The 144179-nt window shown below is 42.3% G+C and overlaps 4 protein-coding genes across 5 annotated transcripts in view; 1 reads left to right on the top strand and 3 right to left on the bottom strand.

The window, feature by feature from the left end:
* The window catches only part of necab2 (N-terminal EF-hand calcium binding protein 2), a 191936-nt gene extending 172302 nt beyond the window's left edge, over positions 1-19634 (top strand). For both annotated transcript variants that reach the window (XM_079502103.1, XM_079502102.1), the window contains 4 exons: positions 5168-5280; positions 10713-10790; positions 16397-16488; positions 18097-19634. In XM_079502103.1, the coding sequence (XP_079358229.1) occupies positions 5168-5280; positions 10713-10790; positions 16397-16488; positions 18097-18125 (312 nt within the window). In that variant the 3' untranslated portion in view covers positions 18126-19634. The remainder of the gene's footprint in view (positions 1-5167; positions 5281-10712; positions 10791-16396; positions 16489-18096) is intronic.
* A 31740-nt stretch (positions 19635-51374) lies between these two features.
* On the bottom strand, positions 51375-74078 carry slc38a8a (solute carrier family 38 member 8a). The gene is made up of 10 exons (XM_079502101.1): positions 73652-74078; positions 66710-66908; positions 65007-65163; positions 63000-63104; positions 61696-61753; positions 57856-57970; positions 57323-57470; positions 54393-54595; positions 54232-54283; positions 51375-53333 (listed from the first exon to the last, which is right to left on the bottom strand). The coding sequence occupies exons 1-10, from the start codon at positions 73850-73852 to the stop codon at positions 53231-53233; spliced, it is 1341 nt and encodes a 446-aa protein (XP_079358227.1). The 5' UTR covers positions 73853-74078; the 3' UTR covers positions 51375-53230.
* Positions 74079-82555: 8477 nt separating this feature from the next.
* mbtps1 (membrane-bound transcription factor peptidase, site 1) lies at positions 82556-122649 on the bottom strand. The gene is made up of 23 exons (XM_079502084.1): positions 122461-122649; positions 116667-117228; positions 110681-110944; positions 107109-107315; positions 105951-106061; positions 105732-105841; positions 104286-104402; positions 102725-102792; positions 102309-102411; positions 100740-100891; positions 98734-98895; positions 97666-97810; positions 96952-97140; positions 96492-96667; positions 92629-92744; positions 91123-91279; positions 88128-88252; positions 87415-87492; positions 86927-87067; positions 85305-85436; positions 84990-85116; positions 84725-84855; positions 82556-83631 (listed from the first exon to the last, which is right to left on the bottom strand). The coding sequence occupies exons 2-23, from the start codon at positions 116929-116931 to the stop codon at positions 83426-83428; spliced, it is 3282 nt and encodes a 1093-aa protein (XP_079358210.1). The 5' UTR covers positions 116932-117228; positions 122461-122649; the 3' UTR covers positions 82556-83425.
* Positions 122650-132385: 9736 nt separating this feature from the next.
* Positions 132386-140946, bottom strand: pskh1 (protein serine kinase H1). Its single transcript, XM_079502104.1, has 4 exons — positions 140616-140946; positions 138672-139503; positions 137354-138271; positions 132386-134355 (listed from the first exon to the last, which is right to left on the bottom strand). The coding sequence occupies exons 2-4, from the start codon at positions 138738-138740 to the stop codon at positions 134038-134040; spliced, it is 1305 nt and encodes a 434-aa protein (XP_079358230.1). The 5' UTR covers positions 138741-139503; positions 140616-140946; the 3' UTR covers positions 132386-134037.
* Between the last annotated feature and the right edge of the window lie 3233 nt (positions 140947-144179).

Here is a 144179-nt window from a genome sequence, read left to right as displayed (position 1 = left end):
AAAAATTGCATAAGCTATATAGAGACATATATTTTATAATAGGAGATCTACAAGCTCATAGCGCGTCACCGAGTGGCGCGCTATGAGCTTGTAGATCTCCTATTTTCCAATAGCCAAAGTATAACAGAATGCTTAAAACACCAAAAGGGGTTCCCGCCCAAAATGGGTTTTGCAATTGGCACCAGGTGAAAAAGTGGGTTACAAAAATCGTGGGATAACAAATTAAGAAAAAACAAACAATTTTCAATTTTCGTACTCAGACAGACCCCGCCAGGGACGGACACAGCCAGCCAGCTAGCCAGCCAGCCAGCCAGCCAGGGACGGACACACATAGCTACTTAATGGAGTTGTTGCACCACTCAAAAAACCCTGCATTTTCTTTTTACTGGGGAGAGCAGGAACATTTTAATGAGAACAGCAACCATCAAGGCTCGATGGGTTGTTGTTAATACTTGTTATGTACATGGTTAACCTGCCAAAGCATACTCGTGAACATGATTCAGATTCAGACCAGTTTATTGATCCCAAAAAGGGCAGTTTCACATTGCTATACGAGCTCAACTGATGTGTCAGGCCTTGTAGTCATTCACAGGGGAAGGACTCTCTCACACACATACAGTGCATACACACACACACCCACACAAACCTATGCAATCTACTGCTGCATCTGTGCAGCGCTACCATGCTCCCTATGTGGTGCCGTGTCTCACCCAGATTCTTGCTGCTCCATTCCAACCCATGGCTACACGTAGCCCGAACCTTCTGACCGCCCACTTCCTCCTCTTCCTCACCACTTGCTGCCCAAAACATCGTCTTCATGAATCAGGACCTTGCAAGTGAAAGCCAAGTTGCTTCCTCTGCTCTCTTCAGAATAGTTGGCACACCTCAGAGGACTTCTACGCCAAGTGCCCTACTGTAGGTAGTCCATACCGTTCTCTCTTAAAGGGAAACGTCCCCCTTTTTGCAAAATAATATATGTTAATGACGTTTAGAAGATGTAGAACACTTTCCTGGGGGTCTTTATGTGTGTAATATGTGGTTTTAGATATTTTAGATTTCAGCAGCGCAGTGAGCCCTGTGTCTCTGATGTTATGGACACTGGGCTTACTTACTTCCTGGACTACATGTTGTCTCAGTAACACAGCCCTCCCCCTATCCACAAGGAGGAGCAGTGCACCAACGCATTATGGGAATTGTAGTCCAGGAAGGAAGTGACACTGGGCTCACTGCTAAAATCTAAAATATCTAAAAACACATATTACACACAAAGACCCCCAGGAAAGTGTTCTAAACGACATTAACACGTATTGTTTTGCAAAAAGGGTGAAGTGTCCCTTTAATAATGGCATGTCTCATTTTGCCCGAACATTAGAAGCCATGTTCTACCCCACAACACATTCGGCATGAACAATACAGTACAATAAATAACTAGAAAATGTGCAATTCTGGTTCATTTATTTGGTGGTTTAATGGCCTGTGAAGGGCAGGACTAGCCTAAATGGTATTGTAAAAATATGCCCTAAGATAAGCAGAACCCAGCAGAGAGACTTGTTAACAACAGCAGCATTCTCATACAGATAAGTGGAATTTAATTGCATTTGTACTCTAGCAGGGAGAGAGATGAATGCAGAACTACTTCTCTTTCTTGGTAAGGAGAGACAGCTAAGGAGCTGAGAGAGAGAGAGAGAGAGAGAGAGAGAGAGAGAGAGAGAGAGAGAGAGAGAGAGAGAGAGAGAGAGAGAGAGAGAGAGAGAGAGAGAGAGAGAGAGAGAGAGAGAGAGAGAGAGAGAGAGAGAGAGAGAGAGAGAGAGAGAGAGAGAGAGAGAGAGAGAGAGAGAGAGAGAGAGAGAGAGAGAGGGAGAGGGAGGGAGGGAGAGGGAGAGGGAGAGGGAGAGGGAGAGGGAGAAGGAGAGAGAGAGAAAGAAGAGAGAGGGAGAGAGAGAGAGAGAGAAAGAAGAGAGAGAGAGAGAAAGAAGAGAGAGAGAGAGAAAGAAGAGAGAGAGAGAGAGAGAGAAAGAAGAGAGAGAGAGAGAGAGAGTGTTAGGAGAAAGAGGGGGAGAGGAGGGGTTTAGGAAGTGGGCAAGAGCGAAGGAGACATAGTGAGAAGGGACAGGAAAGGGAACGAGATGAGAGGAATTAGTGTGTGTGGGGGGGGGTGAAGATGGAGTTGAGAGTAGAAGAAATGGGAGACCTGATGAGAAGAGAGAGAGACTGATTTTGACTTTATTGTATACTACAGAGATACTGGTAATACATACAGTTGGGTGCCACCGATATTGTCCCTTATCATTTGACCCATTTAGGCCTGACCTCAAAATTTAAAAAAATCCTTCTAAATCCTCCAGTTTTCTGAAATAAATATTTTCACGATTTAAAAAAAATAGCAGACCTACAAGCTCGTAGCGCGCCACTCGGTGGCGCGCTATGAGCTTGTAGATCTGCTATTTTTCAATAGCTAAATTATAACATAATGTTTAAAACACCAAAAGGGGTTCCCGCCCAAAATGGGTTAACTGTCCTTTTGCGCAGATCACGCAAACCTCAGCAAAAAGAAAAGGACAATATCGATGGCCTCCAACTGTACATACCAACACACAATATTGCCAGTGAGGCAATTCATTCAGTGCTTCAACGGCAGAGGGGAACAAACGTGTGCTAAAGAGAGCTCTCCTCCATTTATCTCCGTACAGGTGGCAGTAATGTAGTGTGTAATGATTGAGGGTGTGTGATCCATGTCATTGGCTATTATATATTGTGTGTGTACTAGACATATGTGATGGCACTCATTCCTGTGAGAGTCAGAGTGCATGAAGGTTCCTCTGCAGGTGTGTGTGTGTGTGTGTGTGTGTGTGTGTGTGTGTGTGTGTGTGTGTGTGTGTGTGTGTGTGTGTGTGTGTGTGTGTGTGTGTGTGTGTGTGTGTGTGTGTGTGTGTGTGTGTGTGTGTGTGTGTGTGTGTGCACGCACGGTGTGTGCGTGCGCACGCTGTGTGTTGTGTGTCAAATTAGATACGCACGCCAGGTTTGAGACTGTTTGGTTGGATTGCTTTCCGACTTACACTCAGGACAGACACGACTGGAATTTTCCTCCCCGGTATCACTTAAATGCTATTCAAAGAGCTTTGTTGGCATGATAAAACATACGTTTACATTGCCAAAGCTAAAAATACAATAAAGACAAATGTACATTACAGTATGTGCAATTGAAAGTCAGCATATCCAATTTATCGTGCAGGAATAACACACAATGATTAGTAGTCTTTGGTGGTCGTGTTCCATTTGATATACTACTCCTATCACAGCAGCTCACGAATATTGCTGCTGTGTTTGCACATTGGCACACTTCGCCCAGCAGATATGGGAGGTTTTTTTTGTCATTAGTCATGTATTCAAACTCTCCTTGGGTGATCGTAATCTGTGGGAAGTATGTGTTTCTGATGTCACGCACGCACGCAAGCACGCACGCACGCACGCACGCACGCACGCACGCACGCACGCACGCACGCACGCACGCACGCACGCACGCACGCACGCATGCACGCACGCACGCACGCACACACACACACATACGCGCGCACACACACACACACACACACACACACACACACACACACACACACACACACACACACACACACACACACTTCTATTGCATTTCTGAGGTTATTATGAGCTTCATACTGTGCAGGAGACGAGGAGGTGGGAGGGCAGCGAGAGTGCAGTGTGATTGGCCCTTAGGGAAATCACTCACAGACGCAGCAGGAGGATATAACCAAGCACTTCACATTAAGCAACAGATATTGAGTTTTAACTCATATCAATAGGCATCATATCGTGTCAATATTGCAGACTTTGGGCTACAGGCTTCAACGGTTATTGCAGCATTGAATCCATATGATTCATTGAATCCATATGATATATATATATAAACGAAAATACATTGCCTGGATGCAACTGGGACGTATCCTCAGTGATGTATCCCAAGGTCATCAGGGTTTCGGGTCTCTCGAACATCATACCCCTCACTCGGGTGACCCAGCCGGGGTGATCAAGTCCCGACTTACGTCCCAGTAGCTACCCTCGATCAGAACCACTCCGGAACTACTATGCCGGGACTGAGAGGTACAATTCTGGTATGTGGAGGGACTAGGCTCTGTGGGTATATATATATATATCATCATATGGATTCTTATGGCATCAGCATGATAATAACATAATAATGGAAAACCTCATAAACATGACGTCAGAAGTTACTCTAGAAACGTAATATATTGAAGCAATAAAACATAACATAATAAACCAACAATAATAATATTCTGGTTGCCCTATGGTCAACCACACTAATGAAACTATATTTCAAAACCTAGCAACTAAAAGCATTGACGGTTCTATAGAAACTGCCTCCAGCTCCTTCAATTTGGATTTAAAAGCGTTTAACAGGATCATCGGATCTAATTTCTAGGTACGTTGCAGATCATTCCATGCATGCCGAAGGGGCTGAAAATGCAAAAGAGCTTTCTCCAAGTTCCTTATACTTTATGCTTGTGCGACAGAAAGCGGAAGGAAGTCCTGAGAACTCTGAACGCAAAGAGTAACATCTGACAGATGTTACTCTTTCGTCGTACAGATGTAACATTATAAAAGTAGCCTAAAGGGCATACCAAGAATACACAATTTTGTTTTGATTGATTGATTGATTGAAGAATTTATTAACAGTTTGCAGAATTACAGTACATTTCAAGCACAAACTCAATACAAAGGCTGTTAACTGTGAGTGGACGACCCAATTAAGCATTACACTTGTTTCCAATAGGGTCCACCATGTTCAAATCATCAAAACATTTAGAGACGTACAAATAGACACTTCTATAGACAGAACAGGAATTCATCATAAATTTAAGTGAAAGTGGTTAAATGTGTCTTTAAAAGTTTGATAAATAACAAGCTTGTGCCTAACTTTTACTAATAAGTTGTAATAACTACATTATATCCATTAGAACACAGGTTATTTATTTACATTTCCTGACAAGTAACAACATTTTGGACATACAAGATGTCTGGCTGACAGTGACAATAAACATATGACAACTAATATCTCTGTCTTCTCTACCCCCCCCCCCCTCTCTCTCTCTCTCTCTCTCTCTCTCTCTCGCTCTCTCTCTCTCCCCAGTCCCTGTTGTTGGTGCGTCAGGAGGTGGTGGTTTCCCAGAAGAAGCTCGGTGATTTCTGCGAGGCTCTTAAGAACTACTTGAAGAACGTCTCTGCTCAAAGGGACTGCTTCCAGTAAGTGGAACTATTTCTGCCGGGCATTAAAATGGCACTCGGTCTGTGTCTCATAGGTCTGTGGGCAGTTCATAAACCCGTCTTCCAGTGACATCATCTTTAGGCAGATTCTTTTTTAACAATTTCTATTTTTATTTATTTTCTATTTCACTTTTTTATCGCAAGAACGATGGCTTCCATTATCACATTGCAACGTTTCATGAATAGAAAGCCTGTAGTTTCTATTAGCTTGGATTTCCCATCGATCATGTCACTGGAAGACGGGTTTCTGAACTGCCCACAGACCTGCTATGAGTGTTACGACCCGGCCTAGTGGAACCTAAGTCGCAACAACAATATGTACTCCATCCTACCAAGTTCCCAAACAACTCATGAACTCCAGTTTAAAAGTCTAAAATACAGTGATTTATTAACAAAGTCTTAAAACATGGCTAAATTACCTCAGCGTGGGAACCTGTACATAAAAAGACTATGCTTACCTGCCCCAGACATTAATGCATAGATCTTACCCATCACTTAAACTCAGGAAACCCAATCAAAAGGATCAGAAAACAAACATAAAGGCCATCCACCCCTACCATACCAAGGATGTAAAATAACCTGTAAAATGTTAAAACTGGCAACTTTGAATAAACACTAACTATCTAAAAACACTGGCAAACACAGGATTGGTTTGGTTTGAGGCTGACATTCACAAGGACGAAGACATCTGAATGCTGGTTCCAGCCAGCTTTATAGTTGAGCTTCTCCCAGGAGCCAATCACCTGCGAGAATCCACCTACTAGTCAGCCAGCACATCCATACACCACTCAGGGTGTAAGCATTCTGCCGCGTGGGTGGAGCTTCATTTCCATCCACCAGCTGTCTAAAAACCAGGAAGAGAGGAAAAGATCTGTAAGACTCGAACAAAGCCAACTCGGATCGTGACGAATCATGACAAACACAATATTTTGGGCCAAACAAATAATTACAAAGAAGAAAAACAACAAAAAAGCGTTGTAACCTGCCCTATTTTTTTTCTTTCTAATTATTTGTTCGGCCCAAAAAAATGTGTTTGTTGTCATGATTTCTCACGATCCGAGTTGGCTTTGTTCGAGGCTTACAGATCTTTAAATAAATACTTTTAGAAATGTCTATGGGGGGAAATTAATGGGGAATTATGTCCTGGGCCCGTCGTCGTCATGAAAGGGGGCAGGTCAGTCACCCCTCCCTCATTAACACATTTAATGATGCTACAATTTGTAGCATAGTGGAAAGGACTGGCAGGTGTGGCTTCCTGCCCAGTCCTGGCACAGTTTGCAATGTTTTGGGACACCTCTTCTTCGAGGGCGGTCCTTACATAGACACACAGTCGCACAGCGGCCCACTGGAAACAGCTGCCACTCAAGTTAAAAGATCACACCCGTGTGAAGTGAGGGGTGCTAATATATTAAAGTCCAACTCATGTTGATTAGGTGATGTAATGCTGATGTAAAACAAACTCATTATATTCTCTTTAATGTTAATGTGTTAGGGACAAGATGACGTACATTTTCCCTTCATTGTCAATGGCGTTTTTATAACAAACATTGAACTAAAAACAAACATTAAACCTTCTTTATTGTCAATGGCGTTTTTAAAACAAACATTAAACTAAAAACAGACATTAAACCTGTATATAGGAGGGGAGAAATACCACCAAAAGGTCCAGTAGGCTTGTCAGCAGAGGGGGTTAGCTGTGTGGTAAATAATGGATCAAGCTGTCTGTGTCTACTGTAGTGCTGTGGGTTGTTGTCCTCTCACTCGGGGCCCAATCTTGCTGGAACATCAGGAAATTGAATTTGGGGATAAGGTCAACATTCAGGATGTCTTTTTTTGCAGGAAGTTGTGCCTAGAGGGAAAATAAAGTTTTCTTCAAAATAACCGCCATGAGATTGAAAATTGCCTAGCCTTAATAATCTAATGATGCATCTTTTAAAAAGATATTGCTGGAAGGTTAATATTAACGGGACCATACAAAGCATCATATTTGAAAACGAGGTTAATCTAAGTAAGGAACAACTCTGTGTACTTGAATTTCTGTAGCCTTACCCCTTATTTACTTAAAATAGTTCAAAAAGCCGATCTACAAGCTCACAGTCGATGTAGATCGTCTATTCTCACTATTTTAAAATATTTTCAAAATAGTGAAGCGCGCGCGTGCACGCACACACACACACACACACACACACACACACACACACACACACACACACACACATATACATACACACACACACACACACACAATCTCCAGTTCTTCATCTAAACTAGACTAGAGCTTTGTAGTTAAGTGTCCCTCAACTGCCCCCTTCAGGTTCATAGAGGAACTGCATAGATGGATGGATTAAGTAATAATCCATCCTTTTATTAAACAAAATGGAGACAAAGACAATAGAGATGGATAACTGAGGGTAGAGAGGCTGTGAAACATTGTGCAAGCCATGTAATTGAATCCTATCTTCTGATCACATTCAATTATTTCACATTGTTGTCCACAAACCATTCTATATCATGTGGTGCGATGGATCAGATTTGTTTGCGCGCGCATCTGAATTAGCTAGTAAATAACATCCCGTCAAGTCAATGTGTGTCAGAGGGACACTTGATTGATTGATTGATTGATTGATTGAAATATTTATTAACAGTTTGCAGAATTACAGTACATTTCAAGCACAAACTCAATACAAAGACTGTTAACTGTGAGTGGACGACCCAATTAAGCATTACACTTGTTTACAAGAGGGTCCACCTTGTTCAATTCATCAAAACATTTAGAGACGTACAAATAGACACTTCTATATAGTCAAAGAACAGAACAGGAATTCATCATAAGGGAGGTAAAAAGGGAAAAGAAACATATACAGTGAGGGGGAAAAGGGGTGGGCGGTAGGGGGGGGGGGGGATTCAGATTTTACTATTTTACTTCACCCCTTTTGCAACCAGAGCTTATTTTAATGATGTTTAGGACACAAGAAACACTTTCCTGTGGGTTTTATGTGTGTAATATGTTTTTTTTTGTAAGATATTTTAGTCATGAAGCCATGTCCATGACCAAAAAAGAAAGAAAATGTGGTCTCACTTCCTTTATGTACTACAAAGTCACACCTCCATGCAGCCTCCGTCTTCTCCACAAGGAGGGGAAGTGCACTAAAGCATTATGGGCATTGTAGGAATTCAGAAATCCAGTCAAACCCTAGACTTCATTATGTTTCTGTCCATTCAAATTTTCAGCATTTACAGTTTTTTTTTTAGTTTTAGTTTTTATAATGTTTTATTGGGTTTTTTTCCCCATTTTTTTTAAATACAAGACATACAAGGAACATGGTACACAAAAACAAAACAAAAAAACAACAACAACATCCATGACAAAACAAAACCGACAATAAAACACCCGCTAGCCCTGAGGGGAGAATACGTATAGAAAAATGTACGATAATAAACAATACAAGAATAATTGGGAAAGAAACTTGTAGGCAAGAGATGACCATATAAAAGAAGCCAAGGAAGAGAGGGAGATTAATCAATTGCAGTTAAAGAATTAATATATAAAAGAAAAGGGTCCCAGGTTCTAGAGAAGTTATTCAATTAATTATTTCTAGGTGAATAAAGGATGACAGCTCTTTTAGCCAGGATGTCGTGGCAGGTGGGTTAGGAGTTTTCCACTTCCAGTGAAGCAAAATGCGGCGCCTCGCTATGAGGGAGGCGAAGGCAACTGAATCTGCCTGACACCTACTGAATCTGCCCACCACAGGAGACACACCGAAAATAGCAACTAGGGGACACGGAGGTACAGGAAAACCAAAGACTATCAAAGAGAGAGTATCAAAGTGTTTCCAAAAATGTTTTGGGCAGGAGTAGAAAGTATGTGTATGGTCTGCAGACTGCAGGTGAGTGAAGACACCTGGTACAGGAGTCATTAGTGTTTGGAAACATTCTGCTCAACCTGGCTTTAGTGTAGTCACAGTGTGTCCTATGGACCACTTTGAATTGGATAAGACACATACGGGCACATAAACAAGACGAGTTTATTCTAGATAGTGCTTCCTTCCACAAATCCTCGGATAGCTCCGTCCCAAGTTCCTAGCTCTCCCATGTATACCTCACACCAGAGAGTGTGGTTAATTTAGAAGAGATAAGAGCATTGTAGATGGAGGAGATGTTATTCAGGGAGTCTGAGGGTGACATTATAGATTCCAATATAGTTTTTTCAGCATTTCAGCATTTACTGTTGTCTACTAAAAATAGGCTACTAACATTGAGTGACTGCAGTTTCTTTATAGCGGTGAAATGTCCCTTTAACCATTTCCCACATATTATTCTGTGATCTGGAGTGTCCTGCCAGGCTAATGTCCTGCATGCCAAACAGACGCGTCACTTAAATTAATCACATTACATTATAATGTTATAAAAGCAGCTTTCTGTTTTCCTATTTGGGTGTTATTGAAGGTGCCTCGTCGGTGCCTCGACTGATGTTTAGGCTTAATTTATACTTTGCCATCATCTTATGACATAATTTAAGTATATTTCAGCAGTGGTGCTAAGTAACTAAGTACATTTACTTAAGTACTGTACTTAAATACAGTTTTGAGGTATTTGTACTTGAGTATTTCCAATATCCAATACTTTTACTTCTACATCTCAGATCCAAATATTGTACTTTTACTCCACTACATTTTTTTGAAAACTTTACTACTTTACTTCTTTACTTTGTAGATTTGGATTATTATTAATACAATTTGAAAACTCGATATGAGACATTCTGCATAAAAAGTACTTTCGACTTTTGGTACGTTAAGCACATTTTGGTATACCAATACTTACTATACTGTATTTTTACTCAAGTAAATTTTAAGTTCCAGACTTTTACTTGTAATAAATGTATTTCTATATTGCATTATTGATACTTTTACTCAAGTACAAAATGTGCTGCAGCCACAGCGAAAATAGAAAACAAGTCATGTGTTATTTTCCCACATTCTCTATCGTCTGTTCTGTGTCTTGTTTTTATTACCGCGATATGTCTTTAATTAATGTGTACTTTAGTGACTTACAGTACATGTCCCTCCCTCTCTACCCTCCATCTCACCTCCTTTCTGCTTCTCTCGTATCTTCCCATGCAACCAACTGTCCCCTCCTCCTCTCCTCTCCACTCTTCATGCTCTTCTACCCACCACCATCCTATTTGCGACTCTCCCTTTGTACCGCCCTGCCTTTCCCATCCATCCTAACACTCTCTCTCTCTCCCTCTACCCCCCCCCCTCCTCCTCTCCTCTCCACTCTTCATGCTCTTCTACCCACCACCATCCTATTTGCGACTCTCCCTTTGTACCGCCCTGCCTTTCCCATCCGTCCTAACACTCTCTCTCTCCCTCTACCCCCCCCCCCCCCCTCTCTTTCTCTCTCCACTCCAGTGTGACTGCAGTGCGTCTGCCAGACGGCCTGTCCTTCGTGGTCTACGAGTTCTGGGATGGAGAGGAGGAATGGAAGAGGTGAGCTTAACCGTCAAATCAGCCATTATTGGCTGGTTTGTTTTGAGGGGCGCTATAGCGCCTCCTATGCATGGCTTTCCGATATTACGTCATGTCATGTGGCATGTGCCATGTCTATGGACTTTTAATGTTTGTTTATGAGATGAGATGATGAGATGAGATGTACTTTATTAATCCCCGAGGGGAAATTGAAGCGTTACAACAGCACAATGTGACACATAGAAAGCTAAAACTACTGGACAGACAGAAACACAAAAACAGACACAAATGGACATAAACCACACAAGACCAGCACCACTAAGGACCATATGCCATGGGGGGGGGGGGGAAATTCTTATGCATTGTATGCATTGTATAGTCTGATAGTTTAGAGCCTGATTAAAAATAACCGGTCGCCGGCCAAGTCTATGGACCTTAATGTTTGTTTAGGGCAGTAATTGACAACGCAAAGACGTCATCTGGCTGATATAAATACTGCCCTCGTTGCGACACTCACTTCACACCAGTGTGATTATTATTATTTATTTATTTGAGGGGACCTAGCCCTTCCAACGCCGGGCTTTGTGTGTGACGTCATGTGGCAGCCAAGTCTTGACGTATTGTACCCATTTCTTACAAGTGTGATTTTTGAGGGGGCGCCATGTGGCAGCCAAGTCTATGCACTTTTGACGTTTGCTTTAAGCAGGCCACCCGTTTTCAGCATTTTCATTTCATTTTCAAGAGTTCAAGTTGAAATAATTTGCCTTTGACATCTGGTCATAACAAAAATGGGCGGAAGAAATGTCCACAAATGTACGAAGGCTGTCGAGGAAATGCAGCTGTTTTCTGTTCCTCTCAAAGCTGTGTTTTAATTATTGTCTCCTAGTGCCAATCCTGTTTTGTGTTGCCTTAGGCAAGATTAGTTTAGTAGGGTCAGCTGTCTATCTGTGTTGACATTTGACCTGTGGTTCAGAAATGGACTGAGAGAAGTGTCTCAGTGTTGACACTGTGACAAGACTGTGACAAGACCCACCTACTCTCCCTGAGGGAGTGGATGAAAGTATTTAAGCTAAAGTCTGACTGGTTTGTGTTGAGTCAGTATCTGTGTTCCATTGTAACGCTTGATGCTGGCTCCAGTATCCGGATACTTATACGATTCTAAACTTCAGAAAGTCTGAATTGTGTCTGTCTCATTATGTTATTTAATTGTGTTACGAGTGCTCTCCTGCAGATTTCATTAACGAGGCCAAGAGCTGAAATATGTTTCTTTCTCACTCCTGCTTCACATTAGCCATTTAAGCCTTATTCAAAACATTTCAATAATGTATAATCTTTCTGAAGATGGTGTGTGGGCTCTACCTAGTTTAATATTAGTGTCCTTGGCCTAGCACCCACAGCCCACACACCCTCTGTCATTTTTGTATTTTATTTGGAGTAAATCTTTGAATATTTTGTGAAAGTGAAAGGCCTTTATTTAATGTGGTCATTAAGCCACCCATTAATGTAGGAGTAGGAGCCATGAACTGGAAAATGTGCAGCATCTTGAAATGCAATTAGGAGTCTTCAACCATTCACTCTGCCACAGAATTGCTGAAGCACTCGAGTTAGTTGAGGTCGTCATGATTTAGTGATGGTGTGCAGGTGGTGGGGATGGAGTCTAGAGACTGCTGACGTAGCTGTCTGTAGATGGAAGATTCTGCTTTTCAATTGAAGCTGTATCTCCTCAGATACAGGGGTCATCGATGTGTCCTTACACGGACAGGTGTGTGCGTCGTCATGCCAGTTTTTTATTTTATTTTCTACACACCATTATAATGTTCTTATTTTGAAGACCCACTTACTGAATGTCAAGTCTCCAGGTTTTCTTCTCAATTATGTATAACACTTCCGTATTTTCTACACTTACCGTATTTACTACACAACACTATAATTATAATAATAGTATTAATAATAATAACCAGTAAGACGCCTGAGGGCGAGAAGTGACCTCGCCCTTTACGTGCACGCATCCAACTAGGTGACAGCAGACTGCTGGGCGAGCACCGTACTGGCCATATATGGAGCGTGTCTTGAGTGTACAGGGTGCGTGAATTCCGTTTGTGTCCGAGCATAGGCATGGCTGAGGCATGGTAACGCCCCGCCTGCCTGTGATTGGTCTACTGACACTGTCTGTCTTGACTGTCCTCCGAGACGCGAGGTTACTCCGTGGTGAGATTGAGAAATAAATAATAGGCTACAAGAGAATGACTAACTTGTAAGTTTTATTTTTGTAGAAGAGGCAAACTTATTGTTTATGCAGTTTGCTTTGATAGTGTTGATTGTCGTGTATTAATCTAATTATAGTAAACTAATACTATTACACTAAAAAGGATAAAGATGAAGGGAAAATAGACCATTTTATAGTACAATAATGTTTCAAGTTTACACATACAAACAAATTACACAACACAAACACTTTATTTTAGAACACACCCAAATCAAATCATCAATCAATTATTCCATCAAAGCAAACGGAATGAACAATATTAGTTTGCCTCTTCTACAAAAATAAAACTTACAAGTTAGCGTTCTCTTGTATTATCATCCCACCACGGAGTAACCTCGCATCAGACTATTCAGGCATCATGATCCAGCATATCCACGTCGGAGGACAGTGTCGGTAGGCCAATCACAGGCAGGCGGGGTGTTACCATGCCTATGCTCGGACACAAACGGAATTCACTCGTACAGGGTTTGATGTGGTCAGATCAACATATGGAATGTCAGAACAGGTCAACTCCATATATGGCTGCCTAGGTGACAGCAGACTGCCGGGCGAGCGCTGGCGCTTTGGCATGGGGGTCAGATCAATTTATGGAATGAATTCTGTACTGGATACGGAGCGTGTCTTGAGTGTACAGGGTTTGATGTGGTCAGATCAACCTACTGTATGGAATGTCAGAACAGGTCAGCTCCATATATGGAGATCTAAGGGGTGGCAGCAGGGGCAGTGTCTTGAGTGTACAGGGTTTGATGAGGGCCGAGGTAGGGCCGGGCCTGTTGAGAACTCTAGTTTTCGCCGGCTGCCGGGCATGGCTGCACTAATAACTTTGGGGCAGGCCCGTCTAGAGTTTAAATGGACAGGTATCAGTCAAAAGGGAGACATCGAAGAGGAAGGATGGATGGGGAAGGAATAAGGATCAGCATATGGAATGTTAGAACAGGTCTGCTCCATATATGGAGATCTAAGGGTTTGAGGTCAGATATACAGTTGCTGGCCAATATTGATGACATCAGGGATCTATATGGACATTCCCATATATGGGCTTAATATTGATGACATCAGGGATCTCCATCCCTGAGGATGTCACGTGAGGGTGACCAACCAACCAAGCAAACAATTAACCAACTGACTGACTGACGGGAAATGCACGATTTCATAGTAAATGCGACATGCGCTCGCAATAAAACTTTATTTGTATAGCACCTTTCATGACATAATCCAGCTCAAACTGCTTTTCAGAGCAATGGAGGAAAAATAAATAAAAAACAAGGCATAAAACAACATTAAAATAGCATTAATGCCATACAATGAGGACATGAATAACAACAAATATTTTAAAGGGTCAACTAAAAGCTAGAGTTACATATTAACATACCGTATTAGTATTATAGAGTCAAACTAGTGCTAGTGGTTCTCAAATGTTTTATTTGCAAGGACCCCCTTAACTCCGAGAGTGCACAAATGGAACCAAATGGACCCATTTAGGCTATTTAGTGTTTCTGGTAATATTATTGTTAAAAAGGCCAGAACAGTTTAGTCCACACTCACCCCTCCCCCTCCCAGAGTGGTGGCTTTCACAAGCAGGTGAAGTTTAATTAGGTCACTATGACACCAGCAGGTGTATTTCATTCAGTTAATCAAGCCACACAGTATGCAAGTACCAGTTAATTATTCACTGCAGAGTTGTTGTGAGAGGTTGTGCGTCCATTGACAAAACCACATGCCTACACAACCTGTACAAATTAAACCGTGATCTAAACGTCACATCAGTGGTGGGTGTGGAGTCATTGAGTGAGCCTACACGTCATTCATTTTCTACAATTATTGTCCGTCATTCATTGTGTATGGCCAATGTCCATGGCAAAAATGGATATTTGACAAAAAATGTCCACCACAAGCCAGCATGGTGATGACTAAGTATGTAACGATACACTCAACTCACGATACGATACGTATCACGATATGAGGTTCACGATACGATTTTTCAACACAATTATTTTCCAGACAAAAATCTTTTTTTTTAGGATTTATCTTCCCCCCCAAGCTTTTTTCACAATTTGTATTTAACTACATTGCAAATGGCATGGCATCTTAGGATAGATGTAGACCTATTTGACAGTGCAGAAACATAATTGCCTTCCTTGATGTATTAACCAGCATCAACGACCATCACCTGGGTACAGACACATACAGCTCCCCTCTGCAGGCCTCTACTACTGAAAGTGACTGCATGGAGTCTGTCTCATTTCTCTCCAAAAGCACGATGGAATATGATTACAGCTCACATTTCATATCTCACACTGGCCCCCCTAAAAAGCCCCCCTTTTTTTTCTTCTGAAAATCGGGTGTGTATAATAATAATAATCTTGATTGTCCCGAAGGATATTCGTCTTCAGTCTGTTTCAAACACCCGCATCAAAAACAACACAGAGGACATAACACTACAAAAACATGAGCTCCCCACAGTATACAGAACCATCCTATTAGTTTAATGTCGCGATGGCTGAGGGAACAAAACTCCCATTTAAAACTGACCTTTTTCCATGGCAAGATTATGTATCTTTGTCCAGATGGCATGAGGTTAAAGAAGCGATACAGGGGATGATCAGTGTCATTTGATATTGAAAGTGCTAGCCGTGTGATGGCCTTATTGTTCATTTCACAGAAACTGTGGGTGTAGGAAGTATGTATGTGTGTGTGCGGGTGAGTGTATGTGTGCGGGTGAGTGTATGTGTGCGGGTGAGTGTATGTGTGCGGGTGAGTGTATGTGTGCGGGTGAGTGTATGTGTGCGGTGAGTGTATGTGTGCGGGTGAGTGTATGTGTGCGGGTGAGTGTATGTGTGCGGTGAGTGTATGTGTGCGGGTGAGTGTATGTGTGCGGGTGAGTATGTGTGCGGGTGAGTGTATGTGTGCGGTGAGTGTATGTGTGCGGGTGAGTGTATGTGTGCGGGTGAGTGTATGTGTGCGGTGAGTGTATGTGTGCAGGTGAGTGTATGTGTGCGGGTGAGTGTATGTGTGCGGGTGAGTGTATGTGTGCGGTGAGTGTATGTGTGCAGGTGAGTGTATGTGTGCGGGTGAGTGTATGTGTGCGGGTGAGTGTATGTGTGCGGTGAGTGTATGTGTGCGGGTGAGTGTATGTGTGCGGGTGAGTGTATGTGTGCGGGTGAGTGTATGTGTGCGGGTGAGTGTATGTGTGCGGGTGAGTGTATGTGTGCGGGTGAGTGTATGTGTGCGGTGAGTGTATGTGTGCGGGTGAGTGTATGTGTGCGGGTGAGTGTATGTGTGCGGGTGAGTGTATGTGTGCGGGTGAGTGTATGTGTGCGGGTGATTTCTTAACCCTTTTTTAATGTCTTTTTTAATACAGGCACCTCCAGTCTGCCCCCTCCAAAGCCTTTCAGCATGTGAAGGTGGACACACTGTGCCAGCCGGAGGCCGTTTCTACTGTAGCAGTGCCAGGTCAGTGCTGCAATGCAACAGATCCAGATCTCTCAGTCCAGATCCCAGGAGGGAATGGACTGAGAGAAATACAATCCAATGTTCAGTGCAGATCAAACGGAACGGAAGGAACATTTGTTTTCTAGAGCTCCATGGACATACTTTATTTTATTGGCAAAAGGCTACAACGTTTCGATCGTTCATCAGGCAAATTCCGATGAAGACTTCTGGAGCTCTATAAACAAGTGTGCGGATGTTCCTTCCTTTTCCTTTTTTTTGCCTATGATTGCCTATGATGCCTTGACATCCTAACCTGACTCCGCCAGATGGGGCAGCAGAGAGTACAGGGGAACCCAGTGTACTCTCTGCTGCCCCATCTGGCGGAGTCAAGTTATTGACATCCAGCACCTGGCCTAAGTTAGCGGTTACGGATTTTATCAGATGATTTAATCTCCACCATCAGCCCTTATCAAGCCAGTATGGGCTTTTCCTACATATTGACGTTGGCACGTTGTCCGACTACTAACCCTATTACTAACCGTAACCCTAAATCTAGCCCTAACTCTAACCTTAACCTTAACTTCAGTCTAAGGGCCGATTCATACTCCTATTTTACCGCTGTTTCGGCGCTGTAGTGCCGAAATGATTTCGGCTCGTCAGAAATCTTCAGTAGCACCGAAGAGGACGGTCCCCGCCCCCCCGAACCTCAAATGACGTCACATTGTAGGCTCTACAGAGCCGAACCGACTTTTATTCGGCTCTAAAATAGGAGTATGAATCGACCCTTAACCGTCCACATTAAGTAAACATAAAGTGAAGTTGTTGTATAGCTGCAGTTTCACAATGTTTTCGCTTCGGTGGCAGTAATTTCACTTCCGTGTTTCCTAGTCACCTACTTCGCGGAGGCAGTATGTAGGACATGTCCATATTACACCATTGCATGGTCTCGATAAGGACATATTGGTGATTATCGGTTCATAACATTCGAAGCGTGTGCCTAAATACAGATAATAAAAGATGTGCACACTATCCTCTTTGTGAACTGTGCAGATCATAACACTCATTTGGTATTAACGGCTCAGAATGGCTGATAACACGGTGCCCTCAGATAACCCTGGGAGGCTATTTAGGTGTCATATTTATTACTTTTAAGCTCCAAGCAGATGTGAAAAATGAAATAACTAGAACTCCCTTGTACTCTAGTTTATTGTAAATGGCAGTAATCAAAATAATCAATGCTGGCATACGTCCATAGCCTCAAGGCAAAGCAAATAGAGTCAATATAGCTTGCTGTGATGCTTGGCAGACAGCCACTGATAGCTGTACTGTACGACGTGTGTCTTGTTCTGTTTTCTGACTTCTAATGTCTTTCTTTGTCTTCCCTCCCCGATCTTTGTTCTCTTCTCTTTACCCTCACTCTCTGTTCTCACTTCCTTATCTCCATATCCTAAACATGATCACGTATCCCATCTCATTTTCTTCCTTGTGTTTGCTTTCATTCATGCCCTACCTCTGCGTTTCCTCACACCTTTTCCCTTGACACGTCTTGCTTCATTTCACCTCAATGTCCCGTTCGTGTCTTCAATCTGTCCCTCTCTCCATCCATCCGTCCGTCCTCTCCTCATGCAGCTGCTTGGTGCAGCCTGAACAGGGACTGATGACGGAGAGGGTCCGACCGTGCGCCGCGATTCCTGGAAAGTCCTCCTTAAACCGTTTATCTCCCCCTCTCCGCCCTTATCTCCCCCCTTGCTATCACTACCACCCTCACCCACCAACCGCCCACCCCCCCACCCCCCGGCATCACTCCTCCCCTCACCCTTTCACTTTTGTAAGTACATGTTTACACAGTGCAAATGAATGGTGTCAACTGCAGTGAATATTGAACAGTACATTTAAAAAAAACTTCTTCGCGTTTGCATCTCACCGTGGTAGCTATAGCTAGCCTGATACGTTAGGCTGGTTTCATGTACTGAATGGAATTAAGCTCTGGGTTACGTTAAGGCAGATTTGTTTCATGTAGCAAGGAACATGGGGTTAGCGTTCTCATGTAGCAGTTAGCTTTTTGGGGTGATTTTATTTGGGTATTGTCATTGAATTGAGTTTTCTTTCCCTATCCTTTTGTGATGAGTTCACCATAGGTAGCAGATAGAGAAAGTAATGTTTGTTAATGTAGCTGTCATTTCATGGTAGATATGGACACTCGATGTGTTGTATCCGGCCGAACGCATACGGGTGTCTTGAGAATCGACACGCGTATTAAAAAACGTGTTTGCTATTCAATTCACACTTTGCCACTTTCCAGCATATCCAACATGTGTTTGGCTTGACACAACGCACACAGCCATCACAGTTTTGTTCCCATGTGGTGCTCAGCTGAGACGTAGCAGTTTAAAGTTCTAAGTGAATCACTGGGGTAGACTCATTCGTCTAGCTTTCTTGTCATGTTACTGGTGTAGGCATAAAGGTGAGAAGTTGTCGGCATCAGGGTCATTTTAGAAGTGAAATGAATGGTTACACATCGTGAGCATGTTTTGTCTTAAACAACAATAATTGAGCTGCTACCTTTCGGCTGGAGAATAGGTGAATACTTAGGGAGGTACTAGGAACTAGGGATAGCATCTCAGTATTCTCCATCATGCAGCTAAAGTTTGTGTTCTTTTTTGCCTTCCTTTTTTATGTATAAAATGTCTGAATTGGCGATTGGTAGCCTACAGTATATTAGCTGTATAAGTCTAGTAGAGATTTTACATATAAAAGACATTGTTCTATTATTATTATATTCGTATTATTGACGTCTTTAGTGCTACGGTGCAAATTTTCCTACTCACTATAGCTACACACATCTTTGTTCAAAGTGATGAAAACTCCTCATTATTATAAGAAATGTTAGACAGCTTCCCATCTGAATGACATTAATGTTAAAGCCTTAAACGTCACCACATGGTTGAGGAGGTTGTACAGGGTTTTTAAAGGATGACTTGTTGTTTGTTGTGATGTTAAAGTGAGACCTACTGACATATGACTGTGCAGCACTAGCCTTGTGTTGTTGCCACTATGGTACCAAAACAGTCCCATAAACCACACATCACCAATGTTTTTATAAGAGGTTTGAAGCATCTCTGCGTCATTAACCACCCTCCAAGGTTTAATATTTGTGATATACAGTATCTGGTGGGCATGTAACGATTCACTCAACTCACGATAAGATTCGTATCACGATATGAGGTTCACGATATGATTTTTCATGATATTAAAAAATATGTATATTTTAAAGAAAAAAATTATATAATTTATCTTCCCCCCTGAGATTCTTTATTTAACTACATTGCAAAAAAGTAGCATTACTTTTGACAGTGCAGAAACATAATTGCCTTCCTTGAGTATCAACGACCATCATCACCTGGGCACAGTCACAGACACGCACAGCTCCCCTCTACAGTGCTCTACTACTGAAAGTGACTATCATTTCTCTCCAAAAGCACTTGAATATGATGGAATATGACTAAAGCTCACATTTCACGTCACACACTAGCCCCCCCACATTTGTTTTGAAAATCGATGTTTTTATTTCAATGAATCGATTCATATCGTCGGGATTAATATCGATATATATCGATATACGATATATCGTTACATGCCTAGTATCTGGTGTACCTAATTCAAGAATAAGATTCACACAATGTGTTAAACTCGGCTCTAGCAGGTTATTAATGAACAGTGAACAATATTTTGCAATAACAACAGTGTTGTACACCACCCGTGAAGTTCACTAGAAATATAATTAAATACATATATAAATATAAATTATTTTTAACACAAATCTTACGAGGTCCAAATCTGGGCATGAGCCAAGTCAAACTCTGTTCTGACAGGATCTTTCCAGTTTTGTGCCTCGATCCTGCTATGGAAAACCCCATAATCATACCCTGTGTCTATCCTAGGAACAATAAAGAAGGAACACTCACGGTCTCCTGCGGGAGGTTTGCACATGCACAGTGTAAACAAGAACTGTGATGATGGGAGTGTTACAGCAGAGGTGCTATTGCTAGTACAGTATGTGTTTGGTCCAAGATGGAAATGGCAGTCTGACGGACGACACATAGAGGGCTCTGGCCCCATATTTAAAATGAGATTATATATGTGAATATTATAACATGAAATGAATGGACATAAAAGTGAAATAAAATGTGTGTTCCCATGCTTAACCCCTTTAGGCCTGAGGCCGATTCTAAAAACGCCTCTAAATCCTGACCTAAGTTTTCTGAAAAACTTAAAATATTTATATAGCAGCATCAAAATGTTTACATTTTTGAATACTGTACATGTACATACTGTAGTGTACAGAACCCCAAAATGGGTTCCCGGCCAGAATGGTAATATTATGTTCCATAACTGTATTAGACTCTTTGTTGATGGGGGCTGATTTGGGAAATGCGATGTTATTTCTCCTATATCAGTGTGCACTGTGCTAACGTTCACATTCACAATCAGATCATTCACAATACCTGTGAGAAAATAAATACTTTTCTATACAAAGACAAGTTTGATTGACTTGGGGGAAAGCAAACCATGTGTATGTACTGTAGCACCTCTGCTGGAACACTCCATCATCGCAGTTCCTGTTTACACTGCGCATGTGCAAACCTCCCGCAGGGGACTGTGACACGCCCCCCCGTGAGTGTTCCTTCTTTATTGTTCCTAGTGTCTATCCAGGAAATTAAGCCCACCTCTGTTTCAACTACAGCACACAGATTTCAACCCTCGCCCCCCAAACACCGACCCCCCCCCCACGAGCCCATGAACGTAAACACAATCAGGACTCTCACTCCGAAAGCACAATGTAAAAAAAGATATAATGATTATTGTGACTTAAAGATATATATTGCTTATTGAGTATGACGAGAGTATTTAGAAATGGTTGAACTATATAATATACTGTTTAAACATATTTTTTCTTGTTGAAGATATGATTGTTTATGATTCACTCCACGCTTTATAGTTCTAATATAACTTGCCATCTGCCATCCATATAACACTGATCAATGTATCTCCAATTGTACCTGTGAGTGACAACTAGCTTTGTCACCTTCCAGTTTACTGTATGTAATGGACCCTGTGATAGTTCATTGCTGTTCTGGGAACAACTATTAATGGAGATCCAGCTAAACTGATACTACTATTCTGCTCCCTTGAGCTTCTGGGATGCATTGAGCTGGGCGTGATAATGTGGAATGTGGAAGTGTATAATGTTATGATATAGAGAGAGACCTGATTTATATATAAATGAATAAATGTTGCTATGCCTACGGAACAAGCATGGACTAACTTTTATGCTGTATCTCTTGAGCAATGTTTATTAACAAGCACCGGGATGTGTTATCCACTCATGTATTAATTAGTAATAGACTGTTTAGACTCCCGTGTCAGCCCCAAACTGTGTCCGGTCTCGTTTGCTTCCCAGGGTCCAGGCAGGGGCCATCCCATTACGACGACACAAAAAGCCATAATGCATGGGTTGAAGTTTACATGTTAATGACATATAGCCATAGTTTTAAAATTGTACTGTGCCCAGCTGAATGCAACCCATGAGATCTGAAGGAAGGCATCTCACTGTTTGTCGTGCCCAGCTTTGTATGGGTTCTGGATATGACCTATAACTCTATGGATATGACGTGGACAGGTCAAAGATGCCAATACTGTTATTTTACATCGTTGATACATTCCTTAACGCTCCTGAGACTGTGCAACCTGTTTTTTTCTATCCTCCTACTCCTCAGTGCAACCTGTGCTTCGTCATACAATGAAAGAGTTATGTCATTGAAACGTAGAATACGGTCAGAGTCCACGTTTGAATGTTCAACATCCTGACGTGTCTGGCAATAATGTCCAATAAAGGAATTGTAAGTGTATAAAACAAGCCTTCCCATTGGGTAAGGTTTATTATAAGGAAGGGGCAGCTGCTGCCTTGGTAGAATGTCATGTGGGGGAAATTGTCCCTTATGGGTCAATATTTACACTTTCATTTAAAATAACACTCCAGGGGGCACGGTGGCGCAGTCAGTACCGCTGTCGCCTCACAGCTAGAAGGTCCCGGGTTCGTTCCTGCCGGGGACGCTGTGGGCGTGTTCTCTGGTCCGCGTCATCAGCACTCATACCCTAGGTGGGGCTGGCGAAAGGGCCTTCCTGTGTAGAGTTTGCATGTTCTCCCCGTGACCCCTAGGGTAGGTACCCTCACAAAATACTCTGTACTGCCTCCCCCTGGTCAGCCTCCTGACCCTGGACAGGAACTGGTTGGAATAACGTGTCCCCCCCCCCCCCCCCCTGTGAGGTGATAAGAAGCGGCCTGCTCACTCCTCATGCATTGAAGGAAGCATGAGCTCAGTTCAGGGCTCTCCCCAGGTTGGCAGAGGGAGAGTAGCGCCCAGGATTACAGTTTAGGGAATTGGCACCGGGTGAAAAAATGGGTTACAAAATCATGGGATAAAATAAACAAATAGAAACAACGATAAAATAACACTCCAGAGCTTGCTGTGTGTCTACAGAACTTGTGTTGACAGGTTTAAGAGTTTTTTTGGAATTTGCCAAAGTGACGACTGACATAACTCTCTCCTTCTATGGCTGTTCTTTTTCTATCCTCCACCCGAGTGCATGTCAACTGAATGTCCAGTAACTTCTTTGCCGTAGTATTAGGCCATGCTACTCTTCAATGGGTTTTGTGCATTTCTTACCTTATTTTCCTGTTTCTTTTCTAGTATTCCAATAAAAAGGAGACAAAATAAACTAAATCCTATTATATTAAAAAAAAGAAGACGATATGAAGAAGACTATATATATATGAGACTAGAAAATGGCATACAAGAATGAACATTCACTTTTATGGCAATGTTTAATGAAATATTCTAATTCCTATGTATGTTTCAATAATACATCTTTCTCTCCTTAAGTTTAGAGACTTATTGCAGAGATGCAAGTAAACATATTTGGTCTATAAACTACTTTGTTGAAATTCTAGATGATGTAGAGTGATGCAATTCAATAAAACTACAAAACTGGAGTCCATGACTGGTTGTTGTGAAGTATTATGCATTGAGGTACACAGTATATAAAGTATACAGACAAAAAAAATACATAGGCTACGTATATTTATTTCTTTAATAATGTGTGTGTGCGTGTGCATGTGCGCGCAGCAGAGACAGGAGCAGCAGAATTACATTTTTTCAAAATAAGAGCACAGAAATGATAAATAACACCCTGCATCAATTTGTTGCAGAGATTGTGCACTCTAGAGATCGAACTGTCATCTGAAAGTTAATTGAAAACCAAAAAAGGTTTTTGAAAGTTCCATCAGGTCCAACCTCTCACTGGCAATACAGTTACTGTGATAAGCATACACATAATTTATAGATTGCCAAATATGTGTTATTGTGTAGCCTATTTGTCTGCCTTCCATCCAATCTCATTGATTGCCTAGTCAGCAACTTTTCACACCCATGAAAAGTAACTTCTTGAATATATTGAAGTTATACAACTTTTAATGCAACATACTTTTGACTTTTTCAATGATCCAATCCACCAAATAGTCAATATCAACAGCAGAATACGATGTTTGGGGTGGAGAAGGTGTGTGTGTGTGTGTGTGTGTGTGTGTGTGTGTGTGTGTGTGTGTGTGTGTGTGTGTGTGTGTGTGTGTGTGTGTGTGTGTGTGTGTGTGTGTGTGTGTGTGTGTGTGTGTGTGTGTGTGTGTGTGTGTGTGTGTGTGTGTGTGTGTGTGTGTGTGTGCGTGTGTGTGTGTGTCATTCAAAGGTTTGTCATTCAAAACTTTCCTGTCTCCATGATGCTTGGGTTTGGTAAATCAAAATAATACAAATGGAGGGATTTGAATGTATTTGACCAGCAGACGTTAACGAGCCGAGCCCTTGTGCTGGCAGGCCTTTGTTAGGAAAACAAAAAATGCTATGGACCGTCACAAGACAACATGGAGATTTAATTTGAGTAGTGATGCAAAACTCACTTTGTTTTCAAAATTTGGTCATTTGCCACCAGATGGACGTATGTGTGTGGACACTGGACTGTCAAGGCAATCGAGGGCATGGCACAACCTTCCGTTCAGTAGGCCTACATCAGGGGTGCCCACACTTTTTTGACTTGAGAGCTACTTTAAAAATGACCAGCTCAACAAGATCTATCCACTCAAATACCATTGCTGAAAATAGTCTAAATATGTCATGGAATAGGTAGTGTTTTTTGTATTTAATTTGTAATGCTACTAGTACTGACGTTTGTGCACAGCAACAGTCTTGAAACTATAAGATTGCATTGTGGGTTTGAGCTGAAAGGCCCTTTTTTATGTCAATCAATCAAGTAATTTTAATTCAAGTGGCAGTTGCAAAAAATATATATATTTATATTTAAATTAAAAAAAAATTTAGGGGCATGTCATGTGATCTACCTGCCTTTGTGATCTACTGGTAGATCGTAATCTACCTTTTGGGCACCCCTGGCCTACATAATCCAAACACCCACCTCTTCCTACACACTTCATCAGACACTCATTTAGACACTTCAGCTGCATGATTAACCATTTAGAAGAGAACAGAAGCCGGATATGAGCTTCATAAGGTGTTGGTTGCATGGACCGTACTATTTTTGTTTTGTAGGGCAGTTGGCAATAAGAAAAAAATCACTTATTCAATTTGAAAATGTACGCATATGCAGTAGCAGACACTCTTATCCACAGTGAATTATGAAGCATAACATCAGAGTAAACGGTAGAACAATAGAGAAACAACAGTGAGTCACATAAGAAAGCAAAGAAAACAATGTGATACACTAGGCCTAGGACACCAGGTAAACATCAAACCTAAATTAACAGTAGACTGTCACTCTAACAAACAATAGGCCTATCTCACAGCCCGCTTTTCACGCCCACTTCCGGTAAATAGTGGTGACTTTAACATTAGCATTTACACGTTTTTTTCTCTGGAGAATCTAAGTACATTTTCTAATGTAAAAATGTGACAGACCAATATTATTATGAAGCAAACAAGATGGTAAATCAGCTCGAACAGATAGAACAAACCTTACCTTGAGAAAACAAAAGTTGTAGACTTCTTAAATTACCTCTGTTAACATGTAGCGTCTATGGAGTGACGTCACGCTATCACCACTAACCCCGAAAGGGGGCGTATTAAGGGGGGCGGGGAAATTCTGTGAGATAGGCTTATTATGGGAAGAAATAACCAACCTACAGTATATCTGCATAGTACTGTAGTAGTATTCTTTATATAAATTACCACAAATTCCAGCTATGCCTGCAGTAGTGTGTCTGTTCTATGGGGTTTTTTTGATGCAGAGGAAGTTCCTTCTCTCCATGCAGTCCCTGATCTGCCACTGGGCGCTGTCGTCTTTGGGTAGGGTTCCACAGTGCCGCCCCCAGGCCGGACAAGGTGGCAGGTTCTGGTACGGCTGTGGTTCCCCGTCCACCCAGAGCCACTGGCCCGCCAGGAAACGCAGAGCTGTCCACACCTGGGGACGACATGGAAAGCAAAGGATGTCAAACATCTGTGTCATAATTAGGACTAGACATTTAGTCAACCTTACTGTTATTTTCCGAGCTGCTTATAGAGCACCGGAATTTGACGTGAATATTGGTAGAGGGCGCTAAGTCCATGGGTTCATGTACTTTTTGAGTGGTGCAACCACTCCCTTACGGAGCTATGTATGTGGGTGGCTGGGTGGGTGGCTGGGTCTGAGCACGAAAACACCATGGTTGTTTTTCACCACCTGTGCGCAACCTAACACACACACATGCACATATTAACTGTATATATGATGATTTCAGGTGTGCTAGTACAGTACAGTGACAGTACAGTACAGTACAGTAGAGGGTAAGTAGACGGACCCCCACACGGCAACTCTGTCATTTCTCAACCGTTTCGGACGTTGGGCGGCTCGCCGGAACCGGCCCGGCCCCATGGGCGCATTCCATTCATTTCACTAGGTCTTTAAACATTGTTTTAGATTCTGAATGAAGCAAACTTTATTGCCAATATTACTGTTTGTGTTAGTGTTAGTTACCGTTAGGGTTAGGATTAGTGTTAATATTATGGTTATGTTAGGGGTTACAGAAATTCACATTAACGTGGGGTGCGGTCACAATCCAACATAAGACATTTAAGATTTATAACAAAGTACACACTGTCGCAATTCACTGTTAGGCTACTTTGGAGCCTACAGGTGCCGCCGTGCCGGGCCAATTTCAAAGTACATTGGCGGTTTCAACAAATTATCATCAACATAATAAAAGTCAGCAAGAAAACAAAAATCCAGTTTCCTGCATTCATTTCAACAACATGTTCTACCTACAATGTCATCCCTCGACCCCAAATACTCAAACCTCATTGGTCGCTGCCTCCTGGATCTTGTCCCTGGCGTAGCGGTGGTCGTCCTCAGACTGCAGGCTCACCAGGTCATACTGGTGGTCACGGTAATGATTATGTTGGCTGGAGCCGACGCTGCCGATGGCCCTGCAGTGCTCCATAGCCTCCTCCCATGTCTTGTTCTCCTTCACCAGGATCACGTTGTCAGCGAAACAGACGAATGGACGTTTATTAGAGCAATGAGAACTGTGCCACCGCTTAGTCTTAATGAGAATATAGCCACAGTCGTCATGGTTCGGCTGGCCCGGACCCCAATTCCTATAGTCGGAGTCCTCTCCAGACCACTGCCAGATGTCTTCAGATATGTCACTTCCAGGTGTGTTGGGGGGTATATGCAGTCCAATCCAACCATGAGATTGGAACTTGCGGTGGTTGCTCTGTGTGACAGTGGCTAAGGACATGGACTTGTCCTTACAGCTCTGCTGGGCATCGAGCCAGGGCACATAAGAATAATCATAATATAAGCTGTTCTTATTAGAGCACCAGAACCTCGGGGTCTCAGAACATTTTTGATTGCTCCACGTCTTACTGGGGGTGTTAAAACGGGTACAATTCTTCATTTCAGGCTCTCCAATTGCCCAGTTTGTGTCACTTGAAGCGTCTCCTCCTCTGTAAAATAAAGAAATCACACCCGTGTGAAGTGAGGGGCGCACCTCAAAAAATAATCAGTGACCACGTTTACATGACTGCCATGACTATCTTACATCTTCGGGAGTGTCCGTTTACTTATTGAATGGTGTTATAATGCTACTTCACTACGAATACTTGGATTGGGGTTCTAGAAATATGCCTTTTTTAATGCAAATGTAATTAATAATTGGCTTTAACCACAGTACATATTTTTATACTTAAAGTTTCCTATAATAGGGGCATCAGGCTGAAAGTGATTAAAAACAAGACTAACCTTTCTCCGGTCCACCTCCAGACAGAAGGGTCCCCGGGGTCTCTGTACAGGCCGATCCACGCCTTCACGCCTCCGTTCTTCTGAAACTCATGTAGCAGGTCGTCTCTATGATCACTAGCAGCAGCCAAGTCAGTGAACTTCTCCTTGCAGTACTGTTGAGCATCATACCAGCTTTTCAACTCATCCACATAGTGAAATGTTTTCATCGGGGCACGAGCCTCAATGATGATGATGAGGAGGAGGAGGAGGAAGAGGCTCCCCTTCACCATTTTAACAAGTTGTTTCTTCAGTTCAAGTAGAGAAGAGTGCACGGCAGAGTTCACTTGTTGTTGGACTCACACTCTGTTGCTGTGAGTCCTCGGTGTGACCTGGTTGTCTATATGCAGGACTCACAGAGCAGGATAAAGATGTGGTTCTTATGACAGCTACTAACCTGGACACACCCATGTACATGCACCTGGACACACCCACGTACATGCACCTGGACACACCCACGTACGTGTACCTTGATACCATCCAGATGAGAAGTCGATACTAATACACAACTAACTTCTTGAATATAATATAGTTGTAAAGGTTTTACAGGTTTTAAACTTTTCAATCTTTTTTTTTTTTTTTTTTTACAATCATCCAATCCACCAAACAAGAGTCAAGTTCTTTGAGTCATAAATATCATCTGACATAAATAGAAATAAGGGTACTTTGGAACTTGGCCGAATCCGCAATTTTTTCGGGTGTAAACAACACAGCTTTCACAATTGTATTACTGAACGTACACATCGTTACATTATACAGTTTGTTTTTTCCGCAGGTGCAGGTAATTGCAACCACCAGTGATCTTGTGAAAAATGACAACAGGACTGCCAAATATTCAAAATAGGGATAGTAATTATCGATTAATGCATTAATAGTAATTGATACGTTTTGATAAGCTTATCGATTGATTAACCGATAAGTGCCGTTTAATTAATAGTTTTTTTCTGGAGAATCTTAATTTCCCTCAATGTCTACACATTGCTGATATACAGAAAGAATACAAAAGGCATATTATATTCCTTAATCAAATATTTATTTGACCATTGACGATACAGGGCCATGCAATGGCATCTTTGTATGAATAATAGATCTTTGTATGAGAAATAGAATCAAATGAAAAGTCTGTCACATCACATGCAAAAACAGAGACGTTTCGATTCATTTGATTACTTATTAACTGTAGAACGATGGCAACAGCAGAATAAGCTGTTTGGGGTGGAGGACGTGTGTGTGTGTGTGTGTGTGTGTGTGTGTGTGTGTGTGTGTGTGTGTGTGTGTGTGTGTGTGTGTGTGTGCGTGCGTGCGTGCGTGCGTGCGTGCGTGCGTGCGTGCGTGCGTGCGTGCGTGCGTGCGTGCGTGCGTGCGTGCGTGCGTGCGTGCGTGCGCGCGCGCTGACTGCACTCATACTTCATTCGACCCCTGCACGTGTTCCACTTGGGGCCACCCCATGAAGTCTGGACACCACTAGCAGACAGTTGGACAGAAACCTGCTTGTGTCGGGGTTACGGGGGCCTTTCAGGTCACGTAATTTTCCTTAAGCACCCAAACAAGTCATTCAAAGGTTTGTCATTCAAAACTTTCCTGTCTCCATGCTTGAGTTTGGAAAAACAAAATAATTCAAATGGAGGCATTTGAATTTGTTGGCCAACAGACGTTCTAATCCATGAAGACAACATGGAGACTTAATTTGGGTAGTGATGCAAAACTCACTTTGTTTATACAATTCGGTCATTGAACACTGGACTGCTCATGCAAAGCACCTGACGAGGCTTAGACGGCGAAACACGTCGTGCAATAAAAAATGAAGCAAAGATAACCTTGTCCTGAGCGTCTTTGAAGTGTGCAGTCCCTTCCTTTCACTGGGGAAGTTCTCTTTGGCCTGCATTTTACACCTTGCCTACCAGCACCTCCCCCACCTGGATGTGCAAATGTTGTGGATGTTTGATTGAAAATTGTATTTCACAGTAGAATAGGCACATGTAAGTGTAAGTAAAATCAGTAGGGCAAATGCAATGCGTCCAATAAAGTGCAAAAGTCACAACAGTTCAGGTATTTCCATCAGCATCATTCATTACGAAGCATATTCGACACGTCAACGCCCTTTAAGAGTTGGGTAAAAGACCCCCAAACCCCATCATACATTTTACCTTTCCTCTTCAGAATATTAGTTATCGTTTCCATAGCACAACTGCTCATTTCCCTGAGTCAATGGCTCACCCACCCTGATTTGTTTATTCCTTGGTTCGATTTGCTCTTAACAAAGTGTGTGTGTGTGTGTGTGTGTGTGTGTGTGTGTGTGTGTGTGTGTGTGTGTGTGTGTGTGTGTGTGTGTGTGTGTGTGTGTGTGTGTGTGTGTGTGTGTGTGTGTGTGTGTGTGTGTGTGTGTGTGTGTGTGTGTGTGTGTGTGTGTGTGTGTGTATATATGTATGTATATGATTTGGAGACGCTGATCCTCATCCCAGCTGCCGTACACTCTGCTGTGAACCGGTCCAGTGAGAGCTGAAGGTCTTGGACCGATGGTGCCATCAGGACCACATCATCTGCAAAAAGCAAAAGAGGAGGTCGTGGGGCGTTGGAAGGAACACTTTGAGGAACAGACCCACCCTCCCTGACAGGAGCTGTAACAAAAAATTTCATGATTTTCATGCTTTTTTTTTTAATCCTTCAAAATCATGAAAAACGACATACTATAGTATGTCTTCCGAAACCATGAACTATAGTAGGCCTATGTCGTTTTTTTTTCATGATTTCATCATTTTTTTAAATGCTCCAAAATCATGAAAAACTATATCTTCCGAAACCATGTATGTCGTATTTTTCATGATTTTAAACATACATACTATATATTACTAACGATTATCTTTGTAGATCAAATTAGGTTGATTGTACTAGGATAATTTTTTTCAGCAATTCTCTGTTGACTTGTCACAATTTTTTTTTTTACAATCAAAAGGAACACAATGTCAGATTCAGGACTAGAACCTGTGGCCTCCTGATTCACAGGCAGGCTCTTTGCCAATGAGCCACTGGGCTTGCTGTGTACAAAAAATCACATAAAGACAAAAGAGCCAGAGGCTTGTTTCCTTTGTGGTTCATAAACATTCAAACGTATAAACAACAGCACAACAAACGATAGACAAATCTCCTGTTCTTTTTTTTATCAATGTTGTTACTCAAAGGTAAAGGAAGACTGTGTTATGGCATGTAGCAAGTGGCTGGGTGTGTTATGACGCTGCCTACATGATCTGGAGGTTGTGGGTTCAAACCCCACTCAATTCTTTACTTTCAAGACCGATTTCCAACAACTTCAAAACAAAACAAAAAAGCAGTGTGAATGGTAGGTACCAATGGCACAGTACCCTGTGGTGTCATATGGGACACCACAGGGTACCTTTCAAACCACGTGTCAGGTAGGCTACTGAAAAATAACCCATCGATGTGTGAGCATTGTCACGGGGAGGGCAGTGTCCTGAGTCCTCCATGTGGTTTCCAGACAATGAAGTGGGGGGGGGGGGGGGGTTATAGTAAAAACATAGATGGCTAGCTGAAGACAAGTGCCTATGACTCAGGGGAGATATTAGAGTTTTGAGGTCGTCAGGCTGAGGCTGTGAGGCACTGCTAGAATAGCCTTCAGTTAATAAAGCTGAATAACTCTAGCATTAGACTTTAGGGAGACTGGGATTTGAACATCTGTCTGATCATCAGCCCCTACTACACCATCACTCAGTAACAACTGTCTCTTCGTACTGTAGCGACCTTTTGTATGTTAGCCTTCAGTCAGTAAAGTTGAAATAATCAAGTCTTGAACACAGAATCACATTCATCAAATGCTTTGAGAGCTGTTCAAGAGTTGTTTTGTATGTTAGTGTAACACACGGGAATCGAACCCAGGTCCCCCGCACGGAAGGCCAACATCTTAAGCACTGAGCCAAAGCAGTTGCCTATTACTGAGGGGAGATATGAGACTTTTGAGGTCATCAGGCTGATGCTGTGAGCCACTGCCACAGCCACAGCCTTCAGTTAATACAGCTCTACATGTTCAAATCCCTGTTCTCCTATAGTTAAATGCTGGAGTGTTTCAACTTTACTAACTGAAGGCTAACACAAACAATTACCAGGAGACTTTGGCTGAGAGTGTCTGACCGATGGTGCAGTGGACTAACGATTAGACTTTCAGTACAGACATTCCATGTTTAAGTCCCATTCCTCCTACAGCTCAATGCTGCAGTAATTTAAACTTTTCAAGGCTCGAATGAAAAATTAAAAACTCAAAAGCACCAGGAGACATCTGCTGAATGCCCAAAGGTTGCCTCTGCGACAGTTGGCAGGTTCAAGTCCCATGTCATCAAGGTGCACGGAGGACCATCGGGAGACGGTGCTCTCTCCCCCTGTTTCCTGAGAAGTAACTGTTGGGGCTTATGTCTGAAAGAACCCTGTCCACCTATCATTTTACAGATGTTAGAATTAGGTCAAATGTTAAAAAAAAAAAATAGCAATGCATTTTGGCCCATCATCTGACAGAATAGTCTGTGTATTTGCATACTGGGCCCGATTATAATCGTCGACAATGACATACATTTTTCTTGATTTTCGACGATTAAAAAAATACTATAGTGTGTAGTTTTTTCCAACCTTTTCAAAAAAAAAAATAGTTCATGGTTCTTGCGACATGGTTCATGGTTTTGGCCCATCATCTGACAGAATAGTCTGTGTATTTGCATACTGGGCCCTGATTGGTGCCCCAAAACTTGGTGGGAAAGTCCCTCTTTTATGTCTGGCTTCCAGGCCAGTTGGAAAAGGGCAGACTGAGAGGTGGTAAGAGTATGTTAAATTGGACATTTTCATGGTAAAACTTTAGCTGGACAGGGTTCTTTCAGACATAAGCCCCAACCGTTACTTCTCAGGAAACAGGGGGAGAGAGCACTGTCTCCCAATGGTCCTCCATGCACCTTGATGAAATGGGACTTGAACCTGCCAAATGTCAGTAGCAGAGGCAACCTATCAAGCACACCACACCATTGAGCCAAGGCACCTTTGGGCATTCAGCAGATGTCTCCTGGTGCTTTTGAGTTTTTATTTTTTCATTCGAGCCTTGAAAAGTTCAAATTACTGCACCATTGAGCTGTAGGGTGAATGGGACTTGAACATGGAATGTCTGTACTGAAAGACTGATCATTAGACCACTGCGCCATCAGTAACACACTCTCAACCAAACTCTTCTGGTAATTTTGAAGATATATTTTGTTTGTTACCCTTCAGTTAAGAAAAGTTAAAATAACACAGAATCATATTAATCAGATGTTTCTTAGCGCTGTTCTTTTGCATGTTAGTGTAACAGCCGGGAATCAAACCCTGGTCTCCCACGTGGAAAGCCAACATCCTAACCACTAAGACAAGTCAAAGGAAATTTGCTATTACTCAGGGATAGGGTTAAGAACAGCATGCACAGTGGATCACTGGGTACAGAGCCTGCCTGGGAATCAGGAGGCTGCAGGTTCAAGTCCTGGCTCTGACATAGTGTCCCAAAATCATGAAAATATGACAAAATAAATTATTAATTAATAAATTATGCAGTATGGACTATAGTATGTCGTTTTTTTCATGATTTTCATCTTTTTTTCAAATCCTCCAAAATCATGAAAAAATACATGGTATAGTATGCCGTCCGAAACCATGAACTATAGTATGTCGTTTTTTCATGATTTTCATCTTTTTTAAATAAAATAACAGGAGATTTGTCTATTGTTTCTTTTGCTGTTGTTTATCTCTAGACGCTCGAATGTTTATGAACCACAATGGAAACAAGTCTCTGGCTCTTCTGTCATTATCTATTCAGCCTTTTAAGAACAGCATGCACAGTGGCTCACTGGGTACAGAGCCTGCCTGGTAATCAGGAGGCTGCAGGTTCAACTCTTGGCTCTGACATAGTGTCCCAAAATCATGAAAATATGACATAATATATTATGCTGTCCCAAACCATGGACTATAGTATGTCGTTTTTTCATGATTTTCATCTTCTTTTCAAATCCTCCAAAATCATGAAAAACGACATGCTATAGTATGCCGTCCGAAGCCATGAACTACTGTATAGTATGTCGTTTTTTCATGATTTTCATCTTTTTTTCAAATAGTCCAAAATCACGAAAAACGACATGCTATAGTATGCCGTTTGAAAAAAGATATAACTTTGGCATGCTACTAGTCCTACATACTTACACCTAAAATCCCCATTCAAACCTATTTAGGTTCATCTTACGGTGGACATGTTTGCCTGAAAAGGAATCTTTGAAATGTTTCATAGTTTTAGAAATATAGTGCTTTAAATGTGAGAAATGTATAATGGCAGATAGTGGCACGTCAAAATCACTTTCACCTAGAAACTCCATTCACACGTTTTATAATTCAGCTTACTGTGGAGACACATGCTGGAACTTTTTACTTTGAAATGTTTTGTAGTTTGTGAGATATTTAACTTTAACGCCCAATGCCTTCTCAATGGCAATAGCACAAACTTTGGCATGCTACTAGTCCTACATACTTACACCTAGAAACCCCATTCAAGCCGACTTAGGTTCATCTTACGGTGGACATGTTTGCCTGAAAAGGAATCTTTGAAATGTTTCATAGTTTTAGAAATATAGTGCTTTCAAATTTGAGAATTTTACAATGGGGCTCAATAGCAGATATTGGCACGTCAAAAAAGCACTTTCACCTAGAAACTCCATTCACACTTTTTATAATTCAGCTTACTGTGGAGACACATGCTGGAACTTTTTACTTTGAAATGTTTTGTAGTTTCTGAGTTATTTAACTGTAACGCCCAATGCATTCTCAATGGCAATAGCACAAACTTTGGCATGCTACTAGTCCTACATACTTACACCTAGAAACCCCATTCAAGCCTACTTAGGTTCATCTTACGGTGGACATGTTTGCCTGAAAAGGAATCTTTGAAATGTTTCATAGTTTTAGAAATATAGTGCTTTTAAATTTGAGAAATTCAGAATGGGGGTCAATGGCAGATATTGGCACGTCAAAAAAGCACTTTCACCTAGAAACTCCATTCACACTTTTTATAATTCAGCTTACTGTGGAGACACATGCTGGAACTTTTTACTTTGAAATGTTTTGTAGTTTCTGAGTTATTTAACTTTAACGCCCAATGCATTCTCATTGGCAATAGCACAAACTTTGGCATGCCACTAGTCCTACATACTTACACCTAGAAACCCCATTCAAGCCTACTTAGGTTCATCTTACGGTGGACATGTTTGCCTGAAAAGGAATCTTTGAAATGTTTCATAGTTTTAGAAATATAGTGCTTTTAAATTTGAGAAATTCAGAATGGGGGTCAATGGCAGATTTTGGCAAGTAAAGATTTGAGTGGGGTTTGAACCCACTATCTCCAGATCAGCCCGTCGTGTATTGTTTAGCTAAACGGCCCTAAACGAGGTCCCATTCATTCTCTACGGTAGTGAATTTTCACTACGGGCGCAGTACCGCTTCCGGCCGCAACGTGGGTGCGGACGGTGGCCGCGGCGCTGTCCTAAACTTCGGTACCGATGTAATATATGTCTGGCCACAGAGTGGGTGTGGATGGGCTGGCTGTGGCGCTGTCCTAATCTCACTGCCGATGTAATATACGTCTGGCCACAGAGTGGGTGTGGATGGGCTGGCTGTGGCGCTGTTACTTTATCACAGCGAACAATCACATCAAGGTCTGTGAAATATTTTGTAATGAATAGCTGACTCTCTCGCGATTTTGGCGTTTACGTTTTATATATTTTTGGACGAGATTAATGCCTGGATACATATATGTCTCTCTGCCTGTTTAATGTTTACGTCATATACATGAAGTCCCGAGCAGCAGCAGAAACTGACAGGTCGGTACAATGCATTGTCTCGACCACAGAAACGCCGATAAAGACGTGTAACATAATGTGTATACATTGACAGATTTTTTATTTTGCACGTCTTTGACAAAGGAAGGGATGCTAATCGAATTAGCGTGTTAGCATCGTCGTAAACAGACGTTGTATGGCTCAATGGGCACGAACAGATCACTCTCTGACTTGTCAAAGGAAACGTTTTAATGCTTATATGTCTTGGGGCATAGTGGATTCGTTTTTAGATCGATCAGGGATCTGTTAATTGAGTACTGTGCTGAGCTGTTACTGTACATGGAGCTGAACTCATGCAACCAGCAGACAAAATAATAACTCACTGTATCAGTGTTTACTCCTTAGACCCTACACAAGACCCGATGTTATATTTCATGATTTAACATTTATTTGACTGAGTTTTATGGTCTGATTTGTTGAAAATAGCTGATCAACAAGCTCGTAGATCGCCTAGTTTCAAATAGGCTTTATAGTGGCTTTAGCTGATGTTGATGCTATTTACAAAATCTGGGGGTCCCCGGACCCCTGGCTGTGCTATTGGAGGCTATATTGTTATTATAGGTCAGTCAGTAAACACTGAAGTTGGTGCTTTCATTTAAGTACATTGATTCACAATACCAGAATGCACTTTTAATTATAATACATGAAGCAGACAGCCCTGTGATTACATTGTTAGCATTACACTGCAACCACACTGTGGTTAATATGTTTTATTCACAATGCAAAGTTATTGTACTCCTATCATGGTGTCATCAATAATTCACATGCAAGTAAAGGCATGGTGTTGCAAAGCAAAAAAAGCACTGGTAGAGTACTATCCGAGCTTCTGCTGGATATAGGGTTCGAAGCCCTACAGCGCTGTGACCTGCTGACTGCCTCGCCTTAGTCCTCTTTGTATGTTTACATTAAATATGAAATGCACTATTTCACTAGAGTGTAAAGACGCTGTGTTCAGATGACCACACTTGAAACCCAAATATATTGTCTACCATACAACAGTAATACAACATCATTTGTGTGATATAGCAATACAATTTTAATTGTCATATCAATATGTATAACACCCAGACAGCTAATGCAGTGTTTTCCAAACTGTGGGTCTCTCACTCAACAGTAAACAAGCCAACATACAGTTTAAGTGTACACTTGAGTTTTGGTGTTTAGTAAGAGTCATGACTGTACTTTTCAAGGTGTATAGCTTGCTGCAAGTCGTCTTCCCCCGTAAGCAAAGATTGGAGTTTAAAACGTTCGCTCTGAAAGAATATATATTCTAATATTTGCGCCACATTTTCAAGATTTTCCAAACATAGCAGATCTACAAGCTCGTAGTGCAGCACTGCGCTATGAGCTTGTAGATCTGCTATTTTTCAATAGCTAAAGTATAACATAATCCTTAAAACACCAGTCCCTGTGCCCCTTTGCCACACAGGCTCAGGAACTGCTTCACACAACACCAGCTGACACCTCCAAGGCTTCCTGGGTGATGGCGAGATGGAGGGATCAGTGCAAGGCAGCAGAACATCCAGGCTTCACCACTACATCAAGGATCCCACAGATGTTCCTGGCCAGCCAGCACCTGCCCTGCATGGAGTGGACAACCCTCAATCGTCTGAGGACAGGTGTGACGTTTCAGTACAGCAATGCAGAAGTGGGGTCTGACAGATGTGTAGCCTGTATAGTACACACACTGCCCACGCTTGATGAGTTGAATACATAGAACCAGAATGGAAACAAGGCCTGTGTTATCCTTTTAGCATTATCTGTATCTCTGTACTTCTTTGCAAGCTGTTATTAAAGTATTCAATCAATAAATCAAACAAACCATTAGAAGAATCCATTCTGTATCTCTACTCAGCCGACACGTTTTGTGATTTGATGCATGAGTTATAGGGACAATGCAGAACTTTCTAATCAAACTAACCGGTCATTTAAAAAACAATATGCTTTCCCTGCCTGTTTTAGGTGTTTTAGTTAACGAGTGAGTGAGCGGCAGACCGTGGCGACGCAGTGCAGGCGTTGGGCGCTGCCTTCATGGACGCACAGGTCAAAGTCTCCTTCTGGAGGCGAGGAGGAGGGCTGCCACATCACCTCACAGTCCAACTGTCTGTACGCCTCTACTGTGCCTGAGGAACACACACACGCATGCACACACGCACGCACACACATACAAGTGTTGATAAAAACAAATGACTAAAACTTTTTTCATAGAGAGAGAATGCACTCTGAAAGGAATGGAATGGAAGCACCTTAAGGAATACAAATCATTGTGTGTACACTGTTTATACCCCTACACTGCTTACAGCAAATTACATCTGTATAAATAAATTCTGTTACATAAACAGAGCAATACCTTCTTCATTTGTTTTATTTTTAGGATGGGATTTCAACTGCTGCTAGCCGATACATTTGCACTATATATTGTATCCCACAGTTTTTTGATATTTTATCTATTTTCTAATACTATTTATCTTTATCTTTGTATGTATATAAGAGTTGTGTAATTTCACAGAGTTCAACAGAAATGTTTTGTTGCTAATAAAAAATAATAATAAAACTTTATTTGTATAGCACCTTTCATGACATGAAATGCAGCTCAAAGTGCTTTACACAAAAAAGAAAGAAAGGCAGGGCATAAACAATACAGTGAGGACATGAATAACATTTTTTTAAAAAAGACAAATAAATCAATTAAAAGCAAGGGTGTAGAAGTGGGTCTTGAGCTGAGCTTTAAACATGTCTACAGAGGCTGCCTTCCATTTACTGTGCTATGATTTATAACAGCCACTAGATGGCAATGATGATGAGTACTACTGCTATCTACCAATGGTTTTTTCATGTCAAGGACCCCCAAATTGACACTAATTAGCCCGCAGACCCCCATTTGAAAACATATGCCAGGGACCCCCCCATAAGAGATATTCTTTCCTTTTTCCCCCGGCTATAGCAGTGATTCTCAACCCGTTTAATTTCAAGGACCCCCCCCAGTTTGACATGCATTAGTCTACGGACCCCCATTTCTGGTATTTCTATCTCTGGGTCCCCCAATTTATGTTTTTAAATCAATGTTAATTTAACTATGAGAGTGTACAAATGGAACCATTTGGTTCCATTTGTACACTCTGAGTTACAGAACCATAACGGTCCATTTGGTTACTAACTATCATTTAGCTGCATGGGGACCCCCTGGAACTCCCTCAAGGACCCCTGAGGGTCCCCGGACCCAACTTGGTCATCTAGATGGAAAGAATTATCCAAATTCATCAATTCAATCATAACTACTGACAATGTAAATTTACAGCAGTATAGAAAATCAAGGGCAGAGAAATAAGTCACAGACACAGTGGTACAATTACAACTCAACATATTTTATTATTATTTTACATCCAGGTATGCAATTACCAGGCAGTTAACTGGTCAATAACTAACTTTAACTATGGATCTATCTTCCATGAGGGGGAATCGAACTCCAGTCTCCAAATCCCTACAAAGAAAAGTGAAAAATTCTGATTGGGTGAAAAAGATGGCAAAACTGCCTGGCAACAAAGGCAAGCCTTCGTTTCATTGGCTGTCCGGCTGTGCCGACTTAGCCTGGTTAATAAACCAGACCGAATCAGCCGTTGGCAAAAAAAAGTTGCCTGCCAGCGGATTTCGGTCTGGCGAGGCTCAGTAGCACGCCTCTTTCCTACAATCGAGAACAGGTCGGACCAATCGGGACACGGTATGCAATATGGGCGGGCTTTGGTACAGTGACGTTCAATGCTTGAGACTTTTGACTGACAGTAGCTCTGACCAATTGCGTCAAAGAGAAAATGTTTGAACCCGCCCCCCGGGAAATGAAATCCAAGTGGAGCCAGCCCAGACTGATATACCGCGACAGTGTTGTGTGATATTAGTCTGGCTTATTAGCCAGGCTAGTGCCGACTATACACGACCGGCCGGCGCGTGCAGCCAGTGTGCTAAGTCACTGATCTACTTGCTACCTGCCACAATGCAGTCTGCTGTTCCCTTTGAGTACAACATTGATACACAAATAAAATACAAAAAATAAAATAACAGGAGATTTGTCTATTGTTTCTTTTGCTGTTGTTTATCTCTAGACGCTCGAATGTTTATGAACCACAATGGAAACAAGTCTCTGGCTCTTCTGTCATTATCTATTTGGCCTTTTAAGAACAGCATGCACTGTGGCTCACTGGGTACAGAGCAGGCCTGGTAGTCAGGAGGCTGCAGGTTCAAGTCCAGGCTCTGACATCGTGTCCCGAAAATATGACATAATATATTATGCCGTCCCAAACCATGGACTATAGTATGTAGTTTTTTCATGATTTTCATCTTTTTTTCAAATCCTCCAAAATCATGAAAAACGACATGCTATAGTATGCCGTCCGAAGCCATGAACTATAGTATGTCGTTTTTTCATGATTTTCATCTTTTTTTCAAATAGTCCAAAATCAAGAAAAACGACATGCTATAGTATGCCGTCCGAAAAAAATTATAACTTTGGCATGCTACTAGTCCTACATACTTACACCTAGAATCCCCATTTAAACCTATTTAGGTTCATCTTACGGTGGACATGTTTGCCTGAAAAGGAATCTTTGAAATGGTTAATAGTTTTAGAAATATAGTGCTTTAAATGTGAGAAATTTATAATGGCAGATAGTGGCACGTCAAAATCACTTTCACCTAGAAACTCCATTCACACGTTTTATAATTCAGCTTACTGTGGAGACACATGCTGGAATTTTTTACTTTGAAATGTTTTGTAGTTTCTGAGTTGTTTAACTTTAACGCCCAATGCATTCTCAATGGCAATAGCACAAACTTTGGCATGCTACTAGTCCTACATACTTACACCTAGAAACCCCATTCAAGCCTACTTAGGTTCATCTTACGGTGGACATGTTTGCCTGAAAAGGAATCTTTGAAATGTTTTATAGTTTTAGAAATATAGTGCTTTCAAATTTGAGAATTTTACAATGGGGCTCAATGGCAGATATTGGCACGTCAAAAAAGCACTTTCACCTAGAAACTCCATTCACACTTTTTATAATTCAGCTTACTGTGGAGACACATGCTGGAACTTTTTACTTTGAAATGTTTTGTAGTTTCTGAGTTGTTTAACTTTAACGCCCAATGCATTCTCAATGGCAATAGCACAAACTTTGGCATGCTACTAGTCCTACATACTTACACCTAGAAACCCCATTCAAGCCTACTTAGGTTCATCTTACGGTGGACATGTTTGCCTGAAAAGGAATCTTTGAAATGTTTTATAGTTTTAGAAATATAGTGCTTTCAATTTTGAGAATTTTACAATGGGGCTCAATGGCAGATATTGGCACGTCAAAAAAGCACTTTCACCTAGAAACTCCATTCACACTTTTTATAATTCAGCTTACTGTGGAGACACATGCTGGAACTTTTTACTTTGAAATATTTTGTAGTTTCTGAGTTATTTAACTTTAACGCCCAATGCATTCTCAATGGCAATAGCACAAACTTTGGCATGCTACTAGTCCTACATACTTACACCTAGAAACCCCATTCAAGCCTACTTAGGTTCATCTTACGGTGGACATGTTTGCCTGAAAAGGAATCTTTGAAATGTTTTATAGTTTTAGAAATATAGTGCTTTCAAATTTGAGAATGTTACAATGGGGCTCAATGGCAGATATTGGCACGTCAAAAAAGCACTTTCACCTAGAAACTCCATTCACACTTTTTATAATTCAGCTTACTGTGGAGACACATGCTGTAACTTTTTACTTTGAAATGTTTTGTAGTTTCTGAGTTATTTAACTTTAACGCCCAATGCATTCTCATTGGCAATAGCACAAACTTTGGCATGCTACTAGTCCTACATACTTACACCTAGAAACCCCATTCAAGCCTACTTAGGTTCATCTTACGGTGGACATGTTTGCCTGAAAAGGAATCTTTGAAATGTTTCATAGTTTTAGAAATATAGTGCTTTTAAATTTGAGAAATTCAGAATGGGGGTCAATGGCAGATTTTGGCAAGTAAAGATTTGAGTGGGGTTTGAACCCACTATCTCCAGATCATGCAGCCAGTGTGCTAAGTCACTGATCTACTTGCTACCTGCCACAATGCAGTCTGCTGTTCCCTTTGAGTACAACATTGATACAAAAATAAAATAACAGGAGATTTGTCTATTGTTTCTTTTGCTGTTGTTTATCTCTAGACACTCAAATGTTTATGAACCACAATGGAAACAAGTCTCTGGCTCTTCTGTCATTATCTATTCAGCCTTTTAAGAACAGCATGCACAGTGGCTCACTGGGTACAGAGCCTGCCTGGTAATCAGGAGGCTGCAGGTTCAACTCTTGGCTCTGACATAGTATCCCAAAATCATGTAAATATGACATAATATATTATGCTGTCCCAAACCATGGACTATAGTATGTCGTTTTTTCATGATTTTCATCTTCTTTTCAAATCCTCCAAAATCATGAAAAACGACATGCTATAGTATGCCGTCCGAAGCCATGAAATACTGTATAGTATGTCGTTTTTTCATGATTTTCATCTTTTTTTCAAATAGTCCAAAATCCCGAAAAACGACATGCTATAGTATGCCGTCCGAAAAAAATTATAACTTTGGCATGCTACTAGTCCTACATACTTACACCTAGAATCCCCATTCAAACCTATTTAGGTTCATCTTACGGTGGACATGTTTGCCTGAAAAGGAATCTTTGAAATGTTTCATAGTTTTAGAAATATAGTGCTTTAAATGTGAGAAATTTATAATGGCAGATAGTGGCACGTCAAAATCACTTTCACCTAGAAACTCCATTCACACGTTTTATAATTCAGCTTACTGTGGAGACACATGCTGGAACTTTTTACTTTGAAATGTTTTGTAGTTTCTGAGTTATTTAACTTTAACGCCCAATGCCTTCTCAATGGCAATAGCACAAACTTTGGCATGCTACTAGTCCTACATACTTACACCTAGAAACCCCATTCAAGCCGACTTAGGTTCATCTTACGGTGGACATGTTTGCCTGAAAAGGAATCTTTGAAATGTTTCATAGTTTTAGAAATATAGTGCTTTCAAATTTGAGAATTTTACAATGGGGCTCAATAGCAGATATTGGCACGTCAAAAAAGCACTTTCACCTAGAAACTCCATTCACACTTTTTATAATTCAGCTTACTGTGGAGACACATGCTGGAACTTTTTACTTTGAAATGTTTTGTAGTTTCTGAGTTATTTAACTGTAACGCCCAATGCATTCTCAATGGCAATAGCACAAACTTTGGCATGCTACTAGTCCTACATACTTACACCTAGAAACCCCATTCAAGCCTACTTAGGTTCATCTTACGGTGGACATGTTTGCCTGAAAAGGAATCTTTGAAATGTTTCATAGTTTTAGAAATATAGTGCTTTTAAATTTGAGAAATTCAGAATGGGGGTCAATGGCAGATTTTGGCAAGTAAAGATTTGAGTGGGGTTTGAACCCACTATCTCCAGATCATGCAGCCAGTGTGCTAAGTCACTGATCTACTTGCTACCTGCCACAATGCAGTCTGCTGTTCCCTTTGAGTACAACATTGATACAAAAATAAAATACAAAAAATAAAATAACAGGAGATTTGTCTATTGTTTCTTTTGCTGTTGTTTATCTCTAGACGCTCGAATGTTTATGAACCACAATGGAAACAAGTCTCTGGCTCTTCTGTCATTATCTATTCAGCCTTTTAAGAAGAGCATGCACAGTGGCTCACTGGGTACAGAGCCTGCCTGGTAATCAGGAGGCTGCAGGTTCAAGTCCTGAATCTGACATAGTGTTCCAAAATCATGAAAATATGACATAATATATTATGCCGTCCCAAACCATGGACTATAGTATGTCGTTTTTTCATGATTTTCATCTTTTTTTCAAATCCTCCAAAATCATGAAAAACGACATGCTATAGTATGCCGTCCGAAGCCATAGAAACCCCATTCAAGCCTACTTAGGTTCATCTTACGGTGGACATGTTTGCCTGAAAAGGAATCTTTGAAATGTTTCATAGTTTTAGAAATATAGTGCTTTTAAATTTGAGAAATTCAGAATGGGGGTCAATGGCAGATTTTGGCAAGTAAAGATTTGAGTGGGGTTTGAACCCACTATCTCCAGATCATGCAGCCAGTGTGCTAAGTCACTGATCTACTTGCTACCTGCCACAATGCAGTCTGCTGTTCCCTTTGAGTACAACATTGATACAAAAATAAAATACAAAAAATAAAATAACAGGAGATTTGTCTATTGTTTCTTTTGCTGTTGTTTATCTCTAGACGCTCGAATGTTTATGAACCACAATGGAAACAAGTCTCTGGCTCTTCTGTCATTATCTATTCAGCCTTTTAAGAAGAGCATGCACAGTGGCTCACTGGGTACAGAGCCTGCCTGGTAATCAGGAGGCTGCAGGTTCAAGTCCTGAATCTGACATAGTGTTCCAAAATCATGAAAATATGACATAATATATTATGCCGTCCCAAACCATGGACTATAGTATGTCGTTTTTTCATGATTTTCATCTTTTTTTCAAATCCTCCAAAATCATGAAAAACGACATGCTATAGTATGCCGTCCGAAGCCATGAACTATAGTATGTCGTTTTTTCATGATTTTCATCTTTTTTTCAAATAGTCCAAAATCACGAAAAACGACATGCTATAGTATGCCGTCCGAAAAAAATTATAACTTTGGCATGCTACTAGTCCTACATACTTACACCTAGAATCCCCATTCAAACCTATTTAGGTTCATCTTACGGTGGACATGTTTGCCTGAAAAGGAATCTTTGAAATGTTTCATAGTTTTAGAAATATAGTGCTTTAAATGTGAGAAATTTATAATGGCAGATAGTGGCACGTCAAAATCACTTTCACCTAGAAACTCCATTCACACGTTTTATAATTCAGCTTACTGTGGAGACATATGCTGGAACTTTTTACTTTGAAATGTTTTGTAGTTTCTGAGTTATTTAACTTTAACGCCCAATGCATTCTCAATGGCAATAGCACAAACTTTGGCATGCTACTAGTCCTACATACTTACACCTAGAAACCCCATTCAAGCCTACTTAGGTTCATCTTACGGTGGACATGTTTGCCTGAAAAGGAATCTTTGAAATGTTTTATAGTTTTAGAAATATAGTGCTTTCAAATTTGAGAATTTTACAATGGAGCTCAATGGCAGATATTGGCACGTCAAAAAAGCACTTTCACCTAGAAACTCCATTCACACTTTTTATAATTCAGCTTACTGTGGAGACACATGCTGGAACTTTTTACTTTGAAATGTTTTGTAGTTTCTGAGTTATTTAACTTTAACGCCCAATGCATTCTCAATGGCAATAGCACAAACTTTGGCATGCTACTAGTCCTACATACTTACACCTAGAAACCCCATTCAAGCCTACTTAGGTTCATCTTACGGTGGACATGTTTGCCTGAAAAGGAATCTTTGAAATGTTTCATAGTTTTAGAAATATAGTGCTTTCAAATTTGAGAATTTTACAATGGGGCTCAATAGCAGATATTGGCACGTCAAAAAAGCACTTTCACCTAGAAACTCCATTCACACTTTTTATAATTCAGCTTACTGTGGAGACACATGCTGGAACTTTTTACTTTGAAATGTTTTGTAGTTTCTGAGTTATTTAACTTTAACGCCCAATGCATTCTCAATGGCAATAGCACAAACTTTGGCATGCTACTAGTCCTACATACTTACACCTAGAAACCCCATTCAAGCCTACTTAGGTTCATCTTACGGTGGACATGTTTGCCTGAAAAGGAATCTTTGAAATGTTTTATAGTTTTAGAAATATAGTGCTTTCAAATTTGAGAATTTTACAATGGGGCTCAATGGCAGATATTGGCACGTCAAAAAAGCACTTTCACCTAGAAACTCCATTCACATTTTTTATAATTCAGCTTACTGTGGAGACACATGCTGGAACTTTTTACTTTGAAATGTTTTGTAGTTTCTGAGTTATTTAACTGTAACGCCCAATGCATTCTCAATGGCAATAGCACAAACTTTGGCATGCTACTAGTCCTACATACTTACACCTAGAAACCCCATTCAAGCCTACTTAGGTTCATCTTACGGTGGACATGTTTGCCTGAAAAGGAATCTTTGAAATGTTTCATAGTTTTAGAAATATAGTGCTTTTAAATTTGAGAAATTCAGAATGGGGGTCAATGGCAGATTTTGGCAAGTAAAGATTTGAGTGGGGTTTGAACCCACTATCTCCAGATCATGCAGCCAGTGTGCTAAGTCACTGATCTACTTGCTACCTGCCACAATGCAGTCTGCTGTTCCCTTTGAGTACAAAATTGATACAAAAATAAAATACAAAAAATAAAATACAAAAAATAAAATAACAGGAGATTTGTCTATTGTTTCTTTTGCTGTTGTTTATCTCTAGACACTCAAATGTTTATGAACCACAATGGAAACAAGTCTCTGGCTCTTCTGTCATTATCTATTCAGCCTTTTAAGAACAGCATGCACAGTGGCTCACTGGGTACAGAGCCTGCCTGGTAATCAGGAGGCTGCAGGTTCAACTCTTGGCTCTGACATAGTATCCCAAAATCATGTAAATATGACATAATATATTATGCTGTCCCAAACCATGGACTATAGTATGTCGTTTTTTCATGATTTTCATCTTCTTTTCAAATCCTCCAAAATCATGAAAAACGACATGCTATAGTATGCCGTCCGAAGCCATGAAATACTGTATAGTATGTCGTTTTTTCATGATTTTCATCTTTTTTTCAAATAGTCCAAAATCACGAAAAACGACATGCTATAGTATGCCGTCCGAAAAAAATTATAACTTTGGCATGCTACTAGTCCTACATACTTACACCTAGAATCCCCATTCAAACCTATTTAGGTTCATCTTACGGTGGACATGTTTGCCTGAAAAGGAATCTTTGAAATGTTTCATAGTTTTAGAAATATAGTGCTTTAAATGTGAGAAATGTATAATGGCAGATAGTGGCACGTCAAAATCACTTTCACCTAGAAACTCCATTCATACGTTTTATAATTCAGCTTACTGTGGAGACACATGCTGGAACTTTTTACTTTGAAATGTTTTGTAGTTTCTGAGTTATTTAACTTTAACGCCCAATGCCTTCTCAATGGCAATAGCACAAACTTTGGCATGCTACTAGTCCTACATACTTACACCTAGAAACCCCATTCAAGCCGACTTAGGTTCATCTTACGGTGGACATGTTTGCCTGAAAAGGAATCTTTGAAATGTTTCATAGTTTTAGAAATATAGTGCTTTCAAATTTGAGAATTTTACAATGGGGCTCAATAGCAGATATTGGCACGTCAAAAAAGCACTTTCACCTAGAAACTCCATTCACACTTTTTATAATTCAGCTTACTGTGGAGACACATGCTGGAACTTTTTACTTTGAAATGTTTTGTAGTTTCTGAGTTATTTAACTGTAACGCCCAATGCATTCTCAATGGCAATAGCACAAACTTTGGCATGCTACTAGTCCTACATACTTACACCTAGAAACCCCATTCAAGCCTACTTAGGTTCATCTTACGGTGGACATGTTTGCCTGAAAAGGAATCTTTGAAATGTTTCATAGTTTTAGAAATATAGTGCTTTTAAATTTGAGAAATTCAGAATGGGGGTCAATGGCAGATTTTGGCAAGTAAAGATTTGAGTGGGGTTTGAACCCACTATCTCCAGATCATGCAGCCAGTGTGCTAAGTCACTGATCTACTTGCTACCTGCCACAATGCAGTCTGCTGTTCCCTTTGAGTACAACATTGATACAAAAATAAAATACAAAAAATAAAATAACAGGAGATTTGTCTATTGTTTCTTTTGCTGTTGTTTATCTCTAGACGCTCGAATGTTTATGAACCACAATGGAAACAAGTCTCTGGCTCTTCTGTCATTATCTATTCAGCCTTTTAAGAAGAGCATGCACAGTGGCTCACTGGGTACAGAGCCTGCCTGGTAATCAGGAGGCTGCAGGTTCAAGTCCTGAATCTGACATAGTGTTCCAAAATCATGAAAATATGACATAATATATTATGCCGTCCCAAACCATGGACTATAGTATGTCGTTTTTTCATGATTTTCATCTTTTTTTCAAATCCTCCAAAATCATGAAAAACGACATGCTATAGTATGCCGTCCGAAGCCATAGAAACCCCATTCAAGCCTACTTAGGTTCATCTTACGGTGGACATGTTTGCCTGAAAAGGAATCTTTGAAATGTTTCATAGTTTTAGAAATATAGTGCTTTTAAATTTGAGAAATTCAGAATGGGGGTCAATGGCAGATTTTGGCAAGTAAAGATTTGAGTGGGGTTTGAACCCACTATCTCCAGATCATGCAGCCAGTGTGCTAAGTCACTGATCTACTTGCTACCTGCCACAATGCAGTCTGCTGTTCCCTTTGAGTACAACATTGATACAAAAATAAAATACAAAAAATAAAATAACAGGAGATTTGTCTATTGTTTCTTTTGCTGTTGTTTATCTCTAGACGCTCGAATGTTTATGAACCACAATGGAAACAAGTCTCTGGCTCTTCTGTCATTATCTATTCAGCCTTTTAAGAAGAGCATGCACAGTGGCTCACTGGGTACAGAGCCTGCCTGGTAATCAGGAGGCTGCAGGTTCAAGTCCTGAATCTGACATAGTGTTCCAAAATCATGAAAATATGACATAATATATTATGCCGTCCCAAACCATGGACTATAGTATGTCGTTTTTTCATGATTTTCATCTTTTTTTCAAATCCTCCAAAATCATGAAAAACGACATGCTATAGTATGCCGTCCGAAGCCATGAACTATAGTATGTCGTTTTTTCATGATTTTCATCTTTTTTTCAAATAGTCCAAAATCACGAAAAACGACATGCTATAGTATGCCGTCCGAAAAAAATTATAACTTTGGCATGCTACTAGTCCTACATACTTACACCTAGAATCCCCATTCAAACCTATTTAGGTTCATCTTACGGTGGACATGTTTGCCTGAAAAGGAATCTTTGAAATGTTTCATAGTTTTAGAAATATAGTGCTTTAAATGTGAGAAATTTATAATGGCAGATAGTGGCACGTCAAAATCACTTTCACCTAGAAACTCCATTCACACGTTTTATAATTCAGCTTACTGTGGAGACATATGCTGGAACTTTTTACTTTGAAATGTTTTGTAGTTTCTGAGTTATTTAACTTTAACGCCCAATGCATTCTCAATGGCAATAGCACAAACTTTGGCATGCTACTAGTCCTACATACTTACACCTAGAAACCCCATTCAAGCCTACTTAGGTTCATCTTACGGTGGACATGTTTGCCTGAAAAGGAATCTTTGAAATGTTTTATAGTTTTAGAAATATAGTGCTTTCAAATTTGAGAATTTTACAATGGAGCTCAATGGCAGATATTGGCACGTCAAAAAAGCACTTTCACCTAGAAACTCCATTCACACTTTTTATAATTCAGCTTACTGTGGAGACACATGCTGGAACTTTTTACTTTGAAATGTTTTGTAGTTTCTGAGTTATTTAACTTTAACGCCCAATGCATTCTCAATGGCAATAGCACAAACTTTGGCATGCTACTAGTCCTACATACTTACACCTAGAAACCCCATTCAAGCCTACTTAGGTTCATCTTACGGTGGACATGTTTGCCTGAAAAGGAATCTTTGAAATGTTTCATAGTTTTAGAAATATAGTGCTTTCAAATTTGAGAATTTTACAATGGGGCTCAATAGCAGATATTGGCACGTCAAAAAAGCACTTTCACCTAGAAACTCCATTCACACTTTTTATAATTCAGCTTACTGTGGAGACACATGCTGGAACTTTTTACTTTGAAATGTTTTGTAGTTTCTGAGTTATTTAACTTTAACGCCCAATGCATTCTCAATGGCAATAGCACAAACTTTGGCATGCTACTAGTCCTACATACTTACACCTAGAAACCCCATTCAAGCCTACTTAGGTTCATCTTACGGTGGACATGTTTGCCTGAAAAGGAATCTTTGAAATGTTTTATAGTTTTAGAAATATAGTGCTTTCAAATTTGAGAATTTTACAATGGGGCTCAATGGCAGATATTGGCACGTCAAAAAAGCACTTTCACCTAGAAACTCCATTCACATTTTTTATAATTCAGCTTACTGTGGAGACACATGCTGGAACTTTTTACTTTGAAATGTTTTGTAGTTTCTGAGTTATTTAACTGTAACGCCCAATGCATTCTCAATGGCAATAGCACAAACTTTGGCATGCTACTAGTCCTACATACTTACACCTAGAAACCCCATTCAAGCCTACTTAGGTTCATCTTACGGTGGACATGTTTGCCTGAAAAGGAATCTTTGAAATGTTTCATAGTTTTAGAAATATAGTGCTTTTAAATTTGAGAAATTCAGAATGGGGGTCAATGGCAGATTTTGGCAAGTAAAGATTTGAGTGGGGTTTGAACCCACTATCTCCAGATCATGCAGCCAGTGTGCTAAGTCACCGATCTACTTGCTACCTGCCACAATGCAGTCTGCTATTCCCTTTGAGTACAACATTGATACAAAAATAAAATACAAAAAATAAAATAGGAGATTTGTCAGCCTTTTAAGAACAGCATGTACAGTGGCTTTCTGGGTACAGAGCCAGCCTTGGAATCAGGAGGCTGCAGGTTCAAGTCCTGGCTCTGACATAGTGTCCCAAAATCATGATGATATGCCGTCCCAAACCATGGACTATAGTATGTCGGTTTTTCATGATTTTTCATCTTTTTTTCAAATCCTCCAAAATCACGAAAAACGACATGCTATAGTATGCCGTCCGAAACCATGAACTATAGTATGTAGTTTTTTCATGATTTTCAAATTTTTTCAAATCCTCTAAAATCACTAAAAACGACATGCTATAGTATGCCGTCCGAAAAAAATTATAACTTTGGCATGCTACTAGTCCTACATACTTACAGCTAGAATCCACATTCAAACCTATTTAGGTTCATCTTACGGTGGACATGTATGCCTGAAAAGGAATCTTTGAAATGTTTCATAGTTTTAAAAATATAGTGCTTTCAAATTTGAGACATTTATAATCGGGCTCAATGGCAGATAGTGGCACGTATAAAAATCACATTCACCTAGAAACTTTTTATAATTCAGTTTACTGTGGAGACACATGCTGGAACTGTATACTGTGTGAGAGAGGCCAGAGCGGTTTAATAACAAATTGAGGCAATATTAGACTTATGGTCAAGTATGACATAAAGGGCTCTATTTTGCGTGTCTTAGGTCTCATGACTTAAGACCTGTAAGGCATGGCCAATGCCATTTGGCTGTTTTGAGTGGCCAAACAGCATTGGCCACACCTCCAGTTCTTAAGTTAAGCCATAAGACCTGGTACTTAAGACACGCAAAATAGAGCCCCAGGACTTTTAATAGCAACTTAAGTAATAAGTCCCATCCCGTGGTCCCACTTGTCCCACACAAGTGATACTTATGTCCCTCAAATGCACAGTTTGGTTCCGGTCACCCTACTCAAGACTAGTAGATACTGTATGCAGGAGTCAAAGGACTTATTATAAACGTATTTTATTTTTGTTCTATTTATACACACACACACAACAAGAATGTATATGGAACATGCATGTCCACAACGAGAAACCACAAGGCACATTCACATGAAGGTCAGAAGACACAATAACTACAGCAAGACTAGTGTCTCGAGACAGATGGACTGTTTTTCCTGTGTTTTGCCAATGGGCACCCAGATTGCAGCAAGACTAAAATGGTAGCATTTACACCCTCCTCTACATAAACACGCAGACAGACATCATCCCCATAATGGCACCTTGAAGCAAACGTCAGCCATTCAGTAGTGTTATGGCTTTGCAGCAGGGACCTTTTGGTCTCCTTCATCACCTGTAGTAGTCGAACCGTGAATAAAAGGTTATAACATAACTTGGGAACAGGTACGGTACCCTAAAGGTAAAGAACCAAGCAAAAATAAATTGGCCCGAGACAGGCCACGGTTAGGCCTTAGTGATAAGGTCAAAGTGGATGTGCCTACTTGCAAAGGACCCTCCATCTTCAGATTAATTGTCTAGTGACCATGAAAATTCTATAAAAGTTGGTGAGTGGTTGGTTAGTGTCTAGTACAGAGAACACAAATGAGTTTTTCAAAAGCTAAAACAGTGACAAAAGACAAATTACCACCATAAAATTAAAAATGTAATAAAAACAGTGATGATAATGCAACCACCAAGTATGAGAACTACCAGCATTATGATTTTACACAGACCACTAGACACACGACAGGAGAGGCCTGGGCGGTCCAGCCAGTCTACCGAATTGGTTCAAATTGGAAATTGTGTGAAATTTGTATGCTATTTTGGAAAAACTTTGACCATATTCATGTTGCACCAGATCTAAGGGACACATATTTAGTAAAAGCACAGTCAATTATAATATTGTATTTTAATAATTTATTGGAATATCTTTCCCCTCCCAAAATGTGTCACTACTGAAACAGACATTTACCTTCGAATAAAGATACTTATTTGAGTCTATTTTTTTTTCTCCAATTGTACAGACCATTTAAAAAGAATAATGTAGGTGGTTCCACAATTAAATAAATATTGATATTTTAACACATTTCTTTATGAATTATTAAGATTAATCCAAATCTAAAGGCTATATTCTTTGTAAAATGCATAGTTGATTATATTGATTTCAGCATCAATGATAGTATTTAATCATGATCTGAAAATATTGGTTGATAAATCACTATTTTGTATTTTTGACAAAACAACCAGTGTCAACAACTAGTGACCACAGCATTTTCTTTAGCTAAATATTAACTCCTAATATGCTTTACATTTGCTCAAGCCACTACTAAACTACTACTGCTGCCTGATCACTTCGGTGCTAGGTTGTGTGGAAGCCTAACAAACCTCTCCATCTTCTTTGCCTGCATTCTCAGTCTCTCTGCAACACTTTTTACATTTTGTTTTGGTATTTTGCACCACATGATGAAATAGAAATCAGAATTATGTACATTAATAATGTCTCAAAAGCACAAACATGCAATTTTGTCACTACCGAAACAATCTTAACGATTTACATTCATTGTTTTTAAAAATATATTTTACATTGTGGGACTGCAATTTGAACCAATTCGGTAGAATGGCTCATATATAAAAAAAGTGAGTATCTTTTTATTTTACTCTAGTTCACGATGACAGAATGATTGTGCAATAAGTGCAGGGTTTAGGGCCTCTTAACTAGTCAAGGGTCCTCTCCATGAAGACATAGTAAGGTCCACGGTAGCCACATGCATTCCCTTCCTGTGGAAAACAGGTGTCTGTCCATTGAACTAAGTAATAGTGGAGAAAAAGCAAAAACACATTTTGGAGTGGACTACATGACATGAGCATCAGATCCTGCCAAGGAGCTCCATGACAGCTGTTGTGGTGCTCTGGCCAAAGATGAAAGCTCCACAGATCAAGGTCACCACACCCCACAGTGTGAGAACCACTCTGGAGAGAGAGAGACAGAGAGAGGGGGGGGGTCATAATGAAATATATCAAAATGTATGTCATTGATATAAAAACAAGTATATAAATATAAGCCAAAACTATTACACACCAAACACAACCAAACAAGGCAGAGTTTTGGACAAAGAAAAAAAAACCCTGCAAATCAACCTTTTGGGAGAATTACCATGTTTATATAATGAGGATTTTAGATCGCCTCATATAAGAACTGTGTTTGAAAAATAAACCGATCACCCCAGCCTTTTCACTCATATGGATATGAAGCATCGACTGAAGGTGGAACTGTACAAATATACCCAAAGAGTAACACAAAAAAGCGTTAGAAACAAGTGAAACAACCCAGAGACTACATTTCCGGTATAGGCGGGTGGCTGCATCTGCCCGTCTGAACTGAATGTTAATTACGTTTATTTTATTGATATTTAATGTTTCGTGGTTAGTACGAGTCGAGTCACCACCAGCTGAGCTTAGGTCAACAAGGAATCTCAGGAACGCAATGTGACATTGCCTTCATATGTAGTAAAAGCAAAGGCTTTTGCGGCCACATTAATTCCATTTTCTCCAGAAACTGGCTGTATCAAATATGAATGGACATCATTAACGACGCACAGCCACTCCCCTGATAGAAAGGCCGGGGTGGTCGGTTTATTTTTCAAACAGTTCTTATATGAAGCGACGTAAATTCGCCCTATGGGGATCTCAATGCAACTAAAAAAAATACATGAACCTGTGTATTGGCGCCCTCTACTGAAAGTGATGTCAGACTTCGGTGCTATACAATATAACTAAAAAGGGGGTTTCATGTATCAGACAAGTGAGCGCATTTGAGTCCCACAAATGTCACGTTCATGGGTATTTCTTCAGAAAAAAAAAGACTTACCTGGTCTTACAAGAGACTGGCTCAGACTGCATAGCAAAGATCAGACAGAGCCCTGTATGAAGACAGGTAGAGAGATCAATGGGATTATTTATTAGGTACAAACAAGTTGATCTTCAGTGTCTGCATCTCTAAAAAATGTACATGTATGCCAAATGTGTCACCTGGGAAAATAAAGATAAAAAAGGCACTGATCCCGCCGATGACACTGATGACCTTGCTGATGTCTGGTACGAATATGGCAATGAGAAGAGTCACCGTGACCCACAGGACTGTCAGCACATATCGGCTGCGGCTTTCAAACTGCTCTGTCTTTAGTCCACCCCGTCGGCGATGCCAGCTCAGCAGAGGATCCTGGATCACTGATCTAACGTTGCAGAGAATATTCAGTTATGATTTGACCGTTCTGCATGCGCCTCACTTTGTGCCGCGCTGCGAGCTTGCACAATGGTGATTTTGACAGTAAAATCATATTTAATTCACCTGAAAAGTTTTAGTGTTGGTCTAGTTTTAGTCGACCAAATAATATACAATTTTAGTCGGCTAAATCTACAGTTGATTTTGTCAATAAAAATGAAATTTGTCAGGCCTCGATGTTTTGTAATAGCAGATTTTACACTTGGTTGCATGCTGAAAATAGCCGATCTACAAGCTCACAACGCGTCGCAGCGCGATGGATTGTGAGCTTGTAGATCGGCTATTTTCAGAGAGCAAGATCCGATTGTCTAGTTTAGTCTAGTTTTTATTTGTTGACAAAATTGTCAGTATATTTAGTTTAGTCATCATGTCTTTATTCTTTGTCAGTGAAAAAAGGAAGTCGACGAACATTTTTGGGCATAGTTTCAGTCGACAAAATCAACATCGTTGTATCTGCTATCTATTATACATTTGAGAAGGTGTCCCCAAAGCCCGAACCACGAAAAGAAAGTCACCAGCTACTACGTCACTGACACGCTGCAACACGCTGCAACACACACTGCAACAACACACTAACACGTCACACACTTACCCTCCGCGTCGTTCGTTCCCTATCTCCTAATGTCGCGCCGCTCGGCCACACTCCACACCACCCGCGTAAAAATTGTCATCGCACTGCCACTAAAGCCGGCTCCCGTCCACACTCGCAAACAATATCAATATACATAATAAACACAAACACGCCGCAAGCACCGACACCCCCGCCTAATTTGTTGCCACGTCTATGAAAACAAGCCCAGAACAAATGCCATTCAACACGCTACTTACAACTCGCTTACAATTCGCAGACCTGGCAACACTGCATCCCGTGATTCCACTCTTTTCATTGGCTGCGCCGCCAACATTGTCAAACATTGTTGCCACGTCTATGTAAACAAGGCCGCAAACCCTGACTTCCTACAGCCTACAGCCTATACTTTCACACACTACCACTCGCTTACAATACGTGGACCTGGCAACACTACATCACCCCTTCCCAATGGCTCAAAACCCCACCACGTGACCCACGTGTGTTTCGTGTTACCTTTCACACTTCCGGAAACACTACCGGAAGTTACACGGTACACACACACACGCACACACACACACACACACACACACACACACACGTGCGTGCGCGCGCACACACACACACAGTGTACAGCCTGCCGGAAACCAAAAGTAGAAGAAGACGAAGAACAACAACACAGGTTCTACACTGATTCTAACTTGGATGGAGAGCGCCGCGATTACATACACAGTTACAATCATGCAAACACGACCGCGTCGACACCTGGCGTGGTACAATCGGGACGAACCGAGGCGCATATATGGATAACAACAACAACACTACACGCACACGCTGCAACAACGCGCTGCAACACAAAACGTAAGTCACGTATGTAACTATGGTTCTATGAATCCTGGATGACTGCTTAACACTGGATGATTGGCGTCCAGTGTTAAGCACTGCCTCTGGCAGTCAGTAAGGATGAAATAGAACAGCTGTGTACAACGCAGTGTCACTGCAGACACGTGTGTGTGGTGTGTGCGTGCGTGCGTGCGCGGGGGGGGGGGGGGGGGTTGGATCGCCTCGCGATGCAGCTGAAATGGCACACACACACACACACACGCCACAAAACGCTAATAATAATAATAATAATACACAATTAGAACACTACACTAATCATAACAACAGTACAGAACAGTACAGTACACATGAGTACAGTACAGAAAGAAAGCTCACATCAGAATATTAATCCATGTAATAATAATAATAATAATAAAACATAATAACACAACACTAATAACTATAATATCAACAGTACAGAGAACAGTACAGTACATCAGAATATTAATCCATGTAATAATAATAATAACAATAAATAAGCACACAACACTAATAACAGTACAGAGAACAGTACAGTACACATGAGTACAGTAAAGTACAGTATACTGTTCCTGCGCCTTGCCATGCTCTCTTTCAATCATAATAATAATAATAAATAACAACACTACACTAATAACAACAATAATATCAACAATACAGCGAACACTACAGTACACATGAGTACAGTACAGTACAGAAAGAAAGCTCACATCAGAATATTAATCCATGTAATAATAATAATAATAATAATAAATAATAACACAACACTACTAACTATAATATCAACAGTACAGAGAACAGTACAGTACAGTACATCAGAATATTAATCCATGTAATAATAATAATAATAAAAAAACACTAATACAACAGTACAGAGAACAGTACAGTACAGTACACATGACTACAGTACAGTACAAAGACTTACAGTACAGTACAGTATACTGTTCCTGCGCCTTGCCATGCTCGCTTTCATACGCACATACACAAAACCAAACAGGGCCACTCAGCCAGCTTGGCAACTTTGCGCTTTCCAAGCAAATGCATAAATGAAAACATCATGGGTTGCCATTGCCTTCTTCCCATTTGCGACGCATCGCGTTAGGATGAGCGGGCCGAAGGCCCGCGAAATTCTAGTTTTTTTACATTTTGAAACATCTTGAAAGTGTGAGCACTACTGATTTAGAAGGCATTTGCCTCAGGCAGTAACGAGTTAAAAACAAAGTAATTTCCAATCACAGAGTAACTTACCTCCCCAGCAGTACAATTATGGGATAGATGGTGATGATAGAGATTCCAAACAGTAGCCTAGCGATGACCATTAGGACATCACCACCGTTGTAAGACATTAAAATGTCTGCCTTCACTTCCTCTCCGAATGTCAAGTACCCATAAGCTCCTGCAATTGAGACAGGTTATTATGAATCATGAATATGATGAATATTGGCACACAGAGAGTGCCAGAGAATAGCAGCAGATGTTAACCCATTGATGCCTGGTGCAACCTATACGTTGTTCTACCCTTGATGCCGGCGCTCTCTCTGTGTCTCATCAGCTATTGTTATAATTTAGCTATTGAAAAATAGCAGATCTACAAGCTCATAGCGCGCCACCGAGTGGCGCGCTATGAACTTGTAGGTCTGCTATTTTTGAAAAAACATAACTATTTAAAAAAATAATGAATCAAAATGTGAAGGTTTTCAGAAACCTTAGGTCAGGCCCTAGAAGGCGTTCCCAGATTCAGCCTCAGGTATCAATGGGTTAAGAACAGAAAACATCCTAACCAGTGAGGGAGTATATGACGAGGCAGAAGATCATGGAGAGCACGGAGATGAGGGCCCAGTGAGAGAGGCGCTGGTTCTCCATGCTGCTGTAGATGGCAATGGATGCCTCGTGGCACTGAAACACACACACACACACACACACACGATGGAACCTGTAGATGGCAATCGATTACAATTTAGGCAATCCAGAGCGATTTGTGAAGCAAGAACGTAGGCAAGTGCTATGGGCTAAGATGGAGTCTGAAACTCATCAGGCTGAAGCTATAGCGTTTTCCTCTTTACTTGCCAGACGCCTGATACTATTTAATTGGAAAAAGGCAGCGCCGCCATCTCACAAACGCTGGGTGGAGGATGTTATGTCACATCTCAAACTCGACGAACTTAAATATACAATCAGGTGCTCCACTCAGAAATATACCAGAGTCTGGCCACCGCAAACTTCAATAAAAATACTTGAATAATAATAAGATGGAGTCTGAAGAGGTGAGTTTTCAGACTACGGCGGAAGATTGGGAGTGAGTCTGCAGTTCTGATGGCAACTGGAGGTTCATTCCATATAGTTTTGTCCCGGCTGGGACTCACTGGGTTGGATCAGACTTTGAAGATATGGAGGTGCCATACCCTTGGTTGCTTTGTAGGCCAGCATCAGTGTTTTGTACTCTGCGGGCAGCAAATGGAGGGAGCGGAGAAGGGGGGGGGAGACATGTGAGAATTTTGTCTGGTTGAAGACCAAGCGTGCTGCTGCATTCTGGATAAATTGGAGAGGCTTTAGTGCACATGCCGGTAAGCCAGTAAGGATAGAGTTACAATAGTCAAGTTTTGATATGACTGTTCTCTGGGACTCTGGATAAGGAGCTGGGCTGACTCCTGGGTGAGGAAGGGTCTAATGCTTTGAATGTTATAGATGCCTCGTGGCACTGAAACACACACACACACACACACACACACACACACACATAATGGAACCTGTAGATGGCAATAGGGCTGTCATGATTACAAATTTAAGTTGACGATTAATCGTCACACAAATAATAATAATTGTGATTAAAGGGACATTTACCCTCTGGAAGAAACTGCAGTCACTCAATGTTAATAGTATTTGTAGTAGAGAACAGTAACAGTTTTTTCACCCTATGGCCAGAAAAATGAAGTCTGTGTGTTTGACAAGGGTTTTGACTAGGGTTGGGATTCGGAACCGGGTCTTTGGGTCTCCAAAGTGTGGTTAACAGAGAGGGAAATGACTGAGGCTGAGCACGCAAAGTGCAATAAATGCGATGCCATAGTTTCCTGCAAAGGTTGTTGCAACTTGCACTAGTTGCACGTCCACATTGAGGAAACATCTCAAAATCAATATGCCTACACGAGTCCACGACTCACGAGATTAACCTAGGCACATCGTGTTTGAGAGCCTGCGGAAAGGCCGTGCCCGCACTCCCCGCAGTTCCACCACAGCCGGCGGGGGACGAGGATGATGCAAGACTGGTTCACTTTCCCCAGGCTAGTAACGTTAGAAAATAAAAACAACTAACTTCTACAGAGCTTTTTATTAGGCGTATTGTAATGGTGTTAATTTAGAACGCCAATGACTCGACATCTTTCTGTCTGATATTTTATGAATCACGTTAACTATAGAGCCATGAATTAAATACAAATATATTTGTCTGCACTTATTTTTACAACTTTTACAAATTCAACAAGAAAAAGCACAGGAACGTAGCCTACAGTTCAATACAAGGTCTGCTAAGAGGATTTTATAACCCAAGAAAGCACTATGGCTTGTTTCCATTAGGGTAACTGGGGTCCTTCATATTAAATTAATCTGAACATTAAAGACACACCATTTGTCACCACAACAATATCATTATTGCAATGTGTACTGTATATTTAATATACAGTACAGATTGAAACAATGATATTGTTGTGGTGGCTACCTGGTGGTGGTGAAGTTTAAATAATAGTGCCACCTCATAATTGTAAAGTGCAATTACAATTAATTGAATTTGTGTTTATTATGTACTTGGCTAGGATAGTTATTATATAAGCATGTCAGAAAAAAAGAGGAGGAAAAAAATAGTATTAGGAACCATTAAGGGAACCATTAGGAACCGGAACCGTTAAGAGGGATCCGGTAAGGATCCGGAACCGTTAAAATCCTGACGAATCCCAACCCTAGTTTTGACTGGATTGGTGAATTCCTACAATAACCATAATGCTTTGGTGCACTTGCCCCTCCTTGTGGAGAGGGGGGAGGGTGCATGCAGGTGTGGCTTGTAGTCCTGGAAGAAAGTGAGACCACATTTGCATGACAAATTTTGGTCATGAACAATGAACATGGCACCATGACTAAAATACCTATAAACACATTGCACACATAAAAAAAAAAACAGGACAGTGTTTATTGTGTCCTAAACATCATTCAAATAAGATCTGGTTGCAAAAGGAGTGAAGTGGCCCTTGTAGTGTTTGGAGGAGGCAAGATTCATGTACTTATTAGCCAGTTTGTGACACAAAACCTTGTTAAGTTTAAAAAGAAAAAAAACATAATTCCAGATTTTGGCCTTTTATGGTTATTCTTTTCCCATTTTCAGTAGATATAATCTTAGTTGCAATATCGAATATCGTGATATTATCATTATCGTGAGGTACCCATATCGTCCCACCCCTACTTGGAACCCAGGTATGAGGAGAGTATCCAAGGGTGCTCGGCTCATTTCCCCTTTAATGCGTTTTGAGGTGAACTCGGATGAGACATGGAACGAAATGGAATCCGTAGACAGAGTTATATTTGGTTGCATGCCAGTGCCATGCACAGAAAATAGCAGATCTAGAAGCTCACGATGCATGGTGATGCGACGCTTTGTGAGCTTGTAGATTAGCTGTTTCCGTTGCGGGACACTGGTGTGCAGCCAAGTATAAATCACACTTAAGGGTTCGACTTCAGAGTGACAGTCGAGCACGTTACACCATCAAGGAACGCGGAATGCAGTCTTTGTCCTACCCTGATCCCAGTTGCCATCGCTGGAACTTTCAATCTTGCTTCCCTCTGTCTGGTTTTTGTCCATCCATTCAACGGAGGATCTCATCAGCTCCCTTTTGAACCCACACAGACTGTAATCATTTTGCCTGAGGGAGGGAGGGAAGGAAGGAAGGTGTGTGGCATGGGTAGCCACACAAGTGCACACCTGTGCCGTCAATCCGTTCCACTTCCCCCTCGATTTATTAAGTTACCGTGGTAAATTGCGAGGCAGCAATTGTTTGTTCCCTCTGCTCCGTTCTAAGATGTCAAAGAAATCCAAGGGCAGCCTAGCTATCACAGAGCACAGCAATCCCAGGCCGTGCCATCCAGCTGAACTATAGACTGGACTAGACTCACTAAATCACTCTTCTGGTCCAGGTCCCAGCGTCCTAGGGGCGACTTTGGCTCAAGAGGTAGAGCAGGTCGTCCAATGATCCGTGGGTCGGCGGTTCGAATCCCGGCTCCTCCTGTCTACATGTCGAAGTGTCCTTGGGCAATGCAAGACACTGAACCCCAAATTGCTCTCGATGTGCTGGTTGGTACCTTGCATGGCTTCTGCCGCAATCCGTGTATGAATGTGTGTGAATGGGTGAATGTAATGAATGTAATGTATATAGCGCCTTGGATCAAGGCGCTATATAAATGCACCATTTACCTACTCACACTACACATCCTAGATCTCATTTATACAGTAAGTGGCCATCAAGACTCGCAATATTGACAGGAAATACAGTTTCACACCCCACACACACACACTCCCTACCGTTGGATAAACAAGTCTCGTCATTGCTGAAATCTGAAAACGTTTAAAATGTTCTACTCACTTGGAAACCAAAGCAGATGGTTGGAATCACACTAAACGTGGAGGCCCAGGAACGGATCCTACACACACACACACACACACACACACACACACACACACACACACACACACACACACACACACACATATATTACAGGTGCAAATGTGTTCTTTCACAAATGGGTACTCGTTAAACACCACAAATACTTACACAATAATTTTGTAAGCATATATAGTTTACTTATTTTTTCATCTTTTGAATCTTATTTATTGTTAATGGATATTTTCGCCAAGTTTGGCAGAAGATGCATGTACGCCCACAGCATCCACTGTTTCAGCGACGGCTCCAGAAAATTGTGACTGGGGGTGCTATGGGGGGGCTGGCTATTTAGAGTGGGGGGGGGGGGTAATGAATCTTGGTTTACATAGAAGTCAGTCAATTGGGCTTGTTTTGAGGGGGGCTTAGGGGGGCTAAGCCTCCACCAGAGGGGGCTAAAGCCCCCCCTTGCCCCCCCCTGGAGCCATCCCTGGCAGTATGTATAGGTATCTCCTCTCTGTCCCATTGTCAAATTGAACTTCTACAACACAACATTACCAGTATGTCAGAGTGTGCAAGAGGAATGCAAAATGTTAAATATCACAGCTTATGGATAAAATAAGTATCTAAAAGACCCAAATCTTTTATTTTATCCCTGTGTCAATTATCTAATGTGATCCTGGGCTCTACACACCCTCCGCCAACCTAGTCCCCATATATGGGGGACATGGGGAGAGCAACGGACTTGAACTCATGCTTCCTTCATGCCCGAGTGTCCAAGTTGCTCCTTTACACCTGACAGGGGGGAGTTTCCCTGGTTGGACGTAGCGCGCGGAAGGAACACGTTATTCCAACCAGTTCCTTTCCCCTCCATCAGGCGCCCCGGCTGGCCAGGGGGAGGCAGTTTAGAGACCAAGATTACTGCATGTTTTTTGTGAGGGTACCTACCCTAGGGGACACGGGGAGAACATGCAAACTCCACACAGAAAGGCCCTTTCGCCAACCCCGCCTCGGGTATGGGCACTGATGACGTGGAGGAGGGAACACCCACAGCGCCTCGAGCAGGAATCGAACCTAGGACCTTCTAGCTGTGAGGCGACAGCACTACCAACTGTGCCACCGTGCCCCAGACCCAACTAAGATCTAGTACTATCCAGTACCATTCTGGTACAAATGTGTGGGACTCATTCCTTCACCAAAATAATAGCTTAGGCTTCTCCTGTGTGAAAGAATATTCATAATTTAATATCCTTTCCCTGAAACCAATCCATTTGGCCACGCTGACTTACCCGGTGCTATAGACAGGGGCGATGTGAACCTGCGTTGAAGGCATGGTATGATATTTGATTATGATGGCAATCGTCAGGTAGGTTGCTGCCAGAGTCCCTAGAACACTTTGAGAGAGGCCAAAACACAAAACACAAAAATAGAAATTAGAAAGCGGCGCTTAAAACCCATTTAGACCAGAGTTAAAAAACATTCACTTTGAAAGAATATATATTGAAAGATTTGCGGCACATTTTTACGATTTTTCAAAAATAGCAGACCTACAAGCTATGAGCTTGTAGATCTGCTATTTTTCAATAGCTAAATTATAACATAATGTTTAAAACACCAAAAGGGGTTCCCGCCCAAAATGGGTTAAAGTGGAGCACAATTCTCCACCAGTGGGCACACCTCAACCTCCCTCCATCGGCTAACCTAGATCTTAGATCGGAACAACCAGTCGGAGTTGGAAATGTGCTATAGCTATACAAATAAAGTTTGATTTGATCGTTGTGTCTGTGTATGATTACTAGCTTGTTTTGCCGTTGTCTGTCTGTGTGTGTGTGTGTGTGTGTGTGTGTGTGTGTGTGTGTGTGTGTGTGTGTGTGTGTGTGTGTGTGTGTGTGTGTGTGTGTGTGTGTGTGTGTGTGTGTGAAATGCCACAGGGGAATGAGGGGAAATGTTGTGATAAACTATGCTTATCGTTAATGTCTTCGATTACGTTTGTACAGGGGTAGACTGAGAACACAAATCCGTGTGGGAAGAAGGTAAATGACAGCACCCCCTTGTCTGTCCGTATTGACCGAACAATAATGAAGTGGTTAGAACAGGCAGCAGCTCATCAGTCAATGCAAGTTAGTACAGGAAATCTATGGAAAATACAGGGTCAACCTCAATCTAATTGCAAAAAAAACAAACTCAGCTGATTTTGCATCTTCAATATATCCTGAATAACAGAAAATAAGTTGCCTGGAATTGTCTAAGGGGAAAGTGTTGAAAATGGCCTGTACATAGTATGGCCACCATTGACATCCTATTCTAAGGCAATATGTTTTTAATTTCCTTATGCTTTAAGTAGCATGTGACATATCAAACTAGGGGGTTTTCATGATGCTGAAGCCATTCCAAGCATTAGTTTTGTACAAAAACACTCATTGGGCTAGATTTTGCCATAGCAACTTGCTCAAAGATGATGTCAGCACATTTGAGCAGCTGAGTTTGTTTTTTTTGCAATTAGATTGAGGTCAAATTACATTATTACTGGACTAAGTATACACTACTAGATTGTGGTTACTCTGATGCAAGTCAGGGACACACACACACACACAGTGTCAAAGAAAATCAGGGGCTCAACAATATCTCCGACCCTGCCTTTGGTTTGGCTGGGTTGAGTGTGGTTTGGGGTTTGATGAGGTCTGGCCATAAATGGAGCGTGTCTTGAGTGTACAGGATTTGATGAGGTCAGTTCAACATATGGAATGTCAGAACAGGTCAGCTCCATATATGGAGATCTAAGGGTGGCAGCGGGGGCAGTGGCTTGAGTGTACAGAGTTTGATGAAGGCCCAGGTAAGGCCGGGCCTTCATTTTCTGCCAGGCGCGGCTGCACTAATAACTTTGGGGCGGGCCCAGTTTTTATGGACAGGTATCAGTCAAAAGGGAGACATCGAAGAGGAAGGTCGGGTGGGGACGGAACATATGGAATGTCAGAACCGGTCAGCTCCATACATGGAGATCTAAGGCTTTGAAGTCAGATGTAGAGTGGCTGGCCGGCTCCATATATGCAGATGGGGGGTGATGATCTAGTCTACTCCATGTATGGCTATCCAGGGTTTGATGAGGTCAGTGTCGTGATCTTCATATATGGAGACGGCCATATATGGAGTGTGTCACGAGGCGTGACGGACTGACGGCCATATATGATGGCGTGACGGAGTCACTGACGGATTGACAGGTTTTCATAGGTCGCAAACACCTACAACATAGGGGCACTTATGTGTGTACCTGTGTGTGCATGCATGCCACTGCTGACCTGATGTATTTTTGGATGGTGATCTCTTTGGGGATGGACAGTGGAAGAATGAGAAGGACGCAGAGCAGCAGGAGAGCACAGCGCCGGTCCGTGTACCAATAGTAAGGCATCTCTGACTCTGACAACCCCGTCACCAACTCATAGATGGAGAGACACACTGAAAGACAACACACAGTCACAGAAGGACACAATGGACACTGACTGACCCCTTTTGGTGTTAGCATTATGTTATGCTTTAGCTATTAAAAAATAGCAGATCTACAAGCTCATAGCGCGCCACCGAGTGGCGCGCTACGAGCTTGTAGGTCTGCTATTTTTGAAAAATCGAAGAATGACTGACATAGAAACATAGCTTTTTCAGACAACTGTCAGGATGTAGAAGACATTTTTAGAATCTGATCTCAGGTCAAAATGGGCTAAAGCAGGCTGCCTGATATATCAGCCATTATATCACCTTTGTGACAACATCGGTATCAGCAACTATGCAGCTGATGTGTCCCGATTACATTTGTTTTTACTGGTGACAAGGGGAAAAATGCTTCACAGTACAGTACACCTTTAAAATACTTCAAACTAGGGTTGCCCCAATCCGATCACGTGATCGGAAATTGGGACATCCCTATTATCAACATTATATCCATATCATGATATTTGATCGGGAAAAATCGTTATCGGCAGATACTCCAAATCTTTCAAATACTCCAAAATCACCTGATATTTTGGACACAAGGAACTGAATGAAGGTGCACATTCAAGAAAGAAAAGAAACTTCTGTTCTTGCCCTCTGCATGCGTCACTGATGAAAAGTATTTTAGCCTGGTACCGAAATGAAGGTCTAACTAACAGACCGAAACGTTGTTATTCCCATTAAACATTTTAATTGCATTTGAAGACTGTGTGCAGGAGTTTTTTCTTACTTTCAGTACGCTCTCGTTTGGTCTTCTCCTACGCATATGTCGCCCTCGTTAGGTGTGCAAAACACTTACAAAGTCTCTACCCTGGCCTCTGAATCATTCAGGGTTTTCCCGAGAATGAAGCTTGTAAGTTTCATTACCACAGACTATTTGACTCGTGTCTCGTCTCGTGGCTTGGCTGTGCTGAAAATGAGATTCTATGCCCAATAGAACCCTAAACATTCCTCACAGACATCGGTAATCAAATATGAGAATTGTGTATTTTTGAGTGGTGACACACCGTCTCCTATGCACAGCTATGTGTGTCTGTCCATATGTATGTCCGTGTCAGTACGGCAATACCCCTGGGTAAGTGGCACTCTTGAGCTTCACACTGTGAATTACAACTTGTAACAGGTGCATGATGGGAAGCCGAGATTATTATTATTATTGTCTGACATGCATGCATGCATCCAGACACATCCAAACATTCTATTCAACAACTGTGCTCGACTCCAAAGCCATCGCTCACTTCACATTATGGTGTGATTTTTGAGTGGTGCAACCACTCCAAGGAACAGCAATGTCCGTGTTGTTCACCTATGTTTGTGACTATGTATGTTTGTGTGTGACTCATGTGTGACTCATGAGTACCAGTAGGGGCGCTGTTGTGCCAGAAACAGAGACAGAGAGATAGTATTGCACTGTTAATGACAGAGAGAGAGAGAGAGAGAGAGAAGGGGGGGGGGGGGGGGGGGGGAGTTGCACCACTCAGTTCACACAGGTGTGATTTTTTTAAATTCATCTCACATTTCACCAGCTGGTCATCCACTATGACCAGGAAGGCGACGGAGATCATGAAGAGGTTGAAGACGAAGCAGATCTCACACAGCTGGCCGATGGACAGCCCACACATTTCTTTCACCACCGCCTGGTACGTGCACTGGCCACTGATGGACGATGAGTATCCCAGTATGATCAGACCACTGATCAGGAACACTAGGGAGACCTGAACAGATGGAGAAAGAAATAAGTATGAAGATATGAGAAAGAAAAAAAACCTCCAAGGACATACAGTACTTTATTTGTCCCAAATGGGACATTTGGATGCAGCGAGAACAGTACGGTCCTGATCATAATAGCATGCCATTGAGAAAGCAATAATGCTGTGCCTTAAAATCCTTTTTTCAGAATTTGCCAGTGGCAGTTGCATTACAGGGTTTACAAGTGTTCTGCATTGCGCTCATCAAACTCAACATTGTCACATCACCATTTTACACCAAGTATAATGGATTGGGTGAAATTATCTTCGTTTTATTTTAATATTTATTTCCTATGGCTGCAGTTGCACTGATAAAACAAGAATGAAAGTAAGAGTTAGGAAAATGTGGGGAAAGGGCATAAAGGAATATAATAAGGTGCATCTCAAAATTAGAATATCATGGAAAAGTTCACTTTCTTCCGTAATATAATTCAAAATGTTAAACTTTTATTATATTTACTTACATGTAAAACCTAATTTGGGTTTAATCTTGATGATTCTGGCATACAGCTCATGAAAATCAAAAAATCCTATCTCAAAATATTAGAATATTTTCTGAGACCCACTAAAAAAACATTTATAATACAGAAATGTCAACCATCTGAAAAGTATGTTATTTGATGCACTCAATACGTGGTCTGGGCTACTTTTAAACAAATTATTTCATCAATGGGGCGTGGCCTGTGGCACTGTTGAGGACTTATGGAAGCCCAGATTTGTTTTGATAGCAGCTTTAAACTAATTTGTATAGAGGGTATGCGTGTGACTGTGACATCATCATCATACCCGGAAGTTATGCTGGAACGCCTACTGAGTGGCAAAAAACGACTTTCTGGCCTTGACAGCCCATACATCCACACAGAAAAGTCCTATTTGGTCGCATTAAATGACTTTTAACAACATTAAATTCAGTTTGTCACTCACTTTGCCACTCGATCTGCCATTCACTGTATGCATGTGCATACCCTCTATATTGAATCTAGTGTCTCACACCTTCCCCTTGACAATAAAACATAGATTCTCTGTGGGGTTCAGGTCAGGCCAGTTGGCTGGTCAGTTAAGCACAGTAATACCATGATCAGTACACCAATTACTAGTAGTTTTGGCTCTGTGGGCAGGTGCCAAGTGCTGCTTTGAATTTCATGAGCTGTATGCCATAATCATAAAGAAGAAAAAAGTTTTTAAATATTTCACTTTATGCGCAGTGAATCTACATTCATTATCTCAATCATTACAGTCAAAAGTGCCGCAGGTTAAGTATGGGTGAAGAAAAGTGAAAGCAACCTCCATCGTTTTTATTTTATTTTATTTTTATTTCTAGAAAGAAAAAGAAATAGGCCTGACCATCGATCTTGTTTTTTTAAGTTGAAGCTAGCCATGAAAAACGAGTAACGACCCGAATTTCAAACGACAAAGGGGCCTGGGGGAGACGGTACGGGCAAGATTAAATATTCAGTCAGTGAGTCATGAATCGTGGAGCTCAAGCACATGGCTTTGAAGGATAGCAGATCTACAAGGTCTCAACATGTCGTGCTGCAATGCGTTATGGGCTTGTAGAACAGCTATTTCGATAAAAAATTTGCAAATTAACCAAAAATTCAAGCTTTGAATATTAGATTTTTTTATAGGTCAGCCCTAAAAAGAAGAGGGAGGTAGAGGGGTGGCAAGTGAAAAAAGAAAAGCAAATACAAGATCTACATAAATGTTGAGGTTCTCTCTAGGAGTAACAAGGATGGATAGGATCAGGAACGACTCAAGTAAATAAGAGGGACAGCGCATGTCAGATGTTTTGGAGATAAAGCCAGAGAGGCCAGACTGAAATGGTTTGGACACGTACAGGAGGGATAATAGTGAGTAATGAGTATATCGGTAGAAGGATGTTGAGGTTGGAAGTGGAACTGCCAGGCAGGAGGCCTAGAGGAAGACCAAAGAGAAGATTTATGGATGTAGTGAAAGAGGACATGAAGTTAGTTGGTGTGAGAGAAGAGGAGGCAGAGGACAGGGTGAGATGGAAGCAGACGATTCGCTGTGGCGACCCCTGAAGGGAACAGCCGAAAGGAAAAGAAGACACTACATAGCAGCATATCCATCCTGTACACAGTACGTATACTGTGCATGAGGTTTGACATAATGTGCATGAACAAAGCAGCATGTACTGTATATGTACATGTTATTAGACAGACATTAAGGTGCAAAAAGACTATCAAGCGCGTTGTACATGAGATTAATGTGGAAAGCGAGCCTCCCCCTGGCCAGCCGGGGCGCCTGATGGAGGGGAAAGGAACTGGTTGGAATAACGTGTTCCTTCCACGCGCTACGGGGAAACTCCCCCCTGTCAGGTGTAAAGGAGCAACTTGGACACTCAGGCATGAAGGAAGCATGAGTTCAAGTCCGTTGCTCTCCCCATGTCCCCCATATATGGGGACTAGGTTGGCGGAGGGTGTGTAGAGCCCAGGATCACATTAGATAATTGACACAGGGGTGAAAAATGGGTTACAAAATCGTGGGATAGAAATAAAAAATAAAAAATAAAAGTGGAAAGCGTATCAGAGCATTGTCAGGTTCAACTTTAACTGGTACAATGCACATGATAAAAACCCACAACAAAAAGCAAGAGGGTTTCTGTGCCTCTGTCTGTGGTCAGCCTGGTGACATGCTCATGTCGAGCGGAAAAGTCCAAGGCCAGCATGGGGACTCGTTTAAGGGGTTAAACGAGGCATGACACAGGCGGTGTCATGCCTCGTTTAACCCCTTTTGGTGTTTTAACTAAGCGTTATGTCATACTTTAGCTATTGAAAAATAGCAGATCTACAAGCTCATAGCGCGCCACCGAGTGGAGCGCTACGAGCTTGTAGGTCTGCTATTTTTGAAAAATCTTGAAAATGCGGCACAAATCTTTGAATATATATTCTTTCAGAAGACTTTTTTTTTTAATTTCGACGTCAGGCCTAAATGGGTTAATAGTCTAATGGTAGCCAGGTGGAAGCTGTTCATAAACCTGGTAAGGCTGTCAATTATCAATTAATTAATTCATTGATAACCTTATTGATCAATTAACTGGTTCGTTTTTTTTGCGGATATACAGAAAGAATAAAAAAAGGCATATTATATTCCTTAATAAATTATTTATGTGACCATTTGAGATACAGGGTCAGGCAATGGCATCTTTGTATGAGGAATAAAATGAAATGAAGTGCACTGGCTTCTCTGTCACATCACATGCAAAAGGAGAGACGTTACTGTGGCTACCAAGGTGGGGGGGTGGGGTTTTTCTTAACCAGCCCACATGTACGTTCCTCGACCACACGCATACGCAGACAGCATTACATTTAGCCTAAGATTTAGACTCTCGTAGATGCATTTATCGATTCTGACATTTTCAATCTACGAGAGTCTAAGGACACTCGCCCCATGGTAGTGAGAGCTGCGTACCCCTGCCTCAGAATAGCTCTGAACATGTACAAATGTAAAATCTAAGGCGCTTACCCTGCTGCCCCACCTGTCCCGGATTTGTTCGGAAAGCGTTTGAAACCCGTAGGTCTGTACTGTAGTTTTCAATAAAAAAGTGTTTTAATCCTTTGTCTTGGATCTTTCCCCGCCATCTTGGATCTGTCCTCGTCTCCACAAATGAATGCAACCTGCTAACAGCGCCCAAGGCGGTCAGGGTTGTGCAGTACGTGTGAACTAAAAAACATTGCATGGATGCACCTGGGACGTATCCTCAGTGATGTATCCCAAGGTCATCGGGGTTTCGGGTCTCTCAAACATCATACCCCTCACTCAGGTGACCCAGCCGGGTCCCATTAGGGCAAGACCATATATGATACATATTGCGATATATATAGAGATTGACTGAATACTGCTCCAAAAGTGACTTCCATCATTGTTTACTCCCAGTGAGAAAAACACTGGTATTTAATGTGTGAACATTAAAAGAGAAATTCAAAGAGTAAATTTGGCCATATACTAGATAACTAGAATATTGTTCTTATAATCCAAGTATCAAAGTTGATATCCAGTAATGTTTCCCAGCCAAGTATTTAGGATCATTGCAATCTAATTGGGCTAGTGGCCTAATTGGGGCCAGCAAAGTGTGTATTTTTTTTTAACCTCATTTAACCCCAATTAGGTCCAATGCAATTTTAGGAGATTATAGGAGGAAATCTTGTCATAGCTGTTCTCATGAGCTTGTTCAGCAGCACACAATGATCTAAAGGTTGGATGGCAAAAGGTGTTGTTGTCAAGTTTGCTTATTATAAGGGACTTTGAGCTTGTTTCCCTGTAAAGTTGTTAGTAAATACTGGTAGTAGCGGGTTGGGTTTTGACCCTCATCTGAAAATACTATATTTTATGCCAGGGACTCGCATACGGGATTTGTGTATTTAAAAGGTTTGAATCTTTCTAGAATCTTTTTGTCAAATGTCAAAGCTTGCATAATAATTATAATAATTTGTCCCAATATATAAATCAAAATAATCAAATCCTATATAGCTTGCTGCTGATCAGAAATTCAAAAATAAAATGAAAATACATTTTCAAATATATTTTCTCGAACGGAAATTACGAAGGGATGACGGATTCCTTTTTCGGCTTTCGGGATGTGTAGTTCCAAACTACAAAACCAAAGTGATGTCCATCAACATCAACACCACCACACAGACACGCATCACTATAAATGAACCGCTTGAAGTCGTTGACGACTTTGTGTATCTAAGAAGCCTGATTAGCAAGGACAATGGCGCACAGACAATCAGACATCCAGCGGTCTTGGTCAAGCACGCAACACCTACACAAGAAAGACATCTGTAAATCCAACACCTACAGTCTCAAAACCACCCTGGTCAAGCCGGTGCTACTGTACTGGGTCTGAGTGCTGGCGTATAACCAAGTGTGACATGAGCAAGGTCAGCTCCTTCCACAATGGCTGCCTGAGGAAGATCTGCCGTATATTCTGGCCCAACAAAATTTCCAACAGAGATCTCTACACAAAGACTGGCTGCCGAGATGTGGCCACAGAAGTTAAGCACCGTCGTCTAAAATGGCTTGGACACGTACTCCGAATGCCCCCAGAGCGGATCCCCAAAGTGGCCCTCAGATGGACCCCTCCAGGGAAAAGGAAACGAGGCCGACCTAAGATCACCTGGCGCAGAACGATAGAGGCTGAGCTGCTGGAGATGGGTCTCTCAGGCAACACTGTCTGGTTGCCAAAGACAGTGATGCCTTATGCCCCATTGGGGGCGAAGAACATAAGTAAGTAAATAAGTCGGCGGAACTAGTGTTGCCGCTCTTGGTGAGAACAGAAGTTACAGTTAGGTACCCTCACAAAAACATGCAGTAATCCTGGTCTCTAAAACTACCTCCCCCTGGCCAGCCGGGGCGCCTGATGGAGGGGAAAGGAACTGGTCGGAATAACGTGTTCCTTCCACGCGCTACGTCCGGCCAGGGAAATTCCCCCCTATCAGGTGAAAAGAAGCAGCTTGGACTCCTCATGCATAGGAGGCGGCATGAGGTCAGTCCGCTGCCCCCCCAGGTTGGCAGAGGAAGTGTAGCGCCCAGGATTACATTAGATAATTGGCACTGGGTGAAAAAACTGTTACAAAATCGTGGGATAAAAATGATATATGAAAAAAAATAATAACAGAAGTTACAGCCCCATATATTAAGTTAGGGAGTAGTTGGGCAAAAAGCATTTACAACAACAGAGGCACAGACTTTGCAACGTTTGGCACGACCTGATGGCTCGCTTGGCGCCGTGCCTCTCGTGGCTCAAGTCCGCTTCAGCCGAGTCCGTGCAGATCCAGTTACGTTCCGATAGGGATTAGGGACCGAATCATAAATCATCATTTGACTGGGGTGACTGAGTGGACTTCGGTGGCCAGAAATACGTGTTCCAAGGTCACCGGATTTGACTCAGGGCGAGTGTGTTTTGGGGCGATTGATCACCACAAGAATGATTGAGTGTACTTCTATTCTACCATCTCTTTTACTGTCATATACTTTTCAATTCATTTGGGCACTGGCCAACATATAGAAATCTATATTTCTTCAAATTATTCACAGGGAATCGTTGCACTGAAAAGATTTGGAAACAATACATGTTTTATTTATTAGGTCAACACTAACAGTGCTACAAAGATTTGTAAACAAATGATTTGATGTATTATGTCAACAGTGCTAAGCTACAGTGTTGTAACTGGTAGGCTTGTGTGCACAGCCACCATACAATAATATAGAAACGAAAAATGCAGTTTAGCAATACAACGAAAATGTCCCCATAACTCTGATTGACAGGAGAGTCAATTAAGGCTTTGTAGCCTATCAATCCAGGGGAACCTATAATATAAGGCATTAGTGTGAAACTGAGGATATTGATTGATTGAAATATTTATTAACAGTTTGCAGAATTACAGTACATTTACAGTACAATAAGCATTACACTTGTTTACAAGAGGGTCCACCATGTTCAATTCATCAAAAACATGCAATGAAAACCATGAGTGTTCAATTTGCCTCTGAGAGACTGCAGAAAAGTAAAGAAAAACAAAACTCAGGGGGGTCTGAAATTAAATGAAACATTCTATCAAATAGCAAGGGCTACCTCAAATAAACTCCACTGATGGCAAACTATAGAACTTAATTAGAACTTGTATACATTTTGCCCTGGCAGAGCTCAGTAATAAGGCATAGGGAAATAACTTCATATCACAAACCAGTTCCACGGTGACTGCGTTGCGGACCCCTCCGGCTCTCTCGAAGGCCCAGGGGAAGTTGAGGAGTCCGGCACCCAGAGAGGATTTCAGCAAGATGAATATCGCCCCCATCGAACCGAGGCGTGGGCCGTCCGGGTGGAGCGCTGGCTTGGCTGAAGCTGATGCAAGCAAACTGATGCTTTCTCTCGCCAACTCCTCCATGCTTCAACGGACAGACTGACCCACATACACACACACACACACGCGGCGTGGTGGGTCCACCAATCTCCCCCGAACAAACTTTTGCACCTCGTGGGTGTGCCACACTGCAGCAGTGCGGTGAGTGCGCTCACATGGGGGCTTGCTTTTTTTTTGGTGAGCTGGGATTGAAAGGGGAAGTGGTGGTCTGGAGGTGTCACCCACCTTCTTAAACCAATCATGACCCTAGCCCTGAAACATTGCTGTCATAATCATGACAGTCACGACGCACAGTTTTACGCGCGTGCTCCATTTATAACGTTAACGTCTACATTAAACGTTCAGATTTAAAATATAAAGTGCTCATCCCCTGCCCACGGATGTAACAACTTTGCTCGGGTGACTATTGGCATGCGTGCCTTCCGTATTGTTCAATACAAATCCTTTTTAATCCGACCGCTGGCCAGTTTCTCCGTTTTTCACCATGCTTTCAACGACGTGACCCTATCGGTTGGGAGGTGTATTGCATGCTGAGAAAATGGCCAGTCTTAGGTGTAGGGTGTATGTATGCTACTTGAGTTGAGTACAAATTTGTACTAATTTTACTGTACTGGAGTATTTCTGTTTTATGCTACTACGTTAGGCTATATTGCACTTTATATAGGCTACTACACTACATGATACACTTGACCGTTTTAGTTAAAGTTAAAGTTTTCAGATAGAGATTTGACACAAACATGGATAATCACATTATTAAAGATTAAACCTGTGGTTTCCATTAACCTTTTTGGCTGTTGACATATCACAAAAAGCAGTGCATTCGTGCATGGTCACATTTGTTTCAGATGTCTAATTTATTTTATTTTTGAGGCCCTCCTATGCACAGCTTGTACCCAAGGGGGATAGTAAGAGAGTGGCGACACGCTTTGATCTCGCCGCAAAGCGGGTGCCGGCTATGGGCTATAGTTCCAAACATTGGAACTATCCCATTGAGATAGAATGAGCACTTCCGCATCCCATTGTTACAATGGGAGTCAACGCTAGTGTCGGTGTCGACACTCTCTTACTATTCCACTCAGGTACGGAATGTAATGATTTGATTGGCTGAGCATGGAATGTGATGATGTATGACGATTGACGATAAGAGCGCCCCTCACTTCACACAAGTGTGATTGTTTTACCACTGAGCTGCTAGATTGCTTGAGATTCTCAAGTAGAGAAATCTATTTTTGAGGGGCACTAAAATTTCTTTAGTTCAATGTCTTTAGTTTATTTTGTACAATGAAGGAAAAATGTACGTCATAATGTGTCATTTACGTCATATTGTCGTATATTAAAGATGGAGTGCCACGATTTTTGTATTTTTTCCAGTTTTTCATGTGTCTATGAGGTGACAGTACTTCATTAGACACCCTGGAGTCGTTTTTATGTGCAATGGTGTATTAACTTTGTATTTAGGGTTTCTTCCTGGAGGCTGAACCCTTGACAGTCAAACGGGCCAATGAAATAAACAGTAATATAGTGACATCACACTATCAGCCCCCCCCTAACCCCTCCCCCTTTATCATACAACTACAGCTGTGGGTGCGGCTTCAGTTCAGGTGGATCACCTTCACCACCCATCACCACCCACCAGGCAAACCAGGCATACTTAATGAACTGGTGGGCGTGTCCACATAAAAGCATGATTTTAAAAATACTGTACACTTTTTGGAAAAGGTTCTTCCTCCTTATATTATAATAATACCTGATGATCATGTTTTAGGGTGGAAAAAAATCATGGCACTCCATCTTTAACAAAATAAAAGTCACACGTCTACTTACTTCTCACTTCTAAATTGAACCTGGAACCCCGTCCCCTACTCTAGTACTTATTCCACCTCTGCTCATTTGGTTATGGTTTCCTGCTTGACTGAAAGTCTAAATAATACATTTATTAATGCTAATTAGTAGGGATCTTGTCCCGATACACTCCACATGCCCCAACATTTTATTTACCTGCCATAGTGTCAACCCCTTACACCTGTGTCGGATTGGTGGTTAGACCGGCATATTCGCAGATACCGATATGACCCGATATGACAAATAAGGGCCAATACTTTTCCGATACCGACAGAATCGGGACATTTCTACAAATTAGTCTAATACAGCCAATAGTTCAATATCCAGACCCACAGGAACGCCCGGTTTCGGCGAGCCGCCCCGCGTCCGAAACGGTAGAAGAATGACAGAGTTACCATGTGGGGGTCCCCGGGGGTGTGGGGGGGGGAGTTCCTAACCCCCAGGAACGCGCCCAGGGGGCCGGGCCAGTTCCGGCGAGCCGCCCCGCGTCCGAAATGGTTGAGAAATGACAGAGTTACCGTGCAGCGGTCCCTGTACTGTACTGTACTGTACTGTACTGTACTGTACTGTACTGTACTGTACTGTACTGTACTGTACTGTACTGTACTGTACTGTACTGTACTGTACTGTACTGTACTGTACTGGCACACCCAAAATCACCATATATACAGTTAATATGTGCGTGTGTGTTTGTGTGTGCGTTAGGTTGCGCACAGGTGGTGAAAAACAACCATGTTGTTTTCGTGCTCATACCCAGGCACCCACCCAGCCAGCTACCCACACACATAGCTCCGTAAGGAAGATTGTGTCCTAATAGTATTAGTATTTGTAACACATTAGTACATTCTGTACAGGCATATATGCACATTAGTTGTGCGAGACAGAGAGACACAGAGAGAGGTGCAGCTAGTGGAGTAGACTGAAAGTAGAGGGGGGGGTTTGGTATTTCCTAGCCAACTCGCCCCAACTGTCACATCCAGAAATGTCACTGAGCAAGGGAGAGGCAAACTCAGTGAGCAGATTGTGGGAAGAATGGAAGGAGGTATGGACTAATGAAGCAAATAGGACCCCCCTAGGCCCAGCATTGTCTGTTTGTGTGAACAACACAAACATTGGCTGATGATTGGCTGATAACCCCATAGCGATGAATGATAATTTGATTGGCTGAGCAAAGTACGCTACACATATTGAGGATAAAAGTGATGGCAGAAAAGTGAAGACGCCAAAAGTGATTGGCCCGGAATCAATGACATTTGTGATGATTTGATTGGCTGAGCACGAATGTGATGTATGGTGATAAGAGCGCCCCTCACTTTATTCACACAAGTGTGATTTATTTATTTATTATTTGGACAAAAGAACTGGAAAGTCATGGGAAGGGTGAGGAGGAGGCCAGTGGTGGAAAAATAACTCAAATTGTTTGAGTGGTGCACCACTCCATTGCCTAGCAATGTGTGTCCCTGCCTGGCTGGCTGGGTCCGTCCAAGCACAGAAATAGCATTTTTCTTTTTTTACTTAAGTAAAAGCATCAATAGGCTACTGTAATGTAGAAATACTCTGTTACACGTAATAGTCAGGACTTCAAAATGTGTTGGCATCAAAATGTACTGTAAAAGTACTCAATGTCCCATTTCAAGTTTTTAAATGTATACAAATATTTTGAAAATAGGCAATCTACAAGCTCACAATGTAGATCTGCTATTTTCAAATAGCCAAAATGTATAGGGTTGGAGTGGGTATACTTTGTAATAATAATCAAAATCTGCAAAGTAACTAGTAACTAAAAGTTTTCAAATAATTATAGTGGAATAAAAGCACAATATTTTCCTCTGAGATGTAGTGGGGTATAGAAGTAAGAGTATTGGAAATTGGAAATGCTCAAGTAAAGTACAAATACCTCAAAATTGTACTTAGGCTAAGTAGGCTACAGTACTTACTTAAATACTAGATTTAGATTACGATTACGATTTAGATACTAGATTTATTAGATACTTTCCACCACTGCAAAATATATAGATTCCAGCTGGCCAGATCACCTGCAGTGATGTCAGTTTGTGACATACAAGAAAGGCTACTGTCTGGAAGGGGAAGAAATGGCTATGGAAATATCACATGTAGAATAAATCATGGGCTTGCACTCAGAAATAAAAGTCACATTTGTAATGTTCCATCCATATGCCTCAAGGTAACAAAACAACAGAACAAGACTGGGGGCTCGCAACCCACTTTAGAATGCTCCAGTCCAAAACATGTATTCAGTGACACAGCAGGCAGAGAAATTGCCAAGTATTGTCATTATCGGTAATTTAGTATTTACCATAAGACCCCAGGCGAACATCTCCGTAACACACAGACACGCACGCACGCACGCACGCACGTAGTATAATACTGCAACAGGCCGATATGAGAAATTTGGGGTTTTTTGGAGGTTTTTTCACAGTTTCATGACGATCTGTCCAACGGTGCCGGAGATCAGCTGCTCACAGACAGACAGACAGACAGACAGACAGACAGACAGACAGACAGACAGACAGGTCCCTGGTAGTATAATACTGCAACAGGCCGATATGAGAAATGTGGGTTAGAGGTTTTTATACTTGGCCGTTTCATGACGATCTGTCCAACGGTGCCGGAGATCAGCTGCTCACGGACAGACAGACAGACAGACAGACAGACAGCTGGGCACATGCACTGACACAAGGACGGACAGGGGTGAAAACAAGTCTCGGCCACGCCTATAAAACATCTAGTCACAGCAGTTGTAAAGGACAATGGATAAAACCTTCAAAGGGCAATAGGCCGGTTGCTATAGCGTAAGAATTGATGGCTCATATTTGCCCATAATGTAGGTAATGTGCGCCATCAGCAGAATACCTACATTATGGGTAGTGGAAGGGAATTTAAGATACGGTCGGCCATGGGGAGATTATTTCAGATTCAGCATAAATGATGGCAGTAAAAAGTGGAATTTGCTTTTCATTTTCCCAAGGTGGTCAATCATACATCTCTGTCTGTCTCCTACAGCCTAGTACAGTACCTATTGTAATAGCTGTGTGTCTATGCCAGAATGACCCGTTACAAATCAAGGGCTAAATATGTGGTATAGGCTTGCACTTGTACAGCCCATCTAAAAAGAAAATCACACCCGTGTGAAGTGAGGGGCGCAAATATATTAAAGTCCAACTCATGTTGATTAGGTGATGTAATGGTGAAACAAACGGTGCCAACACAAACATTAAACGCCATTAACAATAAAGAGACAATATGACGTAAACGACACATTATGACGTAAATTTTCCCTTCATTGTCAATGTGTTTATTAACCCATTTTGAGCGGGAACCCCTTTTGGTGTTACATACATTATGTTATAATTTAGCTATTGAAAAATAGCAGATCTACAAGCTCATAGCGCGGCACCGAGTGCCGCGCTATGAACTTGTAGGTCTGCTATTTTCGTTAAAATGTGCCTCTAATCTTTCAGAAAATTGTCATGATTTAGAAGACGTTTTTTTAATTTCGACGTCAGGCCTAAACAAACTTTGAACTAAAGACAAACATTAAACCTGTGTATAGAAGGGGCTAGCGCCCCTCAAAAAAATAAAAATAAAATAAAAAGGTGTGTATATTATATATATTATATTTAAGACAGGAAAAAGTGGTAGACTGGAACCGGTTTGTGGGACAGGGAGGGTAAAGAAATGGGAAATACAGCCAGGTAAGGTGGGGGTCTGTGTCAGCCACCATAACTTTGGACAGGTGGAAGAGTTGAGTTCAGCGTCGCCAGCTTGTCTCTCTCTCTCTCCACCACAGTGTGGTCTCCAGGATGTGACTGGGTGACCTGATCGGATGTCCTGGCATCTGAGAGCCGCGCAGGGAACGAGGGGCATGTGACCCCCGTTCACAACCGGCTTTCCCAAATCTTGTTAATGCGGCTAGCTGGCTCCGGGGTCATTTCCCACTTTCCCAAGGCTCCGGGGGAGATTAGTTCACTAGCGGGTCCTTCATCTGAAAGGACAGGTGACAGATTCACAAGCTGATCTGGCCTATTAGCCCCAGATAAAGAGCCAAAGCTCCCCACCCACCCCCCACCCCCACCCCCGCCATCAGAAAATCAGCCTACATCAGAGCATTTACTCTTCAGCGACATAACGTAGTCCACATCAATACCATAGAATTAATGTGGTTCAAATTATGTATACATTTGATCGTCACATGATCTTAACCCATTTAGGCCCGACATCGACATTTAATATTACGTCTTTTTTTTTTAAATAAATGTTTTATCCCACGATTTTGTAACCCATTTCTCACCCCTGTGTCAATTATCTAATGTGATCCTGGGATCTACACACCCTCCGCCAACCTAGTCCCCATATATGGGACATGGTTGGGACTTCATGCCTGAGTGTCCACGTTGCTCCTTTACACCTAACAGGGGGGAGTTTCCCTGGTTGGACGTAGCACGTAGAAGGAGCACGTTATTCCAACCAGTTCCTTTCTCAGGCGCCCCCTGGTTGGCCAGGGGGAGGCAGTTTAGAGACCAGGATTACTGCATGTTTTTTGTGAGGGTACCTACCCTAGGGGACACGGGGAGAACATGCAAACTCCACACAGAAAGGCCCTTTCGCCAACCCCGCCTCGGTATGGGCACTGATGACGCGGAGGAGGAAACACGCCGCCAGCACCCACAGCGTCCCAAGCGGGAATCAAACACAGGACCTTCTAGCTGTGAGGCGACAGCATTACCAACTGTGCCACCGTGCCCCCATCCTGACAGTTTTCTGAAATACCTGTTTCTATATCAGTGGTGCTCAGTATTTCATGTCAAGGACCCCAAAAATGATATGTAATTTGCCACCGACCCCCATCTGAAAATATGTTGTTCCAGGAACCCCTCAGAAGCCAATATTTGAGTTAAAAATATTTGCACCACATTTTCAGGATTAAAACAAAATAGCAGACCTACAAGCTCGTAGTGCGGCACTCGGTGTCGTGCTATGAGCTTGTAGATCTGCTATTTTTCAATAGCTAAAGTGTAACATAATGCTTGAAACACCAAAAAGGGTCCCCGCCCAAAATGGGTTTCAAAGACAGCCTACTGCAAAGCAGGGCCATGAAAATACGTAAATCTTTCAGTTGAAAATCTGTTTTCATTGAGCGACATGGCCATACGATGGTGTAGTATGAATTACAATATTATTATCGGTATTAAATCTGATGGGGAAAAAAAGTAAAGTACACCTAAGCTAACGTATAGGGGGTCCAAATCAAATTAAATGTGGTGAAGAAGAGGTGGCCATAATATTCAGTCACTTGCAATGAATTGGCAACTCAGTTGTGCAGTGATTACTATATTTACTCATTTGACACCTTTACTGCGTGTCACAGTTGGTCTATAACATGGTTCTCAACATTGTTCTTGCATTAACCCATTTAGGCCTGACGTCGAAATTTAAAAATTGCCTTTTTTTAAATGTATTTATTTCTGAGAAACCTCATGTTTCTATACGAGTGGTTCTCAATATTTCATGTCAAGAACCCCAAAAAATATATGTATTTGGCCGCCGACCCCCATCTGAAAATATGTCATTCCAGGGACCCCCAGAAGCAAAGTAAAAAAAATTAGTTAAAAACATTCGCTCTGAAAGAATATATATTCAAAGATTTGCGCCACATTTTCACGATTTTTCTATTCTAAAGTGTAACATAATGCTTAAAACACCAAAAGGGGTTGCCGCCCAAAACGGGTTAATACAACAAAAAACCTTTTGCAATCTTTTTTTGAAATGACCAAACCTGTCTGCAAATGATGTCACTGGTAGGCAGGTTTCTGAACTGTCCACATCCCTCCTCTGGGCACACAGACTGAGAAGCCATCAATATAGTGCCAACTGATGACCAATTATATGAGCATATATAGGTTGAAGATGGTAGGGTTGTCACAATCATTACATAATCGTCTAATCGCAACAATTTGGGGTTCCTTGGTATATTTCAGTCATGTCATATCTGCCCTGTGCACTTTTTTTACACTTTAAATTACAAAACCGAAAAGGCAAACAGAAATGTAATTTATATTCATAATGTTCGAATTTCCAATGCCAAAACCATAATTAAATCGTTAATCAGATTTATTTGTGTGACAATTAATCGTGACTAGGGATGGAGCTCGTTAATTTGTATTGATAACGAACACCTTATCGATCAGGCTTATCGAGCCAGGTCCTTATCGAGCCCACTATCGAGCATTTTCGATTATTTTGTGGGAAAATGGGAGATAAAACATTCTGAACAGAACCAGTATATTTTATTAGGGCCTTCAACTACAGTACTTTTCTAACAAACGGAAGGCAATTGACCTTTTTACCAATAAAATATTAAAGGAATTGTTAAGACTGTATGTGTGACTTTAAACATGTAATGTTGTTTACTCTGTTGGCAGGTATCAATACACTTTTAGACATGTTTGTGCCAGCGTGGGCGATTACCTTCATCGCCTCTTGTCTTGAATGTTTAAACATGACGTCATGCCATGGGCCATACTATGCTCGATAACAGGCTTAAGCCCAAAGCTTATTGATAACGAGTACTCGATAAGCTTGTTTTGGGAATTTTTCGGGTATCGGTTATCGAGCTCCATCCCTAATCGTGACAGCCCTAGAAGATGGAAGTGTGGTCATTTAAAGTGTTGGCTTTCAGGTTTCTAGCCCTGGGTTGATGTTACATAACCTGACTCCGCCAGATGGGGCAGCAGAGAGTACACTGGGTTCCCCCAGGAGGGCAGGAGGGGGGGAACCCAGTGTACTCTCTGCTGCCCCGTCTGGAGGAGTCAGGTTAGATGTTACATTCAACTAGATTAATATAATACACATCCACACAAAACATGCCATGAAGATGCTTTTTTTTATTGACGTGATATATTTGAATGGTTGTCGTCACTCAATGTCACTGTAGTGAGCATGAAATCATGGAGGAGAAGCGCGTTGCCATAATTCATTCATTATAATATAAAATATAAAAACAAAGAAAGGACAATAAATTTAAACAATTAATATGGGCAGGACATACAAAAAAACACTGATGACTGAAGACAAGGTTCTAGGTCCAGGCAACGTAAGACATACAATACATTTTTGTGTGTGTCTGTCTGTCTTTTTTTGAGAGTTCATGCAAAGAATATTTCTGTCAACATTGTGTTTCTGTTAAGGTGTGTGTGTGTGTGTGGGTAATATGGGCAGATTCAATAAATACAAAAGTGAACAAACAAATTCATCAGGTCCATTTGGTCAGAGGAATTACAGAATCTCTTTAGAAGGGAGAGAAAAATAAAAAGAATGTAGGCAACATTCCTGTCAGAAACAGGTAGGAATCTACTAGGCTGTTATTTGTATGGTGTTATTTGTAACACTGTCTAAACACTGTCCATCAGTTCACACACAAACGCCCGCCAACAGCCCTAGACAGACAAGAGGCACAGACACCATCTCGGTGTGGTGGGGAAATAAGTTCAGGTCTGGCAAGAGCTTGAGATGAGCTCTAAGATTTCAGAGTTCCATAACAAGCCAATTTGCAGTCAATCCAGCAGTCCAGCAAGACCTGGCTGATTATTCCAAGAGTTTAAGAGAGTCCATTCGCTCCACATTTCCCGCGTCTAGAGTTCTAGAATGTGTTCTAGATAAGACACCTAATGTAAGGCTCCTAAGCTGAAGTGATAGTCGGCCACCACCACACACCACATCCAGAACCAAGTCCAGTCAAACCGCGGGTGTCTTCCCGGTCAACGTCTGCTGCTGTTGCTGGAGGTACGTGGGCCGTTTGACGCGGGGCTTTCTGCGCTTGGGTTTGTTCTTGGCCTTGGTGAGCTGGACCACAAAGAAGGACAGCACGACCATCGCTCCCAGGAAGGCAAAGACGGGGATGGTCTGGCCCACTTCCTGGTTGTAGCGACCCTTCATTATACCTGAGGAGAGGAGGAAGAGTATCGTCAACTTAAATGTGCAAATCGTGGCTGACAGGAGATGTTCTTCTCCATGTGGTTGGCTGCTCCATCTCTCCAATCCCCTGACGGCCAAGCTACACCAGGATTTTCGCGCACAAAATACACGCGTTTACCCTAAACGCGTGCGTTGAATTTAGGTCCAGTCCTATTTTAAAAAACGCATGCGCGTTTAGGGTAAACGCGCGAGAAAAGCCTGGTGTAGCTTGGCCGTCAGGGGACATGCCATGTCAACCTGGACTTTACCCTCTCCTATCAATCCTACATCAAATCTGTTACCAAATCTGCCAACTTCCACCTCAAAAACATTTCCAGACTCTGGCCGTCACTCCCAGACTCTGTTGCAGAGACCCTCATCCACGCTTCAATGTCCTCCCGGCCCGCCTGAATTACTGTAATGGTGTCCTGCTCGGGCTCCCCAAGGACCCCAACAAAGCCCTTGACAGACTGCAGTATGTGCAAAACTCGTACCAAACGCTGGCAGCACATCACCCCACCCTCAAACGCCTCCACTGGCTTCCGGTTAAGTTCCACATCACCTACAAACTGCTACTCCTCACCTACAAAGCTCTCCATGCCCTAGCCTCACGGTATGCGTCAGACCTCCTCAAGGATTACACCCCTGAGTGGAACCTGAGACACATGTAGACAGCCAAACTCCGTCCCACCCTCACTCTGCCTGATGCTGAGAAGCTAGTCCTTGGTCTCCTCCAGGCTGGATTACTGTAATGCACTTTAACCCATTCTGACCTGAGATCAGATTCTAAAAATGTCTTCTACATCCTGGCAGTTTTCTGAAAAAGCTATGTTTCTATGTCAGTCGTTCTTCGATTTTTCAAAAATAGCAGACCTACAAGCTTGTAGATCTGCTATTTTTTAATAGCTAAAGCATAACATGATACCAAAAGGGGTTCCCGCCCAAAATGGGTTAAGTAATGTTACTTTCCACCACTTACTGGTTTAATGTTGGTCCTTGGCAGTGTTGAATTAGTCGTCATTAAAAAGTGCCCTCCCAAAGATAAAATCACCAATGTAACACTGGTCCTTGGTGTCTTACCTCCAGGGATGTCCCAGGCTCCACTCTCCCCAGGAGACAGAGGCCTGACCTGGGGACGGTAGGGTCTCATGTTGGGTAGAACCACCTTGTCCAGATCGATCGACAGCAGCTTCTGGTGCTTCCACAGGTTACTGGGAGAGAGTCATAGAGCGAGAGAGAGAGTATAAAATAAATTTGTAATTTAGGGGTCCTTGACCTGAAAGAGTTTGAGAACCAGTGCGATAAAAAAAAAAAAAACGATTAAAAGGTGACACGTTTGACTGACCTGGGCGCCGTCTCGTTCAGTGGCTGAGGCTTGGCCCAGGAAAGATGAGGACAGGCAGGCAGGGGACGGGGCTTAGGGTCTCCCAGATGAGCCTCAAGAACCTTGGAGTAGCGGTACAGATGGTTGCCTGGAGAGGAGAGGAGAGGAGAGGGGAAAAAAAGATAAGATAAGAGAAGAGCAGAGGAGAAGAGAAGATGCAAGAGAAAGGAGGCAGTTGTGTTGACGTTATCAGTGCTTGGTTTTGCTATATGTACAGTATTATGGAAAAGGGCTGCTTGTGTGTGTATTCATTGTGTGTGTACATGGCCTGCTCACCTTCTAGTCTCAGAGGCAGTGGGCGATCAGCACCCGTAGGGGGCGTGACTCTGCTGTGAGAGTGACTGAGGCTGGGAGGAGTCATACTGTAGGACGTGTACTGCAGTAGAGCATCGAGCAGCCAGAAACAATCTGGAAGGAAAGCAGCACATGGGACATTGAACGTGTGTGTATAGCAACGAAGAAATGTGTGTGGTCAACCAGGGGCCTGTTTCATAAAGTCTAGATGGCAGATTATAACCGGGATGCATGTTATTTATCCTGGCTCAATTTATCCTGGCTTATCCATGTCTCGGTTTCCTTAACCCATTTTGACCTGAGATCAGATTCTAGAAATGTCTTCTACATCCTGACAGTTTTCTGAAAAAGCTATGTTTCCATGTCAGTGGTTCTTCGATTTTTCAAAAATAGCAGACCTACAAGCTCGTAGCGCGCCACTCGGTGGCGCGCTATGAGCTTGTAGATCTGCTATTTTTCAATAGCTAAAGCATAACATAATGCTAACACCAAAAAGGGTTCCCGCCCAAAATGGGTTAAAGCGAAAGTTATCTAGCGAGATGAACTTAGTCAGTTATCCCTGGCTCAGTTTACTCATGAGCCATGACTGTTTCATGAAAGCAGTGGCACATACGTTACGATAGTAACTTGAAACTTCTGTGAAGCGAGCTCCAGACCAGGCTAGCGTGTTATTGTTGCTTAGATGATATCTGTATGATACTTTAGATTTTTGGTGATATCGGTCACTAGTATGGCACTGCATTGAGGCTATATTGTAAATTGTCCAGACACTGGACTCAAGGTGCTGCTATGACAACTGAATTTGGACTGGTCTGTCTGGGGGGTGTCGTTTACCTATAGAGAGACACCTATATCTATATTCTGCTACCGTCTGCTGTAAAGAAATACACAGATGTTGTCCTTCATGAATAAAGAAAAAGCTCCAGTGTGTCATGTTATTCACATCAGTCTCCGTAATTCCCATTCGCAGAGAGAGAAAGTCAAAGTCGTACGATTACTCACAGACGTTACCGCAGTGAAATTTGTTCTCCGCATTTGACCCATCTCTTGGAACGGTGAGCCGCAGCGTGCGCCGCGCTCGGGAATCATTAGTTGATTTGACCCCCAATCCAACCCATTGATGCTGAGTGCCAAGCAGGGAGGCATTGGGTCCCATTTTTACAGTCTTTGGTATGACCCGGCCGGGGATCGAACCCCGACCTCCCAGTTTCAGGGCGGACACTCTAACCACAAGGCCACTGTCTGGTAAGAGAGGTAAGACAAGGGTGATTGTCTTACCTCTCTTTCTGTGTATGTCATCTATGCAGTTAGACTCTTACCGTTCTGTTAGTGATGTCCCGATCATGTATTTTTTGCTCCGAATCTGATTCCGATCATTTGAAAATGCAGTGATCGGCCCCGATCACGTGATCGGATCGAGACAACGCTATTCTGTCTCTTACCTTTCTGTCTGTGGCTGTCATAGATGCAGTTGGCCTCTTACCTTTCTGTCTGTGGCTGTCATAGATGCAGGTGGACTCCTCTTACCTTTCTGTCTGTGGCTGTCATAGATGCAGGTGGACTCTTACCTTTCTGTCTGTCATTAGATGCAGGTGGACTCTTACCTTTCTGTCTGTGGCTGTCATCTATGCAGTTAGAGTCTCCATAGAGAGCGATGCGACCCCCGCCGTCAGAGGGTGTTTGATACAACCCCAGAATAGGAACACCTTCCACCACCGCTGTCTCCTGCTTCAACACCTCCAGACCTGCACACACACACACACACACACACTTTCTGAAGACGTGTTGCAGCTTGGATCAGAGGAATGAACATGGTGTACTTTAGGTTTCTATTAATCAGTGCCACGATGAAAACTCATTTTTAAAGAAAATACCATGCCATTTTATTTTACTTATTTGACTTATTACTGTCGTTGTCTCCGCCAGGCCAAAAGGCATGGCCGAGACTATGTTTTGGTAAATGATTTGCATTTACCAGACCTGTAGAGGGGAAGCAGACGCTAATGATGTTGCTACTAGTGAGAACATAATTTGCAGGCAGCGTTGGTTTGCACTCAGCCTAGTTCAATATTTTAAAGGACGAGACGGATACCTTGGTCTTTCAGGTTCTTGGCAATCACTATTCCATCTTCTGGGAAACGGAGGATGCTACAGCCTGAGGCATAGTACACTGTGAAGAGTGATAGAGAGAGAAACAGTAAGATATACATTTTTATTTTTACTGAAGTAAAAAATCTTGAATACAGGTATTTACTTGTAACAGAGCATTTCTATATATAATATATATATAGCCTATATATTCTTTTTTTTTACCCCCAGAAAACTTTCCCCCAGAATCGGCCTCAGTGCTCAAGTATATTGTCATGCCAATACTAATGTATTTTTACTCAAGTAAAATCTTGAATACAGGTATTTTACAGGTAACAGAGCATTTCTATATTGTGGTATTGCTACTTTGTACATTTAACCCATTTAGGCCTGACGTCGAAATAAAAAAACAAGTCTTCTGAAAGAATGTATATTTAAAGATTTGTGCCACATTTTCACGATTTTTCAAAAATAGCAGTCCTACAAGCTCGTAGCGCGCCACTCGGTGGCGCGCTATGAGCTTGGAGATCTGCTATTTTTCAATAGCTAAAGTATAACAAAATGCTTAGTTAAAACACCAAAAGGGGTTCCCGTCCAGAATGGGTTAAGCAAAAACAAAAAATATATATATATATGTACTGTGCTGAGGGAAAGAGAAGGGTCTGTGCTGTGGGTGCATTCAGAGTGACGGATTAAAGACAAAGAGATGCGTCCTACTGTCATGATCAGCCATGGTGAAGTCTCCCTCGTACAGGCCGTCGCTGAAGGCCATGCCCCACACCGAGATCAGGTCGTTCAGTGCTGGTACGTTAGCGCCCCCTGTGTCCGGCATCCACCACTGTCTACAAATCCAAGTCAAGAAAGAAATGTCATCGACTGATTTCTACACACACTATAATCCAGAAAGCACCTGTTCCTGCCCGCAGATAACACGAGCAAATCACTCGGATGACATTGTAATCAACAAACCATATATTATGCTTGAGGAACATTTACACAGACAAGAGTGCTAGAGTTTAATTATCTGCCCATTGCCAGCAGCAGCATACTAAATAATTCCCATAAGTAGAGCCAACAAAACATCCACCACAGCCTGAAGGCAAGATAATTACTAATAATAAAAATAATAAAAAGGTAAAAACCAACCGTATACAAATATTACAACCATTATGTGGTGTAACGGCAAGCCATCCATCAGGGCCTGTGTGTAATTCAAAATAAGTGGTGTCTCCATGTTGAAGATGTTATATAAATAGGTTTTAATACCAAGTGGAAAGACTGATAAAGCATGACTGCGGACCGGGCCTCTTCACAGACCCGGCCTCTTCACGGAGCACGACCATGGATTGCTACCATATTATACTATGCCTAATGCCACTATTCTGTATATTATCTTAACATTATTATACTTACTATACCACATATACTATCTAACAATATTGTTATACCATATAATACTATTATCTTACACTATTATATTCATTATTATATTGCTAATGCTACTACTTATATTTGGCTGTATCTCCCTCTCCATTTCTCCTCTCTCTCTCTTTCCCCCCCGACACGGTCGAGACAGATGGCCGCCCACCCTAGAGTCTGGATCTGCTTAACGTTTATTCCAGTTAAGGGGGACTTTTTCGTTACCGCTGTCGTAACACTCCTTGCTCAGGGTGGGACTGCCAGGTCTCTGCTAAGCTCTACATGTAAAGTGTCTTGAGACAACTTGTTGTGATTTGACACTTTAATAAAATTAAATTGAATGGCCTAACTTAACCCATTTTGGGCGGGAACCCCTTTTGGTGTTAGCATTATGTTATGCTTTAGCTATTGAAAAATAGCAGATCTACAAGCTCATAGCGCGCCACCGAGTGGCGCGCTACGAGCTTGTAGGTCTGCTATGTTTGAAACATCGAAGAACCACTGACATAGAAACATTGCTTTTTCAGAAAACTGTCAGGATTTAGAAGACATTTTTAGAATCTGATCTCAGGCCTAAATGGGTTAAAACGTCTGAACTGAATTAGGCAAAAATAATGTAAATATATAACTCCAAAGAACAGTGAGATCCATTTGTTTTAACCACATCAACTCTAGCATCCTTGCATCACTGCATCCCTAGCATCCCTGCAGGCTGTGACATGCTATAGCGTCATGTCCAGGGGGTGTACTTGTACATCAAGCTGCCTCACGCTACAGAAACAGGAGATCGACTCCTGCCCTATGGGCCTCATGGAAGGCAGTGCCAATAAGTAAGCCTAGCCAGGCTTACTTATTGGCACTGCCTTCATGATTCAATTGGATTACAATTCACCTGGTTTCGATTCTACGATGCATCGCAATGCATGATTCCGATCATTTGAAAATGACGTGATCTGCATCATCTGCCCCAATTTCCGATCACGTGATCGGTTCGGGACAACCCTACTTACAATGCATTGTAAGTAGGGTTGTGAACGCGACACGTTGTGAACTTGTAGAAAATATTGGCTATTCTTGCTATTTGATGTACAACAAAGTATATAGTGGTTAAAGGGGCATACCACTAATTTTTAACATTTTACCATGTCATTATAAAAATAATAAAAAAGTCCCCCCATTGGGCCATTCTGTGTTTCCTAGAACTGGAGGTCTGAAAAAAAATCATTAACGTGGTGAATCACATCTTGATGATGTCATCAAGATGTGATGTGAAATGTTGAAAATGACTGGTATGCCCCTTTGAAAGTGAAAGAGATAAGCTATTTTGAAGGACCCAGAGGCTATATTTAACTGTATTTAACAGTTTCTAAGGACCTCCTGATGTACTGTGACAGTTAAAATGGGATATTAATGGAGCCAATAATGAATCCTTTCAGCTGCATGAAAAATTAAGCTGTGAACACGAAACCCCACAATGTCCTTCATCTATATTAAACCATTCATATAATCCCATGCTGTGCAGGAGAACAGCTGGCACACCTTAACCCATTTTGGGCGGGAACCCCTTTTGGTGTTAGCATTATGTTATGCTTTAGCTATTGAAAAATAGCAGATCTACAAGCTCATAGCGCGCCACGAGCTTGTAGGTCTGCTATTTTTGAAAAGTCGTGAAAATGTGGCTCAAATCTTTGAATATATATTTCAGAGCGAACATTTTTAACTAAAATATTGGCTTCTGGGGGGTCCCTGAAACTACATATTTTGAGATGGGGGTCCGTGGCCCAATAGAGATATTTCTGGGGGTCCTCGACTTGAAAAAGGTTGAGGACCACTGACATAGAAACATGGGTTTTTCAGAAAAATGTTAGGATTTAGAAGCCTTTTTTTAATCGACCTCAGTCCAGAATGGGTTAACCACCTCTACAAGAACTTCCCTCAGAGCAGCTTCAAGATGTCACCAGTAAGACTGTCACCATTACACATTTAATTTGATGATTAATTGTCACACAAATAATTGCAATTAACAATTTAATTGTGTTTTTGGTGTTGGAAATTGGAACATTATGACTAGAAATTACAATTCTGTTTGCCTTTTAGGATTCTACAAGCTGTAAGCTTGTAGTTCTGTTATTTCTGCTTTGTATTAACATTTTTCAACATGGACACGATTATGACCAAATGATAGCGATTATGTAATAATTGTGATAACCCTTTAGTCACAAGATGTACATCATTCTACTTCAGCAGGGTGTGTGAGCATGAGTGTGCACGTGTGAGTACGGTGGGCTCATACCTGGTGTTCTCGTCGTAGAACTTGACCTTCCTCATGACGGAGGTGTTGTACCAGTCGCTGAAGATGATGAGCGACAGGCCGTTGTCGATGTCTCTCTTCAGCTTGGTGATCTCCTCTGGGAAGTACTCCTCCTCGCTGTCCACCATCAGTAACGTGCCTGTGAGGTGAGAGACAGACACAAAGAGTAGACATTTAGTGTGTCCAGTGTCCACCATCAGTAACGTGCCTGTGAGGTGAGAGACAGACACAAAGAGTAGACATTTAGTCTACAGAGAGTAGACATTTAAGGTGTCCACTGTCCACCATCAGTAACGTGCCTGCGAGGTGAGAGACAGACACACAGGGCAGTATTATGCGTGTCTTAAGTACCAGGTCTTATTACTTAACTTAAGACCTGGAGGTGTGGTCAATGCTGTTTGGCCACTCAGAATAGCCAAATGGCATTGATCACGCCTCCAGGTTTTAAGTTAAGTAATAAGACCTGGTACTTAAGACACGCATAATACTGCCCAAAGAGTAGACATTTAGTCTACAGAGAGTAGACATTTAGTGTGTCCACCATCAGTAACGTGCCTGTGAGGTGAGAGACAGACACAAAGAGTAGACATTTAGTCTACAGAGAGTAGACATTTAGTGTGTCCAGTGTCCACCATCAGTAACGTCCCTGTGAGGTGAGAGACAGACACAAAGAGTAGACATTTAGTCTACAGAGAGTAGACATTTAGTGTGTCCACTGTCCACCATCAGTAACATGCCTGTGAGGTGAGAGACAGACACAAAGAGTAGACATTTAGTCTACAGAGAGTAGACATTTAGTGTGTCCACCATCAGTAATGTGCCTGTTATGTGCGGTGGGAGACACAGAGGAGACATTTACTCTGATGTCTTGACGCTCATGAGAAGGTTAGGCTTAATGAGCAAGAGGTGATCAGTTGATCACCTGTAATCATCATTAGTGTGTTGAATGGTTTAGAGACTTCAGCGCTTCGATTGCTTCATTTATACTCTACACGTGCAACACGTTGCGTGCCGAAAATAGCCTATCTACAAGAAGATCGGCTTGTAGATCAGCTATTTTTGGTGTGCGCCGAGCTGAATGTGACGTTGAATAAATTGGGCTTGTGACTGCATCTAGCGGTGCAGCAGTGAGGGAAAGGGAAACTGCATTTATAGCTTCCCCAACAGTGTTGATTTCGACGACTAAACCGGTAATGAAAAATGTTCGTTGATTACCTTTTTGGGAAACTAAATGACGAAATGCTATTTTCAGCATGCAACCAAGTGTAAAAACAGGCATTCCAACGCAATGCATTGTTTGTAGAGTTTAGTCGACTAAAATCGTATGATATTTAGTCAACTACAACTAGACTCAAAAAATTTAAAACATTTCAGATAGCAAAATATGACTAAAACTAAATTAAATTATATTCAAAAACTCTAACCACTCAGCTATGGCCGACCTACAACTCTGGACAGGTGACGTAGATAGTTTTTCCTAGTGCTCACCATACTGGCTGGCATCAAAGCAGGTGATGGGTGATCCCAGCACCTCAATGAAGTATCCCATGCTTCTGAGATGCTGGTACATATCTCTGAAGTTGGTGTGAATGTGGTCTCCGTTCCTGGAAATACAGAGAACAGCACACAGAAAAGATTTAGCATTTCCAGAAAAATAAAAAAGACAGACAGAGGGGAGACGAGAGAGCAGCAGACACAACTTACAGTAACTCATTCGCCGCCAAGACCGCCATCTGGTGGCTGAATTGTTTACTTCAATGTTAACCGTCTTATTTTGAAAGGCATTTCACTCGGAAACGGAGAAACAGGAAGTGAAATATCCCTATGTAACATGTCGCACAAATTTTATTTAATTCACCCAAAACATACATTTTTTAACCGGTGATCATATCATATATAGAATGAGCGGCAAATCAAGCTTGTTTTGATCCAAAAAACAATATTGTTTTATACAATACAATATCCAGATATTAGGATTCTAAAAACTGCGTTCCCATAGACAGCATAAGTCAGCGGAATTTTCACTTCCGTTTTCTTTTCTTTTCATTATATAGTCCGGCAGCCAGGCCTGTGGGGTGGGAAATTTGGTATATAGGCCTCCATTTTCGTCACCGCTAAACCCCTTATCCCTAAACTTCTTGGCCTTTTTTACTATTTTGAAAAACATTTTTGAATAGTTCAACTAGCCAATCTACATTGACACGTTGTGAGCTTGTAGACTGGCCATTTTAACTATTCAAAAATGTTTTTCAAAATAGTAAAAAAAAAGGCAAAGAAGTTTAGGGAGAAGGGGTTTAGCGGTGACGAAAATGGAGCCCATAGTCTTTTTTTATTGGCCTAAAATATTGTCTATATACATACCTTCATGAATCCACTTGCTGACCAGCTCTCGTTATTGGGCAATTGTTTTTATAGGGGTTTATATGTGGCCATACCTCTGTATTACAAAAAAATATTTATTGGGCTCAGAAATGTAGTTTTCTATACCTTTTAGTATTGAAATGTAATCCATAGGCCTGGTGTATGAAATAAAAAAATATTTGAAAAAAAACATTATGTTAATGTTTGTATTGAGAATTTAGCATAATTAGGTAATGAATGGCCTATAAACATTCAACGAGTGCAGTATGCAATTGCTGTGGGGTATTTTGTTCTTGTAAAGGTGGTTTTAGGTCATTGAATATATGCTAATAGAAAATAAACTTGTAAACTAAACTATTAATGTGTGCAACTTGTAGTGCAGCTTGCATGTCGGTTACACATCAACTTCTTCCTCATCAGAAGATTCGGATTTGGAGTCGCTTGCTTTTTTTATTATTGCTGTGATCATGTTCCCAATCAATATACCTGGCAAGGAATTGTGTAGCCTTTGGCTTATTTTTGTCAGAAGGTCCATGGGAGTGTCACTTTGGAACTGGGAGCAAATGGCTTTATTGATATGGGTGTAATAATGTTCACTATCAATCTCAATGTCTCCAATCTCTCTGTATATCTTCTTTGATATCGCATCAATTGCTATGTCTGTGATATCATCACCACCACCATTGGGAAACATAGGTAGCACCTTTGCTGCATATGATTTGAAAAAAAAGTATCTGTGCCAACCCAGGGGAATAAAACATGAGTGAGTTCAATGAGTTCTCCTCTAAAGTAATCAACTAGGTTTGATACCAACTTTTTACGAGCAAGGATGGTTCCACCAGCATCCTCGTAATCCTTGTATAGACTAATTGAGGTATGCATGTTTGATCTCTTTTGAACAAGAAATGTGATGACAGAAATAAATACTGTCTTTTGGTTCTGTGCTATTCAGTGTTAACGTTTGCCGAATTGCAGCTTGAATGTTTCTTGAACACATGAATTTGGCTTTAAAGTCAACGTGATACCTTATGCCTGTAGAATGCAGGTCAAAAGGAACACCTGCGAGTCTGATGTGGATTGCGTTCGCTTGTTCATTATTGACCATGTTGCAGACACGATAGTCTCCTTTAGACCATTTTCATCTGCACAGATATGCCATTTTCCATCGACTTGAATGTTTAGGATCTTTCTTTATTTCACAATAATCACCAGTGTTGGTGAGCAATGAACTTGGATTGTTCTGATCGTCTTACTCTCTTTGGCTCAACAACTGGAGGACCAACCCTATCCCTCTTTATTATTTTTGGGTGATCTACACACTTGCGGTGAACAGGTACAGTTAAGTTTCCATGTAACTGTTCCAATCCCTTGTGTTTATCATCACCATACTTTTTGCTGGCATTGACTATTCTGGCTACCGATGCTTCTGGAATAGACCTATTGCCTTCTGTTTTGCAGGCATATACTGTAGCTCCTCAAAGTAGCAGGTTTTCTCCATATCTGCTTGACTCAAATGTTTGTTTGACTCTTCTTTGTGACTATCCACTACCAACAGGTGTTGCCAAATGTGAAGTGAGGTATTTATCAGCTGTGGCCAATTTAACCAGGTGGCCAATCGTAAAAATATTTAAATTAATTGAAAATGTTGGCTATAAATTGGGTAATTGCTATGTCTGTGATATCATCATCATCATCACCATTGGGAAACATAGGTAGCACCTTTGCTGCATATGATTTGAAAAAAAGAGTATCTGTGCCAACCCAGGGGAATAAAATGTGAGTGAGTTCAATGAGTTCTCCTCTTAAGTAATCAACTATGTTTGATACCAACTTTTTACGAGCAAGGATTCTTTGTGACTATCCACTACCAACAGTTGTTGCCAAATGTGAAGTGAGGTATTTATCAGCTGTGGCCAATTTAACCAGGTGGCCAATCGTAAAAATATTTAAATTAATTGAAAATGTTGGCTATAAATTGGGTAATTATACATATTTCTCTACTTTTCTTTTGTTGCAACAATTTTATATTTCATCCACTAGGCATATGGATTACATTTCAATAATAAAAGTTGTAGAAAACAACATTTCAGAGCCCAAGAAAATTCCTGTAGTGTATTTTTTAATACAGAGGTATGGTCACATATAAACCCCTATAAAATGAATGCCCAATAACTAGTTTTCTTTAACTGAACTAAATAAAAACTATAATAAAAAAACTAAAACAATAACTGACCCAAACTGTACTGTGTTTTTTGAGAAAATGCCCTTAGCTTTTTCTCGTTACCAACAGTAACTGAATATATTTAAGTGGTATCTTTTATTGAGTTTTTATTACACAATAGGCCTACTTACTCTGACCTTTTAGAATCCTGCACCTGACAAATAACCCAAAGTATGAACTAAACTAAAACACTAAAACTACTAAAAACTCAACTAAAACTAAGCATTGTCACTAAACTATAATGAAAAAACCAAAACTATTATAACCATTGACCTGAGGCCGATTCTACAAATAGCAGATGTACAAGCTCGCAGCGCAGCACAAAGTTAAATAGCCACAGATAAAATCTAAAATGACGCGGATGCTTTCCCGGTCTTACTGGGGTAAAATCAAATAAAAGTGGCGAGGCCTAGGAAACGCAGCGACACTCTAGCCTGGCTAATAAGCCAGACCGAATCAGCCGTTGGCAAAACAAAAATTGCCTGCCGGCGGATTACGGTCTGGAGAGGCTCAATTGTACGCCCATTTCCTACACCAGAGAACTGGTGTGGCCAATCGGGACACGGTATGCAATATGGGCGGGCTTTGGTACAGTGACGTTCAATGCTTGAGACCTTTGACTGACAGTAGCTCTGACCAATTGCGTCAAAGAGAAAATGTTAGAACCCGCCCCCCGGGAAACAAGATCCATACACAGCATCTCCAGACTCAAATACCACACGACAGTGTGATTTGAGTCTGGCTTATCAGCCAGGCTAGCGACACTCACCAATCTAGCGGGTCATTCTTCATACGGAGGTTATCCCGTGGGAAGTAGCCCGGCGGGTAGCGGAGATTGTGGTACTGGTCCCACAGCACCCTCTTGCTGCGCGGAGGAGTCGGTACGATCTTCACCTTGATTGGCAGCTTGACCGTGGAGGTCAGCTCCCCACCCCCGGCCTCGGACTGCACAGGACGGAACAGGGGAAGCATTTCATTTTAGTTTTTCTGGTTGACACTGTCCCAAAGTGGGGTCCGGCGACCCCCATGGGTCCTTGAGGGAGTTCCAGGGGGTCCCCAGCTAAATGATAGTTAGGAACCAAATAGACCCTTGTGGGGTCCATTTGTACGGGTCCGTTTGGTTCCATTTGTACACGCTCAGAGTGATTTTACGATATAAATCGGGGTCGCAGATATAAAAATGCCATTAATGGGTTAATATCGCTTACACACAGCTTGAAGCCACTCACGTCATTCTCTGCAGGCGACGCCACGGTGACCATCACATGACCCTGAGCGATGCCTTCCCACGATGCCGCTTTCTTGGCCACCGAGATGGAAATGGCCAGGTAGCCCGCCCACGGCCACAGCACCGGCGAATAGGAGACCGCCACGTCAATGTGGTCGCCATTCTGAGGCAGGTAGGGCTGCCAGATAGGCTGGAAGGGATGGAGACATGATCATTTAAATGCAATTTAGTGTTGCTTTTGACAGCAAATTAGAATTTGGTTTTAGTCTTTTGAATAAAATTTCATTTAGTTTTAGTCATATTTTAGTCATCTGGTTTTAGTAGACTAAATCTACAGTTGATTTAGTCGACTAAAATGTATGTCTTTTTTTATTTCTATAGTTAAAGATCCTGATATTCCACAGTCAACTCTTCATGATTTTGTGTGAACAACCAATCGAAAGTCAGAAATCCTTTGATGAAGTACAAGCCAGAGTTGTAGTACTTGACTTGACTTAAGCCCTTTGCTCCTCAAGGGAGCATAAGCCATTGACAAATGTCTTCCACGTCATTGGATTATTGGCGGCCGGTTCTTTAGAGATCTCCCCAGTTGAGTCCATTCTCAGACATTTCCGCCAGAGTTGTAACCTGAATGAAATTGTGTCACAGTGTTTGTGCACAACACAGACACTGTGTGTGTGTGTGTGTGTGTGAGAGAGTGAGAGAGAGACTGTACCTTGTCGACAATCCTGCCAGTGACACCCATTCCGTTTAGAATGGTCACGTTGACGATGGTGGGCATTCCCCCGTAGTAGATGGGCTGGGAGCAGTATGGCCACATGTATGGACACTCTGTCAGGTCGATGTAGCTAGGAGACAGGCTAAACACACAGAAATACACTAGGAGACAGGCTAAACACACAGAAATACACTAGGAGACAGGCTAAACACACAGAAAAACACACCATGATAGGGAAAGTAGTCCGTGCGTGCAATGTTGTGTGTTCATACACATGGATTAAAGCTAAATAAAATTGTGAGCGTTGTGAGCTTGTAGATCTGTTTTTTTCCCCCACTAGTTTGGGTCTCAGGGCAAACGTCTAATTTCTATTTTAGTTTTGGTAACCACTGGTGTAAAAGACTTCCAGTAACTAGAAATATAACGAATTACTTTCACATTTTCAGTAATAATATTACCATTTTGCAAAAGTCACAAGTTACTATTTTCACGAGCCTTGGCGGTACTGGAGTGTTTATAATGGTGGACTAGTTTGGGATGGAGTTGCTTTGCAGGGTGGTGATCCGTTCTAGAAAAGATGCACATTTTTCTGTGCGTGTGAATTAGACGTGGAAGGGCAGACCTAAACCGTCCGGAAAACAAACTGGGTATATGTGAGACGTTTGGGGACAAAAGATGCAATTACTGAGGGGAGAAAATAAAATAAAAAGTGAAGTAGCAAGTTACTTTTTTTGTCTTCCAGGGAGTAATATGTAAACTAATAATCTTAACCCATTTTGGGCGGGAACCCCTTTGTGTTTTAAGCATTATGTTATGCTTTAGCTATTGAAAAATAGCAGATCTACAAGCTCATAGCGCGCCACCGAGTGGCGCGCTACGAGCTTGTAGGTCTGCTATTTTTGAAAAATCGTGAAAATAATTATTTCAGAAAACTGTCAGCATTTAGAAGACATTTGTAGAATCGTCTAAATGGGTCTAAATGGATGAAGTAACTAGTAGGTAATATATTATAGTTTTTGAGTAACTTTTCCAACGCTGGTGTTCACGTGGCGTCTCCAGGCCTACCTGGCTTGGGGTCGGTAGCTGTTGAGGATCTGGTAGGCTCTGATCAGGTCTAGTTTCCCGTGGCCCTGTTCGAACATGTTGACACCAGGCAGCCTGCGGGCCGACGCGATCAGAGCCTGCTTCATGGAGGCTGGGTTCACCAGCTCTCGGTTCAGCACAGTGCTGTGGGGTTAAAGGAGAACGACGATTGGATTAGAGAATGTGTGTGTGTGTGTGTGTGTGTGTGTGTGTGTGCATAGGAGAGATAAAGAGGGCTGGTGGATTATCCATCAATGTTCATGACATTACAGTCACGTATACAAGTGTAATTTCCCTTCTAACACATTCACCGTCGATGACGGAGAGTTCATGAATACCTGGGCAGTTTAATGTGTTTTGAATGTACTGTGTTCCCAAGGGAGAAGGGAGTAGACAGGAAGGGTGGTGTGGTGTTTAACAACAACCATATCTGCTGCTATCTGTCCAGTCTAGTCACACATCCGTGCCGGGAATGCCAAACCACAACAGAGAGAGTTTTCGCCCCGAGACCAAAAGGGATAACGAGTGACTGAGAAGAAATTCTAAGGGCCTGCTACTTTTTGTCACGCATTGTAACATTTTCGGGAAACTAAAATAGGGCTCCTCTTTAAGAAAATTACTTAACCACTTAACCCATTTTATATAATTCGGAATTAGACGATGTGTTGCATCCCGACACGTTGCCTAACGTTGACATGCCCAGAATAGGGATGCCTTTTATCTTTTTGAGCGAGGGCAGCTTAACATGCTGCCAACACAAACACAGGACACAAGTTTGGTCCTGTAGAAGTGAATTTCAAAAAAAAGTTTTAAAAAAAATCACTTGTGCGTGAGTGAGCCTTTGTTTGCTTTTGTACGTCACAGAAGGGGCATTCTTAACCCATTCTGGCGGGAACCCCTTTTGATTTTTAACTAAGCATTATGTTATACTTTAGCTATTGAAAAATAGTGGCGCGCTACGAGCTTGTAGATCTGCTATTTTTGAAAATTCGTAATTCTGACGTCAAATTCTTTGACATCAGGCCTAAATGGGTTAAAAAAAACATAAAAAGTCCATAGACTTGCCTGCCACATCACACTGATTTTTTTTTGGGGGGGGCATGTTTTTTTGTGAGGGGGAAATTGCTGATTTTTGAGGGTGACAAACTTCAAAAGTCTTTAACTTGGCTTCCACATGATGTCATGTCTGAAAACCAGACGTTGGAGGGGCTAGTGGCCCTCAAAAAATAAAATAATATAATATAGATCTTAAAATTCATGATATGGACACGGCCAGGGTTATGATACAGTGAAAAGGGAAGGCAGTCCGCACACTCCCAGGCACTTCATTTGCAGAGAAATAACAATGTTTTGACTGTCCCCCCATCCAATAACAAGGTTTTGACTGTCCCCCCATCCAATAACAAGGTTTTGACTGTCCCCCCATCCAATAACAAGGTTTTGACTGTCCCCCCATCCAATAACAAGGTCTTGACTGTCCCCCCCATCCAATAACAACGTTTTGACTGTCCCCCCCCCCCATCCAATAACAACGTTTTGACTGTCCCCCCCATCCAATAACAACGTTTTGACTGTCCCCCCCATCCAATTTAAGATCCAGAGGTAATCGTGCCTTCGCTGTTGCAGAACCCACTCTCAGGAATAGCCTCCCTTTTTATATTAAAAGTTCTCAGTCCATTGAACTTTTTAAGTCTCTTCTCATCTCTTTTCTATGGCCTTTGATCCTTATTTTTGTCATTTGAACTGTTTCATTTCTTGTTGTTACTTGTTTGATGTTTTTGTATTTTGTATGCATAACTGTCTCTAGATTTTATTGTGTAAAGCACTTTGGTCAATCTCGATCGTTTTAAATGTGCTATATAAATAAAGCTTGATTTGATTTGATTTGATTCTGGGTCTTCGCCAGGCATGGCGTCGACAACAATGTAGGCGTGTTATACACACACACAACAGCATAGGGGCGAGTCAACAATGGTTCTGATACCGACCTGGCCAGCAGGGTGACCGCTCCGGCCACCACAGGTGATGCCACACTGGTGCCAGACAGGGAGCGACAGCCCTCCTTCAGCCCTGACCCCCTGACCCCCGACCCATAGGTCACGATGTCAGGCTTCACTCGGCCATAGCCACCTGGCAGCTCCTGGAGAGAGAGAGAGAGAGAGGCAAAGAGAGGCAAAATGAAGACAGTGAAGTTGATGAAGAGAAAAAGTGACGATGAGAAGTTGAGCTTTTGAAAAGATGGATTATGGCAGAAATGGACAGAGACAGGAGTGAAAAAACCTGGAGAGTGAAGGATAGAGTAATGGCAAAAGACGGAGAGAAAGTGAGAAGGATAATGGGCTGAAAGGGAAATGGGACGGTTCTGTTTTTTTTACTTTTGTGTGGTTGACTGACTGTGAATATGGGGGCAGAAATATGTGAATGTGAATACGGAGAAAGGATCTGGAGGGACTGACTGACTAGACAGCTGGGGGTGGGAGTTACAGCTAAATGACATCTTCAAGTACTGTATATGACAGCCTGGGTCTACGACTGATAAAAGAGCTGGTATGTGCAGGAGACAGGAGAGTGTCGAAACGCCTAACTGGATACGACCGAAGGGGCAGAACTACGCCATGGGATTGGATGACTGAAGGAACAGAGTGCAGAGCCCAGGGTGGCTGTGAGCTCTGGTCTACTGCAGATAGATGAGTTGCTGTGTGGTGCAAAGACTTCTGAACGATGGCATTTGCCCCTTGGCGACACCCGTGTGTGAGAGAGAGAGTGCAAGAGAGTGAGCTAAAATAAGAAAGTGAGCAACACCCACAGCCACAATGCTAGAGGAAGCAAGCGAGAACAACGGTGTGGTACCACCCACTTATAAAACAAACATGGGAGAAGTATCTAGCCTGGTTTCCAGCCCGATTCGCTGCGTTCCGTGAATTTGTTTTTTCACTCCGCTATCAGTCTGGCCAGCCTCCAGTTTGACTCGAATTTCATACCCAGTGCTGTACATAATTATTTGGGCTAGTTCTCAAAGGAGCACCTGTACATGCAAGTTGGTGCGCACGGCACGGGGGGGGGGGGGGGGGGGGGAGCACAGCGTAACTTTGGGAAAGTGTCCTAGTAGCTTGTTTACAACTGAAACTGACTTTCTGTGCACTGACTTCCTCTTCAAAATACGAGCCACGTGTAATGATTAGTCAACACTAGTTTTAGGCGCGATTCATACTCCTATTTTAGAGCCGAATAAAAGGGGGGCGGGTACCGTCCTAAAGTCGTCTCTTCGGTGCTACTGAAAATTTCTGACGAGCCGAAATCATTTCGGCACTACAGCGGTAAAATTAGGAGTATGAATCGGCCCTAAGTCTACTTACAGGAAGTTAACATCACATTTGAGTTCCTTTTGAATGCCTGTCATATTTCTCTACATAACCGGCTCAGCTGTTGGTGCGCAAATGCGCCTGGCATGCCTTTGATCTACCGCGCAAGAATATTCTCTCGGTTGGCACGTCCCAACGTTCTGTCTAATAAACTAATCAATCAATCAATCAGAAAGAGATCCGGGTGTAGCATACCCAGGTCGTCATGCCTCTAGAAGAGAATCTGGCGATGTTGTCCTCAAAGTCGATCCCTCCTACTCCGATCACGTCCATCTGATCCGCTGGGTTGTTCAGGGTCCTGAGCCAATGATGTTTGTGGGAAAAAGACGGAGGAAGACAAAAAACATGAGCACATAATGAGACACATCTAAATACATATAGAATTGTGATTATGTATTTTAGTTTTTTTCCCCCATTTCTTGTAATGTCACTTATTTTACTTTTACACTTAAAAAAAATGAAGTGAGAGAAAACGGAACATGTATTGTAAAATAAAATGAAATTAAATTGCCTGTAAATGATTCTATAATGGCAATAAACAAGTAAAAAAAAAAAAAAAAGTGACAATGAACAGGAAACAAATAGCTGCTGATTTGAAGCGATAAACATACCCGTACAGAGGTCCATCGTTGCCGATAGCTGAGACCATGATCACTTTGTTAGCGGTGAGCTCCCATACCTGTCAATCAGAATCAACTTTATTGTCACACAGTTTTACAAGTAAAAAAAAGTGGGTGAAATGCATTTTTGTGCATAGTTCCCCATTGTGTAATTGTTTTTCTCCAAGAAAAACAAGAAAGGGAAGAAGCGAGAGAGGGGGGTAAGGACATCAAGGCAGGAAAGGAGAAATGTTTGAGCACTTTTACCACAAAAAAGGGTTCATTTAGAAGCTTGTTTCACAGCCGGTATGGGTTGTCAATCAAAGTCATAATGAAAACAAACACCACATCAAACAAAGGAAAGACAAAAGAGAAACAGGCAATTAAGTTTGCCTTCCTGAGAGTGAGATATTAGTGAAACAAAGCCAGACAGGCGAAAGCAAAGGGGTGTGAGGTGAAGATTTTTGTTTTCCTTTCTAGTTCTCAAAACATCCTGCCTGCCAGCGAGCGAGTGATCTGGCAACGGAAATCTCACGACTAACTTTCCTGATTTGTAGCGCCGGCCATGATGGCGCTGTGATCAATCCTGAACCATCAAGCCTGAACCAATCAAATGAACTAATGAATAAATGATGGCAGGAGCGGAAACAAATTAAGCAACGCGGCACCCGTACACACAAATATACGCACACACACTCGCGAGTCTGCACAGCGTGCATGCATAATGAATCAAGTATCCCTTAATCCATTTAGGCCCGACGTCGACATTTAAAAAAATGTCTTCTGAAAAAAGATTTGTGCCGCATTTTCACGATTTTTCAAAAATAGCAGACCTACAAGCTCGTAGCGCGCCACTCGGTGCCGCGCTATGAGCATGTAGATCTGCTATTTTTCAATAGCTAAAGTATAACATAATGCTTAGTTTAAACACCAAAATGGGTTCCCGTCCAGAATGGGTTAATGATGAGTCTCCTTCAGCAAAAACAACCAATATGACGGTCTCACTATACTGTCGACTGATTGAACGACTCTGAAATATACATTTTGATGACAGTTGTTTGAACTATGCTGAAGTAGGCTATGAATAATGAGGGTCTCACTAATGTATACCGTGAACAATCCTCAAATATAAATATGATGTAGTACGTCAGGAGTAAAGTGAGGGTACAGCTAGAGAAGCTAGGCTACTGTGTTGTCTGTCTACTATTCCATCCAGATGTTTCCAGACATTTTCTACAGGATGGCCTTTTTATCTCCTTGAGTTAAATCTTGCTCCGTTTCAATTTTCTATTGTTATTTCATAATTGTATTATTACCGTTTTGATCGGCCAAGCACTTTGCAACAATTTTGAAATAGACACTATACATATAAAGTTTTATTATTATTACATTATTTGAACCTTGCCCAGAGACACGGCGAGTGTGTTCGCTGTTGCTCGAGGTACGTCAGAACACACCTTCGTAACTTTACTCGCTAGCTCGCATCGCTGGCAGCGAGGATGGGGTTCGATATTACACTACACTTTCCTAATCTCTCTTCTGACCGCATTATAACCAGGAAGTGCGTCATCACCTTGTCAACAAAGGGGTGGTCCATGAAGTCAGGGCCCCCGATGCTGAGGTTGAGAACATCTATCTTTTTCAAGATGGCATAGTTGAAGGCGTCCAGGAACCACGAGGTGTAAGAAACCTGAAAGAGAAGAGAAAAAGACAAAATGAAACGCACGTTTTTACAGCGCGTATCCAGTGCATTATTTTTGCTTAATCCCATTTTGGGCAGGAACCCCTTTTGGTGTTAGCATTATGTTATGCTTTAGCTATTGAAAAATAGCAGATCTATAATAATAATAATAATAATAATACATTTTATTTATATAGCGCCTTTCAGGTCACCCAAGGTCGCCTAACAAAACAGAAAAGAAATACAATATAATAAAGCAAGTTTAAAATAAACACAAAGGCCTGCAGCAGACCTTTACTCAAGGTGAGCATAGGCTTGTCTGAATAGGTGAGTTTTGAGGTGGGATTTGAAGGTGGGGAGTGAGTCCATGTTTCGAATGTCAGGGGGAAGGCTGTTCCAGAGGCGAGGGGCAGAGCGGCTGAAAGCTCTACCCCCCATGGTGGACAAACGAGCTGGGGGAACAGTGAGGTTGGTGGAGGAGGCAGACCTGAGTGCCCGGGTGGGAGTGTTGATATGGATGAGATCAGACAGGTATGGGGGGGGAGAGGTTATGGATGGCATTGAATGTGTTGAGGAGGATCTTGAAGTCTATGCGGTATTTGATGGGTAGCCAGTGGAGTTGGTGCAGAACGGGGGTGATGTGGGAGATGGCAGGGGTTTTGGTGATGATGCGGGCTGCAGCGTTCTGGACCAGTTGGATTTTATGGAGGAGTTTGTGGGGGAGACCGAAGAGAAGGGAGTTACAGTAATCGAGGCGGGAGGCGACCAGAGAATGGACTAGGATGGCAGTGTTGTTGGAGGTGAGTGAAGGGCGGAGGCGGTTGATGTTGCGAAGGTGAAAGTAGGCTGACCGGATGGTGTTATTGATGTGGGTATGAAATGATAGGGTGCTGTCGAGGACGACACCCAGACTCTTGACCTGGGGGGAAGGGGAAACCGAGGAGTTGTCTATGGTGAGTGTAAAACTGGGCTGCTTGGTGAGTGAGGATTTGGTGCCTATAAGCTCTGAGTGGCGCTACGAGCTTGTAGGTCTGCTATTTTTGAAAAATCAAAGAACCACTGACATAGAAACATAGCTTTTTCAGAAAACTGTCAGGATGTAGAAGACATTTTTAGAATCTGATCTCAGGTCAAAATGGGTTAAATATGCAGAGTCTTTATGTACCGTTTTAATGGTTTTAAGTCTTATCTTTTACTTAATCTTTTTCCTAATAAAGTTGTCCTTTTCTTATGTTCCCTCCCCTGGCCCCCACACATGTACAGCGTCTTTGAGTACCATGAAAAGCGCTATTATTATTATTATTATTATTAATGAATGGCAATGTTCAATTCATGTACCTGGTTGTTGGTGAAGACTCTGAAAATGTGGAGTTCAGAGTCCGGGGCGAAGCCCTGACACTCCCTCATACTGGCTATCACTCCTGCTACAAAGGTGCCGTGACCTAGGCCTGGAGAGAGAGAGAGACAGTCACAGGACAGAGGCCATCATCATCATCATCATTCACATGTGATCTGGTTTCACAGACAGCTCATTGTCATCAAGCTCATCTTCCTCACCATCATCCAGTGTCTTCTCATTGGTCCAGTTGGTCCTTTCTTTGACGTTCTTAAAATGAGGGTGCTTCTCGCTGAGGCCTGTGTCAAAGACTGCCACCTTTACACCAGCGCCTGCACGCACACACACACACATTAACCCATTTTGACATGAGATCAAATTCTAAAAATGTCTTCTACATCCTGACAGTTTTTGAGAAAAAGCTATGTTTATATGTCAGTCGTTCTTCAATTTTTCAAAAACAGCAGACCTACAAGCTCGTAGCGCGCCACTCGGTGGCGCGCTATGAGCTTGTAGATCTGCTATTTTTCAATAGCTAAAGCATAACATAATGCTAACACCAAAAGGGGTTCCCGCCCAAAATGGGTTAAAGTCTGTCCAATAGTAAAAGTGATGGCATTAACCAATGAATGACCATTTTATACTATAAGTCCATATCATTCATTTATTAAGAATAAGATGCTGACCTGCTGTCAAGTCAGTCAGAAAATCTGATAACTACATAAATATGCTGTACACATGCTATATTCAAAGGCCGTGGTGGATCATGGTTATTCCTCAAACAACTCTTAAGTTACTGCCTTTATGTGGGTTTCAATGGAGAAATGTACGTTACCTGTAGCCTATAAAAAGTGGTTCTCAAACTTTTTAATTGCAAGGACCCCCTTAACTCTGAGAGTGGGCTACATTCGTACACTCTCAGAGTTTCACTATATATGTTTATTTTCCCTTTTTACCTCCATTATGATGAATTCCTGTTCTGTTCTTTGTCTATATAGAAGTGTCTATTTGTACGTCTCTAAATGTTTTGATGAATTGAACATGGTGGACCCTCTTGTAAACAAGTGTAATGCTTAATTGGGTCGTCCACTCACAGTTAACAGCCTTTGTATTGAGTTTGTGCTTGAAATGTACTGTAATTCTGCAAACTGTTAATAAATATTTCAATCAATCAATCAAAAAACAGACTTGTTTAGAACCTCCTCAAAAAACTTTAGTCGAAACATAGTTTCTGAAGCATTTTTAAGGCTTGCCAATAATATTATTTGGGGAAACATACTGTATTTCTCTTGCTTAAAAATGATCGCATTTCAAGATACCGAACTTCCATGTTCCATTTGAAATTCCTGAGCTGCTGTTGTTAAACGTCAGAATCTTACCTGTGTGTCCCATCTGCCAGAGGACGTCAGCCTGCAGGATCTGAGCAACGTGTCGGGGAATGGCCCGGAGCAGACGCCGGCTGGAGTGGCGACCCGTGGCGTGCCAGAAGCCCGAAGCAAGGGATAGGCTCGCCCGGCGAAAGGGGCGGGATGACTGCCACGACTGCCTCCATCGAGTGGCGTTAGAGGGTGCAGGGGGTTCAGGTGCTACGGAAGGACATCAGCCACAGACATACACAGTTGATTGCATGTCGGTAACCTCGAAAGAACATCAATAACAGCTTATGTTGCTACGTGCACTGACTTCACAACAATTCCCCGTACGTGTACAGTACCACTACCTTATCCTACTTACCGCTCCACATAACATAATCCCCTGGACTAGTGCTGCACAATTAATCGAAAAAAGATCGCAATCTAGATTCAGACACCTATCCTATCATGCGATATAATTTCTAAATTTGAGCAAGAATCGTCCAGAACTAGCTGGCTGTCCAATTCATTTCAGTTACTCTTATGGTTTTGCTACAAGAGAGAGACAATTATTTTCATGGACAAAATGATAATCGTGTGAGAAATTGTGATCTCACTTCTTGTGGAGGGAAAATCGAGATTCACATTTGAGCAAGAATCGTGCAGCACTACCCTGGAGCCCGGAGCTTATTTAGCCAATATCTCTCCTTCTTATTTGTCTTTGTCTCTCTCATATCCCCTTTCACTTGAAATCATAACGGGAGTCAGGCACATTATTACATCATTGCCTCATTTGAGTCAATCTAATCTCACCATAACAGAACACCACCATTATAAGATCATTAGCAAGCCGCAGCAGCAACCAACAAGCTAATCACGCCTTTCACACCTTCAAAAAGGAAATCTGGACCAACAGGGGGAAAGAAATGTAACATTCTCTTCAGTTTAATTCAAATGAAATGAGTCTACCAAAGCGCCTCAAGCCTGAAACGGCAGGTACAAGGACATGAGTTGCATAAGGAGAAGAGACTGGACGGACGCAGCACGGACCTTTAGAGCCTTTTATTGGGTGCTAAAGTATACAAATACTAGTCTAGTCTAGTCTTTGTATACTTTTGTATACTTTGTATACTTAGTCCAGCCTTTTATTAGGTGCTAAAGTATACAAAGACTAGACTAGTCTTTGTATACTTTAGCGCCTAATAAAAGGCTCTAAACGTCCGTGCTGCTCCAGTCTCTTCTCCTTATGAAATGTATACCCAGTTTATGTATTATGCCAACTCCCGCCCATGTGTGTTGTCCTGTCTCAGGGAGGGGGAAGACAACCACCACGTCTCCTCTGAGGCTCTGACACACACCAGCTGCTTCTTTTCTGATAGTTTTGGTACTTCATGAACAGAATAACTTACCTACCCCTAATAAATCCACTCGGATCAACATAAAATATATTAAACCCATTTTGACCTGAGATCAGAATCTAAAAATGTCTTCTACATCCTGACAGTTTTCTAAAAAGGCTATGTTTCTATGTCAGTGGTTCTTCGATTTTTCAAAAATAGCAGAGCTACAAGCTCGTAGCGCGCCACTCGGTGGCGCGCTATGAGCTTGTAGATCTGCTATTTTTCAATAGCTAAAGTATAACATGATGCTTACACCAAAAGAGGTTCCCGCCCAAAATGGGTTAAACAAGAATGACTCATAATTGAGTCATAATTGCCAGCTGCAGAAAGCTCTCGTTTATGAACATCTATAATCAGTCTCTGCTCACGGCTTCACATTGCGACGTTACTTCAGAGTATGGGTTTTATGCCTTTCAGACTATGGGCCCTGTCTTGCGTCAGAGACACAAAAATCCATAACTTGGGGATTTAGCATTGCGTAAGGGGCGTTCCACCGCAAAAATTGCCATCTTGTATCCCAGCCTAAATCCCTAAAACGCCTCCGCTATCCGTTACATTATGCATAGGTGTCGTTTGGGCGTTACAATAATTAAACCAATCACTGCGCCACATGCCATCGCCTTTGAGAGAAGACTGCGCAATCCATTATGGCAGGGGTTCTAAACGTTTTTTTTTTGTTTGTTTTTGGGGGGGACCCCCCAAAATAATTTGGCAACCCCCCGAGGCGTCGCGACCCACGGGTTGAGAACCCCTGCATTACAGTACCCATTATCCCCAGTGATATCTTGCCTTAGAATATGGCCCATGGAAGAGCCATGTGCGTCGCTGCCTTGGAATACATTTGATACAGAGGGTTGTTTTGTGTGTCCAGTAGCTCCTCTCTATCATCCACGATTCAACTCGGTGACCTCGCAATAAAGCAGGGACTTTGTGCTGCCCGCGTTACGTGTTACTATGGGGAATTTTATATTATTGTAATCCATTAATTATTTGCTGCGCAATGGAGTGATGAAACTGAACGAGCGAATGGAATAGCGCACAATGAATGCACGGCACAAATCAAATAACTTCTTTGAATAGACAATTATATAAAAACAATGGACACAAGGATTTAAACACTCTCACTTCTGCCGACTATAGGAAAATTACAATCACAGAGATTTGTGGAGAACGAGACCTCTGAGCTGTGAATAACTGCTGGTGTGCGTCCAGGCAGCTCAACTCCTGACTATTACACGTTCTATCAAGCGGCTGGTCTGAGGAGGCGCTTTCCACTGTCCTAAACCTGTGGGGGCAAGATAGCAATTGTAAGGAAAGCGCAAAAACACACCCACGGGTAACACGTCCAGCCGCGAAGAAAGGAGTCGGCATAATGTATAGTGGGTAGTGTGGCCGCAAGATAACGGATTACGGTTCACGGATAGTGGAAGGTTCTAAACCCGCTATTTGCGGGTAAGGCATGGCATACAGTACGTTAGGGGTAGGGCCCTGTGGGTTTTATGGGTAAGTCTCCCATTGGCTTACAGGCAGCCTAGAGGCAGATGAAAAGGTTTCCACTAGGTCGCTAGCAGAGGTCTGGGAACAGCTTTTCAAGCAGCTGGCAAAAAACAATGTAATTTGAACAGCAGCGGACATTGGTGTGAACTTTTTTTCAAGGTCTTTCCCTGAGTTCTGGGAAAGGACAACTGTGTTACTGGTGCTACTAGTAGTGATACACATGCTGTCATTGTTAAGACTTCAGTCAAATGTTATATGGTGGGCTGGGGTTTGTGTCAGTGGGGGCACGCTGACTAAAGCCTTTCATGCAATGCCAGGTACAGTGGGGTGACCCACCCTTCTCCACCCCCCCTCCCCATTAACTCACTAACTACACTCCCAAGGAAGGCACACACAGACTCCAGTGTCAAGCTCCCCCATTACTCTCCCTTTCTCTCCCTCTCTCTCCCCTCTCTCTGTGCACAGCCACACACAGACACACAAACACGTCTCCCTACCTACATCAACACTCCCAGGCTGGTCCCCACCTAGAGCTACGATATGTGATCCCCACCAAACCACAATTGCAACACAGATAGCCAAGACGGAACATAAATACAGACTCAATTCTGAAATAAAAGGGTACATTGCGTTCTGTGGTGAATTGGCTTGCTGTACGTTTATGGATCATTCAAATAATGGTACATATTATTGTTGACTTACAGGGGATGTATTTGAGTGTTCGGAACACTTTCCGCTGTGGCGTCACTCTCTTGATGTAGGGGTGGTCTTCTAAGGTCAACAGGTTGCTAGGCGATGCCTTACGGATGTGGAGCAGATCAAAGTCGCTGGGGAAGTGCGAGGCTGGATTTTCCCGGGGAACAATGTGCCAGTCCAACGCTCCCTCGCCGGTGTTGCGCAGGGCGCTGCTGATGTAAAGGCGCCGGGCTTTGGCCGAGAAATACCCTGTGAATGCTACAATGTACTCTGGAAACAAGAGGGGAGAAAACAACACATGAAACAGTGTTTCCGTGTACACAGACAGACTCGACGGTTTCAGGCTGAGAACAACAATAAAAAGTATGGCTTTTTCACACCTACAGGTGACAGGTGCGTAGGAGAAGGACAACCAAGGGCCCGACGTACTGAAAAAGAAAAAAGCTCCTGCACACCGTCTTCAAATGCAGTTGAAAGGTTTATTAAGGGAAAACACAACGGTTCGGTCTATTTGACCTTCATCAGGCTGTCTCTTTATGCTGAGGCTGAGAACAACAAAACAAATGGAAACTAATACCAGAGCGCTCGCCGGGTGTAGAGCCGGCGGAACGGTAGAACGGTCTCTGCCTGCTATCCCTAAACGTAACTATGTCTTCTAAACGGTTAAACCTAACCTTATTCTCAACCTTGGTAAAAGGGTGCCAAAACCCAAACACTATTCCTAAACTTAACCTCAGTAAAACTATGCCTAACCCTAAACTTATTTCTAAATATAAGAACTGCCCCACCGAGCCGTCGGCAGAAAAAATGACTGTTTTAAGACGAGCATTTCTGGTTGCAGCCGTTACAGCTGGACTATCCATTATAAAACCTATAAACCTATTCGGCTGAATAGGTTTAGGGACACAAACAATGTATTAACACTCCCAACGCGGATCGCGTATCAATACGTTATCAATTAATCAAACGTCGGGTGCGGATCACGTATCAATACGTTTCAATCACTTTTTTATAGAATACTTTCATTCATCTTTTTACCCACCCGGACAATGAAGAACCATCGCCCTATCATTGCTGCTTACTCCCGCTCACGTGATCAGAAAAAAAAAAAAAAAACAAAAACCCCCCTCCCCTCCTGAAAACAGGAGGGCTGGCCGCTTTACGTGTAGAAGCCAGTTGAACGCTGAACGGAACGCTGCCTATTGCCTAAACACATATGCACCAGATCGGCATTGCAATGCATAACATCTGCAACACACATGGACAGATGCATGTTTCCTTCTTCATACTGTAGCGACCAAACGATCCCCGAGCCTACAATATTACGAACTAACCACAGTATCGAGGGGCTGCCACGACAAGACAGTGTTCCGTTGGTGGATCACGTATCGCCATGCAGAGCCGTCATAATCGGAGATCGCTCAGACGTGTGATTGTAACGCTTTTTTATTCATTATAATTGTAGTGATAAGACCGCAATGAACGCGTCGGGGACGTAATCGACCCGGGTGTAATGTATAACGAACTTTTCCGCGACCTAAACCGTGGTGTTGTCATCTGTGGAAGTCATTTTTTCCTTCTCGTCGACATCACAGCCGGGTGACGCTTTTTTCCCCCTCCATCGCCCCCAAGCTGCATGCCCATAGCCTGGCTTGGCCAGCCTCATAGCGGGGATTCACTGAAGATTCTTCCCCGGAGGAAACATCAGTGAACCCTCGCTATGAGTCTGGCCGTGCCAGGCTAGCATGCCCAGGCATGTTCCCCTACACTAGCTTGAAAAACAAAATCAGCTGATGACAACGCGTCTCGCCGTTATACTATAGTTCTGAACCGAACGGTGGAATGGGACTTTTTATAGCCGTACGGATCAAGACTTTTGCTGCCCAATGTGCCCATGACCCCCCCCCCCAATGTTACTGCGATCAAAACAATGAAAGCAGTGAGATAGATTAGGCGAGGCGGCAATCATCATCAAAAAGAAAGCATAGTTATGAAGGTTTATAGTCAGACATTGACAGGCAGATATAACAATAAACACAATAAATATGCTATACATCCTATACATCGAATGAAAGCCCTGAATGTGTACTTTTACGAGGAAAATAGTAAACATTGATCCCATGTACAGTTTGTCATAAATTGGATACTGGGTGGATGCACATTGCGCCCACCAGATATAACTGCAGAGAAGACATGGACCCGAACTCAATATTCACAAAATAAGGCCTATAGCGACATATAAATACTATATACCGTATGAAACAGAAGACTCTCTGCTTTCATAAGGAAAAAAATTGTACTGTAATAATAAAAAAATCACACCCCTGTGAAGTGAGCAGTGCAACTCTACTTCTCTACTTATTCACTACAGCTCGCTATATACGGACTGAGGCAGAAAGTCATGTAAACCTTTTATTTACAGTTTGGTCTGTAAACTTCTACTGTAATAATAAAAATCACACCCCTGTGAAGTGAGCGTTGCAACTGTTCTGTACTTATTCACTACAGCTCGCTATATACGGACTGAGACAAAGTCATGTAAACCTTTTATTTACAGTTTGGTCTGTAAACTTCTACTGTAATAATAAAAATCACACCCCTGTGAAGTGAGCGGTGCAACTGTTCTCTACAGTTGCACCGCGCAACTATAAAGAACAGTTGCACCGCTCACTTCACAGGGGTGTGATTTTTATTATTACAGTAGAAGTTTACAGACCAAACTGTAAATAAAAGGTTTACATGACTTTCTGTCTCAGTCCGTATATAGCGAGCTGTAGTGAATAAGTACAGAACAGTTGCAACGCTCACTTCACAGGGGTGTGATTTTTATTATTACAGTAGAAGTTTACAGACCAAACTGTAAATAAAAGGTTTACATGACTTTCTGCCTCAGTCCGTATATAGCGAGCTGTAGTGAATAAGTAGAGAAGTAGAGTTGCACTGCTCACTTCACAGGGGTGTGATTTTTTTATTATTACAGTACAATTTTTTTCCTTATGAAAGCAGAGAGTCTTCTGTTTCATACGGTATATAGTATTTATATGTCGCTATAGGCCTTATTTTGTGAATATTGAGGAGTTCACGTCCATGTCTTCTCTGAAGTTATCTGGTGGGCACAAGCTGCATTCAATAACCAATTACTGTCTAACTGTAGATGGGATCAATGTTTACTGTTTTCCTCGTAAAAGTACACATTCAGGGCTTTCATTCGGTGTATAGGATGTATAGGATATTTATTGGGTTCAATTTTATATCTGCCTGTCAATGTCTCTGACTTTAAACCATCCATAACTCTGCTCGCTGTTCAAGATAACCACTTCCAGGCAAATGCAGGTGTTGCAAAAAGGTCAATATCTCCAGAATGGAACATGGTAAAATCAAAATGTATTTTTTTAATTGAAGTGGACAAGTTCAGCTTTCTTTTGATGTAGGCGTGTGATTCTCGCTATAAGAGAACATTTTACTGTGGGCCCCCGAACAAGGCCTTTGTGCAATGTTAAACGGCAGCAACATCCAAATAGGCCTGTTGAGATCTTGCAGCAATCAAAGTGTTAACAGAGAGATACTGCATAATAGGATACAACCCCACAGGCTCCAAGTATTGCCTTCCACAGACAGCAGGATACACTAAAGCCCTCAGTGTTAGGCCTTTTATTGCCAAAGAGTAAAATGAACAGATACAGTAACATTAAGGATCTTACTGTGCACTCTCGGGTGCTTCTCAAAAAACACTCCCAAATTATCCTTGCTTGGGAAGAAAAATTGTATCAGGTTTTAACCCATTTAGGCCTGACGTCGAAATTAAAAAAGTATTTTTAAAATGTATTCTTTTTCTGAAAAACCAAATGTTTCTATATCAGTGGTTCTCAATATTTCACGTCAAGGACCCCAAAAATTATATGAAATATGCCACCGACCCGACCCCCCCCCCCCAATCTGAAAATATGTTGTTCCAGGGACCCCCCAGAAGCAAAGATTTTAGTTAAAAAACTGAAACTCTGAAAGAATATATATATATATATTCAAAGATCTGAGGCACATGTTCACGAGCTTGTAGATCTGCTATTTTTCAATATAATATTTTTCAGTATAACAATGTTTAAAACACCAAAAGGGGTTCCCGCCCAAAATGGATTAAACTGTGTAGTTGCCAAGGCCTTTCCAAATCCCTGAAACATAAGATGGCCTGAAGAAACGACAAGTGTAAGCTAGTAGTACATTAGCAGTCTGGAGAACATTGCTCCATTACTGGATAGGTCGCCCCAGGTTAGAACCAAAGAAATGAGTTTCTGAGACATAAAGAACACTGTTGTGGAAGTGCAGGTTGCGAGATAATGACATGAATGGCAGAGTGGGAATAGCACAACACTGACAATGCTACAGCATTGCGGTGTACAATTCCCATAAGAATCCACTTCGCTAAATCTACAATACATTATACATACATATTTTTTTGGAGAGAAATCATGCATACATTATTATACATTATTAAGTATTGTTTATGCTTGACAAAATGTTAAGGGAAGCTATGTTTAATTTATTTTAAATACAGGCCCTTCTGTTTCACTTCATCATTAGTATGATTAAAGACTGTAAAGAGGCCCAGGCGGTGGCGTAACCGTCTGGGCACCCGACTGGTAATCCAGTCGCAGTGTGCCGCGGGTTCGACTCCCGAGCCCGACACGGCCTTTACTGCATGTCTTCCCCCATCTCTCTCCCGTTTCCTGTCAGCCTACTGTCTGTCCCTTCAAAAACCAATAAAAGGCATAAGCCGCAAAAAAATATCTTTAAAAAAAAAAAAAAAAGACTGTAAAGAGGACAACTTTATTAATGAATAGAGATTTTCAGTGATGTTACGTAAAAAGGTTTTCAATGTAATGGGTGCCGGGACCCAGGGGTGCTCTTTTAGATGGGTCCCAGGGACATTTTATGAGTCCTAGTACAGTGCCACTGCTGAGTACAGTATTGCATCCCAGGACCCACGGAGGGTGACATGATTGCGTCCTTTCTCAATATAGTGAATCTAAGGATGCAGGATGAAGGCAAATTCACTCAGGCGCATCACTGGATTTTATTGCTTATTTTACTTTCAAAATACATCAACAGGTGGAACACCTGGGTCACATGAACCAGTTGGATGGGTTGAGTTATGTCCCCGGTTCAAAATAACAACAATGCTGCCATTATCATTTGATGTTACTGACACTGAGGTGTGTCTCGGGGAGAGCTAGTATTTCATTTGTATCATTAAGACATCCATTGTCGCTAGAGTCTGCCCCAGAGGGGTCACTGCACTGTGTGAGGACATTAGTGGAGAGCAGAGAGTTGGTTACGGCTGAGCAGGAACAGCAGAGATTGCGGTTCAAAGATAGTTGAACAGGTAACGTACTCTTGGGGGGGGGGGGGGTCTCAAGAACTCCATTTCATGTTTTATCCAGCCATCCACCCTCTGAGTCTTTCTCCTTCATCCCTATACTTCTCCCTCAAAACACCTTTTATTGTGCCTGCGGCTTTGTCACGAAGTGTCGATGTAAGGAGCATGTTCTGTTGATCTCAGCAGGCGTGTCTGCAGGTGAGGCGCGCCGCTTGTCAGATGGGCCTGCGCCAGCCTTACAAAGTTCAACATCTGCCTAAGGCCTCGTTTACACTTTTCATTCAGACTGCTTGTCCCGTGTGTGTGTGTGTGTGTGTGCACAGAAATCCATTAGCCCCCCTATAGCAACACTCTTCTCTAAAAAGGTCAACGTGTTTTCTTAACCTTTTCAAGTAAAATCATGTACTTCTATGAACTATGTGCTATTGAGACAGCCAGTAGCTTGGGGGCAGTTGCATGCTGGGCTCCGTGCTCAACGGAACCTCATGTAGTTGACACATTGTGCTCCATCTACATTTTCGGAGGCAGCTGAGCTGTGACCAATTAGGATATCTGACTAAACGTGATAGGTACAAAGTTGGACGGAAAGCAGTGCAAACAGGAAGGAGATAATCTTACCGTGTTCTACCACATTGGTGGAAAACTCCAGCTTGAGTAAGTGGTCCGAGCAGTTGTTAGAGCCAGAGGTGGGGTCCGAGGTAGGGGAGCCAGAGGTGGGGTCCGAGGTAGGGGAGCCAGAGGTGGGGTCCGAGGTAGGGGTGTGGTTAGAGGAAGGTTTAGCCCCTCCCCCCGATTCCATCCCCACCACTGGTAGGTAGCCAACCAGCAGCCCCAGCAGCATGGACGACACCCACACAGGAAGTAGAGACATTCTGTGTTGCATCTCTCAAGCACTCATGAACAAGTAGTGGCAGGATACAGATCGGAGGTTGTCGTTTCAGAGCAGTTCAGGGCCAAAGCTTGGCAAATGAGTCCACATGGCGTGTGGCCTGAGCAGCTTGATTCATTTCTTTCGACGTTTCCTCTCCATGGTTGTAGTCCAAGGTAGTGCTGGTCAGTAACGCTGCCAGACTACAAACACGGTGGCCATGTTGAATTTTGAAGGGAACCAGGAGAAATGTAGTGATGGGGACGATGCAGTCAACCTGGAACACCCCTGCAGTGCCTTTGGTCTTTATTCCTGCAGGAAAAAAGGAGAGCAGCATTTACAAATAAAGCAATGAAAAGCCAAACAAACACACAATTTGAATTCTAACGTGCCAAAGCTTAGGAATGTACAGTGGCCTATCCTTCGTACACCATTTCACGCAGTGTTCTGTTCAGAGAATGTTCTCACCATGAGGGAAGGTGTGAGGACAAAGCGGTGTAAGAATGGTAGAGCCTATAGCCACTCCTTTCTTCCTACATTCATAAAGACCTATGGTGCCCTAAGGGGACAGTACAACCAGATGGGAGAGTCAGGGCCAGGTACAACTTTACATGGACGCATGAACGAACAAACAAAGCAAGCTGTATCTAGAAGACCAAAAAAAAAAAAGGACAAAATAATATCAGCTAACATATCGATATTTGTTTTTTGTAATCGTTAATCATTATATCAACACCAAACTGTTAAACTGGCCTGAGAAACAGTCGGAGGAATAGAGACTATAGAAGGATGCCAAAAGGAAACTGGAGCACATGGTTGTTTGATACTGTGATTACTTTGACAGTGACAGGATCAAAATGATCCGAGCATTTTTCGCTCCCTGAGAACCAGGCATGGGTTCAAGTAGCTCTGTGAATCCCCCCCACCGCCCACCCCTTTTTTCCCTCACTGTATATGTTTCTTTTCCCTTTTTTTTTACCTCCTTTATGATGAATTCCTGTTCTGTCCTTTGTCTATATAGAAGTGTCTATTTGTACGTCTCTAAATGTTTTTGATGATTTGAACATGGTGGACCCTATTGGAAACAAGTGTAATGCTTAATTGGGTCGTCCACTCACAGTTAACAGCCTTTGTATTGAGTTTGTGCTTGAAATGTACTGTAATTCTGCAAACTGTTAATACATTTTTCAATCAATCAATCAAAAAAAAGTCCATAGCTCTAATGTGTTGCATTTAGAGCAATGTTTACTCTAGACTTCCGCCGCTCGCATGAATGCAGACCAGCCTCTCGTCTTTAGCGTAAATAAAAAGAACGTTTTTGCTACTCACCAAAACAAAGGCGGGTTGCGTCATTAGAAAGCCTACTTTCCTGTCTTTTGTTTTTCTTGTCTGTTTTTTGTAACTGCTGTAACCTTGTAAATGTTGTAACTTTGGTCACCATTGAGAACATGGGAAATATACCTGTAAGAAACGAGCACGAACGAATATAATGCACTTGACCACATGATGTAAAGCTGTTCATTATGCTTGTACACAATGACCAAAATAAAAACATAATTTTAAAAAAAAGAAAGAAAGCCTACTTTCCTTAGTGGAAGCACTCTGAGCCCCCCACCACACGTATAAACGGTACTTTTTGGCCAGAAAGGGATTTTTTTTCACCGGAGGAAAGATATTCTCTATGAGGCAATTCTCTGGGCAATATCGGTAGAGGGCACAGTGGAGTAACTAAAAGTATTTTTTTCCCCGGTGGAAACAAAATCCCCTTTTGGTGAGTAGCAAAAACGTTATTTTTATTTACGCTAAAGATGAGAGGCTGGTCTGCATTCATGTGAGCGGCGGAAGTCGAGAGTAACATAGCTCTAAATGCAACGCATTAGAGCTATGGACCAGAGCTAGGGTTCAAGCACAAGATACTGTATAGTATCTTGAGCACATAATGTACATTTTAGCCAGTCTTTACAGCACCAAGTCGGTAACAATGGAAATTGGAGATCCATGCCCCACCCGGCTATGCAATACCTGTTGTACCAGTGTCAGAGTACCCATTCCACTCATCTGTCTGTGTCCCTTTTATGCCCATATATGGAGATTTCTGAATCGGTCTCTCTGTATCCCTTTATTCCTATATATGGAGTTCTGTGTCAGGCATGCCCAAATATGGAGTGATGTGTTGTCAGAACAGGCCAGCTCCATATATGGAGATATAGGGGTGATCAGGTCCAGGTTTTGTGCTGGTTCTGGACAACCGGCTATCGCTATCCGACGCACTCGACACCGGGCACTGCACTCCCTGTGGTGGTGTGGAACGCGTGTGTTCAATTTGAGTCGGTGGGGCGAACCGTTTTCGAGTTACGTGGATTACAGACGTACGTACGTAAACACACAGAGACGTGGTGCATTTATAGATAGATATTATTATTGTTATTCTGTAAACTTGGTTTAGATTTGGTAGTTTACTTACACAGAAATAGCAACAAAAGGTTTGGCTAATATCACAAGTGTGCTTGCTATATTTCTTACTGGTATGTACTATACTGCTTGTTTCCATCATCTACACAACAAATCTCTACACCAGAAATAGCAGATCTACATGCTCACAACGCATAGTGTAGTCTACTCTAGAGGTTCACGTGAATGAGATTAAACGTCTGTTGTTGTTCAGTCAGCCCGCAGATGGATCTCCTGTCCTAAAATGAACTTCCATGCACACGGGCTAGAACGCTGTAATAAAACTTTGTTCCATCTATTCTAAAAGGCACTGCCGAGCCAGTATGGGGTCATTTCCCCCCGTAGCCCATAGCCCAGACAAATTGACAGTTGAACAGACACAAGCAATTCCCCAAATTCAACAGAAAACTTGAGTACTCCATATTGAGTGCAAACCCCAGGTTATATAAGCCAAATGCAGACAGCTTTACTTCCCTTCCTGCATGGTGCCTTTACAGTACCTCACACCAGATGGCCAAGGATGAGGCATTTTGGAATGTTTTGTTTGCATTTTCAGTTTTGACACGTTCCCTCGGAGGAATATATAACCTTGCATCAGAACACATTGAATGCCTCGGTTTTGTTTTGTTTTTCATTACAGCTTTCTCTGTGAATTGAGAATGAGTCACTCCCTTGGAGAGTCTGATGGTGTCATTTCATGGATGTGCCTTGCATTTTGCATAGTCCCATGAGTCTGTTAGCCTCCATGAGCACAGCTTGATTATGACAACCGAGTTGAGTATGGCTGGACAAAGTGTGCAATATGTTGTTATGTTCTATCCAGAGTGGAGTGTGCAGCAGTGTGCATGTGCAGAGTTGAGTGCCATGCCATGTAGGTAGTGGTACCCACAATGTCACATGCAGGTACCCATCCAATCTTATCTTTGGAGGGGACACAATCTTATTGTTAATGACGCCAAGTGCATGTCGTTTAACACCTACACTACATGAGTTACCAGGCCACAACTCCTGTAGTGTAAGTGTAGACTGTGTGTAGAGTGTATTCAGGCTGATTCCTATGTTAATCCGCACTAGGTGTGACACTCGGCAGCCTTTGAAAACATTGTTCGTGTGAACTTAAGGTTGTTTTTGATCGATGCATGTGCGTGCACGTGTGCTCCTGAGAAATCTTAGGGAGACGGTGTGGTACTGTGTGCAATGACCAATGCAACACTGGTCATCACGTCAGGCCTGTGTGTAGATGAGAACATGGTGATGTAATGTTCTCAAAGTCCATCTTTCCCTCCAAAAGGTGTGTTATCCAATAAATGACAAGTAAAAAAGCACTACTATTACTACTACAACATGGTTGGTAATGTCCTCAAAGTCCATCTCTCCCACCTAAAGAGATACATTGTGCAAATGCTAAGCAAAACAAGATCCTTCATGATGTACTACTTCACATAAAGGAGACCAAGCTTGTTGAATCAGGGACTTGATTACATACTGGTGTGTGTGGTCACAATACCAACTAAAAAAATGTAGATTTAGGACTACGGCAGAAAATGACTCTATACAATATAATTATAGGAGCATAGCTGGCTTTACATGGGGGGGGGGGGGGGGGGGGGGGGGGGGCTAGCTTGAATCACTAGCCCCGGCTTGGAGCAGGATCTTTGCCTGGAAACAATACACCTAACAACTAAGATTTGGGGCTGTAAAAAATAGTCCTACTGGTTAGGGGAGAGCTGTAAAAGACAGGCTGGTAGCACTTGTGTCAACATTACATTAAGCCACAAAGATTACATCAATCAAACCTAAATTATTATGGATTACTAGAGTAGAATTCCAACTAGAGAGACCCCCAAATCAGAACAAAGAACAAAGGAAGAGCCATATACGTTCTCAAACTGCTTACGGTTGAGATGATGAGATCAACTGTTCATTCCAATTTCCAGATTATGAGATATTAAATTCTGATCTCCATTTGTTTTTAAATCTATAGGCGAGGGGAATTCAGTTGTCATAGCGCAGCAGTCAGGATCAGGATGAAATAAAAGACACAGGAGGTATAGGTCGTGTAGTCAGTTAAAGTACCGAAAAAGTGGTAACACACGATTACAAAATAATAATAATAGGATAACAATATAATATGAAATAAAGTACTAAAGATAACTTAACATCAGACCAGACAACAGTCATGACAATGGAACTTCTGCCTGCTAGAAACAATTTGCCAAAATACTTCAGTGCCTGAGAAAAAAAACAGATTAGATATTGGTCCACAAGATATGTAATAAACATGTCATGTCCATGATGTATTCATACCGCATTTATGTCTGCACAAAGAAGACTGGTTGCAGACAATAACCCATCCTGGAGTTGTGATACAATTCACATCTTCCACGAATTAAATGCAAAAGGTTCGTTTGTGTTTAATAACTGCCAGGTAATCATCAATATAATCTGTTCAAAACGACCATGACAGTAACACAATCAATAATGTCAACATATTATATAGTAATTAATACGTGATTGGCACACTTCAAAAATCGAGGAGGCCAGAAGGAACACAGCATATCTATGATTTCCAATGCAGTGACAACCAGTTTAAAACCATCCCATTTGACCAACAAACACGTGAAGTAGCCAACTACAAGTTAGCATTAAGCACGCTAATGAGATGAAAATGCAAAAGTATGTGTGTGGTATAGAAAGATACTATTACACTATAGTTTATAGCAGCAATATGTCCAAGAAGAACGTTTGATCAATAATAGCATGGATGGACAGAGCATCAAACAGACTTATTTGCTGTTTGGAATATGGAGCTTTTGTATTTTCTTGTGCAATCTACGAATCTATGTTGCAATACATTTCTGGCGTAAAGTACATCTGTAAGTCGTTATCGTTACGCATGAAGCGATCGTGTGTCAGAACCACACCGCAACAGCTCAAAATGATTTCTGTAAACAAGGGAACGTGCAGATGCAGGAGGAATTTTACAGTGCCTTCATATCACATGCGTTGCTAAGCTCGCTAGCTCACATTGTGTGCTGTGACTGTCTGTGTGTGTGTGTTGTTGTTGTTGCTATGACGGCCATCATTACTCACCCAGTGAACTATACCTTCTCAAGGTAAACTGATGTCCGTTTGTATCATTTATCTACCACGTATGGCGGTAGATTCGGGGCTACTCCGTTTAGTTACCAGTTACACACAAGCATCGAACAAAAAGCTAGCAAAAGGCTGGCGAAACCACGTTCGTCAAGTATACTAATCATACGCGTCAAGTCGATTGTATTTGACTTCCGGTCGGCGGATTTAAAAAATAAGAGTAAGCTCTGAGGCATGGACCTTTTTTGTGCTGGGTGCTGCCTGCTGGCGTAGTGATACTGATACTGGACACAAAAAAATAGTTCCATGTGACAGAGAGGTCAAAGAGTTGAACGAAAGTTGCACTAGGCCTATATAGTCTATGGTAGACTAGAAATAGGTCAACAATACAAATTACGCTAGTTTTATGAACCAATTTATTAGTGGTCCACCTCACCCAAGAAAGACTGTATCACCCGTCTCACCTCACCTCACCTCACCCCCACCCAATTTGATAGGCTGAAATTAGGGATGTGCCGATGAGACATTTTGGCCGATATCCGATATAATGCTGTTATGGCCGATAACCGATATTACCGATGTCGATATGATCTCATTCTGTATTCAAAAATTATAATAATTTTGTCCATTCTGAAAAATACATGAACAGGGTATCTGCACTGCAGGCTTAGGCAAGTCAGATAACTTTAATACCATATATTTATTACTGTGAGCTTGTAGATCTGTTCAAGTTGTTACTTTGGGCTTGTTTATCTGTAAAGACAATCGGACCGATTAATTAATCAAATGCTGGATGAGTGAGAACGTCCTCAAGCTAAATAGTCTATAGTTGCCAGCCCATAGAGCCCCATTGTGAACCCGGACATGTTGAGTACACCAAAGTTTTATGTTAGAAATGTTGAGTATGGGTCCCCAGCATGTAGAAACTGCCGGATGCTAACTTGCATATATGTTGAGCAATTTTCATAATTGGCATAATATGTGACCATACCATTAACAACCTATAGAAGGCAAAAAAAATCATCATGCTTTATTTAGCATGTCAAACTATAGGGGGTTTTCATGATGCTGAATCCATTCCAAGTATTAGTTTTGCAAAAAAAACAAACACTCCTTGGGCTTGGGCTATAAACGGCCATAGCTACTTCATCACATTTGTGATTACGGCTATGGCCATTTTAGCCTAATGAGCCTAATTTTGTGCAATACATTCTGGCTACTAGACTAAAATGAGGATATTAAGACAGAAGTTCTCATAATCGGTTCTAGTGAGCAGAAATAATCAATAATAAGCAGACTTGGCAACCTGACTGTAGAAAGTAACAGTACAGTAAAGAACTTTGGGGTCATTATTGATTCTGAGTTGAATTTTAATTCACACATTAAAGGGACACTTCACTTTTTGCAAAAAAATATATGTTAATGACGTTTAGAAGATTTAGAACACTTTCCTGGGGTCCTTATGTGTGTAATATGTGGTTTTAGATATTTTAGATTTTACCAGTGTCCATGATGTCAGGTAAAGAGTAAAGCCCACCTACGGACGGCTGCAATTTGAAACTGGCCCGTGTAAAATAAAATGTCAACCCCCCCCCCCCCCCCTTTTCCATACTGTACATGTTTTTCCCTTTTTCACTTTCTTAAACTTTATATGATGATTTCTTTTTGTCTCCACCAGGCCGAAGGCATGGGGAGAGAGTATGTTTGTCACTCCGTCCGTGTGTGTGTGTGTGTGTGTGTGTGTGTCCGTCCTTCCTTCCGTAACCAACATTTGAAGTGAACTGAGCTCCTGACCTCTGTCTAGTTGAGTAAGTAGCATTATTTTGTAATTTAGCAAGCTGCTAGTAGTGGTACTCTAAGTGCTTTTCTATTAGTATTATATTATTAGCTTGTGTGGTAGTCTGTAGTTTATAGTTGTATTGTTTGTGTTCAAGCAGTAGGCTAGTGGCACTTTGTAGTAGTGTAATTAGTTTCACCCTGTAATAGGCCACTTGATAAGTAGTTTCACCCTGTATAGCCCACTTGATTGCCTTGTGAAGTGTGTGGTTTAGCCAACACTCCTGGCAGACGATTAGCAATCAGTTGAAGTGGCCTTATACCACCAGCTGAAAGCGTCAGCTTTTAAGCGGCGTCCAGCAAACTAAGGTCAGGCGAACAAAGGCGACAGGCGACTTTGTCAAAGTCCGACTTCGTCACTGAACGATAAGCTGTATCATTGATTAGTGACATATATAGTAGTGTGATAGATATAGTAGTGTATTGTAGTATATGTTTAGTGATCTACAATGTGTTTTCTTCCTATTCCTGTCCTCTCTTCTTCCTGGGGGTCGCACAAACACTGGGTTACACCCAGATGTCGCGACACAACTAATCTCATCTATCCTACTCTTTCAACTCACGTCGAGCAAGTGGTAACGGGAGGGCTTTGGAATTGCCACTCGGCTGTGGTGGAAGGCAAATCTGCTTTCATCTCAGCCTACGCATCCTTGCTCTCCCTTAACTTCCTTGCTCTGACTGAGACCTGGATCAGACCAGAAAACACTGCTACGCCCGCGGCTCTGTCAGATGTGTACTCTTTCTCTCACACTCCCAGAGCCGTGCGGACAGGTGGTGGGGTTGGTCTGCTAATTTCCAGAAAATGGAAATACTCTCCTGTTTCACTGTCACAATTCTCTCCTACCTCATTTGAATTTCATGTGGTCACTGTTTCTCATCCAGTCAAGCTCACCATTGCAGTTGTTTATCGCCCACCGGGCCCTGCTGGTGGCTTCCTGGAGGAGCTGGACCATCTAGTCTCCCACTTCCCTGTCGATGGCTCTGGATTCATCCTTCTGGGTGACTTCAACCTCCCGACTGAGAAGCAGCTAGACCCACTACTTTCGTTTCTCGCCGCCTTTGACCTAGTTATTTCCCCATCTCCTCCTACCCATGAGGCGGGCAACCAACTGGACCTGATCTTCACCAGAGGCTGCTCTATTGCTAACCTGTCTGTCACTCCTCTTTCCAGTGAAAAGGGTAAGAAACTCTCTGATCACTACTTCATGTCCTACTCTCTCTCTCTCTCCTCTCCCCCCTCACAGCCCCTCCCTACCCACATGATTTCCTCACGTCACAATCTTCGCTCACTTTCCTCCACTGATCTTTCCTCTTCTGTTCTCTCTGCTCTCCCTGCCCCTGAATCCTTTGCTCTTCTATCCCCTGATACCGCCACAGATCTTCTTTTCTCTACTCTATCCTCTTCTCTCGACCATCTCTGTCCCCTCACCACCAGGCCTGCACGCCAAACTCCACCTGCCCCCTGGTTGTCGGACTCAGTGCGGACTGAGAGACGGAGCCTGAGAGCGGCTGAGCGCAAATGGAGAAATCGCAACCTCCTGGAGGACCTTCTCACCTTCCAATCTCTCATTTCTACTTTTTCCTCCTCTCTATCAGCTGCTAAAGCTGCTTTTTTCTGCACTAAAATTCAGGCTTCTGCTTCCAACCCTAAAAAACTCTTTGAAACGTTCTCCTCTCTCCTACAACCACCACCCCCTCCTCCCTCCTCGTCCCTCCTCCCTGACGATTTCGCCAACTTCTTTGACAAGAAGGTGAACGATGTCCGATCCTCCTTCCCTCCTCCCCCAGCTGGTGCCCTGCGCACTACCCACACCCGTCTGCCTGCCACCCCCCCCTCTCTACCTTCATCTACTCCTCTTCCCCCCCCCATCCCCTCTCTATCCCACTTCTCTCCCCTCTCCCCTAACGAGGTCCTTCTCCTTGTTACCTCTAGTCGCCCCACCTCATGCTCTCTGGACCCGGTCCCATCCACTCTGTTGCAGTCTATTGCACCTGAACTTCTTCCCTTCTTAACCCACCTTATTAACACCTCTCTGACATCTGGCTACGTTCCCTCTACTTTCAAGACTGCCAGAGTCACCCCCCTCCTGAAGAAACCGACACTTGACCCCTCTGAGATCAAGAACTACAGACCGGTTTCCCTTCTATCCTTCCTATCTAAAACTCTCGAACGTGCTGTCTTTAAACAACTGTCCTCCTATCTCCACCAGAACAACCTCCTGGACTCCAACCAGTCTGGGTTCAAAGTGGGTCACTCGACAGAGACTGCCCTGCTGGCAGTGACGGAGTCGCTCCATGCCGCTAGAGCGAACTCTCTCTCCTCCGTCCTGATACTCCTGGACCTGTCTGCAGCGTTCGACACGGTGAACCATCTGATCCTCCTCTCCACCCTCGAGGGGATGGGTGTCTCAGGCTCTGCACTCTCCCTGTTTGCATCCTACCTGACGGGTCGCTCCTACCAGGTGATGCTGAGAGGGTCTGTGTCAGAACCACACAGGCTCACAACTGGGGTTCCCCAAGGCTCGGTTCTGGGTCCTCTTCTTTTCTCTCTCTACACTACATCTCTGGGTGCTGTCATCCACTCCCATGGCTTTTCCTACCACTGCTATGCCGATGACACCCAGCTGATCCTCTCATTCCCCCCCTCTGATACCCAAGTGGAGGCACGCATTGCTGCTTGTCTGGCTGACATCTCGGCGTGGATGTCGACAAACCACCTGAAGCTCAACCTGGACAAGACCGAGCTGATGTTCCTCCCGGGGAAGGGCTGTCCGCACCGAGACATGGCCATCACCATTGATAATGCTGTGGTGACCTCAACTCGGACTGCGAAGAATCTGGGTGTGACCCTGGACGATCAACTGACGTTCTCGGCAAACATCGCATCAGTGACAAGGTCCTGCAGATTCCTCCTCTACAACATCAGGAGGATTCGCACCTTCCTCACGGAGAAGGCAGCCCAGGTGCTCATCCAGGCTCTCGTCATCTCCCGCCTGGACTACTGCAACTCCCTCCTTGCTGGTGCTCCGGCATCTGCCATCAGACCTCTGGAGCTTGTTCAGAAAGCTGCGGCTCGTCTGGTGTTCAACCGCCCCAAGTTCTCCCACACAACCATCCTTCTCCGTTCTCTACACTGGCTCCCCGTAGCGGCTCGCATCCAGTTCAAAACCCTGGTGTTAGCCTATAGGGCAGTGAAAAGAACAGCTCCTTCCTACCTCCGGGCTATGGTCGATGCCTACACCCCTGCCCGACCACTTCGGTCTGCCACCTCGGGGCGACTGATTGCCTCGTCACTCAAGGGTCCTTCTGGCCGATCCACACGGTCACGACTCTTTTCTGTTCTGGCCCCACAGTGGTGGAATGAACTTCCCACTGATGTTAGGACAGCAGAGTCACTGCCCATATTTCGCCGCAGGTTGAAAACCCACCTCTTCAGGAAACACTACCCTTCCTCTCTGCCTGACCTACTTGTTGTTAACTAGTTGTACGAACGCTTGTTTTCTATTGTTGTATTGTTTATTGGATCTTGTTTAGTCGATACACTTAATTGTTTTAGCTCATGCTCATTTGAATTAGCTATTTTGTCTCATCTGTTTAAGGAAATAGGTAGCTGATATATTGCACTTTTACCTTAGCGCTAGGTATACTCTTGGTTGCTTGTTTTTGCAGAAAATGCACTAAAGACTTCTGGTGATTAGTAGTTTTTGTTCCCTACCTATGTTGAATACACTTATTGTAAGTCGCTTTGGATAAAAGCGTCTGCTAAATGACTGTAATGTAATGTCCTTCCGTCCGTCCGTTATCAGCTAATCTCCGGCACCGTTGGCCCGATCCATGCCAAACTTTGCACACGCACTCCCTGGATGTCAACAACGAACCTCTGCCCCAAATATTCTTCAATGGCCTGTTATAGCGCCACCATGAGGCCGATTTAGGCAAAACACATTTCTGTACATTACTCGTAAACATTTTATCCATACATCACACAATTCGGTATACACTATCTTCATCGTCATGTGTTCAACACGGATCTGCACCATTTCCCATCTTCCATCCTGATTGGCTAACATTGGCTTCCAAAGCTCACATGATTGGTCCGTTTCGAACAAAATGTTGCAAATCACAAACACAGTGTGCAATTTCCGTGAAATTATACACGCACATTTCCACTAGGCCGAGGACGACATGCCACTCATTCTTTTCCAAATCAGCCTCATGGTGGCGCTATAACAGGCCAATTCCTGTTTTTAGCTATAACTGCATCGATCTGTATACAACTTATGTATGCGCACTCCCTAGAGGCCATGGAAAAACATTGTCTCTGCATCCCTCCACATCTACCGGTTATAGCGCCACCATGAGGCCGATTTCTGCAAAACACATTGCTTATGTTAGTCGCACAGATTTCATCCAAATCTCACGCAAATCGGTACACATGATCTCTGTAGTCATGTGAACAAGACAGTCTGTTGGATTTCTCAGATTCTACACTGATTGGCTAACATTGCCTTCCAAAGTTTTCAGGAGTGGCCCGTTTTATTCAAAATGCTGCACATGTCCTGCTCATCCAGAATTCTATCCTCAGAGATGCTATGAGTGATCTGGCTCTGCATTTCCTCAACAAAAGAAAATTGTTGCAAAAAACAAACAAACAAACAAACATGTTTATATTACTCCTAAATATTTTGCCAAACATCTCACACAGTCCTATCCTCCTGGTGGAGACCTGTGCCCGGAAGGGCACTTTTTCTAGTTTATTTTGTTTCCATAGAAGTGTATATTTGCACGTCTTTAAATGTTCTGATGAATTGAAAATGGAGGACCCTGATGTAAACAAGTCTTAGTGCTTTTTCTGGTTTCATCCTCGTAGCAGTTTGTATTGACCTGTACCTTCGTTTGAACTGTAGGCTACCCATTCTACTAACTTTGAATAAAATGTTCAATCAATCAATCAATCAATCAATCAATCAATCAATCAATCAATCATCCCCAGTCAGACCCCCACCAAATTACCGGAACTACTAATAATATTCACCACAACCAAACCAGAACTCCCACCACGGGACTCAGTATTTCCTACAGCTTTCATTCAAAAATCTGTACGAACCCTTTAATGGTGTGCCCCCAGACCACCAAATGACCGGAACCAAAACCAGTCCAGAACTCTCACCTAGAGTACAGGACTCAGGCAATAAATTAATACGTATTAATAAGTATTTCCTACAACTTTTAAGTCCAAAAAAATCTGAACTAACCTTTAAGCCTGAGTTGTAGGCCTACTTGTAGTTGGTTTTGGCCATCGCTATAAATCTAAATAATGTTTTGCCTTTTTTTCCTGCATCATCTCCATATGAACATTTTATAGGTGAAGTGTTCCTTTCATTTTATAATGTTTAATTGTAAAATACACAGTAACACAGTTTTTGGTACCTTTTCATTTAATATTTGTTTATTCATTTAAAAAGAAAGAAAGAAAGAAAGAAAGAAAGAAAGAAAGAAAGAAAGAAAGAAAGAAAGAAAGAAAGAAAGAAAAAACTATACTCAATATTGCTCTTATATTGAAGTCCACTAACCGGAAGGTAAATGCTTACGTAGACTTCAGCCGCAGACCACTGACGTCTGATTGTGTCGGGTTGCCATGTTTTGTGTAGATCATCCCCAATAATGTTTTTGTTCTTTAGCTCATAATAATAGGTCATATAGAGCCATGTGCGTTATTATTATCGTTTTACTAGTAAGTAACATTCTTCCAGCAGAATCAGTCATCTGATTGTGGACCTGAAACAAACAGTCTTCTAAGGCATAATGCAAATGCTTACTGCGGTTTTGCCGGAAGAGGGCGTCTGTGGCAACATGATCAGGTTTGACATTAAAAGGGATACAAAACTCATTGGAATTGCATTATTAACATAATAGCCAAACAGATATTGGTAGGTAGCCTACTACTAGGTAGTCTAGACTATCACAGGGTTACCAACGGGTGCCAACATTGGCACAGGGGAGGGTGATCACTGGCACACTGGCATAAGTGTGAGACAGAAGTTTTTTCTTTTAAAATTAAATATTCCCAAAAAAGGTTTAGTCAGTTAAATTAAGTCCACTCACATCTACAAATTACATCCTGCACATAATTGTACATTAATTCAAACCCGTAACTCATCATATATGGTACACTGATGATCACGAAAATGAAAACGTGTGAAAAAGGTTCAGACCCCTGGTCTTTGGTCTATCACACACACACACACACACACACACACACACACACACACAATCATTTTAAGTGCTACTCAAAACATTATTTTTTTTAATCCCACGATTTTGCAACCCAGTTTTTTCACCCAGTGCCAATTATCTAATGTAGTCCTGGGCGCTACAACCTCTGCCAACCTGGGGGGGCAGCGGACTGACCTCATGCCTCCTTCTATGCATGAGGAGTCCAAGCTGCTTCTTTTCACCTGACAGGGGGGAATTTCCCTGGCCGGACGTAGCGCGTGGAAGGAACACGTTATCCGACCAGTTTCTTTCCCTAGGGGACATGGGGAGAACATGCAAACTCCACACAGAAAGGCCCTTTCGCCAACCCCACCTCGGGTATGGGCACTGATGACGCAGAGGAGGGAACACGTCCCCAGAGGGAATCGAACCCAGGACCTTCTAGTTGTGAGGCGACAGCACTACCGACTGTGCCACCGTGCCCCCAAACAACACATAAAACATATTCTTAAACCAATTCTGGACAAATCCAAATTACTTTTGTTGAATGTTATTAAAACACAGCTTATAGGTACCATTAGAAACAAGCATGTAAACAATTTGTCTACACAGCAAATAAAGTAGCATGTCAGGTTCGGATTTATTTTATTGGCACATTTGTATACAATGACTGAACCATTTCACCATTAAAAAACATTTAAAAAAAAGTTAATGGTAGAAGAATCAAAGTTGTATCATTCATTTAGACGTAAAACACAATAACAAACATAAAAGACAAACTGTATTCAGATAACAGTGTTGAGTTGGCTACTTCATTTAGGACATTACACAAACTCATACACATATATAAAAGGTGAAAGGAAACTCTCATACAAATATGTTAACACTCTGCTGGAACACTTCTGAATACTATATGGTTAGCCATTGGACAACAATAGACACTGCTGACCAATTTCAAACATTAATTCCTTTGACTCCCAGTAATGGTAATTGTGTGTGTGTGTGTGTGTGTGTGTGTGTGTGTGTGTGTGTGTGTGTGTGTGTGTGTGTGTGTGTGTGTGTGTGCGTGTGTGTGTTTTCCGAGATCTCCAAATTTAAAAGATATGAACCAGTTTCCTGTCAAGAAAGACAGTGTTGGATTAAAACTCATTCAGATTTCAGACTCCCATGAAGTGTGAGAGAGAACAGGGTGGATAATACAGCAGTAGAAGAAAATAACACAGCCAATCCGATCTAGACGGGAGTCGGAGCAATGGAGGAGTCAAAACTGATCTCATGGAAATTAGGAAGCTCTAGAATAGCATCAAGAATATCAGACAGAGTACGTTTTCAACAAAAAGAACAGAAACTGAGGTCAGCTGACATGGCTCTGTTGGATTTCCAGTATCATTTAAAAAAATAAGTTCACAACAAAAAAAAACTAAAACACACTTTATACCAGGACAGCTCACCGCAAAGCGCTCATAGAAGTATGCAAGACCACTTTGTGCAATCGATTCTAAAGAAGGGGTGAAAAAAAATCAGATCAGATCATAAGAAACATAAGAATTGTTTTTGTGACAGTTCTCATATTTCCACTGTAGACTTCAAAAACATAGCCTCGCATAGCTAGCCATATCTGCCTTTGTAATGCAAATTGCCCCAGGCAGATTGTGTGATATAGTATGGCTATGCGAGACTATCAAAGATTAATCGTTAGTTAGGCAAATATATATATATAAGCCCCATTCCTCCCCCGACTCAACTCTTGCAATGTGCAGTGGTCCCGGTTATGAGAAATAGGAGAAGGGAGAGTGCACATTATCAGATCAAGTACATTCCTTCAATTTGGATATTATAGATCGATTATTTTGAACGTTTCAAAGGGTTATCTAGAACAACATGTAGATTTGGCAAAGGAATGGCAATGTGTTTTTTGTTTCCTTCATTTGTTTCAAACCACACAACAATTGCACTATACATAAGGCAGAGTACACCACAATATGCTGTTCATTTAAATCACGATTTAAGTCCTTCATACATGATAGTTTCATTTTAAAAAAAACTCATTATATTTTCTTCATTTTGGCTATTCCAAAGTCAAACTTGGAAGAAGTAGGTAACAGATCCATTGAACAATGGACATGATCTTTTCAGAATAAAAACCACAAGATGTTATAGCTTAATGTTGCTATGCAACCATACCAAGCTTTAAAAAAAGAAAAGGAAAAAAAAGCATAAAATACTGCACTAAGAAGCATGTGTTTCAGCAACGATGAAAATGTAAAAAGGGTCAACATTCCTTTAACCACTTTGAAACTGGTGTCCCTATTTTAGGCAAAGGCATAAGTGAGGGGAAAAAAAGCCAAACTATAAGCTCATGCGTCGTAGAATCGTCATTTCCGGATATTCGTCGTACAACAAAGTATATTAGAGGGTTTAAGTGGTTAATGAAAACTTCATTGGAGTTATGTGATTAGAGGAGCATGGGATGACGAGGACTGTTTTCTTAAAAACATTGAAGATAAACAAAACCAGCCTTGAAAATTAAACCAAAACAGCATTCCAATCTTTTACAAGCTTCAGATCTATGATAAACGGATTATGACTGGCAAGAAAAGACCATCTTAGACAAGTTCACAAGCACTAGATCACTGATTTGCTAGGGTTGGAGTGTCTTCCAATCGCCAACTTCGTAAGATAAGCTTGGCTATTGTATTGTATATGTCCCCAACAGTTAATGTAGCAAAATAGTAAATTCACAGCAATAATTCAGGAATGAGAAAGGGAAGTTTTTTTTTCTCCCCTCTCTTCCTAGAAATTTCAGTACCCAGAATTCTGTTCAACAGATCCGTGTGGACGGTCAATATCCAGTGACCATTTGAACGGAGACCAATAATCATGTCAACAACAATAAATAAATATGTAGAGGAAAAACAGGGGGTGAAGGAGACAGGGATGTGGGCAAGTGAACAGTGTCCTGCTTGCTGCTTCGGGCACCACGACCAACGGAAGACTCAAGGGACGGATAGGTAGAGATAGACGGAGAGATTGAACTGTTTCGTGGCTGTTGCCTCAAAACAGTACTGGTTTGCCCCTTTCTGTGCACATACTATGACACACTGTCATGGAAATTCATAGCCTCTTCTACACAGAACACCTCAACCATTAACATGAATCTAATGGTATCCACCGCAGGCCTTGTCCTGCTGTAGCCATAGACCATTTACACACAGCGGCCATGTATCTCTTACGTCATGATATGACGTAAGAGCAAAATGGCATAAGGGAAAAATGGCTGGCTTGTGAATTTTGGTCAATTGACAGCAGCTGCTCTTAAACCAATGATGCACGTGTCACTGGTTGCCATGGATATATTTAAGTCATTGTCTTTTTTCAGCCCATGTCAGTGATGTGTGACTTAATTGGAGCCATTGTTGGCAGCAACTTTGAGCAGTGGCAGTCACATGTAAAAGTTCAACCGCTGTAGTGCTGTGGCTCGGCCTCATGCTCTGCAGTCACTCGCTTTCATGGTTAGCGGCTTCAGCCATTGTACTGCTGCTGATAGCGCCGGTTGAGCTCACGGAGCTCTTTTTCACGGGCCCGCCGGGCTTTGTTGGACTTAGTGGAGCGGCTGGAACGTGTGGACTGGGCCGACTTGGTGCTGTGGCAGCGCGACGACGCCCTCTTCAGAAGGTTCTGTGAGATGGACCGCTGCAGGTTCTTCATGGAGGAGGAGGCGGCCATGCTGACAATCCAGGGGTGTTTGAAGGCTTGACCGGCGGTCAGTCGCTCGCTGGGGTCCACGGTCAGAACCCGCTCCACAAAGTCCTTGGCCAGGTTCGACACACTGGGCCATGGCTGGGGAGAGGACAAAGGCACAGAAGAAAAAAAACGATGAGCACTCATTGTTTGCTTACATTGAAATAAGGCTGGGTGATATACCATGTTGTAAAGCACGCAGTTGAGTTTTAATTCTAAATGAATTAAATTGGATTTGTACAGAATGCCAGCATGCAAGAATGCTACTGTAATCATATGATATCAAATGACATCACAGAGTAATTTAAACTGGGAGAATTAAATTGAAATGATAGGAAAATACAGCTCTCCCACACCCAATAGTCTGTATGAAAATTGTTCTCAACTAGGCTACTACACACACAAGGGGGCATCAGAGAGCTACTGTAACAATAGTTCTGTGATCAGATGACAAGAAGTTAGATCTCTTGTGCAAAGGGTTCTCTAAGTTAGGTATTCAAGGGAGATCTATTTAGTTTACTTTAGTTTACAAGATATTAGATAGTAGGTCTACTGGATCTACTCATATTCTCGTAGTCATGACTGGGGTCACGTTGGCAGGTTACGCGCTGTCCTGTCTGTCTCTTCTGCCAAGTCACAACCCAAAGAATGTTCACCTTGTTTGTTTATGAGATTGCATGTTATGGACTTGGACAAGCTGCACTCTCAAAAAGCTGAAAAAAGCTAAACAAAACAACAGCACTACATACTTTGCTACAAGAAAATGTTCCCAAATGACAAACTTTTCCCATAAGGACAGTCAATTCTCTTTCTGAAACATGGACAGTCTCAGACAGGTACAAGTGTTAACAAGAAGAGTCAAAGTCTAAACACCAACAGCACCTGGATTACCATCATCACCCACGACACACAAACACAATCAATGTAGTATATACACGTCACATATACAGATAAATATTCTCTCAGCTGCTGCTGCTGCTACATGATGCTCATGATTAGTTTAGGATTGTCATATTAAATATAAACATTATTCATGATGGCTTTAAAGACGCGCGTTTCCATAGAGACTAATTCTAAGTGAGCTAGTATCAGTGTTAACACAGTAGCTTAACCCATTTAGGCCTGACGTCGAAATTTAAAAAATGTCTTCTAAGTCATGACAATTGTTTGACATACAGGTATGTTTCTATATCAGTGGTTCTCAATATTTCATGTCAAGGACCCCAAAAAATATATGAAATTGGCCGCCGACCCCCATCTGAAAATATGTTGTTCCAGGAACCCTCCCAGTAGCAAAGATTTGCGTTAAAAACTCGCTCTGTAACAATATATATTCAAAGATTTCAGGCACATTTTCACGATTTTTCAAAAATAGCAGACCTACAAGTTCATAGCGCGGCACTCGCTATGAGCTTGTAGATCATCTTTATTATGTTTATTATGTATCTCTGTACGTATTACACGCAAACAAAATACCTCAGGTCTTATGTTTTATTAGCTTTAACCCATTTAGACCTGAGGATGATTCTACAAATGCCTTCTAAATCCTGACAGTTTCTATGTCAGTGGTTGTCAAACATTTTCATGTCAAGGCCCCCCAAAAATATATGAAATTGGCCACCGACCCCCATCTAAATATATGTAGTTCCAGGGACCCAGCCCCCCCCCCCCCATATACTCACAATGCAAAAGGTTAAAAATGGAATCATTTTCGCTTTGTGGCATCATTCATTTACAGTAGCATCACTCTCTCAACACACAGTATACTGATAATAGTAAGAGCTAAAATGATTACCATTTATCTGAAAATAAGGCTGCTTTCTCATGTTCCACCTCAAGGCCTGTTCCACATGTTTCAAGGCCATACCCATGTAACTTGAGAAAGCCCAGAGGGGCGAAACGTTGTTGTATTTATAGGTTGAAATAAAAAAGACAGGGAGCTGAATTATATTGTGTGCGGACATTAAACTTTTTTCTTCATTCAGTCATGTTTTGGGTCCAGCACCGTATTCTGAAACTGGGATGTGCATAACGTTTTCCTGCTTTACATATGCTTACTCAGTGTTCATCCATTCAAGGGCAATTATGCAGATATGGCCCGTAGTTGTTCTGAAAGTGATTTTTGAACATTAAATGGATCCATGCACTAATCGGACACTTTTGTTTGCCCTACCTACGGTAAACAAGGGCCTAACAACTAAACACTGTCTCACCAGGTTTTGTTTTAGCTCTGGGTTTGTAGACAGGTCCTGCATGACAAGAAAAAAATCACACCTGTGTGAAGTGACGTAACATGTCGATTTGCTCAGACACAAATGATGTAAATTCTCCATTCATTGTCAATGGGACTTTTTGTGTAGGACGAAAATAGCCGATTTGCTCGTCTACATATGACATTCATTGAAAATAAGAAAAATAAGAAATTTATTTTGGCGGCTGGCCCCGAACAAACTGATTTAAAGACGATCACCAGTATTTTAAAATCATTAAAGACAGTGCTGACCAAACACAAATAACAGATTCTCTAATGAAGTGTCGATGTGAGTCGCGTCGATGAACCCATTATTTATGTTGGTTGGCAGACACTTGTCCACGGATATAAAACAGGCATTCATAAAACTCAGTGGCAACCTAAACACCCACACCCAGGAACAAAGGAAGGGGCTACTCAGCATTCTTCCAACTAGTTACAGAGATGGAGCATAAATTATTATGCACACGCACACACACTTTGCAGAAGGGCATATTGACTCAGCAGAGAGGACCAATAATTGGGAGAGGGAGAGAATTAAGAGCTGTGATGGTGCATGTGATGGTTATGGCTGAATTAAGTAGGGGCGGACCGCCACAATGTGCACCAAAAGGCCAGGAGGATGAGTGGGTATGGGGTGCTCGCTTGTGGTGGTTACATCTCACCTCTCCAGAGAAGCTGTACTTTCCTTAATAATCTGTTGACAGGGCCTCACACCATGTGAGGAATGTATGGAGGATCGCTGAAGCTAGGCGTGAGACAGCGGGCAAGAGACAGCGGGCAAGGAAGGACAAAAGAACAACAGAAAGGAAGAGTGTACCCTGTATGTGGATTGCAACATCTCACCTCTCCAGAGAAGCTGTATTTCCCCTTGAGGATCTGCCGATACAGTCTCATGCGGTTGTCATCCTCGAAAGGCATGGTGCCGCTCAGCAGAATGTACGAGATCACCCCCAGTGCCCACATGTCCACCGCGTTGGTATAGGGCTTTCTCACCAGGATCTCGGGGGCGATATACTCCGGCGTGCCGCACGTGGTCTTCATCAAACACTCGTCTCCCTTCTTCCGGCTGCTCGCCAGGCCAAAGTCGGTGATGATGATCTTGGAGTCGGCTCCCGGGTGGTAGTAGAGGAGGTTCTCTGGTTTCAGGTCCCGGTGGGTGATGCCCAAGGTGTGGAGGTACTTGACGCCGTCCAGCACCATCTGCAGCACCCGCGTGGCGTCGCGCTCCGTGAAGGAGCCGCGTGCGATGATCCTGTCGAAGAGCTCCCCGCCGGTGGCCAGCTCCATCACCATGTACACGCACTCGGCCGTCTCAAACACCTCCATCAGCTGGATGATGTTGGTGTGGCGGACGCGCCGCAGGACGCACAGCTCCGACTCGCACACCTCCCGTCCCTCTCGGTAGCGCGTCTCGATCATCTTGATGGCGTACGGCTGCCGCGTGCTTTTGTGCTCCACGCGAACCACTCGGCTGAAGCTTCCTCGGCCTATCAGGGCTTTGATATCGTACTTGGCGGTGACCCGTGGGTCAAATTTGGCCCGATATTTTGCCACCTTTTTCCGCTGAGGGTCTTCGGACCCTTCTTTGGGGGGCTGGGCGGAGGTTGTGCGGCTGGCAGCTTGTGCCTGGGCCTGGTACGGGGAGGTGGAGTCTGCCTTATCACCTCCCCCACATCCGGCCGCACCCATCTTACTCCCCGCACCATCCCCGCGTATGAAGTGTTTATAGAGGTCTGTCTGCAGGTGTTGGGGAGGGTCCACCTGAAGAAATACATGAACACTCTGCATTAACCTGACCTGAGATCAGATTCTAAAAATGTCCTCTGCATCCTGACAGTTTTCTGAAAAAGCTATATGTTTCTATGTCAGTCGTTCTTCGTTTTTTCAAAAATAGCAGACCTACAAGCTCGTAGCGCGCCACTCGGTGCCACGCTATGAGCTTGTAGGTCTGCTATTTTTCAATAGCTAAAAGTATAACATAATGCTTAAAACAAGTAATGCATAAAACATTGAAGATTGGTAAGCAACAAATGGTGGCAAGAAACAATTAAGTTTACATTCGTACAGAATACAGATATTGTCGATATTAGCTGTAGTTCTCTAATGGCAAAAGATTTATGATTGTATGATTATTTTCTAAATAATCCACCATCCTACTGACCTTTTTGACCAGGTCCAGCTGAACATCCCCTGGGGGCTCAGGGAGAACCTTAGTGTTCCTGCAACCCATCACATCACCTCAGGCCGCTGCCCAGTCAGCCCCACAGGCCACCAGCAGCCCTGCCTCATCACCGCAACAACAGTGAATCCAACAGTCCCGGGACAGTCAACCTCCAGGCTGTACCGCATGGAAAGTTCATGAATAGAACCGGCACACACACTCAAGTCCCAATAAGGTTGCATCAGCAGTCAGATATACTTGACGAATGCAACGAATGACAACATCCACTTAAGTCCCGTTAAAGTGGCGTCCCGAATCAAAGACGGCACGGATACAGCTGTAGAGCATCTTTGTGCCTCCCCCAGCACATCCTGAACTGGCTTTTTGTTCCGACGTCTTAATATTTCATTTATTTATAATGTTCTCCAAATATGTGCCGATAATACCCCTACCACACTGCTGCCTAGAGGCGGGAAGAACACCAAGACCCCTTGAAGGTTTGTGGGGGGAAACTGTATACAAATTGGTAAATGTGGATACTCATGTGGCGTTTTAGTGAACTATCAGGGAAGGGATGGGAAAGGGGGGAGGGGGTGCCAGGAGGACCCACCCCTGGCTTCTAAGATGCCCTCTGGGATGTTGCAATAGTATATTTAAGATTGATGGAATTGCGTCATGATCACTGAAATAAGTCTACAACTACATCTTCAGCTTTGGATTCTCTGAAGTCAATCCATAGGGAATGAACTGTCCGTAACTGCAGTGATGTTGCCACAAACAAAGCAGCTTCTTCTGGGGAATCACAGGCTGGAGAGAATTGAAGAGGGACGTTCTGAAACAGAAAAGAAAATGGAACATGAGTCTTGTGTGTGAATGATTATTGCTGAGTCCACTTAAATACAGAACGTGTGGCTGCGAGGATGGCCATATGATCTAAACATGACAGCAGTTGGAGCATGAACCTTATTACGATGGGACAGCACACACGAATGGCAATAACATGACAACACTGATATACACACAGAAATTCCATATTTGTTGTTTTAAGTCACCAAACAGTCGCGATGAGGCCATATAGTAATTGTTTCTGTTCTGTTTCTCTTTCTGTTACAAGCAGAACAAAGCTATCAAGGTTTGTTTTACAAACCCCCCCAAAGAAAGGAATCTCGCAACATGGGTTATAAATTATGGTTATAACAGATTAACAAACGGCCTCACGTACAGTAGACCTATCTAACTGTTTCCAGTGATGGGACACTAACTATATACCCGCAATAATGCAGTTTTCACTCTGTTTATCAACTCCTGTTGCTTTGTCAGCCATGATTGGAGCAGCTTGATTTTAAACAATCATCCCACCGAAAAAAGGGGATTCTTCAACAGGCCTAAACAACAACAGAAATTGCAATGTTGAATATCTTCACATTGCGCTTTATTTGAGTGCTTCATTTGAGTGCATGGTTTTATTTAAATGTAGTTTGTAACAATTAAGATCAAGTTCAAAAAGTGTCCAGGCCCTTTTCGTGTCAATGTTGTTCTTTTCTCTCCCCCCCCGCAGCCAAAAGGACATCCATCCAACCCCTTTCCTACTTTCTGAAAAACATGTTGCAAGTTCGAATAACTTTTCTTGGGGAGTCGGGACAATCATATCACACAAATAGACACAATTACCATACGAACTCAACTAAAGGGACGCTAGCTAGCAAAGCTATCGAAGTTCAAGCAGAGATTTTCAATCCATTGCGGCGACGGCGTCGCTTGCCGACAACAAACCAGCGATATCCAAGCTCTAGCGACGCGCTGCATGTGAGCTTGGAGATCAAGGGGTGTTGTCGGCAAGCGACAGCCAAAACGAGGCCTTATTTAACACACGACTCTGTCTGCGGGAGTAGCAGAGCTATAGGGTAGGACTCCCCCCCAGCCTGCCAAAGCCAGCCTCCTCACCCCACTCTCAGTCACTCAGCTGTGTGGTGGAGCTCCATTTTTCTCGCTTCGGACTTTCTCCGAACTTCATCCCCGCTGATAAGCGCACGGCGCAGCCCCGTCTCTCCGCCCGTCGCTCCGCCCGTCGCTGGGTGACATCGCGTGTCAACTAGTCCGTCCTTTCATCATCATTATATTATCGACCCGATCGGAGGTGTTGTTATCGATCGAGTGACAGTGGGAGTGGAAAGGGCTCCCCAAAAAACAAAACATAGAAAGCCGATCCGTCCCCGGCCCGATCGGTCACTATAAACTTCTCCGAACGGTGTTTTTCGACCAGGCAGGACCACCTATTTCCTCTCCTTTCTGCAACAAGGGGACGGGACGACCTCCTTCGGCTTGTTTCGACCCCATAAAAATCCTGAGCTCACTTCCTGGATACAATGTGGAAGTTCCTTACCAACCAACTTTACTTCAAAGTTGGTCGGTGCAAAAGAGTGGTGCCATTTGTTTCAAAAAGCTTTATACTGTATAAAACGACGCAATGTAACATAGTTTACATGCTGTCCCCCCTCCAACTGCACAGGGAAAAATAGTATTATTTTTCCATTTTCAACTGTTTTTGAGGGCCCCGGCCTCCTATATACAGGTTTAATGTTTGTTTTTAGTTCAATGTTTGTTTTAAAAAACGCCATTGACAATAAAGAGAATGTAATGTTTGTTTTGTCTCAATGTTTGTTTTACATCATCATTGATTGATTGATTGAAGAATTTATTAACAGTTTGCAGAATTACAGTACATTTCAAGCACAAACTCAATACAAAGGCTGTTAACTGTGAGTGGACGACCCAATTAAGCATTACACTTGTTTCCAACAGGGTCCACCATGTTCAAATCATCAAAACATTTAGAGACGTACAAATAGACACTTCTATAGACAGAACAGGAATTCATCAAAAAGGAGGTAAAAAGGGAAAATAAATATATACAGTGAGGGGAAAAAAGGGGGGGGCGGGGGGGGGGATTCAGATTTTACGGGGGCCAGTTTCGAATTGCAGCCATCCGTAGGTGCCCTTTGAGAGCGGTTTTGAAGGAGTCAAGGGATTCGCATGTCTTAATGACAGTTGGTAGGGCGTTCCACATTTTGGTGGCATAGGAGCGAAAAGAATTTAGTCCCTTGTTTGTGCCGAATCTGGGTTGTACATGGTTCGTTGCACTCCCTCTGGTGTTGTGGGTGTGGACTTCGTTAACATTAAGGAAGTATCTAGACAGGTACATGGGTATCTTGGTGGTGTATCAAATCTTGTGGACCAGACCCATTGCAAGTTGCTGTACTCTGTCGTCGACCCTAAGCCATTCCAGCCTGTCGAAGTGGGCAGGGGTGAGGTGGGTTCGGGGGGCTAGATCAAGTAGGAGCCTGACCAGTTTGTTTTGGGAAGTCTGGAGCCTGGTTTTAAGGGCCTTTGAGGTGCTGTGGTACCAGGAGGTGCATGCATAGTCAAAGAAACCCTGTACAAGGGCTCCTGTTAAGGTCTTCAAGGTGTTTTTGTTGACCAGTGAGGAGATCCTGTAGAGGAATCTTGTTCTATGGTTGACTTTTTTGATTACGTTGGTGGCCATTTTATCACCGGAAAGATTAGCCTCCAGGATGGAACCTAGGTAGGTAATTTCATCTTTACGTGTGATAACATTGTCACCCACTCTAACCAAGAAGCCATTTGCCTTGCTGAGATTACTAATAGAGCCAAAGAGAATGGATTCAGTTTTTCCCAGGTGTAAAGATAGTTTGTTATCAGCGAGCCAGGTGCAGATTCTACCGAGTTCAGAGCTGAGGGCATTTTCAACCTGCAGTTTGTCCCTGTCCGAGACCAGCAGTGCTGAGTCATCTGCGAACAGGATCATGTAAGAGCGCCCCTCACTTCACACGGGTGTGATTTGTATTATATTTTGACACAACGTATGTTTTCTCATGCCAATAAAGCTCATTTGAATTGAAATTAATTGACTTCAAAGTTGCAAAGTATAAAAATCCAGAAAGTTACCCTCATACAGTTACAACTGGGAGGTATAGGCCTACGTATAATTTCAGTTTTGCATCACAATATATCCATGTCTCCCCTTTCAGTTAATGTGGAATTCCCAATTAGTCCTCGGGTTTAGTTTTTAATGTGTGCCATGTGTCCACTGTGTATAGGCATCTCATTCTCAACAACACATATAGGCCTATCAGGCAGTGGTGAGGAGGCTGTACGAGTGTATGAAAAACACTACACGCATCTATTGTAGAAGGACTCTTTTATTCTTATCTTGAACTTTCACTTTTACACACTATATCCACACGGTGTCACTATATACAAGGAAGTCCCTTTTCCCATATAGCTAACTAAACTACTACTACTGTATGCAATTGCAAGGCCATCAAAAACTTTTTTATTCATCCAAGCATATTTGGCCTTTAGTTTAAACCCACACTGCAGAAATAGTCTAAGCATGTAAAATATTAAACTGGATCTGAGTAGACTATATCACTCACTCTGGGGACGGATTTCAGTCCTGAAGATTTCATAGGGGTCATTTAATGAGTTTCTTTTTGGCTTTAAGCCCTGTGCTTGTTCAGAATCCTCTATCTAAAGGTATAGCCTAATAAAGAATGTATACAGCCTTGATTTCTGTATCGGTGTGATGGATTGTAGACTTCACTGCAGCAGACCCACCATCCATACAAGGACCATGCTGAGAAGAGATGTCTGTGATAGCTTTACAAGTGTGGGGTCAATTTGAGAAAGACCAGAATTATCCTACTGAAGGATAGACATCTCATCAGCCATCTTTTACTCTCTGAGTCTCGCAAGAGAGCATGCCACTTGGACACAGGCATGATGTGTCCAAGTTTGTGCATCAGTAGATATGTTTTATTTACAGATGGTGGATGGATGGATGGATGGATGGATGGATGGATGGATTGTGGGGTGTGAGGTTGTGTGTGTGTGTGTGTGTGTGTGTGTGTGTGTGTGTGTGTGTGTGTGTGTGTGTGTGTGTGTGTGTGTGTGTGTGTGTGTGTGTGTGTGTGTGTGTGTGTGTTTGTGCAGTGCGTGTGCGTGTGCGCGTGTGTGTGTGTGTGTGTGTGTGTGTGTGTGTGTGTGTGTGTGTGTGTGTGTGTGTGTGTGTGTGTGTGTGTGAATTGGATTGAGAGAGAGAATGAATATGAGCAATGATGGAGAAGTCAGAGCTAGACAGTGATGACAGATGGTGGATTCAAGATAATAGAGGATGCGGTACAGACGGAGGAGACAGACAGTGAGTGAGTGAGTGAGTGAGTGAGTGAGTGAGTGAGTGCACTGAGTGAGTGAGTGAGTGAGTGAGTGAGTGCACTGAGTGAGTGAGTGAGTGAGTGAGTGAGTGAGTGAGTGAGTGAGTGAGTGAGTGAGTGCACTGAGTGAGTGAGTGAGTGAGTGAGTGAGTGAGTGAGTGAGTGAGTGAGTGCACTGAGTGAGTGAGTGAGTGAGTGAGTGAGTGAGTGAGTGAGTGAGTGAGTGAGTGAGTGAGTGAGTGTGTGTGTGTGTGTGTGTGTGTGTGAGTGAGTG

This window comes from Electrona antarctica, assembly GCF_951216825.1.
Source record: "Electrona antarctica genome assembly, chromosome: 5".
Lineage (NCBI taxonomy): Eukaryota > Metazoa > Chordata > Actinopteri > Myctophiformes > Myctophidae > Electrona > Electrona antarctica.
This window is presented reverse-complemented; position numbering and strand designations above follow the sequence as displayed.

Excerpts from the sequence above, each read along its gene's own strand:
- slc38a8a (XM_079502101.1), bottom strand. The coding sequence starts at position 73,852 with ATGGAGGAGTTGGCGAGAGAAAGCATCAGTTTGCTTGCATCAGCTTCA. Across the intron at positions 57,971-61,695 it reads CCATCTGCTTTGGTTTCCAA|TGCCACGAGGCATCCATTGC; the intron begins GTGAGTAGAACA and ends TGTGTGTTTCAG. Across the intron at positions 54,596-57,322 it reads ATAATTGTACTGCTGGGGAG|ATCAGTGATCCAGGATCCTC; the intron begins GTAAGTTACTCT and ends CTGCAACGTTAG.
- mbtps1 (XM_079502084.1), bottom strand. The coding sequence starts at position 116,931 with ATGCAACACAGAATGTCTCTACTTCCTGTGTGGGTGTCGTCCATGCTG. Across the intron at positions 92,745-96,491 it reads AAGAATGACCCGCTAGATTG|GAACGGAGACCACATTCACA; the intron begins GTGAGTGTCGCT and ends CTGTATTTCCAG. Across the intron at positions 83,632-84,724 it reads AGCCTGGGACATCCCTGGAG|GTATAATGAAGGGTCGCTAC; the intron begins GTAAGACACCAA and ends TCCTCTCCTCAG.
- pskh1 (XM_079502104.1), bottom strand. The coding sequence starts at position 138,740 with ATGGGTTGCAGGAACACTAAGGTTCTCCCTGAGCCCCCAGGGGATGTT. Across the intron at positions 138,272-138,671 it reads AGCTGGACCTGGTCAAAAAG|GTGGACCCTCCCCAACACCT; the intron begins GTCAGTAGGATG and ends GTATTTCTTCAG. Across the intron at positions 134,356-137,353 it reads AATACAGCTTCTCTGGAGAG|CCATGGCCCAGTGTGTCGAA; the intron begins GTGAGATGTTGC and ends TCCTCTCCCCAG.